Source organism: Triticum urartu, chromosome 1A (assembly GCF_056163025.1).
Source record: "Triticum urartu cultivar PI428250 chromosome 1A, HENAU_Tu73, whole genome shotgun sequence".
NCBI lineage: Eukaryota > Viridiplantae > Streptophyta > Magnoliopsida > Poales > Poaceae > Triticum > Triticum urartu.
The window spans coordinates 540,453,040-540,597,218 of NC_141873.1; the positions used below are offsets into that span (position 1 = coordinate 540,453,040).

Here is a 144,179-nt window from a genome sequence, read left to right on the forward strand (position 1 = left end):
TCCGAGGCTCCTACACACGAGCACCTGTCCGTCCATGTGCATCCGTCACCATCTTGAGAATGAAACGAAGGGGATGGGACAAAGGAATAGTGGTCGCAAGTAGGGTCACTGGTGGGCTGTAGCTGAAGGTGGAGCGTTGCCCGGGGCACGCCCGCAACCCCTCATATTACCCCCATATATAGTCTAGGTTTGAAGAGTGTCGGTCAATGAGGGGTCTAGTGGGTCAACTCTTTTTTACCGGGCACTGATCAGGCGGAAGGCCCAAACATTTAGAGAGGAATAGGGGTCCGGATGTTGATGCTCTAATCTTTCTATAGGAAAGGGATTTGAACGTCCTCTCAAAAAATGGGCACATACATGCAAAGCGGGCCTGAACTTTGATCACGAGGCAGCTACAGTGTGTCCATCGTTGACATCTAACTTTGAGCTTGTATATTTCATGGAGCACCGAACTTCTTTCAGCTCAGATAGATATAATTGCGTTGGCATGAGTGCGATTGGGGAGATTGTTTGATGGGATGGAGATGCAGTAGAGGTATGGCCTTTTTGCCAACTCCACAAGACTCGTCCAAATCTGAACTCTTTCGATGATTCGTTCCATTGGCATAAATTGGTTGCAAGTTGGGACGTTGGATAAGGCAATGGCTAACCACTGGGCAGCTTGACGTCAAGTAATCAGCCCTCCGTAAAGAAATATTAGTGCATTTAAAACACTAAAATAGTAATCTAAATGCTCTTATATTTCTTTTCAGAAGGAGTAATAAACTTGCCCGAGTAGCACCTATATGTATATATCCTCTGTTTAATGACAACACAAGTACTACTGACTTGCCAACAGGCTGGACAGACAAAAAAATCAGTAGCAAAGAGCTATTTAGAACCTAGAGCATCTCTAGCAGACCCCGCACAATACCCCGACCCGTAAAGTAACCGACAAAATACGGGTCCACGTGAAAAATGTTGCCTGATGAGACCCCGCAAACGCGTCGGACCCGTATTTTTTTTGCGGGGCCTGACAAAATTCCCACCCAACCCGCGAAAACACGGGTTTTCCCCCTCGCCTCGTCGGTGCCTTGTATATAGCGGTAGCGGTTGGGGGGGGGGGGGGAGGGGATTTTAGCCTGCGCTTTTCCCCACCCACCACCGCCGGGCCGCTGCCTACGATTCCGGCCATACCAGCCGTCGGGATCACGCCGGCAGCCCGCCACACGACCGAGATTGTCCTCCATCCTCCTACCTCGGCTGGCCGGAAAGTTGTAGATCGGCGGCTGTTTGTCGCGGCTGCCGGATTTGGCGTTCCGGCCGCCGGTGGCTGCAGCAAGCCATGGATTGGTCGGGGAGCACCCCGCACAGCCCCGACAAAGCTCCAGCGCCGCATGCAGGTACTGATTCTTTCATATAACATTGCTTCATGATATGTTCAGGATATGGGTAGGAATGACAGTCTTTTCCTTTAATTAAAGATGAATGCACAAGTTTGTAATTTATTATTTTTATTTGTCCGAATTGTAATGCTAGTTGAGTGGGTAGTAGGAAGTTAATGATTCAGTTACCATTTTACTTTGCACTTAATTAATACTATAAAACTGTGTCTTGGTTTGCTTTTTATAATGACCTGCTGTAAGCTGCGTGTGGGTTAGTGTCAGACGAAGCAAGATGGATCCATGGCTGCGGTGGCAAGAGGTAATATATTTCACATGATTAAATTATTTGTAACTGTCTTGGTGATTCTCCTTTCACAATTATGTGTACGGGTTAGCCCGAATATACATATACTTGGGGATTTTTTGCGTCTCTCTGAAGGTAATTTTAGATGAAATTCTTAAGAAGATTGATGGAAGAAGAGCCGAGTATAGTTGCATGAAAGTCGTTATTATTAGCACAAAGAAAATATGTCAGGTAGACTTGACCAGGCCGTTGAACACTGATGTGGATGCTGAGGAAGATGCAGCTATAGCCATGATAGGGAAAACTCACTGAATCATATAGGTTTGAGACTGATGATACGGTGGAGGAATTGAAAAAGTGAAATCCTTGTGCTTGAAAATCTGAGAAATCAGCAAGTTGAAGCCACGAAGGTGTTGATGAACAAAGATTATATGTGACTTAGAAACAATTCTGTAGAGAAAACAAAATCCTGCATCATGTCCAAAAACTTGACCTCTTTTAATATCATCAGTTAGTTCATCTTGCTTCGTTTTGTCAATGTCAAGCCAGATCTGAACTCAATTTATTTTCGAACAATAAACAGCGGTTATGTTCTAAGCATGTGTAACAATGAACCTGTAGCTGGGATGTAGCCCTACCACATCATGTGTATGGGTTGTATTGGCCAGGTCTGTAATGGCAGCAATATGCGTAATAATCTAGCATTTTAATTTTTTTGTGAGCCTTTGGAGGTAATAGGTGAGCATCAGTGTATTGAATGCCAAATGAAATTCAGGATCACCATGTGGGAATAATATTGAATATTGTAAGGGCATAAGGAATGATTTAAGTTGGAGATGTAGTGCAAGCCACGTTGCTTGTCATGCATGATAATATCTCTCTTGAATGTATCAGTTGCGAAAAACACCAACAATTAGCAAAGCAATGTCGTCAGACGTAGGTAAATTGTATTGGACATCTGCATCTGATTGTGGACCCAATATTCTAATGGCTATGCACTGGTCAGGTTAGTCCTTTATTCGGTCCCTAGCAATTCTAAACTGTTATCATTACACAAAGCACATATTCTATTTTCAATTTCTTTGTCAGTCTCGTGATCATGGATATACAGTAGGGCAAATTTAGGCTTCTAGCCTGTTGGAGGAATTAATGAGCCTACCTGTCCGCTTATTCTTCCCACCAGAAAGCTGCATCACAGTGTTGGCATCTAAAACATCGGTGAACCAAGATTTGATCGACCACAGTAAGTAGCTGAAATTCCCAGCAAGAGTGCAAAGTCAGATTTAAACGGGAAAAACAGGTTGCAGAATATTTGTGTAGAGGTCAGTAATCTAGTGAAACCTTCAAGAGTATCGATGAATGGGGTTGTCCATTGGGATCAGATGGTGACCCTTTGCCGAACCATTTTAAATTGGTCCCTTTATTTGATGCAGGCTTTTCCCTTGTGTGTCACACAAAGTAGTGAGGGAAGAATTCATCTCCTGGTTTGTATGGCAGTATAGAAAACAATTATCAAGGAAACAGAAATCTCGTAAAGTAGCACAAGTAGAGGTGAATTAACACTATTTGTTTTTGTATATAGTAACCGGTTCATTAATCCTTGTCTGCCTACATTGTGGCAGGACTCCACTTGGTCCGCTAGGGCAATGTAACTGGCACGCATCGCTTCCATGGGCTTGTAATCAAAATGTGTAGGCATTTTTACTCTACTTAGGTCCAGTACGTGTCATAGACAGATTGTATGAAATCTGAAACAAAGAAAAGGAAAGGAAGCAAACAAAATGGATGTGGCCGGTTGGAGTGAAAATCAAACAAATTCCTATGTAACAACTAAAATCACAATAATCAAGAAAACATATTAGATGATCAAAAGACAACCGTATGTAAGAATATTTGTGAGCATGATACATGTCCAGAAGCCATGGTTGTAACTGGGTGTAACGCACACACCCTCAAGCAATTTCAACACGCAAATCACAAGGAATGAGGATTGCAAAACTGCAAGGAAGAAATAGGAAGTCACTTCCATAGATACGAAGACATGAAGGAAAATTAGAGGGAGGAAGATGGATAGTCGGCAAGAACAAACCTAGGCAATAGGAATGGCTGAGAGAGACACTGAAGGTAGGAATGAAGAGATGGCGCAAGGAATAATATACTCCGGCCGTTCGGAATTACTTGTCTCGGAAATGGATGTATCTAGAACTAAAATACATCTAGATACATCCATTTCTGCGACAAGTAATTCCGAACGGAGGGAGTATGAAGCAGAATGGGATATTGGGGTAACGCACCAGGGCAAATTAATCACCATCATCACCCCTGAAACTAATTACCATCATCACCATTATCACAGGAGGTAGACAGTGGACCTTTAACGCCACAGTTTCAGCTTCGGTTACGGGATGGGAAGGGACGTGCGGTACAGTTGCAAGGCATGGAGAAAGGGTGAAGGAGGAGGGCAGCCGGCGATGGACGCCGACGACGCGTACGGCCGCCGCAGTCGCCATGGACGAACGTTGCAGGGCACGAAATTGAGAAATAGTGAAGAAGAGATTGCAGATGAAGAGTACGGGGGGGGGGGGGGGTTGAACGGCACCAGTGCGGAGGCAGTCGCAGCAGCAGCTCGCCGACGGTGGAACGCCGGCGCATCGAGGAGGAAGGAGCAGCGGCGCGGAAGGAACAGAGAAATTGTTCTCGTTTGGGGAGGGTGATGCTGGAACAAGGCGTACGACCTGGGCTGTTACCATCGAAATAAAAAGTTGTGGGCCTACGCGGCCCGATTACTGAGAGAAAACCCAGCTAGCTCTGCGGAGCAGCGGCCCGCGAGACAGGGCGTGCAGCGCGTTAGCGATCAGGGACGACCAGAATTGATCTAGAGCGTATGTTCGAGCGATCCGACGGCTGAGACACTCAAATCGCTGTGAAGGCTCTTAACTAGCTTTGTTTATACTGTTTCTCAATGGAAACATGATCATTCTCAAAACACAAAATTGGAAATATAATTATCACTGCAGTGGTATCACCAGTCGACAAAAAATGAAAATATTGCTGCAGGAAAATGGTTTCACACAAAGAAGTAAACATTGAGGTATCAATGAAAACAGCATATTTCTTTCACAACCGCAGCATAGTGAGGACACATAACCGCCGGTTTCTCGAAACTTGATGCAAAATTGGCGCAAAAATGCCCGGGCTACACAAGTTTTCGCATATAGTGAATTCAAATTCCTGTAAAAAGGAAATGAAAAACTAGTACACACTTTTTTTTTTGAGAAACACATGTAACTTTATTCATACTCATAACAATTACATGTACCCTGATTTGACTTAAGATCAAAAAGAAAATACAAAGTACTCCTATGACTAAGGATTAAAATGAAATCTCTTGAAAACACTTTCTTCGCGGTATTAAATCTCTGCCGGAAGAAATACTTCAAAGACTTTGGTAAAGAGGCTAAAATTGAACTGGAGTTGACATGGGTATATCTGCCGTCGAATTAGTATATCTTAAAAAAATTATCTAAAGATCCAAGGTGAAAAAAAGGAGTTGACATGGGTGGGCAGTCTGAGTTAAGTGGGCCAGTCCAATGGGGCTACGGCCTATCACCAGTTGACAAACAAACTAAAATATTTCTGCAGGAAAATGGTTTCACACAAAAAAGTAAACATTGAGGTATCAATGATAGCAGTATATTTCTTTCCAACCGCAACATAATGAGGACACATAACGACCGGCCTCGATGCAAAATTGGCGCAAAAAAGCCCGGGCTACACAAGTTTCCGCACATAGTGGATTCAAATTCCTGTAAAAATGAAATGAAAAACTAGTACACAATTCCTTTTTTCAGAAATACCTGTAACTTTATTCATACTCATAACAATTACATGTGCACTGATTTGACTTAAGATAAAAAAATACAAAGTAACTCCTATGCCTAAGAATTACAATGAAATCTTTTGAAAACACCTTCTTCACGGCATCAAATCTCTGCCCCAAGAAATACTTCAAATACTTTGGTAAAGAGGCGACAATTGAACTGGAGTAACGATGTTGTCACTCTTGCACCCGCATGAACATTACCAATAATGATTTTTGCCTTGAGTCGCCCATCTGAAAAGATGAAAAACCTTGATCGGTGAAAGTACTTGGACCGGGAATGATTTCCTAAAAATATAGGGCGTCGAATCACTATATCTTGAAAATTTATTCTCATAAACTATGACGATCATTAGATGTTGACGAAGATGTTGAAGATCCGAGAGGACAAAAGGAGTTGGCATGGGTGGGCAGTCTGAGTTAAGTGGGCCAGTCCCCCAGGGCTATGGCCGGGGCGTGAACCCCGCAGCACAAATGCCCGTCCAGGCCTGTCGGCCCGGAGACGCGCGCCTGCTCGTGCACAGGGAACGCCATGGTATAGGTATATGCTTGCGGTGTCCAATTCCTGCCTGTCTTATTCCCTCTTTCTTCGTATAAATAAGCCCACGAAACTACACCCATGCCACAAGCCCCCTTTAGCCCTCCGCGGCTGGAGTGACAAGCGTGCGCCACCACGCTCGGCGGGTGCGACGGGCAGGTGGTGCGTCTATATGCCGGTCTACGCTGTGCTCAGGTGCCAATGTGGTACTATTAATTTAGTGTAATAGTAATATCCTTTTTTTTAGAAGATCAGGGCGAGCTTAATTTTTTTTTGAGACAAGGGCGAGCTTAATTAAAGGGAGCTAGCCTAGATGGGCCGCGTAACGGAACCAGCCGGCCAGGCCGCCTCGAGCGTGAGTGCGCGAGGCCACTCAAAGGCCTCGGCCGCGAGGCAAAAAACCCTAAAAAAACCGCGAGCCAGGAAAAAAAATAAACGCTTTCGTCCATCCCGTGGTCTGTCGCCCCGCATCATCCGAAGCGCAACTGCCGCCGCCGAAGCCTACCTCCTCGCGCCGCGCCACCTTCCGCCGCCAACTCGTCATCACGTGCCGGCACCAGAGGTAAGGCAGGTCCTCTCGATTTTATATATGTAGAGGGAGAGAGAGAGGTTGGGGGACGACGTGGTCGAGGATCCACCGCCGCCACGCGCCATCTGGCCAGATCTGGCATGGCCGCTCTGCTGTTGGGAGGGCCTCGGTGGGGTAGGAGCGGGGGGAAGATAGATACGAGGAGCTCTCGGTGGGCGAGCTTCTGATTTGCGATTGGGGCCACTACTGATTCTGCCTGCTATTGAGTTAGGGTTTGGCTGCTGGTGCTGCTGAATTGTGAGAAAAATTAGAGAGGGGAGGGCCAATGCGGATGTATATGATGATTGATGCTCCTACTGATTTTCTTCCTTTGCTGCTGCTATATGATATAAGGTTTCCTGGAGGAGATCAAGAGTGAAGGTACAGACGCTCCCGTGTCGCTCGCACAACCCTAGATGTCCGTGGTGCGAGGGGCGGCGGTGGAGGGAGCGTGGTCCCTTCCGGCGCCGATGGAGCCGACCGCCGCCGCGGACGGGCCTCAGGTGTCGGAGGTGGACTCGTTCCGGCGCCAGGTCGATGACCTCCTCTCCAAGACCGACGTGGTAACCCCCGCCCCTCCTAACCTCGGTATTAAACTCTGTCTCGCCTCGGCAGTGATCTGCAGAACTGACACTGGTTGGTGTGGCATGTGTGTTGCAGCTGGAGAAGAGGGTGAACGAGGTGGTAGGGTTCTACAATAACAAGAAGCACAGCAGTGGAGGGCGCAAGGCTGGCGGCAGGTACGCGGCAAACGGTGCCAGGGACAGCCACGGCAATGGGATGCCCGACCTCATGCGCCAGTTTGCCGGTATCATTCGCCAGGTGATGATCTTTCTTCTGCTATGCTTTATCCCATGATTCATTATGTCAATTTATGCTGTTGCTTGTGTAGTCGTGTTTGCTGGCTTAGTCATGTTATATTCTTGCATCCTGGAGCATGTTCTACAAAGTCGGCTTGGTGCTAAGTTTGTAATTCGCAGGTTAATTTAGAACAATTTGCAGTGCTTTTTTCTATCTCACAGATCTTATTAATAAATATGGCGACCTAGATGCTTGTAGATATTGCCAGCACATACTGCCTCTGTTCTTTCCAGCAAGAGAGATTTCTGCTGGAAAATCAAGTTTTCTGTCTCAAGTTTCGAACACTCCTAAATCTGTGTTTGCTTCCATGAACAGGGATAAAGCATACAATCTAGTTCTTTTTGGCTGTTATTGGTACTCCATTCTCTATTTCTGGTCTTGTAGCGTAGTGCATGAAATAAGACTAAAAAATTGGTCTCGAGCTTGTGCCAAATGAGATCATCTGAACGTAAACAATTCCTTGTGATGAATTTTAAAAGCAGCTTTTTATTGGTAGTGTATTTGAGATTGATTCGACCACTATATGTGGACAACCTTTTTTAATCTAGTTTTCTACGGCCTAATACTCAATACAAAGTTAATGGTTCTTGGGCACCTTCAAATTTGTATTGAGCTACTGCAGTTAAAATCACAAAATGTGTGATCTCTTTTCCCTATGAAAAGATTTCTGTTGATCTTTACAAATTTTGGCACTTGATCTTCTCTGCTATATTCATTTTCTTCCAGATTACATCTCATGAATGGGCACAGCCGTTTTTGCAACCGGTAGATGTCGTAGGTCTTCAACTTGATGACTATCACCAGGTAATATTGCCAGTACATTTTGGTCTAAATGTAAATCAGTTTTGATTATATTTTTGTGTTACCTGATGTTGGCAAGCAATCAGGATCTGAAAAAAGAAAGCAGGTTTTATTGATATCACCATACTCCTGAGTTGCTGCAGGATTTGTGCTTTTCTGTCTCCAACATACTTTCAGTTGACATGTTGTTGCATTTTATTAGAATATTTTTCTATCTCAATGGAAAAACATAATCCTGTATATGCTTTGAAATCCAAATACTGTAAATCTATTTGTTTTATCGCTATTTTTTGCCTTCTTCCGTGTACATGAAATTGAAAACCATTGCTTGGAACTCCAAATACTGTAATCACCCCTAATCTATAGAAGGAAAATCTGGCGTATTAGGCTATCTGTTTCTTATGTAACTATTAATTGGTTTGAGACTTGTTATTTACCTTCTTTAGTTTTCTTCGACTTGATGGAGCCCCTGAGTTGTTAGCACATATGTTTCTCTATATTTGGCATATCAATAAGATGGAGTTGCTTTGTTGGTTTCTTTACCTGGATCTTGGTTGTGGTGATTCATATATTTGGTTTCTATATTTTGCAGATTATAACAAAACCTATGGATTTCTCGACCATCCGAAACAAAATGGAAGGGAAGGAAAGTACCACATATAACAGTGTCCGAGAAATATATTCTGATGTTAGATTAGTTTTTACCAATGCAATGAAGTACAATGCTGTAGGTCACCCTGTTCACATAATGGCCAAGTTCCTACTCGAGAGATTTGAGGAGAAATGGCTTCACCTTCTCCCTAAAGTTGAGAACGAGGTGGATATTTGTAGTCGCATATATTACCATTTTTGTTCTGATATGGATATGTGCCATTTAGCGTTTGACAACAGTAAGTTGGGTCCTATTCTTTCAGGAAAGGGAACATGAGGAACCAAATGATGCTCCAACCAAAAACATTTCTCCAGAAGCTGCCATTGCAAAATTAGCTGAAGATACTGGTAATGAGGTTGGCCCTCTCATGTACTGTTATCTCTTTATTGTGTATGTATTGATTGAAGCACTATATACTGACTGGCTCATGTTTAGTATAGATTGTTGAGAAAAATAGGTCCCAGATTTTTTTATCAATGTGTTTCTGTTATTTTTTAGCTTTTGTCTGTTGATGTACCAATAAGAAATCCTTTCTTGACTAAGAGGAGTATACGCCTTGCATATTCACAAGCCAATTGCATACTGCTGCAACCCCTTGTGTTAGCTTGTTTGGTTAGATATTCAGCACCTTTTATTTCTTGTCTTGCAGCTGAATGAGATTAACAAGCAGCTGGAGGAGCTCCAGAAAATGGTGGTTCAGAGATGCAGGTTTGTGTTAGTTGTTCATGTCATGCACATCGATTTGACTGTTTGCTATGTATTTTTTTGCGGGGTGTGCGCTGACCCTAAAAAGGTCATACATTTGCTAAGCTCTTGATATTGCAGGAAAATGACCACGGACGAGAAGAGAAAACTCGGCGCAGGTCTTTGCCAATTGTCTCCAGAAGATCTCAACAAGGCGCTAGAGTTGGTCGCGCAAGACAATCCTAGCTTCCAAACTACAGCAGAAGAAGTGGACCTTGACATGGATGCTCAGGTAAAGTCTTTGTGCTAAGTGCTAACCAACCCCCAAGCACTGCTCCTCCAAGCATCACGCATTGGTTATCATGTTAACCAACCGTGCTTCATGTGTGTGTGGGTGCAGAGCGAGACGACCCTCTGGAGGCTGAAGTTCTTTGTGAGGGAAGCATTGGAACAACAGGCGAATGAAAACACGAAGAGGAAGAACGACATGTACAATGCTCTAGCCAAGACCGATTCGAAACGGATCAAGAGATAACTTTAGCGGCTCGGCCTTTCTGATGGTTCATGGTATTTCTGTAGAAAATAGGGCCATGTTCTCCCTTGTGTGAAGACATGTTGTATATATATACGAAGATGAATCTGCACTAAGATATGCTTGGTCGCACCCGGTCTCCTGTGGCATGTGTAGCATGCTATTGGTAGCTATATACGTAAAATAAAGAGCAATGTTGAACTCCTCTGAGAAACAAGAATTGTTCCTCGAAAAAGATAACATCAAATATGGCGAACTGTTTGTTTTGCTACAGAAAATTAACGGTGTGTACTCTGCACATGGCAGTGCGAATGACATGAAAATTCACCAGGAATCCTGACTCAAGAATAAAACAGAGGTGATTGATTTCCCGGTCTTGAGTCTAGATGCCCACTGGTTCACTTGATAGGGCAAATTTTCTAACTCATCAGCTTGCTTGAAGAGGGAATTTTTCTTGGGGGGCTGCACAAAGATAGTCAAAATATAAACCCCCAAAAGAAATGAATCCATGCTTTCGACATGCGTGCCTCAGAGTATTACGCTGCGGATATCACCAGAGCCGCACACTGGTCGTCCGCGGGCACACTCATCCAGAATTCACCGATGCTTTTGCATCATCATCGGCACGCCGAAATCGATCAAACCACGAAGAAAGAAGACATCAACTAAACCGAAAAGAAAAAGATGCCTCGAATCGGAGATCTCACAGGCAAGTCAAGAAGGAGCACAGCGACTGAAACTCACGCAGCACGACCAGCGAAATAAAACAGAATCACAAATTTCAAAGCGGGATAAGAACTCGGGCAGGCAAAGCTGTGTAATTACAGTAGTAGTTACGTAGACGGGAGATAGATTTGAGGCTTTTCTCCTTGGTGCGAAAGCGAAACAAATGGTTGGAGCCGGAGATGAGGGGGCGAGCTGGTGGATGAGAAGGAAGCAGATGGACGTAGGCGGGGGTCACGTGGATGTGGGATGGTCCATCCATGATCACACCTGGCTTCGCGGAGCGGCCACGGACGGATGGGATCGATTTCGCTGTCGTTCGATGATTGGGTCTTGCATATCCCGGCTTATCAGGATGATGTGGCGGCTTCGGGATCGCACACGGCACAGGACGAATGTCCCTGCGAGGGAAGAGAAAGTGACATAATCATGAGGCCATTTTCAACGGAGGGGAACAAAGATGGCGCCAGCGCAAGTTTAAAACTGTTTCTTTTCAGGACGATTTGTTTCTCGGAAATTTGAAACATGGAAAGACCAGAGGAATGAAAATGATGGGTTCCTACTGCTTCCCTGTAGATGTATGTCATCCGGAGTGATATGAGATGACGTGCAAAAGGGTAGCATCGTCTCGTCCTTCTCTGTATCTGCAACAGCCAGAACAATTTTCACTGCGAGAAACATACATATGCAACAAGAACGGTGATTTTAATCTGACGTTGCTGGAGCACGGATCCATCCACGCAACCCTGCCCAACTTGTGTCCACATGGTTTTAATCTGACGTTGCTGCAGCATAGTTTTATAACTAGACCAGTGAATGAAACAACTAGGCTGCTGGGTTCGCCGATTCATCAGGTTTGACCGGTAATTTTTTGATAGGTGCAAATAATGTTTTATGTACTGCTGGCATAATAGAGGCGACAGTTGAGACAGCAGATTTGGTTTATAATCTACACATGAGTCGAACATAGGTGAAATGGTTACGGTTCAAACCGCCATCAGGCCGTTCGGCTGTAAGCCTTATTTCCTTACCATTCGCCAAATACCTTTTTCGAAACTGCAGTGTTGCTATTTTTATAATTCACCAGAAATCCTGAACAAGAAAACAAGAGGATTGGTTTCAGGTGTTCAGTCCAGATGCCCATTGCTTTACACTGCTTAAGTTGATAGGGCGGATTCTAACTCATTATTAGCTTGCTTAAAGAAGAAATTATTCTTGGGGGCACTGCACAAAATATAACCCATGAGTCCTGACTGACTCATTTCTCCAAGGGCTGAAAGGGATATGTATATGGTCAACTACCATTAGGTAGTACTACTCTCATCCCAACGATCAAGCCTCTGTCTTGTCTGCACTTGGCAGATGGTGTCCCTGCGAAATACAGTCATGCTTAGATACAATGAAACACCAGTGGCATGGAGTACCCTGCTGCGTCTTGGAAGCTCAAGGAGATCGACTCATCGACATGCCGGCTTGGGGATCACAACGCACAATGAATGTGCCTGTGAGAGAAAAATGACGGAATCATCGTTCCATTGAGCAGAAGGGGACAAAGAAATTAAAGATGGTGCGTATTCTGAAATAGCTCATAGTAACATATAGAAAAAGGTCAACAGTAGAAAATTATTCAAAATTTAGCAGGAGTTCTTGACCGCAACGACTATAGACAGTTGAAAGCAATTTCAAAGAGAGATGTTCCCCTTGCCATTCTTGCCTCCACCGACCTCAAAATTAATGCCTGCGTTATTGTTCAAGACAAAAGGTTGAAAGTGCAACACAGAAGGAAAATAAATCTTTAGTTCAAGAGAAAAGGAACAGATCTTGATGCTGCGCTGGGAGCAGTGCTTGCAGCTCTGGCACTGCAGCTTCAGCACAATATTCCTGGCGGTTTTCGCCTGAAAATGTCAAAAAATTAGCGTTGCACATCTGGCTCTAATCTTTATACCAGACGTTTACATCAACAGACACTATAAGTACATGGCATCATGACAATGAACTGATAGGAAAATCAGAAAAATACTGAACTACAGTATATATCATGTTGGCAGATCAATAGATCATCACACCCAACGATATACCTTCCTGTGGAATACAGGACACTTTTCTGTCATAAACGAAACTTTCCCTGGGCAGACAGGCTGTCTTACCCTTCTTGTACTCAGTGATCTTGTGAAGGGTGTGCTTGCTGCACTCCTTGTTCTTGCAGTTCCAGTAGGTATTCTTGGTCTTCGGAACATTCACCTATATAGCATTTGCAGTAAAAATAATGTTAAAATAGGGTTTGCTTGAACAGATACAGGTTCAGATGACACTGCGATAGCTAAAAAAACTCCAGAAACGAGCTCACCAAATGCTCAAAAAATACACGGAAAACCTCTGGTACAAACTTGCGTTAGGTCCTCAGAGACATGCCTATGGCTGCCATCATAAGAATAATCGGGTCTCAGAGATTCCATGCCATCGTAGGACCCCATAATTAAAATATCAAATATTAAACGATAAGGACTGAAAAGATATATCACTTGGCAAGAAAGAAGAATGCCTCATAGGTTCAGGTGAAAATTTAGAAGAAATTAATGACAACTGGTTATCTGCTCAGGGCAATGCATGCAAACAACGGACCTGTCGGATTAGCTTTAGGTTAGCTCGGTAAAGTACACAAGAAGGCTCAGATGTCAAAAGCACCAAACAAAATCACTGGATACTCCACAATATGGTCAACCACATTGGTTTTAGATGTAGTATCATGCAATGTGAAGTTGCATGAAGCACACCCTTCACAATGTCATTTGAATATATGGCACACTCAAAGATGCATGAATACAAGATATAGTCGACCTAACGACAGAATAAAAACTAAACTAGATTTGTTTCAGACATGACGAGGTATCCATTCCATCTAGAAAGAAAGGGCATCTGCCTGATACTCAAATTTGAACTAAAACCACGATGAGTAATTTGGAACGGAGGGAGTATAAACTAGTACAGCTGCTTTTAGAACTAATGCTCATCTCATACGTGTAACTAGGAAACTAAAGCAGTATAAATCAAGTGCAAATACAAATAAGTATGCATACAGCTCATCAGTACACAGAAATGTAGTGTGCACATAATGAACATAACGGCAAAACCTGATTACAGTAAACAGAATGGACAGCAATTCAATCCTGTGCTTTTACAATCAGAAGCATTGAGTGTATCATTGGAAATAATCACGTGATTATCAAAAACATGGACCAATTGTTCTTCATCATATTCCAAACTACTGTCAAGTTTGCTAAAATAATGAGAGAACATAACAAACAAACCCTGCGCATCTAGTTAGTACTTACTGTTTCTCTTCCTGCATCATGGAGATAAGATAACAAGGAGAACACTGTTGTGAGATGAATCTTTCCTCAAAAAAAGCATGTGTGCTGCTGATTTGACATTCAGAATGAGTACGAGAAATTTATCTCCAAATAGATCAGAAACCAATTCTCTTCCTCATTATGCCAGCGACACAATTATATGAAAAGAAGTGGAGAAAACGGGCAAAGGAACAGAAGGAGCAAATATTCTCTCAGGCAAATGCCACAATTGTCCAAGTGGTTTGATAGAATGGATTACATCAGATTCATCATCTGTTTTCATCATCACAGAAAAGTATGAAAATGCACATAAATGATCTAATCTCACATAATACCTAGTTACTCATCCATGCCTTGCTAAACTAATTCAACTCAATGCAGGGCTCTGCCGCCGGCCTCTTCGCAGCTTTCCCTCGCATGCCCCCTTTCTTCTGGCCGGCGGCACCCATCTTCCCTTGCCCTCCCTTGGTGCCTCCTTTGCCACTCCTTCCCTTCTTCCTGCTTCTGCGAACACATCCTGACTGAACCACTGCTTTACAATCTTGCTCTTCTGTTGGCTTCTCTGTATCTAGACATAATAAAAGGGGGCTAGTCTCTTGGTCTTGATCTTCATTACAACCTTGATCCATGCCAATGTCGCCACCATCATCTTCACCTCCCTCTAACAAACCTGCATCAGCATCAGGATCGATTTGCTTGGCATGTTTGTGTTCTTGTTGTACTTCTTCACCCTTTTTGGTCACATAACGCACATAAGCTTCATCAAGCATCTCCTCCAGTTGGTGTTCTTCATCAGAATCCATTTCTTCCATTTCCTGTAAAAGCTGAACATCATCTTTGACCTTTGGTGTAACCTGCGAAGATGATGGCAGCGCTTTCCTTATGCGTGTGCGCCACTTCAAGATATGCTTGAAGCTATTTTTGTCCAACACCTGCAAATCCTCACAAAGGTATTTTACCTCATCTGTGGTGAGCTCATGGTTCTTGATAGGCAGAGATGCAGGATCATCAAATGAAATCTTAGTAAAAGAACCCAGAAAATCCCGGGGTTTCTGCACTTCGGACCATATAAAATCTGATGCCAGACCGACTTTCTCCAGTACCGTGACTCCAGGCGCATACCCGCCACGAGTTCTCTTCTTTGCATTCTTAGGATCAAGTACATCCGTAGGCATGCTCTTCTCTGGATCCACATTGAACAGGTGCTTGATATCCAGAAGCTCTGGTTGAATCTTTGCGGGGGCTTTGTACTTCAGGCAGATGATGTAAATTTCAGCGGATGTGCCGCGACTCGCTCTAGGTTTAGTCACCTCGACCTTATCAAACAGCTGCTTCAGGCAGAACATGATAGCACTGTAATCCTGAGACCTGAAGACCTTGGTGATGAAGGTGCCCTTGGGGGCGAGGAACACGGTGGCCAGGCGAACGGCGTCGATGACGAGCGCGGACTGCGCGGTGGCCTCCTGCGCCCACGCGCCGCCGACGTTGGGCGAGCCGTCATGGAGGACGACGTCGAAGGCGGCGACCCCCTTGGAGTCCATGAGCCTCCGCACGGCGGAGCGGCACTTGGTGGTGGTGATGTCCTCCGTGAGGGAGTGCGCGCCGCGGACGGGGCGGATGGGCACGAGGTCGACGCCGACGACGAAGGCGCCGACGGGGGCGCGGGCGACGGCCACCTGCATCCAGCCCCCCGGCGCCGCGCAGAGGTCGAGCACGGCGTGCGCCGCCGGGAGGAACCGGAAGCGGTCGTCGAGCTGCTGCAGCTTGAAGGCCGCCCGGCTCCGGTAGCCCTGCTCCTTGGCGAGGTGGTAGTACTCGTCCTGCCGCTGCTTCCCATTCGCCTTGCCCATCGCCGCCGCCGCCGCCGCCGCCGAGTTCGATTCCTTCTGATACTTTTATCAAAAAAAAAAGCGCGTGATATTATATGGGCCTGGCCAATTTTGCTATGCCAGCGGCTCATCGTGTCGGCCCAGTGCAGGACCGACCTTCCAAATTCGGACTGAGCCTTCCAAATCCTCAATTATGGCTGCTACGGCGTCGCCGATTCCGGCGCCGTGGTCAGAACTCCCGCACGACGTACTAGACCTCGTCATCGACCGCCTCGTGCCCTCCCCTCCACGGAGAGGCTTCTTCTCCTCGGCGTGGTCGCTAGTCCAAGGGCTCCTTGGTTCCTCCGCTAAACCCACTGACTTCAAGAAGGCGCGACGCGACCGTCATTGGGTCTCCGCCGATCGAGCTCGCTTCCGTGCGGTGTGCCGTTCGTGGCATCTGGCTATGCGCCGGCACCTTTCGTCTTCACGGCAGCTACCTTGGATTGTCATGTTAGACGGCTCATTCTACACACCTTCGGATGCTGTTTGCACCTCGCCGCCCCGGCTCCCCACCTTGCCCGGCAACACAACATGCATTGGCTCCACCGACGATTGGCTCGCCTCGACTTCACCGACGTCAAGAAGATGCATAGCTACTCCTTGCACAATCCGTTTACTGGCACCACCGTGCCACTCCCCGAGTTGGATGCTGTCATCGGCGATGTTTACGAGCTTTTCATGGTCCGCAAAATGCTTCTACAGTCAACACCTTCTGACATCATCGCTGTCATGACCAATAACTATAATCACCCTCTCATCTTAGTCCAAACATGGAAGGGTGTGTGGTTGCCTGAGCCACAAACTGCCCCCTTCATCTACATCGTTGACATTGCTTTTCTTGGAGATAAATTATATGGAATCACGGAGGCGGAGGACCTTGTCTCCCTCGGTATAGATTTTGATAGGGATGGTATACCCACCGTTACTAGCATCGAACGCCTCATTAATTAGACACCCACCAGGTTATTATCATTTCGGCATGTGGAGTGATGATGATGATGACTTTGAGTCCGGAATCAATGATGTGGGCAATAAGGACAAGGTCACGAATATTGATGAAGGCCATATCGAGGTACCAAGCAATGAAGATCCCGAGGAGCACACCTTAGATGAACTTCGGAAGAAAACCGGCGATGGCATGATTCTTGAAGGCGCAACATGCTGGTTAGATGATGAGGTGCCATATAAACCTAAGGATATCGTCACTCTCAATCGGCACTTGGTTAAGTCACGTGAGAAACTGCTAATGGTGAAGCGACAATTGCATTGGCCTTCTTATAGTATCAACTTCACCCGCAAGGTGGAGGTCTAGGAGGCGGATGTCAATGGAGGCGCACACTGGGTGCCGATTTCAGGTGGGCTGGGCAGTCAAGCGCTTTCCATCAGCAGATTCTTCTGCAAGTCCATTTCTACTCGTGAAGACGTGGACCAAGATGCTCTTCATTTTATTGACACGGGTGAGAAATATGATATGAAATCCCAAAGTCTGAGCCCCACCTGGAAGGAGATTGACTACCATGGGTCAACGTGGATATTTTCTCCCGAGCTAGTGGTTTAATATCTTTGTAACAATATATGATTAGTTAGAACGGTGACTGCCAACATATTTTCTCCAAATCAGTGGTTTAATAATTTACTATGTAACGGTATAAGGTATAAAATCAAGTTTTGTTTGGGTGTAAGTTCAAATTTTCATTTGTGTGAGAAAGGTTCACAAGGCTATTATGCTTTTAATATGAGAGTAGTATATATAACAAAAGGGCGTTCGCTGCCGACCTGAAAAGGGTATTCTCTACCGACCTACTGCAGAAAGGACTGATTCACGAGGCTACAAAAAAGTCTTATATTTTGAGACAGGGATAGTAGCTTTGTAAGGTTCGAATTCTTCCTTTAGTTTCCTAGAAATTGAACCGTTGTATGTGAATTTATTGCATTATAGAACAGGACATCAGTGGCGGAGCTAGGATTTTCGACATGGGTATGCGGAGTCAGAATTTTTTTGCTGCACGACAATGTATGACATAAAAAGGTTCATAGTAATAACAACATAATTATAAAGTATTCTTTGGCGTTCAAAGTCGATAGATACCGGTGTTGGTGTTGATGTCGAACTTATCTTCAACGTCTTTGAATTGAAGCTCTGTCCCAGCAACGCTTCAAATCACCGCACTTGTTCTTCAGTTTTCACACCTATACAAAATAAATAAATAAATACATGTTAGACAGTCAGATGGTGGCATGGCGATCAGTCTTACAAATTTGAATGTTCATAATTCTGGATTTTAGAAGGATAAAATATTATAATCCAACCTGTTTTTCTTGCACTTCTGCACAAGTTTTATAGCAAGCCAATGCAAACCACGCTAAAAATTGACTGGATGCTATAATAGATTAATCAAATTAGGGAATGAAATAATCAGGAATGAACATAATCCTCTATTATTTATTAACAACTTGAAAAATAAAAATTAATAAACACTTAGAAGAAACAATCAGACCATGGCGAATTGCGCACGCGCCCCCGTTGCTGACTTTTCTACTATAGATGGCAGATGCGCCGAGTGCGTACTGGGAAGGAGGACGTGGGCAGGCTAAGCAGATTGATCGGCGAGGGGCGGCGATCCGCGACGGTCGAAAATTGACGCGGCGGTTCCTTCCGATAGCCAATACAGGCATGCTGCATGGCGATGCTCAAGTTTCACGATGCAGCGGTTGTATCAACGAAATCGCAGGCTCGAGGCGCTGGCATAAAATATACTCCCTCCGTTCCAAATTACTCGTCGCAGAAATGGATGTATCTAAAACTAAAATACATCTAGATACATCCATACCTGCGACAAATAATTCGGAACGGAAGGAGTATTTTTTTGAGCGATCTCGACGCTGGCTCGGTCCTGTACTTCGATCAATCGGCCAGCGTTAAGCATCAATGATAAAGCCGAGTAGCAGAGCACCAGCCCAATATAGGCCTAAGTAGCGCTGAATCGTTCTTTTCATTGTTTCGACGTACAACTAGACAGCCATACGATCTAAAAAGGCACACAGGAGCTTATATACTGAAACTTTTTTGCAAAAAACATTGGGTATGCATACCCTTGCATTAGCCTAGCTCCGCCCCTGCAGGACATATATGTGGCTTGCTTTCAAGCCACGTCCATCCTACCAGACCTTTAGTCATCATTTCCTTGTGTGAATTAGCAAAGAGACAATATATTTTTTCTAATTCTCCGCCACCAGTTTTCGCAATCCTGAGTGAACCGAAAATTAGTAGAAAATCACACAAAACTAAGAATTAGCAAAAGCTGGGTTCATTCAACACGATACTTGCTCTGTTTTTCCCCTGATATGACACATGCAACCCACCAAGTCCAAGTGTGGTAGCAAGGCTGGCGGCACAATAACATTATTACAGTACTAGATTATGATGATGAAAATCGGCAGTAAGGTGATCAAACTGACTGCATCTTTGTTGGATTGCTCTTAATTAAATGTCTTGCCATCTGTCGCACTGTCAGAACCATTCACAAATGCATAGTAAGGCTAGGCTAAACCTGCTGCTGGAAGCAAAGTCTCAATGGAAGATAGTGACTGTCGCCAAAAAAAGAGAGCAAGGTAGTTACTGTCACAATGCCAGTAAATGTTGTGTTAAGAATCAATACAGGCCATCACATTTGCATACCGTCGCTTTGGTTTATTTGCTCGTGTGGGTGTTGATCTGCTCCGTAAGTGATAAGCATTTCTTCGGACACCTACAGACCAGAAGATGCAACGGACTATTGGCACAAGAACAAAACTGCACGTTTTTTTTCGAAACATATAAAGGTTATGTAGAATATTAAGTGATCTAACCTCGACTTATTTGACTGCAAATAACTAAAGAAACAACCGTCATGCTATGCAACATAAATGGCATAGATCGGCCTGCAAAGCATCCCTCCGCTGTCAGCTGACCCCAGTTTCGTTGGTATTGGACGACGGATGAAAAATATTCATCCAAATCAGCATGCCTCGCTCAACTCGAAGGCTCCATCCTAACGCACATGACACTTCAATGATTTGGGAGGCATATACCGGGTCCAAGTGCACGTTGTTTTTTGGGATTCTTGCTGAAAATAAATTCCTTACGGTGGACAACCTGGTCATTCGAGGTTGGCCCCGTAAGGGCATCTACAATGCCGGTGCTAAGAGCAGGCGCTATGTTCCAATTCCTGGCCCGTTTCGTTAAAAACCGGATCGATCCCAGGATTCTGGTTGGCATCGATGTCAAGCCTGTCGTCGGGCACCTGGTTTCTTTTTTTCTCGGGTGGGCCTTTCTAACGAGGGCAACAGATCCTCAACCAATCATGGTAGCGCTCAAATAGGCGCCCGTGCGTTGTCCTAACAGACTCCTCCATCGATGCTTCTTCCTTAATTATTTTTATGTTCTAAGCGCCCAAACAAGCGCCCGTCCATTGTAAATGCCTTAACCAGTCACGCTTGCTGTCCCAACACACTTTTGGACGGGTCAACATATGCGCGTCGCATACCCTAACAGACTCCTCCATCGATGCTTCTTCCTTAATTATTTTTATGTTCTAAGCGCCCAAACAAGCGCCCGTCCATTGTAAATGCCTTAACCAGTCACGCTTGCTGTCCCAACACACTTTTGGACGGGTCAACATATTCGCGTCGCATACCCTTTCTCTCATGGTATTTGGAACCTGGTCCTTGGGCACTACAACTTCAACATCGATGGCCCAACCAACTTTCCCTACCTCGTCACCTTTTTTTAAGGGAAATGTTGCTAATTTATTTAGAGTTCGGAGCCCCCTCGGCAGTTACACCCGAGCGTATACACTCTGGAGGAACATGGAGCAAAATTTTACATAAAGAGTTACAACAACCATTCCTAAGCCAATATGTGTTGGCTCCTGCCTTGTCTTGGTTTTATGCATAAACTCTCTTTCACTCTAATATACTCCCTCCGTCCGGAAATACTTGTCATCAAAATGGATAAAACGTGATGTACACGTTTTATCCATTTTGATGACAAGTATTTCCGGACGGAGGGAGTATTGCACGACAGAGCTCCTGCCGTTCCTGAAGAAAAGAAGATAATATCCTACCGAGCATCATCTGTCGGTGTCCATTGACTTCATTGGTTGAGAGTGAGTCAAGTCAGTGTATCCTAAAGCTTCACATGACATAAGGGCATCTCCAACGCTGACCCCGTGCATCCGTCCGCTGGTGGTGGGAGGGGGGGGGAGTCCGTGGACAATGATGCAGGAGATGGTAATCGGAGGCTATGAGATAAATGGTAAAGAAAATTATCTCTGCAAACTTGGCAAAGCTTTGTATGGTCTGAAACAGGCACCTCGAGCATGGTACTCCAGGTTATGTGACAAACTTCAAGCACTTGGTTTCAAACCATCAAGGGGGGATACTTCCTTGTTCTTTTATAGAAGAGGAAAGATTATCATTTTTATGTTGGTTGATGTTGATGATATTATTGTTGCTAGCTCATCACAAGATGCAACGGTAGCATTGCTGGAAGATTTAAGGAAAGATTTTGCCTTAAAAGATTTGGGTGACTTACATTATTTCTTGGGAATTGAAGTTAAAAAGGTGAAAGATGGCATTCTTCCGACCCAAGAAAAGTATGTCATGGATATATTGAAACGTGCAGGTATGATGAGCTGCAAGGTTTCAAACATGCCTCTCTCTACACCCGAAAAATTGTCAAGAGAAGAAGGAGAACCTTTGGGGGCCGAAGAGTCAACAAGGTACAGAAGTATGGTAGGAGCTTTGCAATATATAACCTTGACAAGACCTAGATATTTGTTTTCCTGTAAACAAAGTGTATCAGTATTTGCATTCTCCTACCTCTCAACACATGACACTAGTTAAAAGGATTTTAAGATATCTTAGAGGTACCATGAGTACAGGCCTAAAATTCACCAAGTCAACTTGCAATTTTGTTCGTGCTTTCTCGGATGCTGACAGAAGATCAACAGGGGGTTTCTGTGTGTTTTTGGTCCCAACCTAATCTCTTGGAGTGCACGTAAACAGGTCACTGTTTCTAGATCAAGTACTGAAGCTGAGTATAAATCTTTGGCTAATGCTACTGCTGAGATTATTTGGGTCCAAACTCTTCTGCATGAACTTGGAGTTGCACATTCACCAGTTGCTCGTCTTTGGTGTGACAACATTGGTGCCACATATTTGTCAGCAAATCCAGTATTCCATGCAAGGACTAAACACATAGAAGTTGATTATCATTTTGTTCGAGAAAGAGTAGCTAGCAAGCTACTGAATATTCGTTTTATTCCCACATGTGATCAAATTGCAGATGGTTTTACCAAGGCCTTATCATGGCGAAAATTGGAAGACTTTAAGAGCAATCTCAACTTGGTGAAGTTATGATTGAGGGGGCGTGTTAGAAAGTATTGTACATGTATATACGGTATAAGTATAAACCGTATATACTTATGGTAGGATCTGGTGTTGCGTGAGTTAGTTTGTAATCAGGTGGTTAGGTAGTTAGGATTTATCCTCATCTTGTATAGTGTTTCTTGAGAGGATTAATCCAGCTCTACCGAACCACCGAATCATGTAACCTATCGATCTCTATATAACACGCAGCGCGTCCCTGCCAGAGGCATACGCTTCAACCATTCTTTCATTGACATCATCTGTGGTGAGTTCATGGTTCTTGATAGGCAGAGATGCAGGATTATCAAATGAAATCTTAGTGAATGAACCAAGGAATTCCCGGGGTTTATGCGCCTCAGACCATATGAAGTCTGATGCCAGAACAACTTTCTCCGGTACCATGACTCCAGGTGCGTACCCACCACGAGTCCTCTTCTTTGCATTCTTAGTCCCCGCGGAGTTGGGGAGCTGGCTTTTAGCAGCTCCATCAAATTATGCTAAAGTCTTGTCCACTCCCGGAGTGGAGTTAAAGGAGTAGAGAGAAACCGAACGCAGCCTTAGGCGTGTTCTTCTCTGAATCCACACTGAACAGGTGCTTGATATGCAGAAGTTGTGGTTGAATCTTTGCAGGGGCTTTGTACTTCAGACAGATGATGTAAATTTCAGCCGACGCGCGCGACTCGCTGTAGGTTTAGTCACCTCGACCTTATCAAATAGGTGCTTCCCCTTCGCCTTGCTCATCGCCACCGCCGCCGCCGAGACGGCGGATCGTGTTTGATTGGGTTTGTGGGTCCGTGCAAGAGTACTCGGTTCCGGCACGGGTCGCGCGAGCCAGCACGCTAATTGGAATTCGGCTCAAACTCAGGAATGTGCGTTCGTGTTGGCGCCCGTTTGGGTGCGGGACTCCCGTCAAAAACGGAAATAACCTATCCTTCCTTATACACGTAGCTAGGCAGCACGTAGGGCAGTACTCGCGGTGCCCCGACTACACCAGACGGTTGACGCAAACCCACCCGATCGATCCACATCAGCTTCTATCTATGGCGACGTCGACTCCCGCCGGACGTGCTAGGCCTGGTCATCAACCGACTGGTTTCCTCACCGCGCCGCGCCTCGGTGTGGTCACGACTCCGACGGCACCTGGGTTTCCGCGCTCGCTTCAGAGAACGGCCACGAGTCCGACGGTTTCTTGATTTCATCGCTGGCTTTGGCTTCAAGAAGGTGCGGCGTGACCGGCATTGGGTCTCTTTCGACCGCGCTCGCTTCTGCATGGTGTGTCGTTCGTGGCATCGAGCTATGCGCCGACACATTGCGGCCTCACGGCAGGTACCCTGGATTGTCATGTCAGATGGCTCGTTCTTCACACCTTCGGATCCTGTTGGCACCTCGCCTCCCCGGCTCCCCACCTTGCCCAGCAACACAACATGCATTGCCTCCTGCGACGATTGGCTCGCCCTCGACCTCATCGACGACGACAAGATGCATAGCTACTCATTGCACAATCCGTTCACTGGCACCACCGTGTCGCTCCCCGAGCTGGATGCTATCATCGGCGATGTTTCTGAGATTTGCAAGGTCTGTAAAGTGCTCCTAAGGTCAACGCCTTCTGACATCATCGCTGTCATGACCAATAATTGGAATCATCCCCTTATCTTAGTCCGACCAGGGAAGGGTGTGTGGCTGCCTGAGCCACAAAGCGCCCCCTTTATCTACATCTCGTCGACATTGCTTTTCTTAGAGACAAACTATATGGAATCACTCGGGCCGAGGATCTAGTCTCTCTCGATATAAATTTTGATAGCGATGGCATACCCACTGCTACTAGTATCGAGCGCCTCATCAAGCACCCATCTGGTAATTACGATTTCGATGTGTGGCGCGATGTTGACGACAACAACAATGATGAGGGCGGTAAGGACGAGGCCGCAAATAATTATGAGGGCCACACTGAGGCGCCGAGCGAGCAAAATTCCGAGGAGGCCGCCTTAGAAGAACTTCGGAAGAAAACCGGCGATGACATGATTCTTGAAGGCGTAGTATGTTGGGAGGACGATGATGTGCCATACGAACCTAAGGATTTCATCACCCTCATGTGGCACTTGGTCGAGTCATGTGGGAAGCTGCTCATGGTGAGACGACAACTGCATTGGCCTTCATATAGTATTAACTTCACTAGTAAGGTGGAGGTTTATGAGACAGGTGTCAATGAAGGCGCGCACTGGGTGCTAGTTTCAGGTGGGCTGGGCAACCAAACGCTTTTCATCAGCAAATTCTTTTGCAAATCCATCTATACATGTGAAGACGGTGACCGCGAGGATATTCATTTTATCGACACGGGTGAAAAGTACAATTTGAAATACCAAACTATGAGCCCCACCTGGAGGGACATTAGCTACCATAGGTCTATGTGGATCTTTAGTGAGGAGCTAGTGGTTTGATATTTTTGTAACAAATATATCATTAGTTACGTAGGTGATCCATGGCAGTGGACCAGGTAGGGGATTGGCTGGAGCCATGGCTTCACCATAATCCCATGATTTCCTTTTTGAAGTTCCATAATCCCATATTTCTAAGCATGTGAGTGTGTGCGCGCGACGTGTGCTTGTTATGCTGTTAATCCCTCAGATTTTAGAAAAAATATATATGTCTGTATTGTTATAACTTGCCCCGTGCACAAGTTCATTTGGCCTCCTTCACATTTGATTCTTGGCTCCGCCCCTCATCCATGGGGTATGTTATTTCACGATCTATGTTCGATGAGAATTTGTCTATAAATAGTACGAAACATTTTGTACCAATATTTTATGTGGAGCAAGAAGTGCCCACGGATATTGCATGCGTGTCATACACGTGCACGCATGTAACATTGAAAACTGTTGGCTAACAGAAATTTTAATAGGCGAATGGCCGGTTAATTGATTAACCGTATATTTTGCTGGCGTTTACTGCACGGAATTATGCCCCTAAAAGGTATACTCGCTAATAGATATGTTGGGGCAACTCGAGGGTGCCCAATTTGCCACCAGAGCTCTGAAGATATTCGCCATCTATTCTTCACGTGTATTCACTTAAGAGGTATGTGGAGCTGACTTGGATTGACAGATTTCATCAATACCGCAACAAATGTTGATAGATCTGGGTCGGTTATTATGGAGTATATCTTGTCTATTGATCAAACATCACTACCTCTAATGTCGACATTGGAGATTAAACATGTCGTAGTGGTGGGATGTTGGTACCTCTAGTGGACACGTGTCACACCCTCGATGCGACTATAGCTCCCACGTGTCGAGGCACGACTTAGAGACATAATCACATTGAAGGCATATGTCGCAAGTTAGGCAATCTTCACAAACATCCCATGTAATATAATAATAAAAGGGGAGATAACATAGTTGGCTTACACTCGCCACGTCAATCAAGTACATTAATAACATTACATCAACCAAACACTCATGGCCCGACTACGGCGCCAAAATAAAAGAGAACCCAACATGCGACACGGTCCCAATCACCCCCAACTGGGCACCACTACTGATCATCGGAAAAGGAAACATAGTAACGTTGAGAGTCTTCGTCGAACTCCCACTTGAGCTCATACGCGTCTCCTGGAGCGGAATCATCAGGCCCTGCATCTGGGGTAATAGTAATCTGTGAGCCACAGGGACCCAGCAATCTCGCACCCTCGTGATCAAGACTATGTAAGCTTATAGGTAAGGCAAGGTAAAATATGAGTGGAGCTGCAGCAAGCGACTAGCAAGTATGGTGGCTAACTTATTCGCAAATGAGAGCGAGAAGAGGAGGCAAAGCGCGAGCGAGAAACTAGAAAGCAACCTGCGCAAACATTACTCCAACACCGTGTCCACTTCCCGGACTCCGCCGAGAAGAGGCCATCACGGTAACACACTCAGTTGATTCATTTTAATTAATTAAGGTTCAAGTTATCTACAACCGGACATTAACAAAATCCCATCTGCCCATAACCGCGGGCACGGCTTTCGAAAGTTCAAATCCCTGCAGGGGAGTCCCAACTTAGCCCATGACAAGCTCTCACGGTCAACGAAGGAATATACCTCCTCCCAAGACGTTCCGATCAGACTCGGTATCTCGGTAATTCAAGACACTTCGACAGGTTAAAACAAGACCAGCAACACCGCCCGAATGTGCCGACAAATCCCGATAGGAGCTGCACATATCTCGTTCTCAGGGCACACTCAGATAGGTCAAGCTACGAGTAAAACCAACCCTCAAGTTTCCCCGAGGTGGCCCCGCAGGCTGCCCGGTTCGAACCAACACTCAGAGGGAGCACTGGCCCGGGGGGGGGGGGGTAAAATAAGATGACCCTTGGGCTCCGGTAACCCAAGGGAAAAAAAGAGGCTAGGTGGCAAAAGGTAAAACCAAGGTTGGGCATTGCTGGAAAAGCTTTAATCAAGGCGAACTATCAAGGGGTTCCCATTATAACCGAACCGCGTAAGGAACGCAAAAATCCGGGAACATAACACCGATATGACGGAAACTAGGGCGGCAAGAGTGGAACAAAACACTAGGCGAGAGGCCGAGCCTTCCACCCTTTACCAAGTATATAGATGTATTAAGATAACAAGATAATATAATGATATCCCAACAAGTAAATAAATGTTCCAACAAGGAACGGCCTCCAAACTTCACCTGCAACTAGCAACGCTATAAGAGGGGCTGAGCAAAGCGGTAACATAGCCAATCAACGGTTTGCTAGGACAATGGTGGGTTAGAGGTTTGACATGGCAATTTGGGAGGCTAGAAAGCAAGTGGTAGGCATCGTAGCAATGGCATAGCAAAAGAGCGAGCAAACTAGCATAGCAAAGATAGTAGTGATTTCGAGGGTATGATCATCTTGCCTGCACAGTTGTCAGAATTGACTGGATCCTCAAAAGCAAACTCAACGGGCTCCTCGTTAGCGAACTCGTCTCCCGGCTCTACCCAAACAAGACAAACAAGCAATAAGGATACAATCAACCACGTGCAAACTCAAACAACACAATGCAAAGATGATATGCTATGCGGGATGCAAAATGCAAGATATAACAGGAAATGCATGAACCTGGCCTCAACTTGGAAATCAAAGTGTGCCACTGGAAAGATGAGATGAAATCGCTTGAAAACAATATAAAGAATGCCGGAATCGGAGTTACGGTTTGGAAATGGCAAGCGATTCAAAAATGACACCGGTCTGCGATTTACAGCAAGTAGGCATCCAAATGCAATGACATGAACATGCTACAACAACCAAACATGACAACAAAATACATGGCAGGGATGCACACAAGATGCTTAACAAAAGTCTAGCACTGAGCTACGACCAATTCATCCATTAACAGGTTCAAACAAGCATGGCAAAAATGCATATGGCAAACAGATCTCAGACTTAGTGAAATTAACACTTGTCTGGAATTTCAGATCAGGTAGCCCTCTTCGGAGCAACAAAACTACATGCTACAGGATCTGAACATGGCAAAGTAAAGCATGGCATGGAGATACTCAAAGAGCTTAACAAAAGTCCCTTAGTGACCTTGAGCCAAAAGGGATCAGAAAATACAATTGCAAGCATGTGGACATAGCAAAAACATAATCAGTTTTAAGACTTAGTGAAAACTGGCACATGCTGAAATATAACTCAAGTAGGCATGTTTACGAGCTCGATGCACTCACTAAGGTGCAGGTCATGGCAAGACAAGCATACATCCATCAAGAAGGCACAAAATGCAAGCTATAAATGGCAAGAACAATAGCATAGCATGCACGGATCAACTACAACAACATCGGCAAAATTGCAAACAAGTTGACAATCTGTTCAGATTCACAAAGTAGCAAAAGTAGAGCTCGATTGACTTAAGCTAGGGTGCTCCATAATTGCAAACAAAGACATGGATGGATAGAGCACTACAATATTAACAAAACTCCCTTACTGATCATCCTCAAAAGAGGCACGGATCACTAGGAAACAACAAGAACATATGGCATCATGAGATAAACAGCTCCAGGACTTGGTGAAATCACTAAGTCCCTGAAAACAGAATTAGCAAGTGCACCACTTTGCAAGCTTGCACAAGTCACCACACACATCACAAAAATACATGGATTGCATCTCTGGAGAGATGAAAAAACCCTTAACAAAACACATGTAGAACTCACGGGCATATCATGCACACAATAATCATGGCAAAAATGACAAAAGTGCTAAACGGAGTAGCAGATCTGACAATTAACTCAAGTAGCCCTCTTCTAACAGCATTTCGGGCATCAAGATGAACTCAAATGAAAATGATGCAATGGAATGAAATGATGTAATCTCTGAGATGAACACTTTGATATGCTATATGCATGAATCAGAGCTATGGATGCAAAGTTATGGAGCCGCGAACAGGAGCACTTGAACTGAAAATCCGGGGACTTAGCCGAATTTTACCACCGGATCTAGGGTTGACTTTGGCGCGGAAGTCGAGGATCGCCGGGATCTGGCCGGAGTTCGCCGGAGGGGGACGCGGGGCGGCGCCGGGGAGGTCGGAGGAGGCCGGGGCCGGCGGCGCAGGGGCCCGCGGTGGTCGGAGCTGGGGCCGGCCGGGGCGAGGTGCGGCGCGGCGTCCCGGCCGCGGCAGAGCGGGCGGCGGGGCCGGCAGGCTCGGCGAGGTGGCGGCGACCACCGGAGCGGGGCGGCGCGGCACGGCGGAGGCGGCGGAGTGCGGCAGGCGGCGGGCGCCGTAGGCGGCGTCGGGCGGGAGCGGGCCGCGGGGGCCGGATCTGGGCTCCCGGGCCGCGGCGGCGGCTGGCGGCGGGAGGCCACGTGGCGGCGAGCGGTTGGCTGGCGGCGGGGTGTCCGCCCCGGGCGGACAATGTCTGGCGGCGTGCGGTGGAAAATTAGGGTTTTCGGGGGAGAGGAAGATCCAGATTTCGGGGGGGGGGGTGTATTTATAGGCATAGAGGGAGCTAGGAGAGTCCAAATGAGGTGCGGTTTTCGGCCACGCGATCGTGATCGAACGCTCTAGATGATGGAGCAGAGTTAGGTGGGTTTTGGGCCAAATTGGAGGGGTGTTGGGCTGCAACACACACGAGGCCTTTTCGGTCCCTCGATTAACCGTTGGAGTATCAAACGAACTCCAAATGATACGAAACTTGACAGGCGGTCTACCGGTAGTAAACCAAGGCCGCCTGGCAAGTCTCGGTCCAATCTGGAAATGTTTTATCCCCACACATGAAAGAAAGCTAGAAATGACCACCGGAGGAGAACGAAGCGCCGAAATGCAAAACAGATAACGGGGAAAATGCTCGAATGCATGAGACGAACACGTATGCAAATGCAATGCACATGATGACATGATATGAGATGCAAGACAACGGCAACAACACACGGAGACGAAACCCGAACCTAAGGAAAAAAATATAACTTAACGCCGGAAACGGCAAGAGTTGGAGTACAAATTGGGAAAGTTACATCCGGGGTGTTACAACACTCCACCACTACGAAAGGATCTCGTCCCGAGATCTAGGACTGAAAGAACGCCGGGTACTCAGAACGGAGGTGATCCTCACGTTCCCAGGTAGCTTCACGGTCGGAATGGTGTGACCACTTGACTTTGAGAAATTTGATTGACTTGTTGCGAGTCTTGCGTTCAGTCTCTTCAAGAATAGCAACTGGGTGCTCACGATAATAGAGATCTTCTTGGAGCTCAATGTCCTCGAAGTTGACGGTGCGGTCAGGAGTCTTGAAGCACTTTCGAAGCTGAGAGACATGGAACACGTCATGAACATTTGCAAAGTTTGAAGGAAGCTCGAGTTGATAGGCGAGGTCGCCTCTCTTGCTGACAATCTTGAAAGGTCCCACGTATCTAGGGGCAAGCTTCCCTTTGATACCGAAGCGACGAGTACCTTTCATAGGAGAGACACGGAGGTAAACATGATCTCCGATCTCGAAGGCCAAATCACGGTGCTTACTATCATAGTAGCTCTTCTGACGGGATTGGGCTGCTTTGAGGTTATCACGAATGACTTTGCACATTTCTTCTGCCTCTGTGATTAAGTCATTACCCAAAAGCTGACGTTCACCGGTTTCAGACCAGTTGAGAGGGGTACGGCACTTCCTGCCATACAGAATTTCAAAAGGGGCCTTGCCCGAACTTGCTTGAAAACTGTTGTTGTAGGAGAATTCAGCATAAGGAAGACAATCCTCCCACTTCATGCGAAGGAGATCACACAAGCCCTGAGCATATCTTCAAGAATCTGGTTGACACGCTCGACTTGACCGCTAGTTTGGGGATGGAAAGCTGTGCTGAAGCGGATGTTAGTGCCCATGGCCTTCTGAAAAGAATCCCAAAACTTCGAGGTAAAAATGCTGCCACGGTCTGAAGAGATCACTTGAGGAATACCATGCAGAGAGACAATACGAGAGGTATAGAGTTCCGCCAATTGAGCTGCAGTGATCGACTCTTTGATAGGCAGAAAATGAGCCACTTTGGTGAGTTTGTCGATGACAATGAATATCGCATCATTGCCACGCTTGGACTTTGGAAACCCAGTCACGAAGTCCATTTCAATGTGGTCAAACTTCCATTCTGGAATGGCAAGAGGTTGGAGGAGACCTGCTGGCCTTTGGTGTTCTGCCTTCACTCTTCTGCAGACATCACATTCATTCACGAATTGAGCGATCTCGCGCTTCATTCGGGTCCACCAATAAGCTTGCTTGAGGTTCTGATACATCTTCGTGCTCCCAGGGTGGATGGAGAGGAGAGAATTGTGAGCCTCGTTCAAGATCACTTTACGGAGGTCACCTTTGGTACCACAATACGATCCTCGAAGAAGAGAGTGTCCTTGTCATCAAGGCGGTAGCACTTGTACTTGGACCGACTCTTGGCAATCCCAATCTTCACCTTTTTCACCATAGCATCAAGAAGCTGAGCTTGGCGAATCTGGTCTTCCAAGATAGGAGAGACTAGAAGGTTGGCGAGGAAACCTTGAGGAACAACTTGCAGATTAAGTTTGCGGAAAGCTTCACAAAGCTCGGGTTGATAAGGCTTGAGAATCGGACTGTTGCAGTAAGCTTTCCTGCTCAAAGCGTCAGCAATCACATTGGCCTTGCCTGGAGTATACTCAATACTCGGATTATACTCTTGAATCATTTCGACCCATCGAGTTTGCCTAAGGTTGAGATTAGGATGAGTGAAGATGTACTTGAGACTCTTGTGATCAGTGAAAATGTCCACTTTTCTTCCCAATAGAAGATGTCTCCAAGTCAAAAGAGCATGCACAACTGCCGCCAACTCGAGATCATGAGTGGGGTAGTTCTTCTCATTAGGCTTCAACTGGCGAGATGTATAAGCAACAACTTTCTTCTCTTGCATCAATACCGCGCCAAGACCTTGGAGAGAGGCATCACAAAAGACCTCGTACGGTTTGGATTCATCAGGCGGAGTGAGAACTGGAGCAGTGATCAATTTCTCTTTCAAAGTGTTGAAAGCAATGTCACACTCCAGAGACCAAACGTACTTGACCTGCTTCTGTAGAAGATTTGAGAGAGGCTTCGCGATCTTAAAAAAGTTTTCAACGAATCTTCGGCAATAGCTTGCGAGACCGAGAAAACTGCGGAGTTGCTTCACGTTCTGAGGAGGTTCCCAATTCACAATTGCAGACACCTTCTCAGGATTCACGGCAATGCCCTTGGCAGAGATGATATGACCAAGATAAAGAACCTCATCGAGCCAAAATTCACACTTGGAGAACTTGGCGTAGAACTGATGTTCCCTGAGCTTATCAAGCACCAAACGCAAATGCTTGGCATGATCTTCCTTGTTCTTCGAGAAAACCAGAATGTCGTCGAGATAGACCAAAATGAAGTCATTGGTGTAGGCGTTGAAGATGAAATTCATCATGCGAGAGAACGTCGGAGGAGCGTTGACGAGGCCAAAAGACATGACAGTGTATTCATATGAACCAAAGCTTGTCCTGAAAGCCGTCTTGGGAATATCTTGCTCACGGATTCGAATCTGATGATAACCCATACAGAGATCAAGCTTGGAGAATACTCGAGCACCTTTGAGTTGTTCGAACAGCTCATTGATGTTGGGAAGTGGGTATTTGTTCTTGATGGTCTTCTTGTTCACTGGACGGTAATCAACACAAAGTCGGTCCGTTCCATCCTTCTTCTTCACAAAAAGAACACCACAACCCCACGAAGAAGAACTAGGTCGGATGAGACCCATTTTCTCTTGAATATCGAGTTGCTTCTTCAGCTCCTTCAACTCTTCAGGTCCGAGCTTGTAAGGACGCTTGCACACAGGTTCCGTGCCAGGCTCAAGATCAATAACGAATTCAACTGGCCGGTGCGGAGGCATTCCTGGAAGCTCTTCTGGAAAGACGTCTTGATATTCACAAACGACTGGAATTTGCGAGATGGCATCCAATTCACCCTTCTCATTGAGAGAAAACAGACGAATGGTATCATCACGAGCGGCAAAGACAATTACATCCTCAGACGAATGAGTCAATTGAATCTGCCTGGCTGCACAATCAAGCTGAGCCTTGTGCTTAGAAAGCCAATCCATTCCGAGAATAAGATCAATATCTGAGTTACCAAGAACCATTGGGGAAGAAAGGAACTTGTAGTCACCCAAGGTGATAGTAACATCTGGCACCTCCAGACTAGCACTCAAACGTTTGCCAGGAGAAACGATATCCATTTGTTTACCCAAATGAGAAGAAACGAACTCATGCTTGGTAAAAAATGGCTTTGACATGAAACAATGCAATGCACCCGTGTCAAAAAGAACTCTTGCAGGAATATCATTAACAGGAAGGTTACCCATGATGACATCTGACGAATCCTCTGCCTGAGCTGCATTCATCAGATTGACCTTGGCATGCTTGGGGTTATGCTTGACCACAGCTGTACTTGCCGATCTGACAGGAGGAGGAGGAGGAAGACGCCTCTGGTTGAAACACTTGTTGGCATAGTGACCCTTCTATTGGCACTTGTTGCACGTGACCTCTAAAAGCGGACGGTGATACGGAGCACTCGATCTTGGAGCTTGAGACGAAGTCTTGTTCTGAAAGCCAGGGTTGGGTGGGTGGGAAGAACCACTGCCACCTTTGCTCTTCTGCTGATACGGCTGACGGAACGGAGGAGGAGGAAGCCAAAACTTTTGCTGCTTAGCCATTTGAGTAGAGGAAGAAGGAGTAACATCTCTGACTCGCTTCTTGGAAGCATCACACCTCAACTGAGCAGCCTCTTGCTTCAGTGCCATGTTGTAGAACTCATCGTATCTCAAGGGCTCGAAGAGAACAAGAGCTAGCTGAATTTCTTCTATGAGACCACCCCTGAACTGGTATATCATGATCTTCTCATCAGGGACGTCCTGCTTGGCAAAGCGGGCGAGCTTCTGAAACAACTTGTTGTAGTCATAGACAGACAAAGAGCCTTGCTTCAGATTGCGGAATTCCTCACGCTTGCTTTCAACCACGCTTTGAGGGACATGATGAGCTCTGAAATCTCGACGGAAATCATCCCAAGTGATAACACGTCCACCTCTGGAGTCCTTGTACTGCTGAAACCATTCAGCAGCTTGATCTTTGAGTTGGAAGGAAGCGAACTTAACAAAGTCCTCAGGCCTGACGTTACTGCACTCGAAATGCTTGCACAGATCCACAAGCCAATCGTCAGCATCGGTTGCCTCAACACAATTGCTGAAAGTCTTTGGCCCGTTAGCAAGGAACTGGTTGAGTGTAGCAAAGTGACTCTGATTGCTGCCTTGATTCCCTTGGTTGCGCTCTTGAAGAATTTGCATGATCAACTGTGTGTTTGCATTGGTTGCGGCCATCACAGCTTGCCATGCCTCCGGAGGAGGTGGAGGTGGTGGCGGATCACGATTCGGAGTCGTGCGCGTTGGAGGAGCCATCCTGAAGAGGTTGACCACCATTAGCACATAGACAGACAAATATTGAAGCTGAATCCAACGGAATGAAAATTGCAACATATAGTCTTCACATCCGAACAAAATGAACGAATGCATTCCTCTTGAATGGTCACATATCCATAAATTGAGAAGCCACGTAGAATTAAGGTAGAGAAATAATTCAACAAGGTACGGATCAAGAACGAATAATCGGTAAGAAATCCCAATCTCAAACCAATATCCGTGGAAGAAGAACTAGAGCTACTAGAATTCCCACCTATGAAACTCCCGAACCTTTCCGGTTATGCAATCAGGTGTTGGGGATACAGGGGAAGCATAATATCTCACCCAAACTAGCAAATCCTACATCCAGCTGTATCCATCCTTCAACACATAACCAAGAAACCTTCGGAAACCATCTACCTCAACCTTCGAAAAGCATCCGTTATACAAGTTATGGCGATACTCCCGAACTCCCGCCCCAGTACTGGGTGGCGTCGAGGTTATCTCACCAACGAACTGCATAAAAGAGATTTTCGATGTTGGCGTACTAAACTCAGGTATTCCAGAACTGCAACGATAAAATTATGATGACAACACCTCAGAGCTCAACTCCCCGGGACACTTCCACTAAACCCCTGACAGAAGGCACCAAGACAATGTTCTCATCATAAAACCATCGGAACGATTCCAAGATACCCTCGTGATCCTAAATTTTTTTTAGTGAAATTTGAGAAGAGAAGAGTCAAAACTCTACGTCAGGATGCCTTAACAGAGCGATGAGGAGACTGGGAAGTAAAAAGAATTCCTAATCTCTCCGATATATAATTCCTAAAGACTCAAAACATTTTTCTAGACACAATTCGGCCGCTAAAAACGATCAAGCAATGGGGCTCCTAAGGTCGGGGAAGGCTCTGATACCAACTTGTCACACCCTCGATGCGACTATAGCTCCCACGTGTCGAGGCACGACTTAGAGACATAATTGCATTGAAGGCATATGTCGCAAGTTAGGCAATCTTCACAAACATCCCATGTAATATAATAATAAAAGGGGAGATAACATAGTTGGCTTACACTCGCCACATCAACCAAGTACATTAATAACATTACATCAACCAAACACTCATGGCCCGACTACGGCGCCAAAATAAAAGAGAACCCAATATGTGACACGGTCCCAATCACCCCCAACTGGGCACCACTACTGATCATCGGGAAAGAAAACATAGTAACGTTGAGAGTCTTCGTCGAACTCCCACTTGAGCTCATACACGTCTCCTGGAGCGGAATCATCAGGCCCTGCATCTGGGGTAATAGTAATCTGTGAGCCACAAGGACTCAGCAATCTCGCACCCTCGCGATCAAGACTATGAAAGCTTATAGGTAAGGCAAGGTAAAATATGAGTGGAGCTGCAGCAAGCGACTAGCAAGTATGGTGGCTAACTTATTCGCAAATGAGAGCGAGAAGAGGAGGCAAAGCGCGAGCGAGAAACTAGAGAGCAACCTGCGCAAACATTACTCCAACACCGTGTCCACTTCCCGGACTCCGCCGAGAAGAGGCCATCACGGTAACACACTCAGTTGATTCATTTTAATTAATTAAGGTTCAAGTTATCTACAACCGGACATTAACAAAATCCCATCTGCCCATAACCGCGGGCACGGCTTTCGAAAGTTCAAATCCCTGCAGGGGAGTCCCAACTTAGCCCATGACAAGCTCTCACGGTCAACGAAGGAATATACCTCCTCCCAAGACGTTCCGATCAGACTCGGTATCTCGGTAATTCAAGACACTTCGACAGGTTAAAACAAGACCAGCAACACCGCCCGAATGTGCCGACAAATCCCGATAGGAGCTGCACATATCTCGTTCTCAGGGCACACTCAGATAGGTCAAGCTACGAGTAAAACCAACCCTCAAGTTTCCCCGAGGTGGCCCCGCAGGCTGCTCGGTTCGAACCAACACTCAGAGGGAGCACTGGCCCGGGGGGGGGGGGGTAAAATAAGGTGACCCTTGGGCTCCGATAACCCAAGGGAAAAAAAGAGGCTAGGTGGCAAAAGGTAAAACCAAGGTTGGGCATTGCTGGAAAAGCTTTAATCAAGGCGAACTATCAAGGGGTTCCCATTATAACCGAACCGCGTAAGGAACGCAGAAATCCGGGAACATAACACCGATATGACGGAAACTAGGGCGGCAAGAGTGGAACAAAACACTAGGCGAGAGGCCGAGCCTTCCACCCTTTACCAAGTATATAGATGCATTAAGATAACAAGATAATATAATGATATCCCAACAAGTAAATAAATGTTCCAACAAGGAACGGCCTCCAAACTTCACCTGCAACTAGCAACGCTATAAGAGGGGCTGAGCAAAGCGGTAACATAGCCAATCAACGGTTTGCTAGGACAATGGTGGGTTAGAGGTTTGACATGGCAATTTGGGAGGCTAGAAAGCAAGTGGTAGGCATCGTAGCAATGGCATAGCAAAAGAGCGAGCAAACTAGCATAGCAAAGATAGTAGTGATTTCGAGGGTATGATCATCTTGCCTGCACAGTTGTCAGAATTGACTGGATCCTCAAAAGCAAACTCAACGGGCTCCTCGTTAGCGAACTCGTCTCCCGGCTCTACCCAAACAAGACAAACAAGCAACAAGGATACAATCAACCACGTGCAAACTCAAACAACACAATGCAAAGATGATATGCTATGCGGGATGCGATGCGGGATGCAAAATGCAAGATATAACAGGAAATGCATGAACCTGGCCTCAATTTGGAAATCCAAATGTGCCACTGGAAAGATGAGATGAAATCGCTTGAAAACGATATAAAGAACGCCGGAATCGGAGTTACAGTTTGGAAATGGCAAGCGATTCAAAAATGACACCGGTCTGCGATTTACAGCAAGCATGCATCCAAATGCAATGAGATGAACATGCTACAACAACCAAACATGACAACAAAATACATGGCAGGGATGCACACAAGATGCTTAACAAAAGTCTAGCACTGAGCTACGACCAATTCATCCATTAACAGGTTTAAACAAGCATGGCAAAAATGCATATGGCAAACAGATCTCAGACTTAGTGAAATTAACACTTGTCTGGAATTTCAGATCAGGTAGCCCTCTTCGGAGCAACAAAACTACATGCTACAGGATCTGAACATGGCAAAGTAAAGCATGGCATGGAGATACTCAAAGAGCTTAACAAAAGTCCCTTAGTGACCTTGAGCCAAAAGGGATCAGAAAATACAATTGCAAGCATGTGGACATAGCAAAAACATAATCAGTTTTAAGACTTAGTGAAAACTGGCACATGCTGAAATATAACTCAAGTAGGCATGTTTACGAGCTCGATGCACTCACTAAGGTGCAAGTCATGGCAAGACAAGCATACATCCATCAAGAAGGCACAAAATGCAAGCTATAAATGGCAAGAACAATAGCATAGCATGCACGGATCAACTACAACAACATCGGCAAAATTGCAAACAAGTTGACAATCTGTCCAGATTCACAAAGTAGCAAAAGTAGAGCTCGATTGACTTAAGCTAGGGTGCTCCATAATTGCAAACCAAGACATGGATGGATAGAGCACTACAATATTAACAAAACTCCCTTACTGATCATCCTCAAAAGAGACACGGATCACTAGGAAACAATAAGAACATATGGCATCATGAGATAAACAGCTCCAGGACTTAGTGAAATCACTAAGTCCCTGAAAACAGAATTAGCAAGTGCACCACTTTGCAAGCTTGCACAAGTCACCACACACATCACAAAAATACATGGGTTGCACCTCTGGAGAGATGACAAAACCCTTAACAAAACACATGTAGAACTCACGGGCATATCATGCACACAATAATCATGGCAAAAATGACAAAAGTGCTAAACGGAGTAGCAGATCTGACAATTAACTCAAGTAGCCCTCTTTAACAGCATTTCAGGCATCAAGATGAACTCAAATGAAAATGATGCAATGGAATGAAATGATGTACTCTCTGAGATGAACACTTTGATATGCTATATGCATGAATCGGAGCTATGGATGCAAAGTTACGGAGCCGCGAACAGGAGCACTTGAACTGAAAATCCGGTGACTTGTCCGAATTATACCACCGGATCTAGGGTTGACTTTGGCGCGGAAGTCGAGGATCGTCGGGGTCTGGCCGGAGTTCGCCGGAGGGGGACGCGGGGCGGCGCCGGGGAGGTCGGAGGAGGCCGGGGCCGGCGGCGCAGGGGCCCGCGGTGGTCGGAGCTGGGGTCGGCCGGGGCGAGGTGCGGCGCGGCGTCCCGGCCGCGGCGGAGCGGGCGGCGGGGCCGGCAGGCTCGGCGAGGTGGCGGCGACCACCGAAGCGGGGCGGAGGCGGCGGAGTGCGGCAGGCGGCAGGAGGCGGCGGGCGTGGTAAGCCGCGGCGGGCGAGAGCGGGCCGCGGGGGCGGCTGGCGGCGGGAGGCCACGTGGCGGCGAGCGGTTGGCTGGCGGCGGGGTGTCCGCCCCGGGCGGACAATGTCCGGCGGCGCGCGGTGGAAAATTAGGGTTTTCGGGAGAGAGGAAGATGCGGATTTCGGGGGGGGGGGTGTATTTATAGGCATAGAGGGAGCTAGGAGAGTCCAAATGAGGTGCGGTTTTCGGCCACGCGATCGTGATCGAACGCTCTAGATGAGGGAGCACAGTTAGGTGGGTTTTGGGCCAAATTGGAGGGGTGTTGGGCTGCAACACACACGAGGCCTTTTCGGTCCCTCGGTTAACCGTTGGAGTATCAAACGAAGTCCAAATGATACGAAACTTGACAGGCGGTCTACCGGTAGTAAACCAAGGCTACTTGGCAAGTCTCGGTCCAATCCGGAAATGTTTTATCGCCACACACGAAAGAAAGATAGAAATGACCACCGGAGGAGAACGAAGCGTCGGAATGCAAAACGGACAACGGGGAAAATGCTCGAATGCATGAGACGAACACGTATGCAAATGCAATGCACATGATGACATGATATGAGATGCAAGACAACGACAACAACACACGGAGACGAAACCCGAACCCGAGGAAAAAAATATAACTTAACGCCGGAAACAACAAGAGTTGGAGTATAAATTGGGAAAGTTACATCCGGAGTGTTACAACACGCCACCTGATAACACATAATGGGAGTTGTCTGTCGGTGGTAAGAAGGTCTTTGTCGGTCTTAGCAATTACAAGCAACTATCAACGAGCCATGGAGAAGATAGTTGTGAAAGAAGAGGAAAGATGGTTGATGCCAGACCCAAAGTTCATCAAACTTAATGTGGACGCAACCTTTTTTGCGGAGGAAGGAGTTGGAGCAATGGCAGCAATTATTAGAGATGAACAAAGTATTTTTCTTGCAACTCAATGTAAGTTTATCCCATATGCAGCGGACGCAGTGACATCAAAGGCAATGGCGATGAGAGATGGACTGAACTTGGCAAATAGCCTAGGATTGCAGCAAGTTGAAGCGGAATCCGACTCTCTAACGGTGATCTGCTGCACCGGCCAGAGTACTTGGTGGGACGCGGCGGCAGCGATATTCGCGGAATGTGTGGACATCTCTACCTTGATTGGGAAGGCCAACTTTAAACATTGTTTTCGATCAGCAAATCAAGCGGCGCATGTGGTAGCTAATTTTAGTTATTGTAATAAACTTTCTTTTAGTTGGACCGACGAGCCTTCAAATTGTCTGATGAGTAAGCTCGTAGACGATATATCTTTATACATTAATCAATAAAGTTAGCTATGATAGCCTTTCTAGAAAAAAGATAGCTCAATGTGTACGTGGGTGTAACTGCACTGCATGGCCATGCAAGATTGAGAAGGGGGTACGTACATGGAGCAGTTCAAGTGCCCATTGATTGTACACGAGCGCACCGGTTGATCGGGTGATTACCCTAACATTACATGCATGAAAAGACCCACGTACTGGCCGGGCTCGCACGTAATGCTAATACGAACGTGTCCCATTGTATCGTACGCATACCAGAATACGTGTCCGCCTCGCTGGTACGTACGTATATCTAGAGTAACAGAATACTGGCCAGTCCGTGTTTATACGTACACAAATACCATGAAGATCATGCATCGAGCGAAAGCACTCCAGACCCGCGTGCAGCCACGCAGTTAGGTACGTATCAAGTAATTGTTCCTTTATCTGCAAGCATGTGCATTAGACTATCCATAATGAAAGTAACATAGATGGTAACATCATATTTATCTAAACAAAATAGATGATGTGACATGTAATTAATGAAGAAAGAGAGACGTGTGGTAACATAGCTAGTTATTGTAACATCACACATATCAAGGAAATATAAGTTTATAATATAATAAATAAAGTGATGCATGACACAACACATATGTTACTACCCACTATGAAGGTAATAATATAGACTAATAACATATGCATGCTACTACTCTATGTTACTTTCCATTATGACTAGTCTTAAGAACACTGAAGGAGATAAACGCACAATGATTCTCATCAAGTCCAAGAAAATCGGAACGGCAACGGCCCAGCGCCCAACCATCTCCATCCGCCTATACCTGGGCACGCACGGCCAAAGGGAGAACTCACGCACGCACAAGGCACAGAGCAGACCCACCCATCACGCAACACAGCCAGGAGATCAATCAGATCGATCCGGCGGGCAACCGACGAGCAAGCTCGGCTGTCTTCTGGTGCGGACGGCCGGGAGGAAGGCAGTCCAGCCGGCGACGTACGTACGCGAGGAGCGTGTGCACCAGCGACGAGGCGAGCATGCCGATCGTCTTCTCCCAAGGTGAGGACCGTAACTAATCTCTCCCTTCCGTCCCATCTCTTCCTTCTCTCTGCATCTCTCTCGTTGGCGGTGATCGAAGTTGCGTCCGGACGGCTGGAGTCGAGGTGGGCCGTCGGCTTCGTCTCATCTCATTGAGGACGACGACGCGGCCTTGGGGCTGCCGCCTATGCGATCCCCGGCACACTCTCCATCGACTACGACGAGCTGGGACCGTCGTGTTTGCGCGGCCTCCAGCACGCCCGCCACTCACGACGATGACGTGCCGGGGCTGGGTGCCCTCGGCGCATTCCACGCGCAAGACGGCAACTACCGGGGTTGCCGCCCATGCGCGACCCCGGCGCATCCTTCACGCAAGACGACGACGTACCGGGGTTACCGTCCATGCACGGTCCCCGGTGCACCCCGCACCGCCTAGTCCGTCAACAACACCATCGTGTCGGACTCACCAATGGTGACGACGCGTTGGGGTTGCCCTCCGGCGTGCCCGCCGCTCACGACGACGACGTGCCGGGGCTGTGCGCCCTCGGTGCACTCTCCATCGGCGACGACGAGCCAAGACCGCCGCGAGTGCGCGGCCTCCGGCGTGCCCGCCGCTCGCGACGACGACGTACCGGGGCCGTCGACCGCGCGAGGTCCCTGGCGCACCCCCCGCTGTCCAGTCCGCCGGCAACAACATCGTGTCGGGACTCGGCGCACTCTAGTGCACCCTCCTTCTACCTACAACATCGGCGCCGCCTAGGCAAGGCTCTGCCGCATCACGAAGCCTTACTCGCTCCCGTCTCACCGGTCCATGGAGGCGCCATGGGCTGGTCAGGACTTGCCGACACGCATCGTTCGACTCAGCACCATCTAGTGCACCACCCTTTCTACCTAAAGTATCGGTGGTGCCTGGGCGAGGCTCCGTTGCACCGCGTGGTATCTCTCGCCGCTATCTTGCCGGTCCATGGAGGCGCAATGGGCTGGCTGGGACTCGGCGACACAGTCTGTTCGGCGCGCTTGCGGTGGTGCGGCGCTCGAGGCACTCGTCGTAACGATGGCTGAGACACGACACTCGATGAGTCATGATGACTCGTCGTAACTATGGTGGCGGAGACATCGTCCGATTGGAGCCAGGACACGCTTAGGCGTATCTTGCGGCCTTCCTCTTCTTCAGCACAAACACGTGCCACACGTGCCGGGGTCCGCTCATGTCTAGCGGCTCCCGGTCCGGATGCATCCGTCGTGGAGGCAGACTCGACATCACTGTCGACACTTCGTGTCGGCGACGCGCGCCCATTGGCGTGTGGCTCGTGCCATCGCCGGCCGTGCCGAGCAGTGTAAGGTGGCGACTTCCTCTTCTATTGGCGGCGGTGTATACCGTCATCGACGGATGTGTGCACTCCATGTGTCGCACGTCTATCCGTCCCTTTTTCTCATTCCAATGTCTACTCGCATGGGGCATACCCCTCGCACATCCGTTGAAGCTAGAAAGCCATCAACGACGTCCAAGCCAAGCCCAAGCATGCATGCTACCCAACTCCAACAATACTGATGTCGCTCGAGGCCGATGAGGCAAGACGACGTAGGCGGGCGTGGCGGGAGCAAAGGCCAAATTTTCTATGGTGCATGTACCACCTAGTACACAGACTCCTCCGCCGCCGCCACACACACACACCACCACCATGCATGAGGAACGCAAAGCGAAGACCGAAGAGGCAAAGACGACAACTGCGTAGCTTAACCGGAGGTGTCCCGCGGTCCTTTGACACAAGGCGATATGCACATGTGCTGAGGACTTTGCCAGAGGAGCACACGGTTTTGAAGCTTGAGGAACTGGGACAACTTGAGGAATTGGCCACGAGGGCTTTGCATAACTGGGCCGTGAGTGTCGGTGTCAAAACCGGCGGATCTTGGGTAGGGGGTCCCGAACTGTGCATATAAGGTTGATGGTAACAGGATACATGGGACACGATGTTTACCCAGGTTCGGGCCCTCTCTATGGAGGTAATACCCTACGTCCTGCTGGATTGATCTTGATTAATATGAGTATTACAAGAGTTGATCTACCACGAGATCGTAATGGCTAAACCCTAGAGGTCTAGCTTGTATGGCTATGGTAATGAATATATCTCCCTCCTCCGGACTAAGTCCTCCGGTTTATATAGACACCGGGAGGATTTAGGGTTACACAAGGTCGGTTACAAAGAAAGGAATCTACATATTTGGTCGCCAAGCTTGCCTTCCACGCCAAGGAGAGTCCCATTCGGACACGGGTGCAGTCTTCGGTCTTCGTGTTCTTCACAGCCCATCAGTCCGGCCCATGGCTAACAGGCCGGACGCCCAAGGACCCCTTAGTCCAGGACTCCCTCAGTAGCCCTTAAACCCGGCTTCAATGACAAGGTATCCGGCGTGTAGATCTGTCTTTGACATTGCAAGGCGGGTTCCTCCTTCCGAACTCCAAGATAGTCTCCGGACGAAACAAACGTGTCCAGATCTGCAACACACAGCCGTAGAGAGTATAATATTTCACGAATCCAATCTGCTGACCACTTTAGTAACGTGACGTCACGCTTGCCCGGTTATTATTTCGAACCGTTTGTCGTCCCGCCGTTCCATGTTTCGGGGCGTAGTTTTTGTTGGCACGTCCTGTCGAAGCAGAGATCGTGTCCCCTTATCGCGGGATTCTCATCAATACGAGCGTGGGTAACCCAACCGTCTTGCGGGAAAGATTCCTTAGGAATAGGCAGGTTCTCAGGCTTAAGAGGAGGCGTTCAATACCCGATGCCTTTATAAAGGAACCAAGGGTCGTCTTTTTTATGCCAAACCTCTCCTCAGCCTTCCCAACCTCGAGTTCTAGCACCCAAGGTCCGACTTCATTGCTTCAAGCCTCCCCATCATGTCAGGACCCAACACTCAAGGCCGATGGGTGGCTTCCTCCGTTACAAAGGAGGATATTGCGAAGTTTCGGGCAGCCAGATACTTGACCGCGGAGATCCACCATAGGCTTCCTGCTCAAGGACAGGTTATTCCGACCCCAGATCTGGCGAGAGGGCCGTATTCATCTCCCACTTCCTCCGAGGGCTAGGGTTCGCTCTTCACCCCTTCGTTCGGGGGCTAATGTTTAATTACGGACTAGATTTTCATGATCTATCTCCGGACTCTTTCCTCCATGTCTCGGCGTTTATCATTACATGCGAGGCCTTCCTCCGAATCCCTCCACGTTTCGGCTTATGGCTCAAGACTTTTAGTGTGAAGCCGAAGGTGGTCGACGGGGAACATGCGGAGTGCGGTGGTGCTGTAGTGAGAAAGCTTACCAACACTCTCTGGCCAAAAGGCTCTTTCACCGAAACCTCCAACCAATGGCAGCGAGAGTGGTTTTATGTCACGGAATCCCGCAGCACCAAGTGGGCAGCTATACCCGTGTTCCGTTCCGGCCCTCCGCCACAGCTTGCATCATGGATTAACAAGGGGCTAGAATGGGGATCAGTTGACGAAGTGCAAACTCTACAGAGCCGCATCCGAACCCTCCTTGAGAGAGACATCGATCTTGTCAACGTGATTCAAGTGATGCTAATTCGCCGAATCCTGCCATGCCAGCGCAGGTCTCGCCGCATGTGGGAGCTTAATCCAGAAGGACCACGAACCCTCCAACACTTCTTCGGCACTACGCACGAAGGGATGTGGAAGCTGTTTTTCGGGAAGCGAAAACATTGGCCGCCCACTACTGAGGACGCTTGCCTTGACTGCCACTGTCCGGATACCCCGGTAAGCACTTGTCTTCTGAACACTTTGTAGTTACGCATACCGTACTATGGTACTGAGCAAACTATCTTATTCCAGGGCTGGATGAAGAAAGCGGAACTAATCATGTGTTCGCCCCCCTGCCCGAAGGCCCAGCTGTCGGTGTCAAAACCGACGGATCTTGGGTAGGGGGTCCCGAACTGTGCGTCTAGGCTGGATAGTAACAGGAGGCCCCACACATGTTTTGACAGCATGACGTTATGTCATGGCCCGGTGATTATTCGAACCGTTTCCTTTAACTAGCCCCACACATAACGCGAGGCAGTTTTTCGACACGTCTTGTCAAAGCGGAGATCGTGTCCCCTTATTACGGGATTCTCATCAATACGGGCATGGGTAACCCAACTGCGCCATCGATTACGGCGCTTCGGGGATGAGCGAGTTTTACCAGGCAAGTGGGGACGCTTAGTTTCGTCCGCCCATATAAAGGGATAAGGATTCACCTTTCTATCCACGCCTTCTTCCTCCTTTGCTCATCCGTTTTCGCACACTCGAGCTCTAGCGCCCAAGTCCGCACTTCCCACCTCAACCTTCTCCAACCATGTCCGGAGCGGGAGGCAGGTGGATGGTCTCCTCCGTCACGGATGGAGACATCAAGAAGCTGCACGGAGCCGGATACTTAGCCGCAAATATCGCGCATCGGCTGCCCGCTGCGGGGTAGATTGTCCCTACCCCAGAACCTCATGAGAGGGTAGTTTTCCTCCACCACTTCCTCCGCGGACTGGGGTTTCCCCTCCATCCATTCGTCCGTGGTCTCATGTTCTACTACGGGCCGGACTTTCATGATCTGGCCCCGAACTTCGTGCTCAACATTTCGGCGTTCATCGTCGTTTGTGAGGCTTTCCTCTGCATCCGGCCCCACTTCGGCATGTGGTTAAAGACCTTCAATATCAAGCCGAAGGTGGTACGAGGCCAACAAGCAGAATGCGGCGGAGCCATGGTGGGCAAGATGCCCAACGTTATATGGCTTGAAGGCTCCTTCATGGAGACAATAAAGGGATGGCAATCGGCGTGGTTCTATATCACCGAGCCGCGCGACGCCAAGTGGGCGGCAGCCCCCGAGTTTCGATCCGGATTCCCTACACGGCTCACTTCATGGAAAGAGAAGGGCTTGTCGTGGGGTTCATCGGTGGAGCTGGATGGACTCCAGAAATGTATCCGGAGTATGGCGAGCAAGAAGCTCAAGCTTGTCAACACAGTCCAAGTTATGCTCATCCGCCGACTCCTCCCGTGTCAACAACGGGATTTTACCTTGTGGGAGTTCGACCCGGCCCGGCACCAGACTCTGAGTGAGCTCTTTGATACGATGCACAAGGACGTCTGGAAGGTGCTGTTCAAGGGCGCCGAGGTCCCTCCTTCTCTCGCCGAGGACCGCGGACTAAGCGCAAAGCGCCTAGCGCATTCGGTGAGTTCAATACATCCCATAGGACATTCATTTTCCCTAGCTTAATTACGTGCGGGGTCTAATCTCCATGCCTTTGACAGGACTGGGTGGAGACGTCGGGGCAGATTAACTGTCCGGCCCCTTTGCCCGAAGATACTGCGGGCGCTCTCCTGACGGAGATGCTGACTCCAGCTCCTTACAAGGTGCCGGAGAAGACCAAGAAGGCCAAGGGAACCTGAAAGAGTTCCCGACGCCAGGTGTTATCAGACTCATCGTCCGATAACTCTGCGGCACACTCCTCCCCCGAAGACGAGGAGGAAGAAGAAGATGCTCCCCCTCTAGGCGGGGGAGACAAGAAAAGGAAGGCCGCCCCAACTGGGGAGGCCGAAGGGTCCAAGAAGGGAAGGACTCTCCTTCCGGACAGCTCCACCGCCGCCGATGAAGACGAAGACGAGTGGTTGCCCAGGGCCAAGCCCTTGGGGAGATCGTAAGTATTCGGGTACCAGAGTAACTCATAGTATTCCTTTGTCGCACTGCTTTTCCTAATGCCGAACATAATTATGCAGGCCGCCACGAGCCAGTATCGATGTATCATCGGACGGCTCCCTGGGCTCGTCGGACATGGATACCGATCCAGTCCCGACTGCCACCTCCCCTCATCCTGCTGACGACGCCGAGGTGCTGTCTCAAGAGGCACCGGGTCGAGGGGAGATAGTCCCGGAGGCTCCTCAAGGCGACCTTCCGGACTCCGGGAGCCGAGGGGACGGGGCCCCTGAGAGCCCCGAGTTCGGCCCTCAGTCCAACATCGCGCCGGAACCTCCAGTGGTTTCGGGCTCGGGCAGGCGGCCTCCTTCTAAGAGGGGCAAGACACCTGTGCCGATGACCTCTGTCCATTCAGAGGCGCCGGACAATCTGTTAGAAGCGCTTCGCAGCGCTTCTATCGACGAGGAGCACCGCACTATTATGAGTGCGGTGATCCAGAAGGTTCAGTCCGCCAAGAGCGGATTGACTGAAGCCTGTGCCAGCCTTCTAACAGGCTTTGAGGTAAGTGTTTTAAAATGAAGTAGAAATATTACCGCACATACAGTAGCCCCTGATGCTTTGTTCGGTGTTCACAAAGAAAAGCCGAACAAAGGATCAAATAATATCGCAGGAGTCTAATATAAGTATGTCAATATGCATATGCAGGCTTCGCTGCTGGCGTCCGCCGCACTGACTGCAGAGGTCGCCGTACTGAAGTAGGACCTTGAGGGGTCCAGGAAAGAGCTCGGCCTTGTCAATAGGCATCTCGAGGAGAACAAGGGTAAGTAATACCCTGTCTATAGCTATGTATGTATAAAAGATGAAGCGATTGCAAAATGACAGGATCATCGTATATTCGCCAGGGGCCACGACCGAGGTGGCGACCCTGAAGCAAGCGCTAACCAAGGCCGAAGATAACGCGGCCAAGGAGCGCACCGAGCGAGAGAAGCACGAGGCTCGGGTGGGCGAGGTGCAGCAAGAGCTCCAGGCTCTCGTCGCGAAGCACGAGGCGTTGGAGCTTGACTCAAAGACGTGGGAGTCTGAGCTTGCTGCGGCCCTCGAGAGCGCAAAAAGTGCCAAGGCTGTAGCCCAAAGGGCCCTCCAGGAGATCGACGCAATGAAGAAGATAGCGGCGGGTAAGGCTTTCTATATGCAAAGCAAGCATGTAAAAGTAAATTACCGATTACTTACCCGAATCCGGAGCTCTCCAGGAGCATTCGCAGATTTGCCCCACAGCGTGTCCGATGCTGCACAATTTTACCAGGCCGAGGATGGAAGCTCAACGGAGAAGGTGTTCTGGTCTCATATGCTGAGGCCGAACACCTGGTGCCAATGAGCGACCAGCTGAAGTAGATGGTCGAGCTACATAAGGCGACCGATCAGGCCATGAAGGGCTTTATAGTCCGGCTGTGGCCTGGCGACGCCCTTCTGAACAGCTTCTTCAGCCTGGTGAGGCGGCTTGTGAATGCATGTCCGCGGCTGGAGGTCGTCAAGCGATCTGTCTGCATTGAGGGTGCACGCCGGGCTTTTGCCCGTGTGAAATTGCAGTGGGTCAAGCTAGACGCCGTGAAGCTGATCAAGGAGGGGCCGCCAGAGGGCAAGGAGCACCGCCACCCCGAGATGTACTACGATGGTGTTTTGCCGGGTGCCCGTCTCATAGCGGACGAGTGTTCAAAAGATGTAATATTTGAGTAAGACTTGCTCGTTTTATCCTGTATTTATGAAAACTTGTTTCATATGCGCTATGCAACGCTTGTTTGAATTTAAAATATTACCTTCTGTTTGGCCGTTTATCAATCTGAGAGATGGCTAGTCCTCGGCTTCTGCCCCCATGCCACGAGTGCTGGGGTGTTCAGGATAAAACTGAGCACTCTTGTTCCCATATTTGGGTCCTTCGAGGGAGGTGCTCAGCACAATGAACAAGGCAACCGGACTAATAATGCTTTATCACTCTCACTTAGCCATAGAATTCTATAATTTTAAATTTCGATGAAGCCCCTGGTATTCGGAAGGCCGAATTCGGGGCGCGATACACGCCTTTAAGCCGGACCGGGCCGGCCCCTTGCCCTAAGCGGCATAAGTCTTTAGGGACTCGAAAACCTTGCTGAACAGCGACCAGTCTCTCGCCTTATCATGACAGTCAGTTTTAGCTTTCTCTACTGAGGTGCTAAGCCCGGCAGAACCGGGGCACAATCGCAGTAGTTCTCCTAGTGCTACCTTAGCCGATGGAGCGGAACGTAAGGTACCAAAACATAGGAGCCGGGCAAACCCAACATTTGACCAAAGACATGATTCGGAGCTGAGGCATATAATGCTATAAGTTCGGGGTGCCGCACTTGTGAAAGTGTTCGGACTTTTCACACCATATTGTGGGATACGTAAGCCCCTGGTGTATTGGCCGTACCAAAGTGTACGGTTGCAAGGCGTCATTAATGAACACACACACACACACATATATATATATATAACAAGAATGCAATAATAGTCGTAATGTCATGCATTGTTTATTCAAAAAATTGCGTTAAAGCAGAGTGATACAGATAGTGTGATAAGCAAAGAGTAGGACCATGTCCCTTCCAAGGGCAAGCTAAGGAATGATATGAAATCAAATATTTCGCTCATTACTGTAATCCACTTGGGAATTCCATGGTATGACGTAGCTGGTTGCCTCCTTGGTTGCTGCATCATGTGTTCGGCAACAGTGCTGCCGGAAAGTGTTTCCAGACATTAAGGTCCTGAAAAAAGAGAAAGATTACGAAACGGGAAGCCCCTAGTGCGGTTTAAGCCGCGTCTTGGGGCGTGCCGCAGTTTTGCCCCCCCTCCCACCTGTGCCCATGGTATTTTTAGTGCGTAATTATGTACGCGTGGCACGTGTTTTGCCGTTGGGCTGGGATTTGGGTGGGCGCCATATTGCTACGTGAGCTCAGATCGTGCCAGGCGGTCATTTTGCCGATTGCTCCGAGCGCGCTTGAAGGTGTCCGGGCTTTGAAGCGCCGAACTGGTTGATTGCCTTGAGAGGCTGCTTTGTGCTTCTGCTGCGAGGGCCGCGGTGTGCTCCTCTATTCGGAGAGAGCGATCTGTGTTTCCATTGACTGTAATAACTCCGCGAGGTCCTGGCATCTTGAGCTTGAGGTATGCATAATGTGGCACCGCATTGAATCTAGCGAATGCGGTTCGCCCGAGCAGCGCATGATAACCACTGCGGAACGGGACTATGTCGAAGATTAACTCTTCACTTCAGAAGTTATCCGGGGATCCGAAGACCACTTCCAGTGTAATTGAGCCTGTGCAATGGGCCTCTACACCTGGAATGACGCCTTTAAAGGTCGTTTTGGTGGGTTTGATCCTTGAGGGTTCTATACCCATTTTGCGCACTGTGTCCTGATAAAGCAGGTTCAGGCTGCTACCGCCATCCATGAGGACTCGAGTGAGGTGAAATCCGTCAATGATTGGGTCTAGGACCAGTGCGGCGAATCCACCATGACGGATACTAGTGGGGTGGTCCATGCGATCAATGTTCCGCTCCCTCTTGGGGATGTGGGTCGCGTATATCATGTTCACCGTCCGCACTTGCGGGGGAAACCTCTTCTGTCCTCCGGTGTGCGGCTGCCGGGGCTCCTCCTCGTCATCGTTATGCGGCCCCTCGTCTTTGTTTCCGGCAAGCAACTTGCCGGCCTGCTTGAACACCCAACAATACCTGTTGGTGTGATTGGCTGGCTTGTCTGGGGTGCCGTGTATGTGACACGAGCGATCGAGTATACGGTCCAAGCTGGACGGACCCGGCGTACTTTGTTTGAATGGCTTTTTCGCTGACCGGGTTTAGAGCCTTTGAATCCGGCATTGACTACCGTATCCTCGGTATTTTCGCTGTTAATGCGGCGCTTATGTTTGTTGCGACGTGACCTTCTATTGCTGTCCTTGGTATCCAAGGTACCATGGTTCTTTGATATGTTATTACTGCGAGCCAGCCAGCTGTCTTCTCCTGCATAAAAGCGGGTCATGAGCGTCGTGAGAGCTGCCATAGATTTCGGCTTTTCCTGACCAAGGTGCCGGGCTAGCCACTCGTCTCGGATGTTGTGTTTGAAAGCCGCTAAGGCCTATGCATCCGGACAGTCGATATTTGATTTTTCTTTGTAAGGAACCGAGTCCAGAATTGCCTGGCCGACTCTTCTGGCTGCTGAATTATGTGGCTCAAGTCATCGGCGTCTGGTGGTCGCACATAAGTGTCCTGAAAGTTGTCGAGGAATGCGGCTTCCAGATCCTCCCAATAGCTAATGGAGTCCGCTGGCAAGCTGTTAAGCCAATGCCGCGCCGGTCCTTTGAGCGGGCCATGTGGGTGTGGAGGAGGAAATCCTCAATCCATACTGCGGGATCTGTTGTGCCATCGTATGATTCAATATTACAGGTTTGAAACCTTTTGGGAATTGATGTTCCATTACTTCGTCTGTGAAGCATAAGGGGTGTGCGTCGCCTCTGTATTGGGCTATATCATGACGCAGCTCGAATGGGTCTTGCCCGCTGTGTTCGGCCCGGCCGGATTTGCTTTTATTGTATCCAGCATGACGTTTATCGTCTCACAGAGTTGTGCGCCTTCGTGATCCGTAGATCGATCTTGCATGCTTTGCTTTGTCCTCCAATATGTCCCGCAGGTCTGGCGTATCTCCCCAGGCCTTTTTATGTGAATGGCATCGGGGTGGAGGCTGAGTTTTTGGCTGGAATGCCTCTCTATCGCGGCCACGAGGTGGCCGATCAGCCGTATCATACGCTTCTTCCTCCAGTCGGGGTAGTGACCTGCACTTTGGGTAATTTTTGGAGGGGCGCTCGAGTTTATATTCCTCGACCGCGAGGACTTTAGTCCATCTGTCAGCTAGCAGATCTTGATCAGCTTGAAGCTGCTGCTGCTTTTTCTTGAGGCTATTTGCCATGCCCATAAGCCGGCGCTTGAAGCGCTCTTGTTCGACGGGATCCTCTGGTACGGCGAATTCATCATCGTCGAGGCTTGCCTCGTCTTCGGAGGGGGGCATGTAATTGTCATCTTCCTCCTCTCCGTCTGCCGCTCTCTCTGGAGGGCTGGCTTCTACATCCTCCCGCTCTAAATCTTTCTGGAGGGGATTGTTGTTGCCTTCGGCACTATCCGGAGTGTTATTATCTCCTGTGCCGGTATCACCACTTTTGCTTTGGCGGGACTTAGAGCGGCGCCGCTGACGTCGACGCTTGGGTTGCTTGTTGGAGGGGTCATCCTCCGCTATCTCATCGCCATTGCCTTCTTTGGGTGTATCCACCATGTATATGTCATATGACGAGGTGGCTTTCCAGTCGCCTATAGGTGCTGGTTCATGTTCGTCTCCTACATCGTCGTCCATACCGTCGATGTCTTCGGAGTCGAAGTCGAGCATGTCGTTTAAATCATCGACAGTGGCTACGAAGTGGGTGGTGGGTGGGCGTCGAATTTCTTCGTTGTCCGCATCCCAATCCTGTTGGCCATAGTCCGGCCGGGGCTCTCCTGACAAAGAGAGAGACCTCAGTGAACTCAGAATGTTGCCGAAGGGCGAGTGCTTAAAGATATCCGTGGCGGTGAATTCCATGATCGGTGCCCATCAGATTTGATTGGCAGGGGCGCGGACGGTTCGGAGTCTGGAAAAGAGTCCGACACCTTGGAGTCATGGGCTTCGCAGAGGATTAGGCTGGTGTTCGGCTCGATCGCCGTTGAGACTGCAGCCCCTGAGGCGGTGTCTAGCCACCCGTCCTCGATTGGCGTAGTTGGCTCCGAGCTAAGGGTCGGAGTTGATGCGGGCGCGGCCTCTGAGGTACTGTTCGGCGGCAGATCTAGGTCATACCCATCGTGACAGTGCAACGCGCCTGGCTGTGGCTCGAATCCGTCGAAGATCAAGTCTCCGCGGATGTTGGCCGTGTAGTTCAAACTTTCAAATCTGACCTGATGGCCAGGGGCGTAGCTTTCAATCTGCTCCAGATGGCCAAGCGAATTAGCCCGCAGTGCAAAGCCGCCGAATACGAAGATCTGTCCGGGGAGAAAAGTCTCACCCTGGACTGCATCGTTGTTGATGATCGGAGGAGCCATCGAGCCTAACGGCGACGACACATAGGAACTCTCAATGAAAGCACCAATGTCGGTGTCAAAACCGGCGGATCTCGTGTAGGGGGTCCCGAACTGTGCGTCTAGGCTGGATGGTAACAGGAGGCAAGGGACACAATGTTTTACCCAGGTTCAGGCCCTCTTGATGGAGGTAAAACCCTACGTCCTGCTTGATTAATATTGATGATATGGGTAATACAAGAGTAGATCTACCACGAGATCAGAGAGGCTAAACCCTAGAAGCTAGCCTATGGTATGATTGTATGTTATGGTTGTTGTCCTACAGACTAAAACCCTTCGGTTTATATAGGCACCGGAGAGGGTTAGGGTTACACAAGGTCGGTTACAAAGGAGGAGATATCCATATCCCTATTGCCTAGCTTGCCTTCCACGCCAAGTAGAGTCCTATCCGGACACGAGACAAAGTCTTCAATCTTGTATCTTCATAGTCTAACAGTCCGGCCAATGGAGATAGTCCGGCTGTCTGGAGACCCCCTAATCCAGGACTCCCTCACCAGCGAATCATGTTTTAACAAGGGTGCTGGCCCCGGTACCATACCAGATGCCTGCGAAGGGGGGCAAGGCGGAGAGGACCAAAGATGGCCTCCATCCCAAAGGTGCATCAGACATTGTGTCTGGAGGAATCAAGATCCCATCGCCTGAAGACAAAAATGAGGGGGAGGTCAACGCCTCTTCCCCCCATGGAAAGAAAAGGGTCGCCTCCGAAGATTGGGAGGAAAAGGCTCCTAAGCGAGGCAAGATGCCTCTGTCGGGCGGCTCGGGCTTGGAGGACGTCGGCGTGCAGTCTCATGATGAGGACAAGCCTAAGGCCAAATCGTAAGTAAACCAGGATGTTTTAGACATGTCCTGTTCTTTTTCTTGTGATGCCTAGATATATATTTTTTGCAGTTCGGCACGCAGTCTTCTTCAACAATCCTCATCCTCGGGTGACCTTCTCCCAGATATGATGGAAAGCGAGACGCCTCCATCGGCCTCTCCGCCCCATAGGGCAGACGACTTCGAGGTGTCATCGCGGAGGGTCTCCCCCGACCAACAGGCGGTGCAAGGGACGATGAAGATAGTACCCAAAGGTGATACTTCGATGGCCCAGGGTCCGGGGACCAGTAATGAAGGCCCCGAACAATCCGGTCAACAGCCGGATACGAATAAACGGATCCCTTCAAAGGGTGGCCGTACTCCTACGGCAGCCTCCGGTGATCCAGAGGCGCCGGATATACTGACTAACATGCTGCAGCAGGCGTCCGTCTCAGAGGAACAGCATACCTTGATGGGCACGGTGGTTGAAAAGGTCATGTCCGTGAAGCGCGGATTGAATGAGGCCTTTGTGGGCCTACTAAGAGGTTTCGAGGTTTTTACTGTAATATGTTCAATTGTGTTTTATTCAGGAAATACACCTGTGTATAGATAGTAGTCCCTGAGACTCTAATTGGCTTCCCGAGGGAGGCAATCAGAGGATCAAAAGAAATGCCCAGTGACTGACCTGATTAATTGGAACACATGCTGTTTCTTCCTTGACGACTGCCGGACTACGGATATTGTCGAGCTGCAGCGGAAGCTTGATGTGGCAGGGGATGACATTGCATTAATCAATAGGCGTCTTGATGAGTCGCAAGGTATGTATTCGGGGTAGTCCTTATACACACGTGTCTGTAATATAAGCGTGACGCTGAAAATTGCATATTGGGATATGTATGGTTGCAGCCGGTGCCGCCGCCGTTGAGAATCTTTGGGCGGAGCTGGCCCGGGCTAAGGTGCAGGCCCGGTTTAGTAATGCGGCTGCTGAAAAGGCATCGGCCGAGTTAAGGCCGAATGAGCTGCTCGGCACCAAGACACGGGGAAAATATCCGCGATGTGCTCGAACTAAAGAATGCTACCGGCCGTTGTGAATTCCTTGAGAAGGCGAATAAAGCCAAAACGGCTGATCTTGACAAGGCCTTGCGAGAGGCAAAAGAAGCACGGTCCGAATATAGAGCGGCCCATGATGAGATCCGGCAAGCTGGGGAGATTGCGGCTGGTAAGCCCTTTTTATTACAGACTAAGTTCGGCGATTCGAATTATGTTCAGCTTAACCAAGTGTGGAGCTCTCCAGACGTGTTTTTGGACCTGCCAAAGAATTCTTCCAATGCGGCGCAGTTTTACCAAACGCAAGAGGTGTATGCAATGGAGAAGCTTATCTGGTCGCAATTTAGTGCATCAAAACGCCCTCTGTTGCTGAATGAACATATGTCCCAATGGGCCGAGCTTCATAGGATATCCGGCGCTGCCATGAAGAACGTCATAATCCGGCTGTGGCTGACTGAGCCTATTCTGAATAGCTAATTCGGCTTGGTGCGGCGGCTTGTTGATGCGGAGCCACGTATCGACGTTGTTAAGCGGTCGGCGTGCATTGAGGGTGCACGGATGGCCTTTGCCCGTGTCAAGATATACTGGGGGAAGATGAAGGCCATCGATGTTGCAGTGAAGAGTCCACCCAAGGGCACGGACCATCACACACCAGAGCATTATTTTTGAGGACGTCTTAGAGGCTGCCCGCTTCATAGAGGGTCAATGCTCAAAAGACATAATATTCAAGTGAGGTGTATGGGAATTGTAAAAGACAATTTTATATTAATTCTATTTTTATGTTTTACTCAAAAGCTTTTGTTCCTCCTGTGCGGCCGTTTTTATATAATCTGAAAGTTTTCCAGTCGTCGGCTTCATCCCCCTCGTAGGAAGTACGGGGGTGTTCAGAAAAGCATTTGATCACTCTTGACCCAACGTCTTGGTCCATGAAGGAGGTGACAATGCGGTGAACCAGGTAATCAGACTATAGGGCGTTAACACATTCACTTAGCCATAGGAGTTTTATGGTGGGTCTACGATATAGCCCTAGTATAAATGCGGCTTATTTTTAGTAAGATGCGTTGCAAAAAATGATCTGAAAAAGATCCTTCGTATGACACGGAGAGAATCGCTAAAGATTCCAATAAGTCGTCAAGTGGTTGACCAGCTCTCGCCGCATCATGACAGTCAGTTTTTGGCTTTCTCTACTGAGGTGCTTGACCAGATGAACTGGAAGCACAATCGCAGTAGTTCTCCCTTTACTACCCTAGCCGATAGGGCGGAACGTAGGGTAGCAAGCACAGGAGCCGGACAACCCAACTATTGACCCAAGACATGATTCAGAGCTGATGCATATAAGGCCAAACTCGCGACGCCGAAGTACGCTATAAAGCTGTTCGGACTTGCCAGCAACTCGTTTGTTCCCATACCGAGCCCCTGGCGGGTTATGCCGAGGTGTGTGTGTAAAACAACCACATGAGCAAAAATTCGGATCGATTAGGAAAAAGTCAATACTGGACACTGGTTACTTTTACTGGTAGCTGAGTGATTGCCAATTATTATATAGATAACAAAGCCGCGACTCTGGCTATTTGACATGCCAAGGTTCGAAGGCTGAGGAAAAAGGCACTTTACAGGCTCGGAATAGAGAGAGCGGTCTACAAAAAGTTATTTTGGACCTCCTATCGCATGTCTGCGCCGCCTGTCCTCGGTTAAGGGATTCCTTAACAGGAATAACCCTTGGGTGATTGTACGAACCCGAACTCTGGTAGAGTCCTCGGGGTGACCGGCCCTTGAGCTACCTGTAGAGGGAAAAAAGGAGAAGGGTAGTTAGAAAAGTAGGGTTATAGGGGTTTGCAGGCCTACCCTCATTGTGCTTCATCCGATGCCCAGGGTATTTCAAGTGCATAATTATATATGCGCGCTACCCACTTCGAAGGCATATTAGGCGAACGGCGGAAGCCGAATTCCTAGTCCAATATGGACATTGATCGGTCATGTTGAATGGAGACCGGTGGCGTGATGGCCAACATGGTATGCGGCGTGACAAGGCCGTTGTGTAGTTCGGTTGAGGTAGCCGTAGTATGATCTCCTGTACGGAGGGAGTGTTCCGTGCGCTCACCTCTAGGGGTGTGTGTCACGTATACCATGTTTACTGTTCTTGCGTCGGGGGGAAACTGCTTCTAACCCCCGTTGTTCGGCTGGTGAGCCTGTTCGTCGCCGCTATCGCCGGGCGGCCTCTTCCCCTTGTGTTTGGCATTTAAATTGCCGGCCTGTTTGAAGACCCAACAACTTTTGTTGGTGTGATTAGCTGGTTTATTGGGGTGGCCATGGATCTGGAAGGGCCTATCCAATATTTTGTATAAATTGGATGGTCCGTCTTTGTTTGCCGTAAATGGCTTTTTTCGTTGGCCGGGTTTGGGGCTGCTGAATCCAGCGTTGACCGCTGTGTCCTGTGTGGCCCCATTATTATTGCGATGTTTGTTTTTATTGCGTCGTGGCTTTCCATTACCGTCCTGCACTTCGGAGGTGCCTGGATCGCTGGCGCTATTGCTTCTACGGGCGAGCCAGCTATCTTCTCCCGCGCAAAAGCAGGTCATCAGAGTGGTAAGGGCTGACATAGACTTTGATTTTTCCTGACCGAGGTGGTGGGCAAGCCACTCGTCCCGGACGCTGTGTTTGAAGGCCGCGAGGGCTTCCGCGTCCGGACAGTCAACAATTTGGTTCTTTTTAACTAAAAACCTAGTCCAGAGCTTTTTGGCGGACTCTCCGGGCTGCTGGACAATGTGACTTAGGTCATCAGCATCCGGTGGCCGGTCATATGTACCTAGAAAGTTATCGCCGAAGGCATCTTCCAACTCCTCCCAGCTGCCAATTGAGTTTTCAGGCAGACTGTTTAACCAGTGCCGAGCTGGTCCTTCGAGTTTTAACGGGAGGTATTTGATGGCATGGAGGTCGTCTTCGCGGGCCATGTGAATATGGAGAAGGAAATCCTCAATCCACACCGTGTGATCTGTTGTTCCGTCGTATGATTCAATATTTACGGGTCTAAACCCTTTTGTGAACTCGTGTCTCATTACTCCACCAGTGAAGAAAAGAGGGTGTGCGGCGCCTCTATATCGGGCCGTATCGCGACGTAGCTCCGATGGAGTCCGCCTGCAGTTTTCGGCCCCGGCATGACTAGGTTTGTCGCATCTGAATAGATAGCCATCGTCGCGTGTCGCGGTACGTCCTTGCGATCTGTAGATCGATCTGGTATATCCTGCTTTACTGTTCAGGTCCTGCCGAAGGTCGTATGTATCACCCCGAGCTATGTTGTTTCTGTTTTTACGTGACGGTGGGGCGGGTTGCTGTTTGGCTTGAATTGCCGCTTTATCTCGGCCAAGTTGTGGTCGACCTGCCGCGTTGTCCCGACTGTGCTGTGGTCGGTCGGCCGCGTTGCGCGAGTGAGGTATGAGCTCTAGCGCCTCCTCATCAAACTGGGGTAGCAGTTTGCGCTTCGGGTAACTCCTGCCTGGGAGCTTCGGCTGACAGGACATTAGTCCATCTGTTGTTGAGCAGATCTTGGTCAGCTTGAAGCTGCTGCTATTTCTTTTTAGGCTCCTTGCAGTGGCTATTAGCCTGCGCTTGAAGCGCTCCTGCTCGAGAGGTTCCTTGGGCACGATGAAATCCTAATCGCCGAGGCTTACCTCATCTTTGGAGAGCAGAAGATAATTATCGTCCTCGGAATCGTCATGTATGGCCTGTTCATCAGGGCTAACTTGCCCATTTTCCTGTTCCTCCTATTCGGAGGTTACCTCAACGGGGTCTTTATTGTCTTCGGGTTCGTCCAGAGTACTATTTTCCCCGGTGCCAGTGTTACTATCCTTTGAACGATGTGACTTAGAGCGGCGCCGAGGACGCTGGCGTTTTTGCTGTGTCTCAGGAGGTTTATTCTCAACTAGATTTTCTTTGTCATCGTCGTTGGTTGTTTTGGATGTGTCCACCATGTACACATCGTATGAAGAGGTGGCCGTCCAGCGTCCAGTGAATGGCGGAATTTGATTTTGCTCCTCATCAGCATTGTCGTCAATACCGTCGATGTCTTCGGAGTCGTAATCGAGCGTGTCGGTTAAATCCTCGGATGTGGCTATGAAGTGGGTGGCAGGTGGGAAGCAAGATTCTCCATCATCAGCCCCTAGTTCAAATCGAATGTAGTTCGGCTGTGAGTCCCCTGCCAAGGACAGGTTTTTTAATGAGCTTAACACATGGCCCAAGGGTGCGTGCTGGAAGATGTCTACGGCGCTGAACTCGAAGATCGATAAACGATCAAGTTCGGCATCCGTGGACTCACATGGTTCAGAACTTACACCCAGAGACGAGTCCGGGGTTCCGGTGACACAAATATTGTGTAAGTTTAAGTCCATGTGCGGCTCCAACGCCGGGGAATCTGTGGCCTCCATGGTGGGGTTGAACCTCCAGTCCTTAGATGTCGCCGTATGCTCCGGATCTAAGGCCAGAGCAGTTACAGGAGCTATCTCCTGAATGTGGTCCGATGACAGATTTAGATCATCTTCATCGAGGTGACCAGGAGCGATCGCCGCGGTCTCGAATCCAGCAAAGATCAAATCTCCACGAATGTCCGCGACGTAGTTCAAGCTCCCAAATCTGACCTGATGGCCAGGGGCGTAGCTATCGATCTGCTCCAGATGGCCAAACGAGTTGGCCCGCAGTGTGAAGCCGCCGAACACGAAAATCTGTCCGGGGAGGAAGGTTTCTCCTTGGACAGCGTCATTGTTGATGATTGAAGGGGCCATCGAACCTTTTGAGGACGGCATAGTGGAAATCTCAATGAAAGCACCAATGTCGGTGTCAAAACCGGCGGATCTCGGGTAGAGGGTCCCGAACTATGTGTCTAAGGTCGATGGTAACAAGAGATAGGGGACACGATGTTTACCCAGGTTCGGGCCCTCTCTATGGAGGTAATACCCTACGTCCTGCTTGATTGATCTTGATGAATATGAGTATTACAAGAGTTGATCTACCACGAGATCGTAATGGCTAAACCCTAGATGTCTAGCTTGTATGGCTATGGTAATGAATATATCTCCCTCCTCCGAACTAAGTCCTCCGGTTTATATAGACACCGAGAGGATCTAGGGTTACACAAGGTCGGTTACAAAGAAAGGAATCTACATATTTGGTTGCCAAGCTTGCCTTCCACGCCAAGGAGAGTCCCATCCAGACATGGGTGCAATCTTCGTTCTTCGTGTTCTTCACAGCCCTTCAGTCCGTCCCATGGCTAACAGGCCGGACGCCCGAGGACCCCTTAGTCCAGGACTCGCCCGCAACTTTTTGTTCCCCGGTGAAGGGAGACGCTTATACGAAACCTCTTTCTTTTTTGTATAAGCGCTTTCTTTCCTTTTTCGTGTAAAACAATCTACTACATTCATCCTGGTTTATTAGTCCCCTATGTAAATTATGGTAAACTTTGACCAAAGATTTAACTGAAAAAATGTTAGTGCATGTCAACAAAAATTATATCGTTGGATTCATATATGAATATAGTTTTCAATGATATAATTTTTGATGACATGCATGAATATTTTATTCGTTAAATTTATGATCAAAATTTGGCACTACAATCTATACCTACTAATAAAAGAAATAGGTATTCTTAGTCCGTCATGCTATTTTATAGAAAAAATCCTAATGTTTCTGACATTAAACCCGCAGTACATATCAAATGTTTTTTAAAACACTCATATCTTCTAAATTGTAACTCCAAATTTAACATGTTATATATGGAATTTGATTGGAAAAATATATAGAATCTGAATATGATGTTATTTTACCTGTTAACCATTTAAAAAGTACTATATAGGATGCAATCTCAATCAATAGTGCATTATCCATCTTTGTTTCATATCATTACTGATTCGGATTGTGGATGAACATCTCAACAAAATCAGGATTGGAGACAAAATTGAAGATCACTTCCCCGTTTCTTTGTATGTATTAAATCTACGTGTAAACCGTGTTTAAATAGAAGAAATGTAGAATCTTGAACTTGCGTTTTTGTAGGCAAAGACCATCTTTGTTTGGGCCGTAGCTACAAATACTCAGATTATAGACCATTTTTTGTAAATTAAGAGCGTGTGGTATTCTTTACTCCTGTTGCAACGTAGAGACCCTTTTGCTAGTGATACCAATAAACCAGGACAGAGGTAGTAGTGTTTTTCAATTGGCCACTGCAGGCGTCGGTCGACCGGCACAAATTCTAGCCGGCCACCTAAGGTAGGCGCGAAGGAACCAGATACGCCTAGCAGCCATTCATTCTTCGTCTCATGCATGCCCAGTAAGAAAAAAGGAGGCGATGAGCCCATCGACTCTCGTCATGGACGCGTGACCTCGATGCGTCGCCGACTCATCGCTGCTTGCTGGTTGCAAGACCAGCAGCCCACTGGTCCGCCCCTCCTATGCAGCAAAATCATCTTCCAAACGCAGCAAAAATTGGTGGTTGTCGGCTCCAACAATGGCGGGAGCGCCTGTTCCAGCATCCGTCGTAGCACCATTGGTGCATAGAAAAATCGTCGCGTGCATCAACGGCTCACCACTATAGCTTTTTTCTCGCCGATCTCTAGTTGAAGCTTTTCAAATATGTGGTTGAAGCTTTTGTGTCGACAATTGCAGTTTTCTTTTTGCACTCCCAGGTTGAAGCTTTCTATATTGCCGGTCGGAACTTTTCAAATATATAGTTGAAGGTATTGTGTGGAGGTTTGTCTCCGGTGAATCTCAAAGGATTCGGTCGGAATATGTCTTTGACGGATCCACATGGATCCGGTATTTGTTCGTGTGTCTATAGGTTGAATCTTTTCGATCTACGCATCTCTTCATCGGTTGCTGTTGTTCTGGTGCGCTGGTCCTATGGGGCCTTAACACGACGATTTTTTGACTGTCTACTAGAATAAGGTTTGCACGGCTCTGATGAGAGAGAGACGCGCTCAGGTGCTTATAGTTGTTGTTAGATGGTCTACGGACCTGTATGTATTTTTTATTTCTGGTTTTATTTGTACTATCTTGATCTTTGGTAAATTGAAGGTTGTCTTTGGAACAATGATCAAGAGGAATATTCCGAGAGAACTGTCGGTGTCAAAACCGGCGGATCTCGAGTAGGAGGTCCCGAATTGTGTGTCTGAGGATTGATGATAACAAGGGACAAGTGGGACACAATGTTTACCCAGGTTCGGGCCCTCTTAATGGAGGTAAAACCCTATGTCCTGTTTGATTGTATTCGATGAGTATAGGGGTTACAAGAGTTGATCTACCATGAGATCATAATGGCTAAACCCTAGCTGTCTAGCCTATGAGAATTCTGATAGCCTCTACGGACTAAACCCCTCTGGTTTATATACACACCGGAAGGGCCTAGGGTTGTACAGAGTCGGTTAGTGGGGAAGGAAATAACATATCCGGACACCAGTCTTTCCATCCGCGCACAGGAGACTCCTACCCATACATGGGGGAAAAGTCTTCTGCTTGTATCTTCACGGCCGATCAGTCCGGCCCATATCAAATAGCCCAGACACCCGAGGACCCCCTAATCCAGGACTCCCTCAGTAGCCCCTGAACCAGTCTTCGATGACGATGTGTTCGGCACACGGATTGTCTTCGGCATTGCAAGGTGGGTTCCTTCTCCTGAACACTTTAGGAGAACTTCCTGCACAAAGGAACTGACAACTTGCAATGCCGAACATTTGTGCAGGAAGTTGTCCTAAAGTGTTCCTTTGTGCAGGAAGTTGTCAGTAAAAGACACTGTTTCATTTTTGACATCCTGCCTGCGTGGCTAAGGATCTATAATTTTTGATTGCTCCATGCTATATTATCTACTGTTTTGAACATTATTGGGCTTTATTATCCACATTTATATTATTTTTGGGACTAACCTATTAACCGGAGGCCCAGCCCAGAATTGCTGTTCCAAACTGCAAAAAGTTGTCAGTAAAAGACACTGTTTCATTTTTGACATCCTGCCTGCGTGGCTAAGGATCTATAATTTTTGATTGCTCCATGCTATATTATCTACTATTTTGAACATTATTGGGCTTTATTATCCACATTTATATTATTTTTGGGACTAACCTATTAACCGGAGGCCCAGCCCAGAATTGCTATTTTTGCCTGTTTTAGGGTTTCGAAGAAAAGGAATATCAAACGGAGTCCAAACCGAATGAAACCTTCGTGAACATGATTCTCTCATCGAATACAACTCAGGAGACTTGGACCCTACATCAGACACATAACAGGAGGCCACGAGGTAGGGGGCACGCCTACCCCCCAGGTGCGCCCTCCACCCTCGTGGGCCCCTTGTTGCTCCACCGACGTATTTCTTCCTCCTATATATACCCACGTACCCCCAAACGATCAGATATGGAGCCAAAACCCTAATTCCACCACCGTAACTTTCTGTATCCACGAGATCCCATCTTGGGGCCTTTTCCGGAGCTCCGCCGAAGGGGGTATCGATCACCGAGGGCTTCTACATCAACACCATAGCCCCTCCGATGAAGTGTGAGTAGTTTACTTCAGACCTATGGGTCCATAGTTATTAGCTAGATGGCTTCTTCTCTCTTTTTGGATCTCAATACAAAGTTCTCCCCCTCTCTTGTGGAGATCTATTCGATGTAATCTTCTTTTGTGGTGTGTTTGTTGAGACCGATGAATTGTGGGTTTATGATCAAGTTTATCTATGAACAATATTTGAATCTTCTCTGAGTTATTTTATGTGTGATTGGTTATCTTTGCAAGTCCTTTGAATTATCAGTTTGGTTTGGCCTACTAGATTGATCTTTCTTGCAATGGGAGAAGTGCTTAGCTTTGGGTTCAATCTTGCGGTGTCCTTTCCCAGTGACAGTAAGGGCAGCAAGGCACGTGTTGTATTGTTGCCATCGAGGATAAGAATATGGGGTTTATATCATGTTGCATGAGTTTATCCCTCTACATCATGTCATCTTGCTTAAAGCGTTACTCTGCTCTCTTGAACTTAGTACTCTAGATGCATGCTGGATAGCGGTCGATGTGTGGAGTAATAGTAGTAGATGCAGGCAGGAGTCGGTCTACTTGTCTTGGACGTGATGCCTATATACATGATCATACCTAGATATACTCATAACTATGCTCAATTCTGTGAATTGCTCAACAGTAATTTGTTCACGCACCGTAATACGTATGCTCACGAGAGAAGCCTCTAGTGAAACCTATGGCCCCCGGGTCTATTTTCCATCATATTAATCTTCCAATACTTAGTTATTTCCTTTGCCATTTATTTTACTTGCAACTTTATTTATCTTTATCATAAAAATACCAAAAATCTTATCTTATCATATCTATCAGATCTCATTCTCGTAGGTGACCGTGAAGGGATTAACAACCCCTTTATCGTGTTGGTTGCGAGGAGTTTATTTGTTTGTGTAGGTGCGAGGGACTCGTGCGTGGCCTCCTACTGGATTGATACCTTGGTTCTCAAAAACTGAGGAAAATACTTACGCTGCTCTGCTGCATCACCCTTTCCTCTTCAAGGGAAAACCAACGCAGTTCTCAAGAGGTAGCAAGAAGGATTTCTGGCGCCGTTGCCGGGGAGTCTACGCAAAAGTCAACATACCAAGTACCCATCACAAACCCTTATCTCCCGCATTACATTATTTGCCATTTTCCTCTCGTTTTCCTCTCCCCCACTTCACCCTTGCCATTTTATTTGCCCTCTCTCTCCGTCCTCCTTCTCTTTCCCTACTTGCCTCTTCTTTTGTTTGCCTTCTTCCCGTATGTATCCTTGTTTGTGTTTCCATGTGCCTTCTATTTGCTTGCATCTTTGCTTGCTAAAAACCTATTGATATGGATCCACTTAAAGTGTTCTACTTAGATCATCACCGATCCTTATGCGCTCGTGCTGATACCCCAACTAGCCTAGTTGATGGGAAATCTTTAGATGAACATGCTCATTTTGTGCGTCACCATTTGTCTGAAAAAGGGAGACTCTTATGGAATCAAATAAACAGATTGTTGTGTTATGTTTGGAATCTTTGCGAAATTTGCGATTTTACTTGTTGCTCTAAGAACCTTAAAAAACACCTCCCCTGCCTATGTGAGTTTAATGATATTGAAATCTTATCTTCTTATGCAAGGGGTGTTTATAGTTACTACGATATCGAACGAATTGAAGAATTTGTTGCTTTTAAGGGTGCTTATGAAGTTGCTTCTTTGATTGAAAAATGTGATATTACTCTCTACGAATCTGAAAATTTTGATATAATTAAATTTTGCTATGAAAACTATGCTCATAATGTCTATGTCAAAGAATTTATTGAAAGAATGGCCGTTGTTCGGAAGAAAATAATGATATGCATGAATCTATAGATAATTATGATTCGGATGATTTGATTGAAATATCCCTTGATGAACATGATGCTTGCTATTCTTGTGGCCATGATGCCAATATTTATGAAGATGAATTTGCTATAGTTCCTTATGTTAAACATGAGATCGTTGCTATTGCACCCATACTTAATAGTTCCTTCGATGAAAAGCATGATTGCAATGATGTTTTTATAAATTCTCTTAATGTCAATTGTGTTAATGATATGCGAAACCCTAAGCTTGGGGTTGCTAGTTTTACTATGACCACTATTTGTTGCAATGATCATGATTGGGGTGATTCTTCTTTTGATCTTGAAAATTTATTTAAGCCCCATGATGAATATGAGATTGATAATAGTGTTTGCAATATTATTGAAAGTGGGTTTGGAAGAGTGTCAACTTTAGATCCCACATATTTGGAGAATGTTCAATTTTATGAAGTTTTTGATAAAAGTGGGTTTGGAGAGGTCATGACTTTAGTTAATGTTAATCCCAATATTTTGGAAGAGTGTCAACTTTGCATACATGTGGATCTTGTTAAGAATATGTTTTGTGATAGCTATATTGTTGAATTTGCTTATGATCCTACATGTAATTATTATGAGAGAGGAAAATATGGTTGTAGAAATTTTCATGTTACTAGATTACCTCTCATTATGTTGAGATTGCTATTGTTTCTTTCCGCTTTCTTGCATATGCTAGTTTTTGCTTTCCTTGATAATTTGTTTGCCTATAAGATGCCTATGCATAGGAAGTATGTTAGACTTAGATGTGTTTGTCACGTGTTCTATGATGCTCTCTTTGTGCTTCAATTCTTGTCTTTCATGTGAGCATAGTTGAAATCTTATGCCTAGCTATAAGGCTTTAAAGAATAGCGCTTGTTGGGAGGCAACCCAATTTTATTTTTATTCCTTGCTTTTTGCTCCTATTTAGTAATTAATAATTTATCTAGCCTCTGTTTTGGTTGTGTTTTTGTGTTTAATTAGTGTTTGTGCCAAGTAGAAAACCGTTGGGAAGACTTGGGGAAAGTCTTTTTAATCTTGCTGTAAAAAACAGAAACTTTAGCGCTCACGAGAACTGCTGCCATTTTTATTTGGAAAGTGATATTTAGGTAATTATTTTTGCAGAGATTAATAGATAAATTCCTCACGTCCAGAAATTTATTTTAGAATTTTTGGGGTTCCAGATCTTGCGTTAGCTACAGATTACTACAGACTGTTCTGTTTTTGGCAGATTCTGTTTTTCGTGTGTTCTTTGCTTATTTTAATGAATCTATGGCTAGTAAAATAGTTTATAAATCATAGAGAAGTTGGAATACAGTAGGTTTAACACCAATATAAATAAGGAATGAGTTCATTACAGTACCTTGAAGTGGTGTTTTGTTTTCTTTCGCTAACGGAGCTCATGCGATTTTCTACTTTAAGTTTTGTGTTGTGAAGTTTTCAAGTTTTCGGTAAAAGATTTGATGGATTATGGTGTTGGAAATATGCCCTAGATGCAATAATAAAATGGTTATTATTATATTTCCTTGTTCATGATAATTGTCTATTGGTCATGCTATAATTGTGTTATCCGAAAATTGTAATACATGTGTGAATACATAGACCACAACATGTCCCTAGTGAGCCTCTAGTTGACTAGCTCGTTGATCAATAGAGGTTACAGTTTCCTGTCCATGGACATTGGATGTCATTGATAACGGGATCACATCATTAGGAGAATGATGTGATGGACAAGACCCAATCCTAAGCATAGCGCAAGATCGTGTAGTTCGTCTGCTAAAGCTTTTCTAATGTCAAGTATCTTTTCCTTAGACCATGAGATTGTGCAACTCCCAGATACTGTAGGAATACTTTGGGTGTGCCAAATGTCACAACGTAACTGGGTGACTATAAAGGTGCACTACGGGTATCTCTAGAAGTGTCTGTTGGGTTGGCACGAATCGAGACTGGGATTTGTCACTCCGTATGACGGAGAGGTATCTCTGGGCCCACTCGGTAAGACATCATCGTAATGAGCTCAATGTGACTAAGGGTTGGTCACGGGATGATGTGTTACGCAATGAGTAAAGTGACTTGCCGGTAACGAGTTTGAACGAGGTATTGGGATACCGACGATCGAATCTCGGGCAAGTAACGTACCGATTGACAAAGGGATTGTATACGGGATTGCTTGAATCCTCAACATCGTGGTTCATCCGATGAGATCATCGTGGAACATGTGGGAGCCAACATGGGTATCTAGATCCCGCTGTTGGTTATTGGCCGGAGAGTTGTCTCGGTCATGTCTGCATGGTTCCTGAACCCGTAGGGTCTACACACTTAAGGTTCGATGACGCTAGGGTTATTAGGAAGATTTGTATGTGATTACCAAATGTTGTTCGGAGTCTCGGATGATATCCCGGACGTCGCGAGGAGTTCCGTAATAGTCCGAAGGTGAATATTTATATATGGGAAGTCATCATACGATCACCGGAAATATTCGAGGGTATATCGGTATTGTACCGGGACCATCGGAGGGGTTCCGGGGGTCCACTGGGAGGGTCCACCTGCCCCAGAGGGCCTTATGGGCTATAGGTGGAAGGGAACCGGCCCCTAGTGGGCTGGGCGCCATTCCCCCCTAGGGCCCATGCGCCTAGGGTTTGGGGGGAACCCTAAAGGGGGGCGCGCCCCCCTTGCTTGGGGGGCAAGCCCCTCCCCGTTGGTCGCCGCCCCCTCTAGATCTCATCTAGAGGGGCCGGCCCCCTTCCCCCTTCTCCCTATAAATAGAGGGGCGAGGGGAGGGCTGCAGCACCACATCCAAGGCGCAGCCCCTCCCCTCCCCAACACCTCTCCTCCTCCACGTGAGCTTGGCGAAGCCCTGCTGGAGAACTGCCACTCCATCACCACCACAACCTCGTGCTGCTGTTGGAGCCTTCTTCCTCAACCTCTCCCTCCTCCTTGCTGGATCAAGGCGTGGGAGACGTCACCGGGCTGCACGTGTGTTGAACGCGGAGGCACCGTTGTTCGGTGCTTAGATCGGATTCGGCTGCGATCTGAATCGCTACGTGTATGACTCATCCAACCGCGTTCTTGCAACGCTTCCGACTCGCGATCTTCAAGGGTATGAAGATGCACTCCCCTCTCGTTGCTAGTTACTCCATAGATTGATCTTGGTGATGCGTAGAATTTTTTTAATTTCTGCAACGATCCCCAACAGTGGCATGATGACCAGGTCTATGCGTAGTTTCTATGCACGAGTAGAACACAAGTTGTTGTGGGCGTCGATTCTGTCAATTTACTTGCCGTCACTAGTCTTATCTTGATTCGGCGGCATCGTGGGATGAAGCGGCCCGGACCGACCTTACACGTACGCTTACGTGAGACCGGTTCCACCGACTGGCATGCACTAGTTGCATAAGGTGGCTAGCGGGTGTCTGTCTCTCCCACTTTAGTCGGATCGGATTCGATGAAAAGGGTCCTTATGAAGGGTAAATATAAATTGGCATATCACGTTGTGGTTTTGGCATAGGTAAGAAACATTCTTGCTAGAAACCTATAGCAGCCACGTAAAAACTTGCAACAACAATTAGAGGACGTCTAACTTGTTCTTGCAGATTATGCCCTGTGATGTGATATGGCCAAAAGGATGTAATGAATGATATATGTGATGTATGAGATTGATCATGTTCTTGTAATAGGAATCACGACTTGCATGTCGATGAGTATGACAATCGGCAGGAGCCATGGGAGTTGTCTTAATTTATTTATGACCTGCATGTCAACATAAACGTCATGTAATTACTTTACTTTATTGCTAACCGTTAGCCATAGTAGTAGAAGTAATAGTTGGCGAGACAACTTCATGAAGACACAATAATGGAGATCATGATGATGGAGGTCATGGTGTCATGCCGGTGACAATGAAGGTCATGGCGCCCCGAAGATGGAGATCAAAAGGAGCAAAATGATATTGGCCATATCATGTCACTATTTGATTGCATGTGATGTTTATCATGTTTTACATCTTATTTGCTTAGACCGACGGTAGCATAAATAAGATGATCCCTCGCAATAATTTCAAGAAAGTGTTCCCCCTAACTGTGCACCATTGCTAAGGTCCGTTGTTCCGAAGCACCATGTGATGATCAGGTGTGATAGGTTCTAACGTTCGCATACAACGGGTGTAAGCCAGATTTACACACGAAATACACTTAGGTTGACTTGACGAGCCTAGCATGTACAGACATGGCCTCGGAACACGGAAGACCGAAAGGTCGAACATGAGTCGTATAGAAGATATGATCAACATGAAAATGTTCACCGATGATGACTAGTCCGTCTCACGTGATGATCGGACACGACCTAGTTGACTCGGATCATGTATCACTTAGATGACTAGAGGGATGTCTATCTGAGTGGGAGTTCATTAAATAATTTGATTAGATGAACTTAATTATCATGAACATAGTCTAAATTCTTTGCAACATGTCTTGTAGATCAAATGGCCCATGCTAATGTTGCCCTCAACTTCAACACGTTCCTAGAGAAAACCAAGCTGAAAGACGATGGCAGCAACTACACGGACTGGGTCCGTAACCTGAGGATTATCCTCATAGCTGCCAGGAAAGCATATGTCCTTGATGCACCGCTAGGTGAAGCACCTGTTTTCCCAGCAGAACAAGACGTTATGAACACTTGGCAGACGCGTAGTGATGATTACTCCTTGGTTCAGTGCGACATGCTTTACAACTTAGAACCGGGGCTCCAAAAGCATTTTGATCAACACGGAGCATATGAGATGTTCCAAGAGCTGAAAATGGTTCTCCAAGCTCATGCCCGGGTCGAGATATATGAAGTCTCCGACAAGTTCTACAGTTGTAAGATGGAGGAGAATAGTTCCGTCAGCGATCACATACTCAAAATGTCTGGGTTGCACAACCGCTTGTCTCAGCTGGGAGTTAATCTCCCAGATGATGCGGTCATTGATAGAATCCTTCAGTCGCTCCCACCTAGATACAAGAGCTTTGTGATGAACTTCAATATGCAGGGGATGGAAAAGACCATTCCTGAGGTATATTCAATGCTGAAATCAGCGGAGGTGGAAATCAAAAAGGAACATCAAGTGTTGATGGTGAATAAAACCACTAAGTTCAAGAAAGGCAAGGGTAAAAAGAACTTCAAGAAGGATGGCAAGGGAGTTGCCGCGCCCGGTAAGCAAGCTGTCGGGAAGAAGCCAAAGAATGGACCCAAGCCTGAGACTGAGTGCTTTAATTGCAAGGGAAACGGTCACTGGAAGCGGAACTGCCCCAAGTACTTAGCGGATAAGAAGGCCGGCAATGCCAAAGGTATATGTGATATACATGTTATTGATGTGTACCTAACCAGCGCTCGTAGTAGCTCCTGGGTATTTGATACTGGTGTAGTTGCTCATGTTTGTAACTCAAAACAGGAACTGCGGAATAAACGGAGACTGGCGAAGGACGAGGTGACGATGCGCGTCAGGAATGGTTCAAAGGTCGATGTGATCGCCGTCGGCACGCTACCTCTACATTTACCTACGGGATTAGTTTTAAACCTCAATAATTGTTATTTAGTACCAGCTTTGAGAATGAACATTGCATCTGGATCTCGTTTAATGCGAGATGGCTACTCATTTAAATCTGAGAATAATGGTTGTTCTATTTATATGACAGACATGTTTTATGGTCATGCCCCGTTGGTCAATGGTTTATTCTTATTTAATCTCGACCGTGATGTTACACATATTCATAGTGTGAATGCCAAAAGATGTAAGGTTGATAATGATAGTCCCACATACTTGTGGCACTGCCGCCTTGGTCACATTGGTGTCAAACGCATGAAGAAACTCCATGCAGATGGACTTTTGGTGTCTCTTGATTATGAATCATTTGACACGTGCGAACCATGCCTCATGGGCAAAATGACCAAGACTCCGTTCTCCGGGACAATGGAGCGAGCAACCAACTTATTGGAAATCATACATACTGATGTGTGCGGTCCAATGAGTGTTGAGGCTCGCGGTGGCTATCGTTATGTTCTCACCCTCACTGATGACTTGAGTAGATATGGGTATGTCTACTTAATGAAACACAAGTCTGAGACCTTTGAAAAGTTCAAGGAATTTCAGAGTGAGGTTGAAAATCAACGTGACAGGAAAATCAAGTTCTTACGATCAGATCGTGGGGGAGAATATTTGAGTCACGAATTTGGCACGCACTTAAGGAAATGCGGAATTGTTTCACAACTCACGCCGCCTGGAACACCTCAGCGTAATGGTGTGTCCGAACGTCGTAGTCGCACTCTATTGGATATGGTACGATCTATGATATCTCTTACCGATCTACCGCTGTCATTTTGGGGTTATGCTATAGAGACTGCCGCATTCACTTTAAATAGGGCTCCATCGAAATCCGTTGAGATGACACCGTACGAATTGTGGTTTGGTAAGAAACCTAAGCTGTCGTTTCTGAAAGTTTGGGGATGCGATGCTTATGTCAAGAAACTTCAACCTGAAAAGCTCGAACCCAAATCGGAAAAATGCGTCTTCATAGGATACCCTAAAGAAACTATTGGGTATACCTTCTACCTCAATCTGAAGGCAAGATCTTTGTTGCCAAGAATGGATCCTTTCTAGAGAAAGAGTTTCTCTTGAAAGAAGTAAGTGGGAGGAAAGTAGAACTTGATGAGGTATTGCCTCTTGAACCGGAGAGTGGCGCAACTCAAGAAAATGTTCCTAAGGTGCCTGCACCGACTAGAGAGGAAGTTAATGATGATGATCATGAAACTTCAGATCAAGTTGCTACTAAACTTTGTAGGTCCACAAGGACTCGTTCCGCACCAGAGTGGTACGGCAACACTGTCCTGGAAATCATGTTGTTAGACAATGGTGAACCTTCGAACTATGAGGAAGCGATGGCGGGCCTAGATTCCGACAAATGGCTGGAAGCCATGAAATCCGAGATAGGATCCATGTATGAAAACGAAGTATGGACTTTGACTGACTTGCCCGATGATCGGCGAGCCATAGAAAATAAATGGATCTTTAAGAAGAAGACAGACCCGGATGGTAATGTGACCATCTATAAGGCTCGGCTTGTCGCTAAGGGTTATCGACAAGTTCAAGGGGTTGACTACGATGAGACTTTCTCACCGGTAGCGAAGCTGAAGTCCGTCCGTATCATGTTAGCAATTGCCGCATTCTATGATTATGAGATATGGCAAATGGACGCCAAAACAACATTCCTTAATGGTTTCCTTAAGGAAGAATTGTATATGATGCAGCCAGAAGGTTTTGTCGATCCTAAGAATGTTGACAAGGTGTGCAAGCTCCAACGCTCAACCTATGGGCTGGTGCAAGCCTCTCGGAGTTGGAACATTCGATTTGATGAGATGATCAAAGCGTTTGGGTTTACGCAGACTTATGGAGAAGCCTGTGTTTACAAGAAAGTGAGTGGGAGCTCTGTAGCATTTCTCATATTATATGTGGATGACATACTATTGATGCGAAATGATATAGAATTCTTGGAAAGCATAAAGGCCTACTAGAACAAGTGTTTTTCAATGAAGGACCTTGGAGAAGCTGCTTATATATTAGGCATCAAGATCTATAGAGATAGATCGAGACGCCTCATTGGTCTTTCACAAAGTATGTACCTTGACAAGATATTGAAGAAGTTCAATATGGATCAGTCCAAGAAGGGGTTCTTACCTGTATTGCAAGGTATGAGATTGAGCACGGCTCAATGCCCGACCACGGCAGAAGATAGAGAAAAGATGAGTGTCGTCCCCTATGCCTCGGCCATAGGGTCTATTATGTATGCCATGCTGTGTACCAGACCTGATGTAAACCTTGCCGTGAGTTTGGTAGGAAGGTACCAAAGTAATCCCGGCATGGGACTCTGGACAGCGGTCAAGAATATCCTGAAGTACCCAAAAAGGACTAAGGATATGTTTCTCGTCTATGGAGGTGACGAAGAGCTCGTCGTAAATGGTTACGTCGATGCTAGCTTCGACACAGATCTGGATGACTCTAAGTCACAAACCGGATATGTGTATATTTTGAATGGTGGGGTAGTCAGCTGGTGTAGTTGCAAGCAAAGCGTCGTGGCGGGATCTACATGTGAAGCGGAGTACATGGCAGCCTCGGAGGCAGCACAAGAAGCAATCTGGATGAAGGAGTTCATTACCGACCTAGGAGTTATTCCCAAAGCGTCGGGACCGATGACTCTCTTCTGTGACAACACTGGAGCTATTGCCCTTGCCAAGGAGCCCAGGTTTCACAGGAAGACCAGGCATATCAAGCGTCGCTTCAACTCCATTCATGAAAATGTTCAAAATGGAGACATAGATATTTGTAAAGTGCATACAGACCTGAATGTCGCAGATCCGTTGACTAAACCTCTTCCTCGAGCAAAACATGATCAACACCAGAAATCTATGGGTGTTCGATTCATCACAATGTAACTAGATTATTGACTCTAGTGCAAGTGGGAGACTTTTGGAAATATGCCCTAGAGGCAATAATAAAACGGTTATTATTATATTTCCTTGTTCATGATAATTATCTATTGTTCATGCTATAATTGTGTTATCCGGAAATCGTAATGCATGTGTGAATACATAGACCACAACATGTCCCTAGTGAGCCTCTAGTTGACTAGCTCGTTGATCAATAGATGGTTACGGTTTCCTGACCATGGACATTGGATGCCATTGATAACGGGATCACATCATTAGGAGAATGATGTGATGGACAAGACCCAATCCTAAGCATAGCGCAAGATCGTGTAGTTCGTCTGCTAAAGCTTTTCTAATGTCAAGTATCTTTTCCTTAGACCATGAGATTGTGCAACTCCCGGATACTGTAGGAATACTTTGGGTGTGCCAAACGTCACAACGTAACTGGGTGACTATAAAGGTGCACTACGGGTATCTCTGAAAGTGTCTATTGGGTTGGCACGAATCGAGACTGGGATTTGTCACTCCGTATGACAGAGAGGTATCTCTGGGCCCACTCGGTAAGACATCATCGTAATGAGATCAATGTGACAAAGGGTTGGTCACGGGATGATGTGTTACGCAACGAGTAAAGTGACTTGTCGGTAACGAGATTGAACGAGGTATTGGGATACCGACGATCGAATCTCGGGCAAGTAACGTACTGATTGACAAAGGGATTGTATACGGGATTGCTTGAATCCTCAACATCGTGGTTCATCCGATGAGATCATCATGGAACATGTGGGTGCCAACATGGGTATCCAGATCCCGCTGTTGGTTATTGGCCGGAGAGTTGTCTCGGTCATGTCTGCATGGTCCCCGAACCCGTAGGGTCTACACACTTAAGGTTCAATGACGCTAGGGTTATTAGGAAGATTTGTATGTGATTACCGAATGTTGTTCGGAGTCCTGGATGAGATCCCGGACGCCACGAGGAGTTCCAGAATAGTCCAGAGGTGAAGATTTATATATGGGAAGTCATCATATGGTCACCGGAAATATTCGGGGGTATACCGGTATTGTACCGGGACCACTGGAGGGGTTCCGGTGGTCCACCGGGAGGGTCCACCTGCCCCAGAGGGCCTTATGGGCTGTAGCTGGAAGGGAACCAGCCCCTAGTGGGTTGGGCACCATTCCCCCCTAGGGCCATGCGCCTAGGGTTTGGGGGGAACCCTAAAGGCCCCCCCCTTGCTTGGTGGGCAAGCCCCTCCCCCTTGGCCGCCGCCCCCCTATAGATCTCATCTAGAGGGGCCGGCCCCCCTTCCCCCTTCTCCCTATAAATAGAGGGGCGAGGGGAGGGCTGCAGCACCACATCCAAGGCGCAGCCCCTCCCCTCCCCAACACCTCTCCTCCTCCGCGTGAGCTTGGCGAAGCCCTGCCAAAGAACTGCCACTCCATCACCACCACGTCGTCGTGCTGCTTGTGGAGCCTTCTTCCTCAACCTCTCCCTCCTCCTTGCTGGATCAAGACGCGGGAGACGTCACCGGGCTGCACGTGTGTTGAACGCGGAGGCACCGTTGTTCGGTGCTTAGATCGGATTCGGCCGCGATCTGAATCGCTATGTGTACGACTCCTCCAACTGCGTTCTTGTAACGCTTCCGACTCACGATCTTCAAGGGTATGAAGATGCACTCCCCTCTCGTTGCTAGTTACTCCATAGATTGATCTTGGTGATGCGTAGAAAATTTTTAATTTCTGCAATGATCCCCAACATATGGAACAAGGAGTGGCAAGAGCCTAAGCTTGGGGATGCCCATGGCACCCCAAGATAATCTAAGGACACCTAAAAGCCAAAGCTAGGGGATGCCCCGGAAGGCATCCCCTCTTTCGTCTACTTCTATCGGTAACTTTACTTGGAGCTATATTTTTATTTACCACATGATATGTGTTTTGCTTGGAGCGTCTTGTATTATTTGAGTATTTATTTGTTAGTTTTCCACAATCATCCTTGCTGCACACACCTTTTTGAGAGAGACACACATGATTCAAAAATTGTTAGAATACTCTATGTGCTTCACTTATATCTTTTGAGTTATATAGTTTTTGCTCTAGTGCTTCACTTATATCTTTTATAGCACGATGGTGGATTTGTTTTATAGAAACTTTTGTTCTCTCATGCTTCACTTAGATTATTTTGAGAGTCCTACAAAACAGCATGGTAATTTGCTTTAATTATTTTAGGCATTCAAGATTAATAAAAAAAATCTTATGAGTGTGTTGAATACTATGAGAAGTTTGAAACTTGATAATTGTTTTGAGAAATGGAGATGGTGATATTAGAGTCGTGCTAGTTGAGTAGTTGTGAATTTGAGAAATTCTTGTGTTGAAGTTTGTGATTCCCGTAGCATGCACGTATGGTGAACTGTTATGTTAAGAAGTCGGAGCATGATGTATTTATTGATTGTCCTCCTTATGAGTGGCGGTCGGGGATGAGCGATGGTGTTTTCCTACCAATCTATCCCCCTAGGAGCATGCACATAGTACTTTGCTTCGATAACTAATAGATTTTTGCAATAAGTATATGAGTTCTTTATGACTAATGTTGAGTCCATGGATTATACGCACTCTCACCCTTCCACCATTGCTAGCCTCTCTAATACCGCGCACCTTTCGCCCGTATCATACACCCACCATATACCTTCCTCAAAACAGCCACCATACCTACCTATCATGGCATTTCCATAGCCATTCCGAGATATATTGCCATGCAACTTTCCATCATTCCGTTTACTATGACATGCTCCATCATTGTCATATTGCTTCGCATGATCATGTAGTTGAAATTTTAGTTGTGGCAAAGCCACCGTTCATAATTGTTTCATATAAGTCACTCATGCATCATTGCTATCCTGGTATACCGCCGGAGGCATTCATATAGAGTCATACTTTGTTCTAGTATCGAGTTGTAATCATTGAGTTGTAAATAAATAGAAGTGTGATGATCATCATTCATAGAGTATTGTCCCAATAAAAAAAGAGAGAAAGGCCAGAAAAAGGGAAGGCCCAAAAAAGGAATAAATAAATAAATAAAAAGGGGCAATACTACTATTCTTTTTTCCACACTTGTGCTTCAAAGTAGCACCATGATCTTCATGATAGAGAGTCTCCTATGCTATCACTTTCATGTACTAGTGGGAATTTTTCATTATAGAACTTGGCTTGTATATTCCAACGATGGGCTTCCTCAAAATGCCCTAGATCTTCGTGAACAAGTGATGACCCACAAGTATAGGGGATCTATCGTAGTCCTTTCGATAAGTAAGAGTGTCGAACCCAAGGAGGAGCAGAAGGAAATGATAAACGGTTTCCAGCAAGGTATTCTCTGCAAGTATTGAAATAAGTGGTAACAAATAGTTTTGTGACAGTATAATTTGTAATGAGCAACAAGTAACAAAAGTAAATAAGGTGTAGCAAGGTGGCCCAATCCTTTTTGTAGCAAAGGACAATCCTGGACAAACTCTTATATAGAGAAAAGCGCTCCTGAGGACACATGGGAATATCATCAAGCTAGTTTCCCTCACGCTCATATGATTCGCGTTCGGTACTTTGATAATTCGGTATGTGGGTGGACCAGTGCTTGGGTGCTACCCTTACTTGGACAAACATCCCACTTATGATTAACCTCTATTGCAAGCATCCGCAAATACAACAAAAGTATTAAGGTAAACCTAACCATAGCATGAAACATATGGATCCAAATCAGCCCCTTACGAAGCAACGCATAAACTAGGGTTTAAGCTTCTGTCACTCTAGCAACCCATCATCTACTTATTACTTCCCAATGCCTTCCTCTAGGCCCAAACAATGGTGAAGTGTCATGTAGTCGACGTTCACATAACACCACTAGAGGAGAGACAACATACATCTCATCAAAATATCGAACGAATACCAAATTCACATGACTACTAATAGCAAGACTTCTCCCATGTCCTCAGAAACAAACGTAACTACTCACAAAGCATAAACATGTTCATAATTAGAGGGGTATTAATATGCATATAGGATCTGAACATATGATCTTCAACCAATTAAACCAACTAGCATCAACTACAAGGAGTAATTAACACTACTAGCAACCTACTAGCACCAATCCCGGACTTGGAGACAAGAATTGGATACAAGAGATGAACTAGGGTTTTGAGAGGAGGTGGTGCTGATGAAGATGTTGATGGAGATTGCCCTCTCCCGATGAGAGGAGTGTTGGTGATGATGATGGCGATGATTCCCCCCTCTTGGAGGGAAGTTTCCCCAGCAGAACAGCTCTGCCGGAGCCCTAGATTGGTTCCGCCAAGGTTCCACCTCGTGGCGACAGAGTTTCATCTGAGAAGATGGCTTCCTATTTTTTCCATAGAAAGACTTCATATAGCAGAAGATGGCCACCGGAGGGCCACCAGGGGGCCCACAAGGTAGGGGGGCGCGCCCCCCACCCTCGTGGGCAGGGTGTGGCCCCCCTGGTGAACTTCTTCCGCTGAGTATTTTTTATATATTCTGAAAACGTCTTCCGTGAAGTTTTAGGACTTTTGGAGCTGTACAGAATAGGTCTCTAATATTTGCTCCTTTTCCAACCTAGAATCCCAGCTGCCGGCATTCTCCCTCTTTATGTAAACCTTGTAAATTAAGAGAGAATAGGTATAAGTATTGTGACATGATGTGTAATAACAGCCCATAATGCAATAAATATTGATATAAAAGCATGATGCAAAATGGATGTATCAGCAAGCAAGTTGGATGCACACCCACTTAGTTCTTTTTTTGAGCTTTCATATACTTATAGCTCTAATGCATCCGTTGCATGACAATCCCTACTCACTCACATTGATATCTATTAATGGGCATCTCCATAGCCCGTTGATATGCCTAGTTGATGTGAGACTATCTTCTCCCTTTTTGTCTTCTCCACAACCACCATTCTATTCCACATATAGTGTTATGTCCATGGCTCACGCTCATGTATTGCGTGAAGATTGAAAAAGTTTGAGAACACCACAAGTATGAAACAATTGCTTGGCTTGTCATCGGGATTGTGCATGATTTAAATACTTTGTGTGGTGAAGATGGAGCATAGCTAGACAATATGATTTTGTAGGGATAACTTTCTTTGGCCATGTTATTTTGAAGAAACATAATTGCTTAATTAGTATGCTTGAAGTATTGTTATTTCTATGTCAATATTGAACTTTTGTCTTGAATCTTTCGGATCTGAATATTCATACCACAATTAAGAGAATTACATTGAAATTATGCCAAGTAGCATTCCACATCAAAAATTCTGTTTTTATCATTTACCTACTCGAGGACGAGCAGGAATTAAGCTTGGGTATGCTTGATATGTCTCCAACACATCTATAATTTTTTATTGTTCCATGCTATATTATATCCTGTTTTGGACATTATTGGGCTTTATTATACACTTTTATATTATTTTTGGGACTAACCTATTAACCGGAGGCCCAGCCCAGAATTGCTTTTTTTGTGTGCCTATTTTAGGGTTTCGCAGAAAAAGAATATCAAACGGAGTCCAAACGGAATGAAACCTTCGGAAACGTGATTTTTGGAACGAACATGATCCAGAGGACTTGGACCCTACGTGAAGCAATCAACCAGGAAGGCACGAGGTAGGGGGGCGCGCCTACCCCCCCAGGCGCGCCCTCCACCCTCGTGGGGCCCATGTTGCTCCACCGACGTACTCCTTCCTCCTATATATACCTACGTACCCCCAAACTACCAGATACTGAGCCAAAACCCTAATTCCACCACCGTAACTTTCTGCATCCACGAGATCCCAACTTGGGGCCTTTTCCAGAGCTCCGCCGGAGGGGGTATCGATCACGGAGGGCTTCTACATCAACACCATAGCCCCTCCGATGAAGTGTGAGTAGTTTACTTTAGACCTATGGGTCCATGGTTATTAGCTAGATGGCTTCTTCTCTCTTTTTGGATCTCAGTACAAAGTTCTCCCCCTCTCTTGTGGAGATCTATTCAATGTAATCTTCTTTTGCGGTGTGTTTGTTGAGACCGATAAATTGTGGGTTTATGATCAAGTTTATCTATGAACAATATTTGAATCTTCTCTGAATTCTTTTATGTATGATTGGTAATCTTTGCAAGTCTCTTCGAATTATCAGTTTGGTTTGGCCTACTAGATTGATCTTTCTTGCAATGGGAGAAGTGCTTAGTTTTGGGTTCAATCTTGCGGTGTCCTTTCCGAGTGACGGTAAGGGCAGCAAGGCACATGTTGTATTGTTGCCATCGAGGATAACAATATGGGGTTTATATCATGTTGCATGAGTTTATCCCTCTACATCATGTCATCTTGCTTAAAGCGTTACTCTGTTCTCTTGAACTTAATACTCTAGATGCATGCTGGATAGCGGTCGATGTGTGGAGTAATAGTAGTAGATGCAGACAGGAGTCGGTCTACTTGTCTTGGACGCGATGCCTATATACATGATCATACCTAGATATTCTCATAACTATGCTCAATTATGTCAATTGCTCAACAGTAATTTGTTCACCCACCATAATACTTATGCTCTCGAGAGAAGCCTCTAGTGAAACCTATGGCCCCTGGGTCTATTTTCCATCATATTAATATTCCAATACTTAGTTATTTCCTTTGCCATTTATTTTACTTGCATCTTTATTTCTCTTTATCATAAAAATACCAAAATATTATCTTATCATATCTATCAGATCTCACTCTCGTAGCTGGCCGTGAAGGGATTGACAACCCCTTTATCGCGTTGGTTGCGAGGAGTTTATTTGTTTGTGTAGGTGCGAGGGACTCGTGCGTGGCCTCCTACTGGATTGATACCTTGGTTCTCAAACACTGAGGGAAATACTTACGCTGCTCTGCTACATCACCCTTTCCTCTTCAAGGGAAAACCAATGCAGTGCTCAAGAGGTAGCAAGGTGTTATCCCGAAGGATCTCTCCCGGCCGCGGAGGGGCGGGTGAGGCTGTCGAAAAAGCGCCCGAGATTAATACCTCGGTCATCGAGGACATAGGGGAGGCGACCCCTATGACAACCGATGGGGGGACCCCAACAATCTGGGCCCCAGCCGGACATCATTCCGGAGACCAATGCGGCTTCGGGATCAATTGAGTGGCCCCCTTCAAAAGAGGAGGGAGGAACATCAGCTCCGCCAGTGACCTCCGCTAATCCGAAGGCGCCAAACGCTCTAGCGGAAGCACTACGACGTGCTTCCATCGTGGAGGAGCACCGAACCTTGATGGGTGCAGTGGTGGAGAAGGTTCAGTCTGCAAAAAGCAGACTGAACGAAGCCTTCAACGGCCTACTGACTGGCTTTGAGGTATGCAACGTAATGTTCCAAACATTTTTGTTTCATATAGAGGAATATACCTGTATATAGACAGTTGCCCCTGAGGCTCTGTCCGGATCCACATGGTATTCGGGAGTTTTAACATACTACTCTGTTGTTGTAACGGGCTTCCCTGTTGGCGGTGACCGCCCAGGCCGCCGAAGTGACCGTAATCAATCAAAAGCTTCGGGTGGCCGATGAAGAAATCGACCGCATTAACAAGTGGTTCGATGAGGCACAAGGTAAATGTGTAAAAAATTTACTTGAAAGTGATATATATGTTCAGAGGTTAACTCATTTAATGCTTTGATTATGATCATAGTTAGTGCAACCAAGGTCGAGACCCTCAAAGGTGCCCTTGCCCAAGCCCAGAAAGAGGCGAAGGCAAACAAGGCAGCCGCTGACAAAGCGGCTGCTGAACTGAAGACTGAGCAGGCTGCCCGCCATCAACTTGAAGCCTGAGTTACCGAAGTCGAGCAGGAGCTGAAGGATGCCATCAGTAAATGTGAGGATTTGGAGGAGAAGACTTCGACCCAATTGTCCGAACTTGCCAAAGCCCTCCAGGAGGCTAAAGAGGCGCGGGTCGAGTCCCGGAGTGCTCGCGAAGAGATCCGTCAGGCGAAGCAGATAGCGGTTGGTAAGGCCTTTCTCTTGCAGAGTATTTTTGGAGGATCTAATAGTCTAGCTGTGGCCGGCCGAACCCATTCTCAGTAGCTATTTCGGTTTGGTGAAGCTACTCGTAGACGCGCTGCCTCGAATTGATGTTGTGAAGTGCTCGGCCTGCATAGAAGGTGCCCGGATGGTCTTCGCCCATGTTAAGATGCAATGGGCAAAGATGAAGGCCACTGATGTGGCGACCGTAGGCCCGCCCGAAGGCAAAGATCATGGGAATACGGAGAGATATTTCGTTGACGTCCTAGAAAGGGCAAGAATAATAGAGGGCCAATGCTCAAAGGACGTCATATTTGAGTAGATGTGTTCGGGTTGTAAAAACTATGTTATGGACCCGCACTCGTAATATATCTATGTGTTGCGCTTTTAATTGCAAGCGATTTTTACCTCATGTGTGGCCGTTTTACTTATAAAAGTTACCAGTCGTCAGCTTCATCCCCCACGTAGATACTACGGGGGTGTTCGTCGTTTCGCGTGACCACACTTTATCCAACGTCTTGGTCCGTAAAGAAGGTGTCCGTGAGGTGAACCAGGCAATCAGACTATGCGGCTTTATCAATTTTACTTAGCCATAGGAATTTGACGGTGGGGCTAAGTACTAGCCCCTAGTGTGTGTGCGGCAATCTGGATTATGGTGCCCTTACAGCGCGGCCGAGCGAAGACCAGCCCCTCGTATAACACAGGATAAATCGCTAACGGTTTGTAGTATAAGACTAAGTCGCTGAATCGCTAACCAGCTCTCGCATTATTATGACAGTCATTTTTCGACTTTCTCTACTGAGGTATTTTGACCGGACGAACCAGAAATACAATCGCAGTAGTTCTCCCTTTACTACCTTAGCCGAAAGAGCGGAACGTAAGGTGGTAAGCACAGGAGTCGGGCAACCCAACTATCGACCAAAGACATGATTTGAAGCCGATGCATATAGTGCAATATTCGGGACGCTGAAGAGTATCCTATAGGTGTTCGGACTTGAAAACATGCGAAGCCGAATACAGCCCCGGTGTTTAAGGCTGGACTAAAGCACATGTGGCAATCTGAAGTAAGTAGGGAGTAGGGAATACAGATGACAAAATAAATCAGTACCAAACGAAAGTGGTGATCAACTGTTTCCTTTATATCCTAGTTAATACGTCGAGACGTGCTATTATTGATAATGCCATGAATATCAAGGCTATTTTACATGTTGAGAGTTTACACAAGGGAAAGTTTTACACAGGGCCTAAAAGCAGTGGTCTTGAAGATCCCAGTGGTTCCCTGCCGCACGTATGTGCCGTTTCTCCTTGGTGAAAAATCCTTTGAGAGGAAAAGTCAACGGTCATCTATAAGGGCTCATTCGATTTGGAGGAAATCTAAATGTTGGAATTTGGAGTAGTATAGGAATTTGATAGGATGGCATTTGCCACCCTAAGGAATTGACTTGTCTCGTTCCTACGCGCAAAATGAGCTTTGAGTGGATGTGTAGTTTCCTCTAAAAGCATAGGAAATGAATCGTATTCCTACGAAATTCCTTTACGCATTTCCTACAAACCGAATGCATATATAGGAAATTTTCCTTGGAATCCTTGTTCCCACGTTTTTCCTATAAAAATCCTTCAAACCGAATGAGGCCTAAGAAAGGGGAGCCTGAAAAAGAGCCCTTGTACGACCGTAGGGTAGGTAGGTTTTTAATGAACCTGTAGTACAAGAAAAAAAATAAAAAAGAGAAAGAAGGTTTAGGTCCAAATAGGGTCAAGCCTTAAACACCGGGGGCTATAGAACTTTTCTTTAGTATACCTCCGGCGCTGCCCAAGGTATTTTAAGTGCGTAGTTATGCATGCGCGGTACGTATGCCGCAATCTTATGGGGCGATCGGTGGAGGCTGGACTGCTATTTAGGCTCTGGATCCGCCGAGCTATCGTGATGTAGTGCGGATCAGACTCGCTTGGTAGTGTCAGGGGTCCTGATGACCGGTGATTTGTTTGATTTATGACGTCGTTCTGTACCTCGGCTACAAGGGCCGCGGTGTGCTCCTCAGTATGGAGGGAGCACTCCATATTTCCATTGACTGCGATGACGTCGTGCGGTCTGGGCGCACAAATCTTGTGCGGCGAATTTTTTCTTGGCTTGCTGGGGAAGACCATAGCTCTCACTTTCCATACGGGTGTTCTATCTAAAATGTTTGCGATGAAGAGCAGCACAAATCCTGTTCGGCACATTTTTCCTTGGCTTACTAGGGAAGTTATCGGTTTGCATACGGGTGTTCTATCTAAAGCGTTTGAGATGAGTGTTTTAAATTAAAAAACCATTGACATTTAAAAAAAAGGTTTGATAAGTATGTACATTCAGAGAGAAAAACGCAAGTTCATTCAAACCATATCTTTCATTCGGTCACACTGCGACTTTATATTCATACAATCGAGATAAAGTATTAAACCCCCAAAGAACTAATTCCGGCGGCGGCAGACGCAGCGTGCCGAGCCGTCGTTGCCGTTATTGTCCTCCTGGACGCTGTTATTGAAGTCTTCAAGGCAGCACAAAATGTTCTTCCCTTGGAAATCAAATATCTTGTCGTCGTGTGATCGATGGGCAGGGCGCGGGAGGACGGCAACTCGCGGCGCTGCGAGGTGGCGGTCGACGGTGGCATCCCATGACCCAGAGGGAGGGTGCGCACGGGCACGAGCGCGGCGGGTGCATGGAAACGCACGAGGATCGGCGACACGAGCTCACGCGGGTCCGCGACGACCTCACTGACGCCCGCGGCTTCCAACTCTGCGATAGTTCTCGGCGACCAGCCCATCAATGCTACGGGGATGGTCGCTAGCACAAGCGTGGGGATGGGAGCTGGGACGGGCGCGGGGGCAGCAACCGTCGTGGCCAACTCGTTCAGGGTCATGTCCATGAGGCCCCATTCCTCCTTATTTCCTATCTCATCCGGCTCGGAGTCGATTTCACTAAACTGGAATACCAATGGCAGATGATCCTTCTGCGCCATGGCATTGGTGGAGGTCTTCAGGAGGGGAATGGAAGGCGAACAGTATGGCCGCCTGTATTAATCAGCGGCTCGGGCGCCATTAATGGAGAGGACGCGAGTAAGGCGGGCGGCCATGGAAGTCAAAGGGCTCGCTTCCCAATGAGCCTTCGCAGCGTTCAGGTCGTGTGCTTCTCGGTGAGCCTGCACATTGGAGGACAACTTGCATGCCTCCTGGTCAGCCTGTGCAGCGGACTGCGCTCGCACGCCTTCCATCTACTCAAGCAGCTGTCCGCACGGCACCTTCTAGCCATTAAAAGTGTGACGCGTGGCGTCACGTGAATGGTTAACAGCACACACACAATTTAAATTATATAAACGTTTGAGATGTTAAAGTGGCAACTATTTGTTTTAAAATGCCTTTGTTGGTTGTTATTCAAGTGCGTCTTCTCTTAAATTGGACACAAAAAATACCACAGCATGTCGGGTGCCATTCCATGAAGCATGCCAAGTTTGACGAATTTCAAACGAGTTTTAGATTTACTAGAATTTAAAAATAAAATATCTCACTATTTTGGTGTTTGAAATTTATTCTCATTTCTTGCATGAGACCTAAGCATGCATCCAAAGACACACATTTGAGTTTTCAACCTATTTTTCTGCATTGGAGCCTATGCATGTAGTTAAAATTTAAATTATACACATGAAATATCTAGAAAACTCAGTTAATATATAAAAATTTCCAAATGAACCCCAAAATTCCAATTTTTAACACACTTCTGTTGCTCTATGTTGACACTAGGAAAAATTGAAAACAAGAAGAGGCAACGAATATAGTTTCATCCATGAAGGATGCACATATATTCCCTACCAGAACCATGAGGGTTGTTGTGAGAAGTTCTGGTTTCTGAGAAGCTTATACCTAAACCTGCATCAAATGGGACAATTTTTTTATCACGGCATGTTGATGTCGTTCCATGAGAGCATGCCAAATTTCATGAATTTCAAACGAGTTTTGGATTTACTAGAATTTAAAAACCATGTATCTCAATGCTTGCGGACGAGCGACGATGGCAAGGTGTTTAACATTCATTCACATTTCTTGCAAGGGACCTAAGCATGCAACCAAGGACAGACATTTGATTTTTCAATCCATTTATATGCACAGGAGCATATGTTTGTAGTTCAAATTTGAATTATGCACATAAATGCATAGAAAACTTAGTTAATGTATAAAAATGTCCAAACAAATCCGGAAAAATTTCAAAAGTTAACACAACACTCATGTTGTTCTATGTTGACACAAGAAAAAATTTAAAAGTAAGAAGAGGCAACGAGTATGGTTTCGTGAGACCCTTGCCATCCTAGAACTTTCGATGGAACAGGCCCTTACCCTTCCTCGGTTCGGGTGGAGCCACCCTCCTTCCCCCGAAAATCAACACGGATGTTGGTATTGAAAGCATCCTAGAGAAAGGGGCATTTGGTGTTGCTCGTTCGTCGACAAGGTTTCTAGGGACTGGTGTAAGCCTCATGATGGTGTCACGGATCCTCTGATTGCCGAAGCGCTCTCTTTGCGTGATGGTGTTATTTTTGCAAAACCTAGAGGGCTTACCAACGTCGTCGTGGAGATGCACTGCTTCGAGGTAGTAGACCTCTGAAACACTCGCCACAACTCTCGTTTTGTTGTGGCACCTTTTATTTTTGCAAATTAGGGATTTATTTTCTAGTTTTAGCCCTTTTATTATTCAACATGTTCCTAAATCTTCTGATTTCCCGGCTCACAAGTGACCGATGTTTGAATTGATGATGTACCTCCTTTCCTGATCAGTAGCCTAATGACTGACTGTACTAAGTGTGTTTTCTTTAAATAAAGAACCCCAAACTCCAACACCAAAAAGAGAGAGAGATAGTATCCTACCAAGCATCATCTGTTGGTGTTCATTGGCTTCTCAGTGTATCCTAAGAGCATCTCCAACAGACGCTCTACGAAGCCGCACGCTAAATTGTTTTACAGTGCCAAAATAACATTTTAGTGCGTCGGGTGACCGAGTATCTCCAGCAGACGCCCAAAAATGTATTGCCCAGCTAGCAACAGTAGCATCTCCAACAGGCATCCAAAATTAACCACGCGCGCCCGTACCTAGGTCGCCGCCATGGTTATGGCCATGCCCCGCCGTCCGTGGCCGTGGCTGTGCTCCGCCCCACCATGGCCGACCGCCGACATGGCCGCGCTCCGCCCCGTCGTGGCCGCGCCGCCCGCCGCCGTGGCCGCGCTGCTCCTCGCCCCGCCACCGTCGTGGCCGTGACGGCACCCTGCCGCTCGTGGCCGTGGCCACGGTTCGCCCCGCTGTGGTCGTGGCCGCGCTCCTCCCCGCCCCGCCACCTCCGCGACCGTGGCCGCGCCGCTTGTTGCCGTGGCCAGGCTCCTCCCCGCCCCGCCGCTGTCGTGGCCGTGGCCGCGGTCCGTCCCGCCGTGGCAGCGCTGCCCGTGGTCGTGGCCATGCTCCTCCCTACCCAACCGCCATCGTGGCCGTGGCCGCGACCGCGCCCCGCCGCCCATGGCCGGCTGGCGGGCTGGCGCGCGCGCACGTGAGGAGGCCGGCGGCGGGCGCACGTGAGGAGGACGGCGGCGGGCACACGCGAGGAGGCCAACGGCAGCTGCGGGCGCACGGGACACTTTTCACGTGCGTGAGAAGTTCAGCGCGCTGGAGCTCAGGCGCTAAATATACGGTTTGCGATCCAATTTCGTCGGGCGCGCTAAACACTTTTTACAGCGTGCTCTATTATGTAGCGCCCGCTGAAGTGCTATTTTTAACTCCACACGCGTTAAACTTGTGAATTTTTGAGCACCGCGCTAATATTGAGCGTCTGTTGGAGATACTCTAAAGCTTCACATGACATAACTTTGGATAAATGATAATAAAATCATTTCATGATAAATAAAATTAGGAGTTGCCCTACTCAGTTCCCTTTTGGGCGTTGAACGCGGTGGCCAAGCGAACGGCGTCGATGACGAGCGCGGACTGCATGGTGGCCTCCAGTGCCGACCCGCCGCTGACGTTGGGCGAGCCGTCGTGGGGAACGACGTGGAAGGCGCGACGCCCCTGGAGTCCATGAGCTTCCGCACGGCGGATCGGCACTTGGTGGTGGACTGGTGGTGATGTCCTCCGTGAGCGAGTGTGCGCCGCGGACAGGGCGGATGAGCACGACGTCGACGCCGAAGATGAAGGCGCCGACGGGGGCGCAGCCGACGGCCACCTGGACCCAGCCGCCCGGCGCCACGCAGAGGTCGAGCACGGCGTGTGCCGCCGGGAGGAACAGGAAGCAGTCGTCGAGCTGCTGCAGCTTGAAGGCCGCGCGGCTCCGGTATCTCCTTGGGGCAAGGTGGTAGTACTCGTCCTGCGGCTGCTTCCCCTTGTCGTCGATGGGGTCGGCGCGGCAGTGCTCGGTTTCGGCACGCTAATTGGAGTCCGACTCAAACTCAGGCGTGTTCGTTCGCGTTGGGGCCCGTTTCGGTGCGGGATTCCCGTCAAATTCGGAACCAATCTATCCTTATATATACGTAGGGTAGTACTCGCGGTGCCCCGACTACACGCTTGACACAACACAAACCTACCCGATCCACAGCCGCTTCTGTCTATGGCGACGTCGACTCCGGCGCCGTGGTCAGAACTCCCGCAAGACATACTAGACCTCATCATCGACCGCCTCGTATCCTCCCCTCCACGGGGAGGCTTCTTCTCCTCGGCGTGGTCGCTAGTCCAAGGGCTCCTTGGTTCCTCCGCTAAACCCACTGACTTCAAGAAGGCGCGACGCGACCGTCATTGGGTCTCCGCCGATCGAGCTCGCTTCCGTGCGGTGTGCCGTTCGTGGCATCTGGCTATGCGCCGGCACATTTCGGCTTCACGGCAGCTTCCCTGGATTGTCATGTCAGACGGCTCGTTCTACAAACCTTCGGACCCTATTTGCACCTCGCCGCCCCGGCTCCCCACGTTGCCCAGCAACACAAGATGCATTGGCTCCACCGACAATTGGCTCGCCCTCGACTTCATCGACGCCAAGAAGATGCATAGCTACTCCTTGCACAATCCGTTCACTGGCATCACTGTGTCGCTTCCCGAGTTGGATGCTGTCATTGGCCAAGTTTCTGAGCTTTTCGAGGTCCGTAAAGTGCTCATGCGATCAACGCCTTTGGACATCGTCGCTGTCATGACCAACAACTGGAATCACCCCCTCATCTTAATCCGTCCAGGGAAAGGTGTGTGGTTGCCTGAGCCACAAAGTGCTCCTTTCGTGGACATCGTTGACATTGCTTTTCTTGGCGATAAATTATATGGAATCACCGAGGCGGAGGACCTTGTTTCTCTCCGTATAGAATTTAATAGTGATGGCATGCCCACCATTACTAGCACTGAGTGCCTCATTAGGCACCCATCGGGAAATTCAAGTCGCAGTGTGTGGCGCGAAGTTTACGATAACTTTGATTCCAGCAACAATGATAAGTGCGGTAAGGATGAGGTCACAAATAGTTTTGAGGACCATACCGAGGCAGTGAGCGAGGACTCTGAGGAGCGGGCCTTAGATGAACTTCGGAATAAAACTGGCGATGGCATGATTCTCGAGGGTGCTACATGGTTAGATGATGAGGTTCAACATGAACCCAAGGATATCATCACCGTCATTCGATACCTGATTGAGTCACATGGGAAACTGCTCATGGTGAAGAGACAATTGCATTGGCCTCAATATAGTATCAACTTCACTACCAAGGTGGAGGTTTACGAGATGGATGTCAACGATGAAGTGCACTGGGTGCCGGTTTCAGGTGGGCTAGGCAGCAAAGCACTTTTCATCAGCAGATTTTTCTGCAAGTCCATTCATACTTGTGAAGACGGAGACCATGATGCTCTTCATTTTATCGACAGTGGTGAAAAATACGATATGAAATCCCAAATTGTGAGCCCGAGCTGGAGAGATATTGATCTCTATAGGTCCACGTGGATATTTTCTCGGGAGCTAGTGGTTTGATAATCTTTGTAACAATATATCATCAGTTAGCTAGGTGATCCACCGGATCTTTTCTTAAAATCAGTGGTTTAATAATTTCTATAACACCATTTATTTATTTATTTATTTGTGAGAGGCGACAAGGCATCCTTTTATGCATGAAAAGTGTACACAGTACATACTCGACTTCCATTAGATCAATTTCCATGTTTCATGCAAAGTTGATACATTTCTCAAACGATCAACAGCCTAATGAGTTCTGATGAAATATACATGCCGCCCAGAAGCTATGTATGAACAAAATTGATGCATATATGTAACAATATAATTGGGTTCATCAGAACTAATTAATGTTTGTTTTTATGAAAAATAAACATTTGCATTTGTTCTTCAGTTAGTTGGGTTGTTAGATTGCTCCTTCTCTTTCTGTTGATTGATCATATGAACAAAAGAGCATATGGCAAAATTCTCTGCAATCCCTTGCTAGCATTTGTCTCTCTGAACTGTTTTTGACTTACAGTGTTGTTTTTTTTTAGAGAAAAAACATACAGTGTTGTTTGGCTCATTGCTCTGCTTCAAGCTCTCACTGATGGATTTGCAGTATGCTTGAACTTGGACGTGTCCAAACCAACAGAGTTGTGAATGAGCTCTGTTAACTATGCTATATATATTTGACCATTTCTAGACTGTCTCAGCTCATGCCATGAGCTAGGTAGCGTGTCACTGTATTGTGTATGTCTATTCCTTCTGCCCTTTTCCTATCTGTACATTTGGAGAAAAATGCACACGTGTTCTTTCTGCATTTGACAATTCCATTTAGGCGTAAAAACCTGGCTTTGTTTTGTTCCTTTTTGTTTTCTGTATAGTTTTTGCACTGACCAGTGAATTGTGATGTCCATGAATACTATTAAGGCCTTGTTGAACTTTGCCTTTTCCTATCTGTACATTTGGAGAATAAGGCATACATGTTGTCAGAGTGTTGCTTCCCAGGTGAGCTGAGGTGATAACTGAACCCTCTTATACTGTAGAACAGATTCAGTATTTGCCTATATTTTCATGAGCCCAAGGATAGTTTTTTTCATAGTGTTGTGGCTGTGGACAGTTGCCGAAAAAAGAAAAAGACGATGGATGAGACTACTGCAGCGAGATACATCGGCCAACCTTGTGTTAATTGCCTTTTTTATGCAAAACTAAAACAAGTCAAACTAAAATGCTTTGGTACATGAGATTGGCATATGAAGGATAACACTACAAGTTGGCACACCTAGCAATTGATTAATGCGTTTTGTTTTGTCTCTTTGCATAGTGCCCAGGTAGTGTTCATTAGTACTGCGGCAAATTATTTCCTGATATTCCTTATAATTACCGAGAAAGAAGAGATAGGACCAACGAAATTAGGTGCTTCTCTACCTCTCTATCACTCACATTTTATTTTCCTAACATGTGGATTTTGTAGGTGCTTCTCTACCTCTCTATCACTCACATTTTATTTTCCTAACATGTGGATTTTGTAAAGATGATATGTGTCGTTCCCTCCTCTCGTTTTAATTTCAGCATGCTTCTCTCCATGGTCGTCTCTATTTAGTATGTAGAGTTCAACTAAACCATAGCGAATGTGGAGGTTTATTTTTATCTATGTTTGTACCCATGCAAATCTTGAATTGTTTACTTTGATGGTTTATTGACCGTCAGAATATAGCGTGTTGTAATGCTCACAAAATTGAATAGAAGCCCTTCTGATGTCGAATTCAGATTAAATCTATAGACTAGCTCATTCAAGTATTATAGGGGAAACCAATTTTGGTTTTTTGTGTAAAAAATAGTCGGATAGTGATCTTAATCAAACATTTTTTTTTCATACAAGTCGCTGGTATAATTTGCACATGGCAAATAAATTTGTATCACTATCTATTTTATCAGGTAAAAACATTAACATATTACTAGCAAAAATGCCCGTGCGTTGCAACGGGAGAAAATTTAATTTCCCTAGCATAGACTAAGATATAAACCATTATTTAATTTATGATCCACGACAATTATTCCCAAGATGAAAAAGAATTATGCTTTCAATCATACTGTCTTTGCAAAATGATCACAGTTCAGTTTGCGGCTTCATAGTTTCATTCTCACCTCATGCCACAATCAAATGAGAAGAAAAAAATGTTTCGGAATAGGCCCATCTTGACCGACGTAGGGGGAAAATAGAAACGTATTATTTTTTGCTGCTCCACAATTGAATCGAAGAAAGAAAAAGTGTGGAGCAGCCTAGCTCGGCCCACACATGAGAGAAACATAAAAGGTGTGTGGTACATTGGTAGATAGATGACGGCCGAAACTATAACTGGACAGAAGAATTCTTCCTTCCTTTAATATTAGTATATATATAAAAGGGATTAGCGTAACAAAGTGACAGGAAATTTACATCGGGGCAAAATTTCAATGACCTCATCAAGGCGATGACGGAGTTTGCAACATCTCGTTCATGACCATGGATGGCACGGATCATGTTGTGTGCAGCCAACAACAACAGTCAAACCATCAACAAAATCTAGGAGGTTGACGACATCTTGATGAATATTGTTGTAAGTAATTGAAAATTTTCTTACAGGACACAATGATTATTTTTTGAATGGATGAAATTTTTTATAACTTACATTTTTTTAATAGGCACACATTGTTGGAATGGGTGAACATTTTTTGAAACTAATGAACAATTTTTGTTTGACGAACATTATTTTTTCATGGATGAAGATTTTGAATCAGCGAACTTTTTTTGAATCGATGAACTCTTTTGATATTCATGATCATTTTTTATTTTTGTGAACATTGTTTAAAAAATTCATGAACATGTTTTGAATTGCAGAATTTTGTTAAATTCATAAACATTTTACTACTTCTGGAATATTTTTCAAAAATCACATTTTCTTAATTTGGAACTTTTCTGAAATCCCAAATTATTTAAAGAAAAAGAAAAGAAAAAACGAAATAAGAAAATAGTGGTGTCCCTCCCGGCTCATGGGCCAGCCTAATAGGGCGCACGGTTTCTAAAACATTTTTTAGTATTCACACTTTCTCTTGAAATTTGAAACTATTTGAAATCCCAAATTATTTTAAATAAGGAAAAATAGAAAAATAGAAATAAGAAAAAGGGAAGCCCCGTCCCGCTAATGGGTCGGCCCAATAGGGCGCGCGAGGAGGAGCCTATAAAAGGAAATATTCCTTTGTGCTTTCGAACAACACTGTGGGTAGGTGGACTGGTTGTTCCATCTTTACCTAATACTCCCTCCATTCCATAATGTAGTGCTTCCTCTATCCTCGTGCTTCAACTTTGACCGTAAATTTAACTACCAAGACCGATTGCGGCGGGAGCAAAAGTTATATTAGTGAATTCGTATTCGAAAGAAGTTTTCAATTATACAATTTTTTATCCCGCCGCAGTCGGTCTCGTTGGTTAAATTTATGGTCAAAGTTAGACCTCGGAAAGCGCGGACGCACTATATTTTGGAACTGAGGGAGTAACTAGTAGAACGCCCGTGCGTTGCTACGGGCTATAATGCACATAAATAAATCAAAAAATTATTAAGGTCGTCTTTACGGTCAAAACTCATCTCTTCATCATACGTCTGGACGTGTTCGGATATCAAAAGGGTGTGCAGCAGGCTCCCAAAATTCAACCTTCTAGATAGTCCATGCTCCCCTAAATCTAGACCATATGTGAAGAAGAAATATAGTTGTCTAGAGACTATCTACATTGTCATCTCCAACGTGTGGGCTGAACATAAAAATCCCCCCTCCCCCCCCCCCCCCCCCCCCACGCAACCTTCCTTTTTCTTGTCGGACCCTCCCCTTCCTGCTCGATTTCCCGTTGTAGCGGAATATTTCTCGCTAGAAGCCTCTCATGTAGAACTGGATAATGTCCACCTCACATTCACCCTGGCCCCCTCTCTCCTTCACACCGTACTTTCCCAAGAACCGGCAAGGAGTACCTCACCGATCGTCCGGCTCGATCCCCTCCCCCTGTGTTCATGTCGATACGCCACCGCAATCAGGGGACAAGGCGTGCGCCGCCGTGACCTCCCCCCCCCCCCCCCCCCCCCCCCCGCGAGAAAAAGCTTAAAAAACAGATCTGATGTCTCTTGATTCCAGAGCCATTGGCATGTTGTAAAATATAATTGCATGTTGTGCATCACCAACGCTTGCAAGAAGCACCACTAATGCTGTAGCGGCCCACTTCTAATTTCGTTGTCTATATATGAGTATATCGTAAGCAAAAAAGGTGACATACATTTAAAAACATAACAGAGATAACCATAATGGTCTAGCTGAGGGTTGGACAAGAGATCCTGGAGCAACCCTAGTGCATGTTCCATTTGAAAACAAAATCATAACTATCTTATCAGACTACTTGCCAAGAAATTAATCATCTGCAATAAGAGAATTAGCGCAGAGAGTAACAGATGTATGGATGCTTTTGTCGAGATTTAGCTTAAAAACAAGTTAGAAGAGATATTATCAAAACACATACCGATCTTCATTGTAATTTCACATGTTATTCAATGGAGCCTATAAACAAAGGAAGAGATCTGCAAAATAGAAGGAACCACAAAATGCACAATTATATCACATCTCACAAGCGAGCACGTGAAAATCCAATGGGCTAAAACTATCAAGCAACATGGCAGAAAAAACTTTGACAATCCATGTGCTAAACTAATCAGAAGACATGCTAGCATATTACCTGCAGAAGTGGCTGTGGCACGTTGTATGAACAATCCGATAGCAGATAACCTAGAGTGCAATTAACGAAAATTTATAGTTATTCCAATTGCTTGATTGGCTCACCAATGAAAGCAACAATCTGCTCCCAGATCATAGCAGCAAGTTATTTAATATATCATGATAAAAGATCTAATAAAGTTGTGAAATCCTCAACAATCAAGGCTCCTTTCATATGCTACAACAGGACTCACTTATATTCAGTACCCACATTAGACAAAGAACTCGAGCACCTATTGGTCAAGAAGGAAGAATGCTACATTCATATTAATTCAACAAATCCAAAAGTTGAATTTCACATGTTATTCTTCTAAAGATCAACTTGCTCCATATAACTTATGAAGTGTAGACAAAGCTTGTAGTAGTGATTAATTCCATACCTGAGACATCCGAAAAGCATATGTTTGGGTTCTATGCATTGGAAATAGAAAGTTTGAGGACATCTAGAAGAATTTGTACTCCCTCCGTCCAAAAATACTCGTCATCAAAATGGATAAGGGATATATCTAGAACTAAAATACGTCTAGATACATCCCCTTTTATTCATCTTGATGACAAGTATTTCCGGACAGAGGGAGTATGTTGTTTGGAAGTAGTCCTGCATATTACAGAAGAGCCTCATGCTAATGCAACTGTAGTTTAGAAAACAGGGTCCTGGAGGCATGACGCAATAAAATGTAAAGCATAGAAACAAATTACAACATGGTAAAGAAACCAAGAGATTTTCCATGATTTTAAAAAAGTGTTAAGGGGCGACAGATGGTGTCGGCCTCGGCAGCCAGCAATCCAAAGGTGCAGCATGGTGGGGTAGGTGATGACGTGTGGCCTCAGCCAGCGTAGTGCAGCGGCCGATTGTAGTAGCAGCAGACGGATCTCTTGCCTTACCCGTAAAAGAAATGGCCATCATATTGACATCTAAACTGCACAACACTAAAATATGTGAGCCTGTGGAAAATAAGTGCAAGCAAAAGTATCAAGAACTTTGAAGTTTGCTGCAAGAAAATTGATAACATTAAATGCAAGTTCCTCTAGAAGGCTAGAAACGTGTTAAGTTTTGGATTGTTAATATCAAATGTAAAAGGTCCAAGAATATACACAACTGGGCACTGGCACCAAAAAAATTGGCATTATCTAAAAGAACGAAAAGATAAACATTGTAGGGAAAAGGGGATTTCTAATATCCTAATATTAGAAATATGAGGAACATTGATGCAATCCTCCAAAAACTGGTTGACACCAAATTTTCAACGGATGCATGTTTGACATGGAGACACCTTCGTTCCAATATGTTGGCAAAAAAAACGGCATAGTGGGAAAAATTGATCAGACTAAGGCAGAAGGATGCAGAGGCTGCTAAGTGATTCAGAAAAAAAATTATCCTCATTGAGGATTGCATACGTAACTGGATTGAGAGGATAGAGCACAAACGAGTGAAAACCAAGATTAAGAATTTAAGAACACAAATACTCCAAGAAAATGAACCAAAGCATGAGTAGATAGTTGATGCCCTGCTCGGCTTGGTCTATCTATTCACGCAAGAGATTATGAACATAGAAAAATTAAATTAGACCCAGAAAGTAAATTTGTTTTACTTTGCTTTAAAAAAAAATGTTATACTTCCCTAGATCTTAAGCACCCTGTTTTATCATGACCATCTCCTGTAAAATTCTGTGCTCCAGGTTCACCATGACATGACCCAATTAAAGCTCCTTCTTGTCCTTACTCTATTTCTTATCTGGCAAACCACCTCATCTCCCAACTGACTAATATCTGTAAACAATAGGCAGAACAAATTATCACCGCATGACACAGGCAGAAGAAAACACACAACTTAGTCCTAGTCGATGAAGATGCTAGATTTTTGCACAAGTGCCCACGTACCTTGGTGTAGAGTGGACATTGTCATACTTGAAGTGATGCCTGGATGGCATGCTTGCAGCTGCCCATGCAGCTCTGGCCACTGCTTGCGCCGCGCTCGCTGACGCTGCTCTGCCACTGCTGCAAGCACCAGCCGCACGCTCCGCCGCGAGCAGCCGACCAAGATGTTGCATCTTTGCACGAGTGCTGCGTTCAGGTGTGCAGTTCATCTAGTAAATTAAATACATATAAATTATCACTCAACAACATATGGGCAAAATTCATCCAGATTTGCTAGAACTCATCTAGATGAGATATAGTTTGGTCTCATTCATCTTTTATAGCCATTGGATGTGATGCTATAAGATGCTATAAGATGCGTGTGTGCTGACGTGGATGTTATATGTTCTTATTTTTCAAGTGAATGAGACCAAATTATATCTCATCTAGATGAGTTCTAGGTACTCCCAAATTCATCAGTTCGTATACTTGCAATGAAGATTCTGGGGTTTGAAACTATCTTGCCACTTCACACTAACGGCTGGGGAAAAAGAGAGTACCCATGCAAATTTTTAGTTCAAACTCATGATAGCAAAGAAACACCATGAAAGATAAAATAGGTTCATTATTTACCAGTTCAGGGCACGGCCATTTGTCTGTGAACAAAAAAAAATTTGGCTTCAGGCCGTTGTCGACCATGGTCGTGGGTATGCTCTAAATCCCTTATATCACCAAAACTGAGACATTAGCACCATTCTCGGATAGTCAGGGGCTGTTTGGATTGAGCCCCAGCTGGCCCTACCAATTCGTTGGCATGCCAAAATATTGGCGCACCATCCGGCCGCCCTGAGCTCGCCCATGAATTGGCAAGAAAATGAACTGCAGCAGCCCATGCAGTGTGGGCGTGCCAAATAGTTGACCATCAACCAAATAGATGCCCAGCCTTCAGTCAACGCCAATATTTTGGCTAGGCGTCTGCGGGCTTCAATCCAAACAGCCCCTCAATGACTCCGAAACTGTCAAAAAAGGGAAGACGTTCAAACAAATGTGTTTAGTCCCCCCTCCCTTTTGTTCTGCTTTTCCCTTCGATCTGTACAGATTCTTCCTCCCAATCTAAACCCCTCTTTCAATCTACTAAGCAGGAAGCCATTTGAAGTGCGAGGAGAGAGAGAGAGAGAGAGAGAGAGAGGGGGGGCTCCAGGATCATACCGAATTGCACCTCCTACCCAAGGCACACATATTCTAGGACATGCGCTGGGCCTCAATGGAGATCGTGGGATCAACAATTGCCCTCCATGATGTGTGCTTCTGGGCAGGCCTAGACCAAGGGACGACGGTCATCTCTCTTCCTCGGCGGAGAGCTCGGCCGCTCCCTATCTGTCTCCCGTCTGGCATAATGGATCGGGACGTCGGCGACAAGGCGGTGGCGAGCCTGGCGACCGCGGCGCGCTTACCGCGCGTTGGAGTGGATAGGTCGCGGACGATGGGGCAGGTGCTGGCGCTAGGAGATCCAGGCGGTGCTGCCGGCGGTCGACGCTGCCGCCACACTGAAGCCCCATCGGGCAAAGAAAGGTGAGGAGGCCAGGGATTGTGGGACGAGGGATGGGGCGTGCGTTGGGTCGTTTTTTTTCTGAGGGAGCGTTGGGTAGTTTTCTTCTTTGTTTTTTTTCTTGTATGCGTGGGGCGTCGACTTTCCACAGGAAAAATCGGTGGGAGGGGAGGGCTATCGACGGGGGCTGGTGGAGTACGAACGAACGAACCAACTATGTACGGACTGCTCCATTAGAAATTAGGAGTACTAGTAAGTGTGCCCGTGCGTTGCTACGGGTGATAGTGCAGTTAAACAAATGGCTTTTTTGGGATGAAAAGCATGGATAGTATCATGAAGTGACACTAAGACCTACAAATTTTTATTCAACCACCGATAGGGTAGGCGCATCAATCAATCCTGTTTCAGTTTGATATGTTGATGTCCAAGAGCAGAACTTTAGTTCGGGATTGCTCGGATCTGCTTCAACTCCATGCTTAACCAACTACGCGGATCGGAGGCCTCTCATAGTATAATTTGGTGAAGTTGCCGAAGCTTAGCTTTGTGAAGTCGAATCACATAGCTTAATATGTTTACGACGACAATGCCATCGCCAAGTGGCATAACTTAGTTCTGAATCCCCCTTCTGAAGAACCCAGTCGAAGCGCTATTCATGACGCCGCCATTGTTCCCTTCTCACAAGCTCACCACCGCCAAACCGCCAACCCTCCACCTCACTCTATTTAGCTCGCCACCACTCCATTGCCTCCCTCTCCTACCGCCGTCCTCCTCCCTTCATCACCCTCTTCCACATCATTGGCCTCCTCCCCAGCATCGCCCTCTTCCCCGACACAAACCACCTCCCCGCCGTCGGCCTATACTACGCTCGTGATCAACCCCTGAAGCAACAGAAGTTAACCAACATGTCCAAAATGGTGCATCTCCTCCACGGATGCTGGAGCGCCGTGCTGAAGCTTCAATATTTCTAGACATTTCAGAATAGGCTTATATGTATGTTTCTTGCCCTCAAGTTGCCGCCCAATGAAATATTTTAGCATTGTTAACTTCAGCTAGAAATATAGTATATCTGCTTTGGTAATAGCTCATCTAAATAAATGATGTTTTTCACTGGTATACTCTGCACGCAATCTTTCATCAACCTCCCACACATTGATATAAAATCACTGCCATTTGACATTCAATCACCAATTGTAATGAAACTTTTTATTCTATTTTTTGCTGGCTCTACAGGGAATATCAAGGTCACGGCTACCAGATTTTTAGTTAATATAATGTTACAATAAAGAAATTTAAGGATATGTTACAAACTTCAATGTCACTACATTTACAATCCATATGTGATAAACAATAGTGGCCCGTAGCTCGTACATGTACAATATCCGTGTTAGAAGGTCCAGCACACTTTCCTCTTCATCCTTACTACAGTTAAGAGAATAGACATACAATGTGTTATCCTTGCAATATGAGAGGCAAAGTACAGACCCACAACAGTATTTCAAGTAGGCATAAGAGAGAATATATTGCATTACTTCTATAAGGCTGCTCCCAGTGCTAAGCCTGACATGTAAGTAGAAAATTGATGTGACAACTTAATCAAGGAGTAGAGAGAATCGTTTGGTAACCCCATGGAGAAACTATACCAGCGCAGGTACCTAGGAGAAAACAGAGTTAATACGATCCCGTGCGCTGAACCGAATGGTCGCCCCAACTCCCCCATGCATAGCCCCATCCGCCGCTTCTTCCTCGCCCCAGTGCATCACTTTGTCCTCGGTCTGCAGCGCTGCCTCGCCTCTGATTGTCGCCCGGAGCCGCTATCCCATCCCCGATTTTAGCTTGCATCATTGACCATCGCCCGGAGAAGGTCGCAGCAGCACCACTGGCTCCTCCGGTAAGTCACCACCTGGTAAATGGTAAGGGCAAGCCTGCATTGCGAAAGTCCATCGATTCTGTGTTTGATATAAACTGTAGTCGTCCATTGATTACATTTTTTCACAAGTCAAGTCCATCGGTTCCGAGTTTCTTGCCAAATTCTCATAAACTACAGTATGTCGATTTCTTTTAAATATCATGCCCATCTAATTTGAGTGTTGGTGAAAGACTGTTGCATATATATAAGTCTGTCACAATCTTTTTTACAGAATCAAACTGAGTTGAGTCCAGTTTAGAGTTAACAAGAAAAATTGAAAGAATCATTGTTTTTAAGGCGTCCTCCCTTGGACGCTTAGGCGATAAGGCGCCCTGGCAGCGCCTTACAAATATGCCCGCCTTAGGCGCTTAGGCGTCGCCTAGGCGCTAGAGCGGGTGGTGCTCGCCTTAGGTCACCTTACCGCCTTAAAAACGGTGTAGAATATAACCCTATATTTTGTAGAACCAAACTGAGTTCAGTTCAGCCCCAACCGAGTTCAGTTCAGTTTAAAACCAAAAGCAATTTTAAGGTATTGCTATCTAGTCATACAGATTGTCAAGCAGCAAGTTTTTGACACAATCAAACTGAATATTATTAATCTTATGGGAATGCACAAGGATGTATTGATCTGAAACCAATGATTCGATCAGATGAGGCTATGATGTATTGTAGATTTACAAGAAATTGGTTCAGACTGATAGAGTTCTGTTAGGATTTACAGAATTACTCTGTTTTAAGAAGCTGAAGCAAAATTTGAGGTACTGCTATTTAGTCATACACAAAACAACTATTTTGAAGGAATTAAACTGACTACTTCTATAAGAAACTTACTTGAAGTAGACACTTGAAGAAACATGTTTCCTGTAATCTAGACACTTGAAGTAGGCAAGCACCTAAAATAAACTGAATATGAAGCTCTGCAATTCCTTCATTGGTCCTGACATATTGGATCCTTCGCCATCCTGGGTTCAGGGCTCTTTCTTTCCAAGAAATTACAAAAATCTTCTTACTTCAGTTGCTTGTTAGCTGGCATACCATGTGTCATCTCATTCCAACAAACGCTGGAGGACTAATAAACATAGTCCTGGTCTAGTTGAATTGGTTTCTGAAAAGGAAAATCATAATATTAAAAATTACAAGTTGTCCAGATAGAAAGATCAGTTTAATTTGACGATTTGACAGAGAGTTACAATACTGGAGAAACTGGGGATTTCCAAAGTCAACTAGCACCAAATAATAAAGCAAAATCAGGTTATACATCCACTTCTTTCTATTATGGAAAATCTATGCATTCTGCAAAACACTAAAATAACCACAGAATTTGCACAATTAGAAACAGCAAGCTTCTGACACACTAATCAGATTATCCCTATGGAGCTCAAACTTGTAATTAGAAATACTGGACTGGTACAGACTACAGTAACCATCTACTTTTGTCAATCATTACTCCAAGATCAAAATGTGATAATCATAACATAAGTTTGCTTCATGGAAAAATTGAAATATTTGCTTGTACTCTGGTGATAGCTATACTCGTTCCTAAGATAACAAACATGTATTTTGACAAACAGATGAGTATTTTTATCCACTTTTTTGTGATCGGATCGTCCATTGAGCAGGCAGGCAGAGGCATACATGGGCTTTGTAGCGCTGGCCTGATGTAATGTAAAGATAGAGGTGCCAACTGTTAGTCACCTGCGAAAGAACATGTGTTCATCAGAGCCTGGACTCCTCTTTTCCCAACCTCTGTAGCAAATTCAGGTTGGAAAATTCGTGAAAAATTCTCCAGTCATCATCTGCATGAGTTTCTTCATTGCTTGCATCTGTATGTATACAGACTGTCATGGAGTAACTCCTCTCTCAGTGCATAAGAGAATGAATTTCAGAAAAGGGCCATTTGGCGATGACTCATGTGAGTTGTGTTCAAGCCACTTGACCAATGGTGCAGCTAAAGCATGTCTGGAGAAAGTAACCACATAGAGATATAGGTCATACAGAAAAAAAATTCAAGCCAAAATTTTAAGATGAAACATGGTAAGCACGATGAGAGTTTTTTCAGTTTTCTTCCCTTAGGGGGCTTACCAGCTTTTTGCCACAGCAGCCTACTACCATGACTCATGGTAGCAGGAAAATTTCAGTACCACTAAAGTGCAAACAAAGTATTCGCACAACTGGAGCAAAGAAGATCACAAGATGGAAACAGTGATCATCATTATAGATAAAAAATAGGATGGTGAATAAAATAATTCTTTCTCCTCAATCTGACATAGCAGAGCATGAGTACACCCAAATAGTTACGTAATTTGCCTGCTTTCCGTACTACCTAGATAATTAGATTTGCTTGAGGGAATATGTAGAAATTAGAAAACCAACATAAAGTAAACTGACATTGTTCTTACCTTGCAAAATTGAGGTGCATCAGTAAGAAAACTGAAACTTGTTACCATGTTGCTTGCACAAGTAGCAGGCTTCCTAGGTTTGAATCACCCCAAGAAATCAATGGGTAAATTGCAGCCGCTGCTCTGTTCTGCTCATTGTGCGGGAGGGAGAAGTGGTTAATACACTGACATAGGGACGGATTACATCACAAATTCGACAGCCAACAATGACAGGGCCACATCTTTGAAGAAAAACACATCCACGATGTGATCTTTACTCCCTTATAGCCAGTGGAGAAAGTACATGGATAGCGCCATCACCATCACAGACGCAGGGTTCATCCCCAGCACCGGTGGAGCTTTGTCGAGGCTGCAGAGGCAACGACGCGAGGTTCATCTCCGTCTCACACAACCAGGCGTCTACCGGCGGGCGGCATGCCCTGTCGAGCCGGCCCCGGTGCTCCGTCAGGGCTACTATTAGTGCAGTAGCAGGTCGCTGCGCACCTGCTCGCTTGCTTCATGCCCCTGTATCGCTTCTCGATGTAGTATAGTTACCGCCTACTCGCTGTCGCTATTTGCACCCTGCACACACACACCAGCCACCAATTAACATATATGTATACACACAAGCAGCCACGTACCGCATCCTCTACAGACCCAGGATAACATCTTCTACACACCCTGAATTGACGATGTAGCAACAATTCTATAGTCAAATTTCATCAAACACTATGTTTGCCTCGAAATCAGAATATTATGGTAGGGGGAGTGGGATCCAGGGGCTGGCGAGTAGGGGAGGTATACCGGGCGGCAAGTAGGAGGAGTGCGCTGTCAAGGGGCTGGGCGCCGTCTTCAGTGGGGCTGTGGGACGGACGCCGATGAGCAGCTCGTCTGTGCTCCCTGCATGTCCGACGAGCAGCTCGTTCGTCCTCCCCGCATGGCCGACGAGCAGCTGCGCGAGATGCGGCGGATTCTCCCGATCTCATCCAGATTCGGCGATGACAGAGAGAGGACGGGCACCGAGGAGAGGATGGACGGGGGCGCGGCGGCGGAGGGATGGGTCGCGGCGGCTAGCAGAGTGACGGGGTGCGCGGCGGCGGAGGGATGGGGCGCGGCGGCGGAGGTAACCCTCATGTTCTTGTATGGGCTGTGATGGCAGGGTTTTTTTTGCAAAAAATAGAACGTTATCCACACTTTAAGTAGGACTGCGGGTTAATTTATCAAAAACGGGGGGACTTTTTTGCAAAAAAGCCTGATGACGGACCGCCCGAAGCGATCGCTGGTTTATTATTAGGGAAAGAAGTATATATATATATAGAAGATAAAACAAATTGGGTTTTTTTTCGTCCGTCATGATATTTTTCAGAAAAATTCCTCTATTTTAGAGAATTAGCCTGCAGTCCTGTTTTAAGTCAAAACGAATCGTTTTTCCGTATTTTACACAAAAGTCCCTGTGTTTTTTTGAAATCAACCCGCTGTCCGAATTTAAGTCACATCCAAACCGTTATTTTATGTTTTTTGAAAACCCCCCTGACGTTTTAGGTAATTCATCCACAGATCATATTTAAGTCAAACAAATATTTTTTTAAATCATCCATATCTTTTAAACCGTAACTCCGATTTGAACATGTTATATATGAAATTTGATTAGAAAAATATGTAGAATATGAATATGAGATTATTTTTACCTATTAAGTATTTTTAAATATTATTTTGGAATATATTTAAATCAAACAAATGATTTTCTAAATTATCTGTATTTTTTAAACCGTAACTTCGATTTTAACATATTATATATTAAATTTTATTATAAAAATGTGTGGAATCTAAATATGATGCTAATTTTACCTGTTAAATATTTTTTAAATATTGTTTTGGAAGCAAACTTATAATTTCTAGCGCAAGATCCATTTTTCTTTCGTACCGGCGGCGATCCGGATTGCAAATAAACACCCCACTATAACCATATAGGGAAAAGAAAACATCGATAACTACACATGCATACCTCTGAAAAATGTTGCAGGGGAAAACAACAGATTTCTCATCGCGCGCGAGAGAGAGAGATGCCTTAGGATTAACCATATTCAAACACGTTTTTTTGTTGTTTTGTGTGAACACCGAGGCCATCGCCGGCGAGGGTCAGAAGGAGGATAAGCGGCAACACAAATATGATGCCTCGTAAAAATAAAGGAGATGGACCTATTGAGTGATGGTTGTTAGGTTAAGAGCGTGTGTTATGTTTTTTCTCCCGTTGCAACGTACGGGCTCTTTTGCTAGTAGATCAAAAAATAGTGGAGAAACAATCCGTCCTTTAATATTAGGTATATGTATAGATTTGAGGTGCACCTATCGGTTGTCGCAAAGATGTGCATATGATGATGCATTGCCGACCATGGAGCACGGCAAGGCTTCAGGATATGTACCGCAACTTAGGGACTTGACACACTGCCACTTGCTCCTACCACCATGCAAGTGGTTGATGCTTCGGTGTTGAACTATTGATTAACCACTTTTTTTCTTTTATTTGTGTGATGGTGTCCCTGAAGGAAATATGCTCTGGAGGCAATACTAAAGTTGTTACTTATATTTCCTTATATCATGATAAATATTTACTATTCATGCTAGAATTGAATTAACCGGAAACTTGGTACATGTGTGAATACATAGACAATCAGTGTGTCCCTAGTATGTCTCTACTTGACTAGCTCGTTAATCAAAAATGGTTAAGTTTTCTAACCATAGACATGTTGTAACGCCCCATATGTAACTTGCCATATTTGTATTCCAACTCTTGCCATTTTCGGCTCTAAGTTATGATATTCCCTCGTGGTTGGGTTTTGTCTTCGTTTTGCATTTTGTCCATGTCATGCATCTCATATCATGTCATCATGTGCATTGCATTTGCATACGTGTTTCTCTCATGCATCCGAGCATTTTCCCCGTTGTCCGTTTCGCGATCCGACACTCCTATGTCCTCCGACGCCCCCCTTTTGCCTCTTTTCGTGTGTGGGTGTTAAACATTCTTGAAGTGGACCGAGATTTCCAAGCGGCCTTGGTACACTACCGGTAGACCGCCTGTCAAGTTTCGTGCCATTTGGAGTTCGTTTGATATTTCAACGGTTAACCGAGGAACCGTAAAGGCCTCGTGTGTGTTGCAGCCCAACACCCCTCCAAAGTGGCTCAAAACCCATCTAAACCCCCTCCATCCTCTCGGCCGTTCGATCACGATTGCGTGGCCGAAAACCGCACATCATTTGGACTCTCCTAGCTCCTTCTATGTATAAATAGGTGCCTCCCCTCCGAATTTCACGCAGATGAAACCCTAGATCTTCCCCTCTCGCCCGCTGGACATGTCCGTCCCGGACCAGACGTAATCGCACCGTCGCCCTCGCCCAGTCCGGTGCTGCCACGTGTCGTCGCCACCGCCACCAACCGCGCCGGCCCGCCTGGCCCGTGGCCGGCCCTCCCGTGCCCCGACCCGGGCCGCGCCCCGCCACCCGCGCCTCGGTTCCGCCGCCGCTGCCCTTCGCTGCCACTATGCGGCTATGCCATGCTCCGACACACGGGAGATATAGCCGCATCGTGGGTATTACAAGTTGGTATCAGAGCCGACCCTCGTGGTTACACGGATGTTTGGGGACAGGTGCGTGGTCATGTTGTTCATGACGTTTGTGACCCGTCGTGGCACACGGCATGGTACATGTACCGGACTGAATGCATAGACGTATGTGCCAAGAGGGAACGTTCCAGTGGCCCGACGAGGACGTCCGCTCCTCTGAGTGGGGGTGTATGTAATGACCTGGCTTATTAGGGATGATAGACTACTCATATCAATAAGGAATTCCTTCTTTTCTGGGAGCCCATTTGGAAAGAACTCCAAAGTTAAGTGTGCTCAGCTTGGAGTAGTGTCAGGATGGGTGACCGACCGGGAAGTTGCTCCTGGGTGCGCACGAGTGAGGACAAAGTGCGCAGAAAAGACTAGTATTGATCTGTGGGGCCAGTCTAGATCCCGCCAGGAGTAACGACCACCGGCAGGTGTGTCCGGGGCGTTACAAGTTGGTAATTAGAGCCTTCCCCGACTTAAGAGCCCCCTGCTTGGTCGAATCGCTGGCATTGTTGAGTCTAGAAAAATGTTTTGAGTCTTTTAGGATTATATATCGGAGAGTAGGATTCTTTTTACTCCTCAGTCCCTTCGTCGCTCTGGTGAGGCCTCCTAACGTAGAGTTTTGACTCTTCTCTTCTCAAATTTCACGAAAAAATTAGGACCACGCGGGTATCTTGGAATCGTTCCGATGGTTTTGTGACGAGAACATTGTTCTTGGTGCCTCCTGACATTTAGGGGTTGTGGCAGTGGCCCGGGGAATTGAGCTCCGAGGTCTTGTTGTCACAATTTTATCATTCCAGTTCTGGAATACCTGAGTCCGCCGACATCGAAAATCTCCTTCATGCAGTTGTTGGTGAGATAACCTCGACGCCACCCAGTACTAGGGCGGGAGTTCGGGAGTATTGTCATAACTCGTATAACAGATGCTTTTCGAAGGTTGAGGTAAATGATTTTCGAAGGTTTCTTGGTTATGTGTTGAAGGATGGATATAGCTGGATGTAGGATTTGCTAGTTTTGGGTGAGATATTATGCTTCCCCTGTATCCCCAACACCTGATTGCATAACCAGAAAATTTCAGGAGTTTCATAGGTGGGAATTCATGTAGCTCTAGCATTTCTTTCCGTAGATATTTGGTTTGTGATTGGGTAATCGTTACCAAGTATTTGTTCATATCCGTACCTTGTTGCTTTATTCATCTACCTCTATCTAAGTGGCTTCTCAATTTATGGAAGTGTGATCATTTACTTTGGATTTCATTCGTTCATTTTTGTTCGAATGTTAAGGCTACATGTTGCAATTTCGGTCCATTGATTCAGCTTGAATATATGTCTGTCAAGATGCTAACGGATGTCACCCTCTTCAGGATGGCTCCTCCAAAGGGTCAGAATCCGGAACCTCCACCACCACCTCCACCTCCGGAGGCATGGCAAGCTGTGATGGCCGCCACCAACGCCAACACGCAGATGCTTTTGCAAATCTTGCAAGAGCGCAACCAAGGAAATCAAGGCCATGGCAACAATCAAGTTCAGTTTGCTACCCTCAACCAGTTCCTCGCAAACTAGCTGAAGTCTTTCAGTAACTGTGTCGAGGCCACAGACGCTGACGATTGGCTCGTGGATATCTGCAAACATTTTGAGTGTAGCAACGTCAGGCCTGAGGACTTTGTCAAGTTTGCTTCGTTCCAACTCAAAGACCAAGCTGCTGAGTGGTATCAACAATACAAAGATTCCAGAGGAGGTCGTGTGATTACCTGGGATGATTTTCGCCGAGACTTCAAAGCTCACCACATTCCTCAAAGTGTTGTTGAGAGTAAGCGTGAGGAGTTCCGCAATCCGAAGCAAGGCAGTATGTCTATTTACCAATACAACATCATGTTCCAGAGGCTCGCTCGCTTCGCCAAACAAGACGTCCCTGATGAGAAGAGCATGATTTATCAATTCAGAGGTGGCCTCAGAGAAGATCTGCAACTAGCTCTCGTGCTTTTTGAGCCGAAATAGTATGATGAGTTTTACAACATGGCACTAAAGCAAGAGGCTGCTCAGCTCAAGTGCGATGCTTCCAAGAAGAGAGTTAGGGATGTAACTCCTTCTTCTTCTTCTTCAACTCAAGTGGTAGCTAAGCAGCAGAAGTACTGGTTGCCTCCTCCTCCTCCGTTCCGTCAGCCTTATCAGCAGAAGAGCAAAGGTGGCAATGGATCTTCCCACCCACCCAACCCAGGCTTTCAGAACAAAGCTTCGTCTCATGCTCCAAGGTCAAGTGCTCCTTATCACCATCTGCTCTCAGAGGTTACATGCAACAAGTGTCAGCAGAAGGGTCACTATGCAAACAAATGCTTCAACCAGAGGCGCCTTCCGCCTCCTCCCCCTGTGAGATCTGCCAGCAATGTAGTGGTCAAGCATAATCCCAAGTCTGCAAAGGTCAACATGATGAACACAGCTCAGGAAGAGGACTCTTCAAAAGTGATCATGGGTAATCTTCCTGTTAATGATATTCCTGCAAGAGTTCTTTTTGATACTGGTGCATCTTTGTCATTCATATCAAAGCCTTTTGCATCCATGCACGATGTGCATACTATCGATTTGCCTAAGCCGATAGCGGTTTCCTCTCCGGGTTTGTTCACGAACACCAAAATGATGGCTCCGGATGTCTCTATCAAGATGTGAGATTATAAATTTCTGTCCTCTCCAATGGTCCTTGGTAACTCAGATATTGATCTAATTCTCGGCATGGACTGGCTTTCTAAGCACAAGGTTCAGCTTGATTGTGATGCCAGACAGATTCAATTGACACACTCATCTGAGGATGTGATCATCTATGCCACTCGTGACGATACCATTCGACTGTTTTCTCACAACGAGAAGGGCGAGTTGAATGCCATCTCTCAGATTCCAGTCGTTTGTGAATATCAAGACATCTTTCCAGAAGAGCTTCCAAGAATGCCTCTGAAGGAAATATGCCCTAGAGGCAATAATAAAGTTATTATTTTATTTCCTTATATCATGATAAATGTTTATTGTTCATGCTAGAATTGTATTATCCGGAAACATAATACTTGTGTGAATACATAGACAAACTAAACGTCACTAGTATGCCTCTACTTGACTAGCTCGTTAATCAAAGATGGTTATGTTTCCTAACCATAGACACGTGTTGTCATTTAATTAACGGGATCACATTATTAGGAGAATGATGTGATTGACATGACCCATTCCATTAGCTTAGCACCCGATCGTTTAGTATGTTGCTATTGCTTTCTTCATGACTTATACATGTTCCTATGACTATGAGATTATGCAACTCCCGTTTGTCGGAGGAACACTTTGTGTGCTACCAAACGTCACAACGTAACTGGGTGATTATAAAGGAGCTCTACAGGTGTCTCCAAAGGTACATGTTGGGTTGGCGTATTTCAAGATTAGGATTTGTCACTCCGATTGTCGGAGAGGTATCTCTGGGCCCTCTCGGTAATGCACATCACATAAGCCTTACAAGCATTGCAACTAATGAGTTAGTTGTGAGATGATGTATTACGAAACGAGTAAAGAGACTTGCCGGTAACGAGATTGAACTAGGTATTAAGATACCGACGATCGAATCTCGGGCAAGTAACATACCGATGACAAAGGGAACAACGTATGTTGTTATGCGGTCTGACCGATAAAAGATCTTCGTAGAATATGTGGGAGCCAATATGAGCATCCAGGTTCCGCTATTGGTTATTGACCGGAGACATGTCTCGGTCATGTCTACATTGTTCTCGAACCCATAGGGTCCGCACGCTTAACGTTACGATAACAGTTTCATTATGAGTTTATATATTTTGATGACCGAAGTTAGTTCAGAGTCCCGGATGTGATCACGGACATGACGAGGAGTCTCGAAATGGTCGAGACATAAATATTGATATATTGGAAGCCTATGTTTGGACATCGGAAGTGTTCCGGGTGAAATCGACATTTTACCGGAGTACCAGGAGGTTACCGGAACCCCCCGGTAACCTAATGGGCCTTAATGGGCCTAGTGGAGGAAGAGGAGAGGAGGCCTAGGGGCTGCCGTGCCCCCCCAAGTCCGAATTGGACAAGGAGGGGGGCGGCGCCCTCCCCCCCTTTCCTTTCTTCTCTCTCCTCCTTCCCCCCAAGTCCTAATCCAACTAGGGGAAGGGAGGGGAGTCCTACTCCCGGTAGGAGTAGGACTCCTCCTGCGCGCCTCCTCCTAGGGCCGGCCGCACCCCCCTTGGCTCCTTTATATACGGGGGCAGGGGGCACCCCTAGACACAAGTTGATCTCTAAGATCGTTCTCTTAGCCGTGTGCGGTGCCCCCTTCCACCATAGTCCTCGATAATATTGTAGTGGTGCTTAGGCGAAGCCCTGCGACAGTAGAACATCAAGATCGTCACCATGCCGTCGTGCTGACAGAACTCTTCCCCAACACTTTGCTGGATCGGAGTCCGGGGATCGTCATCGAGCTGAACGTGTGCTAGAACTCGGAGGTGCCGTAGTTTCGGTGCTTGATCGGTCGGGCCATGAAGACGTACGACTACATCAACCGCGTTGTCATAACGCTTCCGCTGTCGGTCTACGAGGGTACGTAGATCACACTCTCCCCTCTCGTTGCTATGCATCACCATGATCTTGCATGTGCGTAGGATTTTTTTTGAAATTACTACGTTCCCCAACAGTGGTATGAGAGCCTAGGTTTTATGCGTTGATGTTATATGCACGAGTAGAACACAAGTGATTTGTGGGCAATATAAGTCATACTGCTTACCAGCATGTCATACTTTGGTTCGGCGGTATTGTTGGACGAAGCGGCCCGGACCGACATTACGCGTACGCTTACGCGAGACCGGTTCTCCCGACGTGCTTTGCACAAAGGTGGCTAGCGGGTGTCAGTTTCTCCAACTTTAGTTGAACCAAGTGTGGCTACGCCCGGTCCTTGCGAAGGTTAAAACAGCACCAACTTGACAAACTATCATTGTGGTTTTGATGCGTAGGTAAGAACGGTTCTTGCTAAGCCCGTAGCAGCCACGTAAAACATGCAACAACAAAGTAGAGGAAGTCTAACTTGTTTTTGCAGGGTATGTTGTGATGTGATATGGTCAAGACATGATGCTAAATTTTATTGTATGAGATGATCATGTTTTCTAACTGAGTTATCGGCAACTGGCAGGAGCCATATGGTTGTCACTTTATTGTATGCAATGCAATTGCGCTGTAATGCTTTACTTTATCACTAAGCGGTAGCGATAGTCGTGGAAGCATAAGATTGGCGAGACGACAACGATGATATGATGATGATCAAGGTGTCGCGCCGGTGACGATGGTGATCATGATGGTGCTTCGAAGATGGAGATCACAAGCACAAGATGATGATGGCCATATCATATCACTTATATTGATTGCATGTGATGTTTATCTTTTATGCATCTTATCTTGCTTTGATTGACGGTAGCATTTTAAGATTATCTCTCACTAATTATCAAGAAGTGTTCTCCCTGAGTATGCACCGTTGCGAAAGTTCTTCGTGCTGAGACACCACGTGATGATTGGGTGTGATAGGCTCTATGTTCAAATACAACGGGTGCAAAATAGTTGCACACGCGGAATACTCAGGTTATACTTGACGAGCCAAGCATATACAGATATGGCCTCGGAACACGGAGACCGAAAGGTCGAGCGTGAATCATATAGTAGATATGATCAACATAGTGATGTTCACCAATGAAACTACTCCATCTCACATGATGATCGGACATTATTTAGTTGATTTGGATCACGTGATCACTTAGAGGATTAGAGTGATGTCTATCTAACTGGGAGTTCTTAAGTAATATGATTAATTGAACTTTAATTTATCATGAACTTAATCCTGGTAGTATTAGCATATCTATGTTGTAGATCAATAGCTCGCCTTGTTGCTTTCATATGTTTATTTTGATATGTTCCTAGAGAAAATTGTGTTGAAAAATGTTAGTAGCAATGATGCGGATTGGATCCGTGATCTGAGGTTTATCCTCATTGCTGCACAGAAGAATTATGTCCTTGATGCACCGCTAGGTGACAGACCTATTGCAGGAGCAGATGTAGACGTTATGAACATTTGGCTAGCTCAATACAATGACTACTTGATAGTTTAGTGCACCATGCTTAACGGCTTAGAATCGGGACTTCAAAGACGTTTTGAACGTCATGGACCATATGAGATGTTCCAGGAGTTGAAGTTAATATTTCAAGCAAATACCCAAGTTGAGAGATATGAAGTCTCCAACAAGTTGTATAGCTAAAAGATGGAGGAGAATCACTCAACTAGTGAGCATGTGCTCAGATTGTCTGGGTACTACAATTGCTTCAATCAAGTGGGAGTTAATCTTCCAGATAAAATAGTGATTGACAGAATTCTCTAGTCACCATCACCAAGTTAATAGAACTTCATGATGAACTATGATATGCAAGGGATAACGGAAATGATTCCCAAGCTCTTCGTAATGCTGAAATTGACGAAGGTAGAAATCGAGAAAAACATCAAGTGTTGATGGTAGACAAGACCACTAGTTTCAGGAAAAGGGCAGAGGGAAGAAGGAGAACTTCAAGAAGAACAGCAAGCAAGTTGCTGCTCAAGTGAAGAAGCCCAAGTCTGGTCCTAAGCCTGAGACTAAGTGCTTCTACTGCAAAGGGACTGGTCACTGGAAGCGGAACTACCCCAAGTGATTGGCGGATAAGAAGGATGGCAAAGTGAACATAAGTATATTTGATATACATGTTATTGATGTGTACTTTACTAGTGTTTATAGTAACCCCTCAGTATTTGATACTAGTTCAGTTGCTAAGATTAGTAACTCGAAACGGGAGTTGCAGAATAAACAGAGACTAGTTAAGGGTGAAGTGACGATGTGTGTTGGAAGTGGTTCCAAGATTGATATGATCATCATCGCACACTCCCTATACTTTCGGGATTAATGTTGAACCTAAGTAAGTGTTATTTGATGTTTGCGTTGAGCATGAATATGATTTGATCATGTTTATTGTAATACGGTTATTCATTTAAGTAAGAGAATAAATTATTGTTCTATTTACATGAATAAAAACCTTATATGGTTACACACCCAATGAAAATAGTTCATTGGATCTCGATCGTAGTGATGCACATATTCATAATATTGAAACCAAAAGATGCGAAGTTAATAATGATAGTGCAACTTATTTGTGGCACTGCCGTTTAGGTCATATTGGTGTAAAGTGCATGAAGAAACTCCATGCTGATGGAATTTTGGAATCACTTGGTGCTTGCGAACCATGCCTTATGGGCAAGATGACTAAAAACTCCGTTCTCCGGAACAATGGAGCGAGCAACTGACTTACTGGAAATAATACATACTGATGTATGCGATCCGATGAGTGTTGAAGCTCGTGGCGGGTATCGTTAGTTTCTGACCTTCACATATGATTTGAGCAGATATGGGTATATCTACTTGATGAAACATAAGTCTGAAACATTTGAAAAGTTCAAAGAATTTCAGAGTGAAGTGGAAAATCATCGTAAAAAGAAAAATATGGTTTCTACGATCTAATCGTAGAGACAAATATTTGAGTTACAAGTTTGGTCTTCAATTAAAACTATGTGGAATAGTTTCACAAATTCGTGCCACCTGGAACACCACAGCATAATGGTGTGTCCGAACGTCATAACCGTACTTTATTGGATATAGTGCAATATATGATGTTTCTTACAGATTTACCAATATCGTTTTGGGGTTATGCATTAAAGGCAGCTGCATTCACGTTTAAAAGGGCACCATCTAAGTCACCATCTAAGTCCGTTGAGACGACACAATCTGAACTGTGGTTTGGCAAGAAACCAAAGTTGTCGTTTCTTAAAGTTTGGGGTTGTGATGCTTATATGAAAAAGTTTCATCCTGATAAGCTCAAACCCAAATTGGAGAAATATGTCTTCATAGGATACTCAAAGGAGTCTGTTGGGTACACCTTCTATCACAGATCCAAAGGCAAGTTATTCATTGCTGAGAATGGATCCTTTCTAGAGAAGGAGTTTCTCTCGAAAGAAGTGAGTGGGAGGAAAGTAGAACTTGATGAGGTAACTGTACCTGCTCCCTTATTGGAAAGTAGTACATCACAGAAACCGGTTTCTTTGACACCTACACCAATTAGTGAGGAATCTAATGATGATGATCATGAAACTTCAGAACAAGATACTACTGAACCTCGTAGATCAACCAGAGTAAGATCCGCACCAGAGTGGTACGGTAATCCTGTTCTGGAAGTCATGCTACTAGATCATGATGAACCTACGAACTATGAGGAAGCGATGATGAGCCCAGATTCCGCGAAATGGCTTGAGGCCATGAAATATGAGATGAGATCCATGTATGAGAACAAAGTATGGACTTCGATTGACTTGCCCAATGATCGGCGAGCCATTGAGATTAAATGGATCTTCAAGAGGAAGACAGCCGCTGATAGTAGTGTTACTATCTACAAAGCTAGAATTTTCGCAAAAAGGTTTTTGACAAGTTCAAGGTGTTGACTACGATGAGTGTTTCTCACTCGTATCTATGCTTAAGTCTGTCCGAATCATGTTAGCAATTGCCGCATTTTGTGAAATCCGGCAAATGGATAAACAAAACTGCATTCCTTAATGGATTTATTAAAGAGGAGTTGTATATGATACAACCAGAAGGTTTTGTCAATCCTAAAGGTGCTAACAAAATGTGCAAGCTCCAGCGATCCATTTATGGACTGGTGCAAGCATCTCAGAGTTGGAATATGCGCTTTGATGAGATGATCAAAGCATATAGTTTTATACAGACTTGCGGTGAAGCCTGTATTTACAAGAAAGTGAGTGGGAGCACTACAACATTTCTGATAAGTATATGTGAATGACATATTGTTGATCGGAAATAATATAGAATTATTCTGCAAAGCATAAAGAAGTGTTTTGAAAGAAGTTTTTCAAAGAAAGACCTCGGTGAAGCTGCTTACATATTAAGCATCAAGATCTATAGAGATAGATCAAGACTCTTGATAAGTTTTTTAAATGAGTACATACCTTGACAATATTTTTAAGTAGTTCAAAAATGGAAACTGTCAAAGAAAGAGTTCTTGGCTGTGTTACAAGGTGTGAAATTGAGTAAGACTCAAAGCCCGACCACGGCAGAAGATAGAAAGAGAATGAAAGTCATTCCCTATGCCTCAGCCATAGGTTCTATAAAGTATGCCATGTTGTGTACCAGATCTATTGTATACCCTACACTATGTTAAGCAATGGAGTACAATAGTGATCTAAGAGTAGATCACTGGACAGCGGTCAAAATTATCCTTAGTGGAATAAGGAAACATTTCTCAATTATGGAGGTGACAAAAGGTTCGTCGTAAAAATGTACGTCGATACAAGTTTTGACACAGATCTGGATGACTCTAAGTCTCAATCTAGATACATATTGAAAGTGGGAGCAATTAGCTAGAGTAGCTCCGTGCAGAGCATTGTAAACATAGAATTCGCAAAATACTTACGGATCTGTATGTGACAGACCCGTTGACTAAAATTATCTCACAAGCAAAACATGATCACACCTTAGTACTCTTTGGGTGTTAATCACATAAACAATGTGAACTAGATTACTGACTCTAGTGAACCCTTTGGGTATAGGTCACATGACGATGTGAACTATGGGTGTTAATCACATGGTGATGTGAACTATTAGTGTTGAATCACATGGCGATGTGAACTAGATTATTGACTCTAGTGCAAGTGGGAGACTGAAGGAAATATGCCCTAGAGGCAATAATAAAGTTACTATTTTATTTCCTTATATCATGATAAATGTTTATTATTCATGCTAGAATTGTATTATCCGGAAACATAATACTTGTGTGAATACATAGACAAACTAAACGTCACTAGTATGCCTCTACTTGACTAGCTCATTAATCAAAGATGGTTATGTTTCCTAACCATAGACATGTGTTGTCATTTAATTAACGGGATCACATTATTAGGAGAATGATGCGATTGACATGACCCATTCCATTAGCTTAGCACCCGATCGTTTAGTATGTTGCTATTGCTTTCTTCATGACTTATACATGTTCCTATGACTATGAGATTATGCAACTCCCGTTTGCCGGAGGAACACTTTGTGTGCTACCAAACGTCACAACGTAACTGGGTGATTATAAAGGAGCTCCACAGGTGTCTCCAAAGGTACATGTTGGGTTGGCATATTTCGAGATTAGGATTTGTCACTCCGATTGTCGGAGAGGTATCTCTGGGCCCTCTCGGTAATGCACATCACATAAGCCTTGCAAGCATTGCAATTAATGAGTTAGTTGTGAGATGATGTATTACGAAACGAGTAAAGAGACTTGCCGGTAACGAGATTGAACTAGGTATTAAGATACCGACGATCGAATCTCGGGCAAGTAACATACCGATGACAAAGGGAACAACGTATGTTGTTATGCGGTCTGACCGATAAAAGATCTTCGTAGAATATGTGGGAGCCAATATGAGCATCCAGGTTCCGCTATTGGTTATTGACCGGAGACATGTCTCGGTCATGTCTACATTGTTCTCGAACCCGTAGGGTCCGCACGCTTAACATTACGATGACAGTTTCATTATGAGTTTATATATTTTGATGTACCGAAGTTAGTTCAGAGTCCCGGATGTGATCACGGACATGACGAGGAGTCTCGAAATGGTCGAGACATAAATATTGATATATTGGAAGCCTATGTTTGGACATCGGAAGTGTTCCGGGTGAAATCGGCATTTTACCGGAGTACCGGGAGGTTACCGGAACCCCGGTAACCTAATGGGCCTTAATGGGCCTAGTGGAGGAAGAGGAGAGGAGGCCTAGGGGCTGCCACGCGCCCCTCCCCCCCCAAGTCCGAATTGGACAAGGAGGGGGGCGGCGCCCCCCCCCTTTCCTTTCTTCCCTCTCCTCCTTCCCCCCAAGTCCTAATCCAACTAGGGAAAGGGAGGGGAGTCCTACTCCCGGTAGGAGTAGGACTCCTCCTGCGCGCCTCCTCCTAGGGTCGGCCGCACCCCCCTTGGCTCCTTTATATACGGGGGCAGGGGGCACCCCTAGACACAAGTTGATCTCTAAGATCGTTCCCTTAGCCGTGTGCGGTGCCCCCTTCCACCATAGTCCTCGATAATATTGTAGTGGTGCTTAGGCAAAGCCCTGCGATAGTAGAACATCAAGATCGTCACCACGCAGTCGTGCTGACGGAACTCTTCCCCGACACTTTGCTGGATCGGAGTCCGGGAATTGTCATCGAGCTGAACGTGTGCTAGAACACAGAGGTGCCGTAGTTTTGGTGCTTGATCGGTCGGGCCGTGAAGACGTACGACTACATCAACCGCGTTGTCATAATGCTTCCACTGTTGGTCTACGAGGGTACGTAGATCACACTCTCCCCTCTCGTTGCTATGCATCACCATGATCTTGCGTGTGCATAGGAATTTTTTTTGAAATTACTACGTTCCCCAACAGCCTCCTCACCGGCCAGTTGAATTCGTCATTGATCTTGAGCCTGGCACGGAACCTGTTTGCAAACGTCCTTACAAGCTTGGACCAAAAGAGTTGAAGGAGCTGAAGAAGCAACTCGATATACAAGAGCGTATGGGTCTGATCCGACCGAGTTCTTCTCCTTGGGGTTGTGGTGTTCTTTTTGTCAAGAAGAAAGATGGCACAGACCGACTTTGTGTCGACTATCGTCCATTGAACAAGAAGACCATAAAGAACAAGTACCCACTTCCCAACATCAATAAGCTTTTCTAAAAACTCAAAGGTGCTCAAGTATTCTCCAAGCTTGAACTCCGTATGGGCTATCATCAGATTCGCATTCGTGAACAAGATATCCCCAAGACAACATTCTGACCAAGCTATGGTTCATATGAATACACTGTCATGTCTTTCGGCCTTGTCAATGCTCCTCCAACATTCTCTCGCATGATGAACTTCATCTTCAACCCCTACACAAATGACTTCATCTTGGTCTATCTCGATGACATTTTGGTCTTTTCCAAGAACAAGGAGGATCATGCCAAGCACTTGAGATTGGTACTCGACAAACTCAGAGAACATCAATTCTATGCGAAGTTTTCAAAGTGAGAGTTTTGGCTTGATGAGGTTCTCTACCTTGGGCATATCATCTGCGCCAAGGGCATAGCTGTTAATCCTGAGAATGTGTCTGCAATTGTGAATTGGGAACCGCCGCAGAATGTGAAGCAGCTCCGTAGCTTTCTTGGGCTCGCAAGCTATTGTCGAAGATTCGCTGAGAATTTCTCTAAGATCGCGAAGGCTCTTTCCAACCTTCTCCAGAAGCATGTGAAGCATGTGAAGAGTGTCCCTAGTATGTCTCTACTTGACTAGCTCGTTAATCAAAGATGGTTAAGTTTTCTAACCATAGACATGTGTTGTCATTTGATAAACGGGATCACGTCATTAGAGAATGATGTGATGGACAAGAACCATCCATTAGCTTAGCATAATTATCGTTTAGTTTCATTGCTATTGCTTTCATCATGACTTATGCATGTTCCTCTGACTATGAGATTATGCAACTCCCGAATACCGGAGGAACATCTTGTGTGCTATCAAATGTCACAACATAACTGGGTGATTATAAAGATGCTCTACAGGTGTCTCCAATGGTGTTTGTTGAGTTGGCATAGATTAAGATTAGGATTTGTCACTCCGTGTATCGGAGAGGTATCTTTGGGCCCTCTCGGTAATGCACATCACTATGAGCCTTGCAAGCAATGTGACTAATGAGTTAGTTACGAGATGATGCATTACGGAATGAGTAAAGAGACTTGCCGGTAACGAGATTGAACTAGGTATGTAGATACCGACGATCGAATCTCGGGCAAGTAACATACCGATGACAAAGGGAACAACGTATATTGTTATGCAGTTTGACCGATAAAGATCTTCGTAGAATTTGTAGGAGCCAATATGAGAATCCAGGTTCCGCTATTGGTTATTGACCAGAGATGTGTCTCGGTCATGTCTACATAGTTCTCGAACCCGTAGGATCCGCACGCTTAACGTTCGATGACGATTTTGTATTATGACTTATGTGATTTGATGACCGAAGTTTGTTCGAAGTCCCGGGTGAGATCATGGACATGACGAGGAGTCTCGAAAAGATCTTCATATATTGGAAGGTTACATTCCGACACCAGAATGGTTCGGCTTGTTTTGGATGAGTTCCGGAGTACCGGGGGTTACCGGAACCCCCCGGAGGTTAATGGGCCACCATGGGCCTTAGTGGAGAAGAGAGAGGGCCAACCAGGAGGTGGCGCCCTCCCCCCTTGACAATCCGAATTGGACAAGGGGTGGGGGCGGCGCCCCGGTTTCCCTCTCCTACTCCTCCTCTCTTTTCCCCTTTTCTACTCCGGAAAAGGAAAAGGGAGAGGGGAATCCTACTAGCACTAGGGAGTCCTAGAAGGACTCCCCACACTTGGCACGCCCCTAGGGGGTCGGCCTCCTATCCTCCCCCCTTTATATACGGAGGCGAGGGGGGGCACCCCAAAGTGATGTAGGGTGGAACCCTATATGGTCGATCTTTCACGAAAGGAGCGGATCCCAACGAGGAGCACGAAGAACACGAGGGGTAACATGAGGGAAAACATGAGAGAATCACTCAAACCAACAAGATTAGGTCACACATATGCTAGATCCTCGAGACACAAAGAGATACACGATCCAAATCCAACAAAGGACGATACATAAGGTAACCGGTTCTTCTCCGTGAGGAGGCCTTGAATCCGCGAGGGATCTTCCCGTGAGGGGTCTTGTATCCAAGGTGGATCTTCTCAAAAGAGGTGACGGTCCCTCACAATGGAGTAGATCCGAATGGATGAGAGAAGCTCTATCTCACATATGAGCTAACACAACGCTAACCCTAAAAAGAGGGAGGAGGAGGTCTATTTATAGTCTTAGTGATCAAAGGGGTACATGGGCGTCGGCCCAACACGAAATCAACACACAGACGTCGGATGTCCATCAGTTACCGGACGTCTGGTGGCTCGCGAGGGTCCGAACGTTCGGTGCTTGTCTAATGTCCGTTGTTTTGGTTTGGGTGTGCTTTGGTCGGACGTCCGGTCGGGGTCGGATGTCCGGCGCGTCGGTCGTCCGGTGGTCTTCAGAAATCCGCTGATTCGGCTCGGGTGGGGTGGTGCACGGTCATCCAGTCCTGGACGGATGTCCGCTCGCTGTAGCCTGCGTTGGCTGGGACTTGGGTCAGCTTTGTCTTCAAGAGCTGGACGCCCGGTTCCGATCGGTCGTCCGGTGGCTGGAGCTTCTTCGGCAACTCTTTCTATTGTCCCTCATGAAGGAAATATGCCCTAGAGGCAATAATAAAGTTATTATTTATTTCCTTATAATCATGATAAATGTTTATTATTCATGCTAGAATTGTATTAACCGGAAACATAATACATGTGTGAATACATAGACAAACAAAGTGTCACTAGTATGCCTCTACTTGACTAGCTCGTTAATCAAAGATGGTTATGTTTCCTAACCATGAAAAATGAGTTGTTATTTGATTAACGAGGTCACATCATTAGTTAAATGATCTGATTGACATGACCCATTCCATTAGCTTAGCACCCGATCGTTTAGTATGTTGCTATTGCTTTCTTCATGACTTATACATGTTCCTATGACTATGAGATTATGCAACTCCCGTTTACCGGAGGAACACTTTGGGTGCTACCAAACGTCACAACGTAACTGGGTGATTATAAAGGAGCATTACAGGTGTCTCCAAAGGTAGATGTTGGGTTGGCGTATTTCGAGATTAGGATTTGTCACTCCGATTGTCGGAGAGGTATCTCTGGGCCCTCTCGGTAATGCACATCACATAAGTCTTGCAAGCATTGCAACTAATGAGTTAGTTGCGAGATGATGTATTACGGAACGAGTAAAGAGACTTGTCGGTAACGAGATTGAACTAGGTATTGGATACCGACGATCGAATCTCGGGCAAGTAACATACCGATGACAAAGGGAACAACGTATGTTGTTATGCGGTCTGACCGATAAAGATCTTCGTAGAATATGTAGGAGCCAATATGGGCATCCAGGTCCCGCTATTGGTTATTGACCGGAGACATGTCTCGGTCATGTCTACATTGTTCTCGAACCCGTAGGGTCCGCACGCTTAAGGTTACGATGACAGTTATATTATGAGTTTATGCATTTTGATGTACCGAAGGTTGTTCGGAGTCCCGGATGTGATCACGGACATGACGAGGAGTCTCGAAATGGTCGAGACGTAAAGATTGATATATTGGAAGCCTATATTTGGATATCGGAAGTGTTCCGGGTGAAATCGGGATTTTACCGGAATACCGGGAGGGTTACCGGAACCCCCCGGGAGCTATATGGGCCATAGTGGGCCTTAGTGGAAAAGAGAAGGGGCTGCCCCAGATGGGCTGCGCGCCCCCCTTCCCCTAGTCCTATTAGGACTAGGAGAGGTGGCCGGCCCCCTCCTCCTCTTTTCCCCTCCGAGGAATCCTAGTTGGACTAGGATTGGAGGGGGAATCCTACTCCCAGAGGGAGTAGGACTCTCCTGCGCCTCCTCCCTTGGCCGGCCAGCCTCCCCTCCTCTCCTCCTTTATATACGGAGGCAGGGGGCACCTCTAGACACACAAGTTGATCCACGTGATCTATTCCTTAGCCGTGTGCGGTGCCCCCTGCCACCATATACCTCGATAATACTGTAGCGGAGTTTAGGCGAAGCCCTGCTGCTGTAGTTCATCAAGATCGTCACCACGCCGTCGTGCTGACGGAACTCTTCCCCGACACTTTGCTGGATCGGAGTCCGGGGATCGTCATCGAGCTGAACGTGTGCTCGAACTCGGAGGTGCCGTAGTTTCGGTGCTAGATCGGTTGGATCGTGAAGACGTACGACTACTTCCTCTACGTCGTGTTATCGCCTCCGCAGTCGGTCTGCGTTGGGTACGTAGACAACACTCTTCCCCTTGTTGCTATGCATCACATGATCTTGCGTGAGCGTAGGAAATTTTTTGAAATTACTACGAAACCCTACATTGGCATCCGAGCCTAGGTTATTTATGTTGATGTTATATGCACGAGTAGAACACAAGTGAGTTGTGGACGATACAAGTCATACTGCCTACCAGCATGTCATACTTTGGTTCGGCGGTATTGTTGGACGAGACGACCCAGACCAACCTTACGCGTACGCTTACGCGAGACCGGTTCCCTCGACGTGCTTTGCACATAGATGGCTTGCGGGCGACTGTCTCTCCAACTTTAGTTGAACCAAGTATGGCTACGCCCGGTCCTTGAGAAGGTTAAAACGGAGTCTATTTCACAAACTATCGTTGTGGTTTTGATGCGTAGGTGAGATTGGTTCTTACTTAAGCCCGTAGCAGCCACGTAAAACATGCAACAACAAAGTAGAGGACGTCTAACTTGTTTTTGCAGGGCATGTTGTGATGTGATATGGTCAAGGCATGATGCTGAATTTTATTGTATGAGATGATCATGTTTTGTAACTGAGTTATCGGCAACTGGCAGGAGCCATATGGTTGTCGCTTTATTGTATGCAATGCAATCGCGATGTAATGCTTTACTTTATTACTAAACGGTAGTGATAGTCGTGGAAGCATAAGATTGGCGAGACGACAACCATGCTACGATGGAGATCAAGGTGTCACGCCGGTGACGATGGTGATCATGACGGTGCTTCGGAGATGGAGATCAGAAGCACAAGATGATGATGGCCATATCATATCACTTATATTGATTGCATGTGATGTTTATCTGTTTATGCATCTTATCTTGCTTTGATTGACGGTAGCATTATAAGATGATCTCTCACTAAATTATCAAGAAGTGTTCTCCCTGAGTATGCACCGTTGCCAAAGTTCGTCGTGCCCAGACACCACGTGATGATCGGGTGTGATAAGCTCTACGTCCATCTACAACGGGTGCAAGCCAGTTTTTGCACACGCAGAATACTCAGGTTAAACTTGACGAGCCTAGCATATGCAGATATGGCCTCGGAACACGGAGACCGAAAGGTCGAGCGTGAATCATATAGTAGATATGATCAACATAAACGATGTTCACCATTGAAAACTACTCCATCTCACGTGATGATCGGTTATGGTTTAGTTGATTTGGATCACGTAATCACTTAGAAGATTAGAGGGATGTCTATCTAAGTGGGATTTCTTAAGTAATATGATTAATTGAAGTTAAATTTATCATGAACTTAGTACCTGATAGTATCTTGCTTGTTTATGTTGATTGTAGATAGATGGCTCGTGCTGTTGTTCCGTTGAATTTTAATGCGTTCCTTGAGAAAGCAAAGTTGAAAGATGATGGTAGCAATTACACGGACTGGGTCCGTAACTTGAGGATTATCCTCATTGCTGCACAGAAGAATTACGTCCTGGAAGCACCGCTGGGTGCCAGGCCTACTGCTGGAGCAACGCCAGATGTTATGAACGTCTGGCAGAGCAAAGCTGATGACTACTCGATAGTTCAGTGTGCCATGCTTTACGGCTTAGAATCGGGACTTCAACGACGTTTTGAACGTCATGGAGCATATGAGATGTTCCAGGAGTTGAAGTTAATATTTCAAGCAAATGCCCAAATTGAGAGATATGAAGTCTCCAATAAGTCCTATAGCTGCAAGATGGAGGAGAACAGTTCTGTCAGTGAGCATATACTCAAAATGTCTGGGTATAATAATCACTTGATTCAATTGGGAGTTAATCTTCCGGATGATTGCGTCATTGACAGAATTCTCCAATCACTGCCACCAAGCTACAAGAGCTTCGTGATGAACTATAATTTGCAAGGGATGAACAAGACTATTCCCGAGCTCTTCGCGATGCTGAAAGCTGCGGAGGTATAAATCAAAAAGGAGCATCAAGTGTTGATGGTTAACAAAACCACTAGTTTCAAGAAAAAGGGCAAAGGGAAGAAGAAGGGGAACTTCAAGAAGAACGGCAAGCAAGTTGCTGCTCAGGAGAAGAAACCCAAGTCTGGACCTAAGCCTGAAACTGAGTGCTTCTACTACAAGCAGACTGGTCACTGGAAGCGGAACTGCCCCAAGTATTTGGCAGATAAGAAGGATGGCAAGGTGAACAAAGGTATATGTGATATACATGTTATTGATGTGTACCTTACTAGATCTCGCAGTAGCACCTGGCTATTTGATACTGGTTCTGTTGCTGATATTTGCAACTCGAAACAGGGACTACGGAATAAGCGAGCACTGGCAAAGGACGAGGTGACGATGCGCGTGGGAAACGGTTCCAAAGTCGATGTGATCGCGGTCGGCACGCTACCTCTACATCTACCTTCGGGATTAATATTAGACCTAAATAATTGTTATTTGGTGCCAGCGTTGAGCATGAACATTATATCTGGATCTTGTTTAATGCGAGACGGTTATTCATTTAAATCAGAGAATAATGGTTGTTCTATTTATATGAGTAATATCTTTTATGGTCATGCACCCTTGAAGAGTGGTCTATTCCTATTGAATCTCGATAGTAGTAATACACATATTCATAATGTTGAAGCCAAAAGATGCAGAGTTGATAATGAAAGTGCAACTTATTTGTGGCACTGTCGTTTAGGTCATATCGGTATAAAGCGCATGAAGAAACTCCATACTGATGGACTTTTGGAACCACTTGATTATGAATCACTTGGTACTTGCGAACCGTGCCTCATGGGCAAGATGACTAAAACACCGTTCTCCGGTACTATGGAGAGAGCAACAGATTTGTTGGAAATCATACATACCGATGTATGTGGTCGGATGAATATTGAGGCTCGTGGCGGATATCGTTATTTTCTCACCTTCACAGATGATTTAAGCAGATATGGGTATATCTACTTAATGAAACATAAGTCTGAAACATTTGAAAAGTTCAAAGAATTTCAGAGTGAAGTTGAAAATCATCGTAACAAGAAAATAAAATTTCTGCGATCTGATTGTGGAGGAGAATATTTGAGTTACGAGTTTGGTGTACATTTGAAAAACTGTGGAATAGTTTCGCAACTCACGCCACCCGGAACACCACAGCGTAATGGTGTGTCCGAACGTCGTAATCGTACTTTACTGGATATGGTGCGATCTATGATGTCTCTTACTGATTTACCGCTATCGTTTTGGGGTTATGCTCTAGAGACGGCCGCATTCACGTTAAATAGGGCACCATCAAAATCCGTTGAGACGACGCCTTATGAACTGTGGTTTGGAAAGAAACCAAAGTTGTCGTTTCTTAAAGTTTGGGGCTGCGATGCTTATGTGAAAAAACTTCAACTTGATAAGCTCGAACCCAAATCGGAGAAATGTGTCTTCATAGGATACCCAAAGGAAACTGTTGGGTATACCTTCTATCACAGATCCGAAGGCAAAACATTCGTTGCCAAGAATGGATCCTTTCTAGAGAAGGAGTTTCTCTCGAAAGAAGTGAGTGGGAGGAAAGTGGAACTTGACGAGGTAACTGTACCTGCTCCCTTGTTGGAAAGTAGTACATCACAGAAAATTGTTTCTGCGACACCTACACCAATAAGTGAGGAAGTTAATGATAATGATCATGAAACTTCAGAACAAGATACTACTGAACCTCGTAGATCAACCAGAGTAAGATCCGCACCAGAGTGGTACGGTAATCCAGTTCTGGAAGTCATGCTACTAGATCATGATGAACCTACGAACTATGAAGAAGCGATGGTGAGCCCAGATTCCGCAAAGTGGCTTGAAGCCATGAAATCTGAGATGGGATCCATGTATGAGAACAAAGTATGGACTTTGGTTAACTTGCCCGATGATCGGCAAGCAATTGAAAATAAATGGATCTTTAAGAAGAAGACTGACGCTGATGGTAATGTTACTGTCTACAAAGCTCGACTTGTCGCAAAAGGTTTTCGGCAAGTTCAAGGGATTGACTACGATGAGACCTTCTCACCCGTAGCGATGCTTAAGTCCGTCCGAATCATGTTAGCAATTGCCGCATTTTATAATTATGAAATTTGGCAGATGGATGTCAAAACTGCATTCCTGAATGGATTTCTGGAAGAAGAGTTGTATATGATGCAACCGGAAGGTTTTGTCGATCCAAAGGGAGCTAACAAAGTGTGCAAGCTCCAGCGATCCATTTATGGACTGGTGCAAGCCTCTCGGAGTTGGAATAAACGTTTTGATAGTGTGATCAAAGCATTTGGTTTTATACAGACATTCGGAGAAGCCTGTATTTACAAGAAAGTGAGTGGGAGCTCTGTAGCATTTCTGATATTATATGTGGATGACATATTGCTAATTGGAAATGATATAGAATTTCTGGATAGCATAAAGGGATACTTGAATAAAAGTTTTTCAATGAAAGACCTCGGTGAAGCTGCTTACATATTAGGCATTAAGATCTATAGAGATAGATCAAAGACGCTTAATTGGACTTTCACAAAGCACATACCTTGACAAAATTTTGAAGAATTTCAAAATGGATCAAGCAAAGAAAGGGTTCTTGCCTGTGTTACAAGGTGTGAAATTGAGTAAGACTCAATGCCCGACCACTGCAGAAGGTAGAGAGAATATGAAAGATGTTCCCTATGCATCAGCCATAGGATCTATCATGTATGCAATGCTGTGTACCAGACCTGATGTGTGCCTTGCTATAAGTTTAGCAGGGAGGTACCAAAGTAATCCAGGAATGGATCACTGGACAGCGGTCAAGAACATCCTGAAATACCTGAAAAGGACTAAGGATATGTTTCTCGTATATGGAGGTGACAAAGAGCTCACCGTAAAAGGTTACGTTGATGCAAGCTTTGACACTGATCCGGACGATTCTAAATCGCAAACCAGATACGTGTTTACATTAAACGGTGGAGCTGTCAGTTGGTGCAGTTCTAAACAAAGCGTCGTAGCGGGATCTACATGTGAAGCGGAGTACATAGTTGCTTCGGAAGCAGCGAACGAAGGAGTCTGGATGAAGGAGTTCATATCCGATCTAGGTGTCATACCTAATGCATCGGGTCCAATGAAAATCTTTTGTGACAATACTGGTGCAATTGCCTTGGCAAAGGAATCCAGATTTCACAAAAGGACCAAAAACATCAAGAGACGCTTCAACTCCATCCGGGATCTAGTCCAGGTGGGAGACATAGAGATTTGCAAGATACATACGGATCTGAATGTTGCAGACCCGTTGACTAAGCCTCTTCCACGAGCAAAACATGATCAGCACCAAAGCTCCATGGGTGTTAGAATCATTACAGTGTAATCTAGATTATTGACTCTAGTGCAAGTGGGAGACTGAAGGAAATATGCCCTAGAGGCAATAATAAAGTTATTATTTATTTCCTTATAATCATGATAAATGTTTATTATTCATGCTAGAATTGTATTAACCGGAAACATAATACATGTGTGAATACATAGACAAACAAAGTGTCACTAGTATGCCTCTACTTGACTAGCTCGTTAATCAAAGATGGTTATGTTTCCTAACCATGAACAATGAGTTGTTATTTGATTAACGAGGTCACATCATTAGTTAAATGATCTGATTGACATGACCCATTCCATTAGCTTAGCACCCGATCGTTTAGTATGTTGCTATTGCTTTCTTCATGACTTATGCATGTTCCTATGACTATGAGATTATGCAACTCCCGTTTACCGGAGGAACACTCTGGTGCTACCAAACGTCACAACGTAACTGGGTGATTATAAAGGAGCATTACAGGTGTCTCCAAAGGTAGATGTTGGGTTGGCGTATTTCGAGATTAGGATTTGTCACTCCGATTGTCGGAGAGGTATCTCTGGGCCCTCTCGGTAATGCACATCACATAAGCCTTGCAAGCATTGCTACTAATGAGTTAGTTGCAAGATGATGTATTATGGAACGAGTAAAGAGACTTGTCGATAACGAGATTGAACTAGGTATTGGATACCGACGATCGAATCTCGGGCAAGTAACATACTGATGACAAAGGGAACAACGTACGTTGTTATGCGGTCTGACCGATAAAGATCTTCGTAGAATATGTAGGAGCCAATATGGGCATCCAGGTCCCGCTATTGGTTATTGACCGGAGAGATGTCTCGGTCATGTCTACATTGTTCTCGAACCCGTAGGGTCTGCACGCTTAAGGTTACGATGACAGTTATATTATGAGTTTATGCATTTTGATGTACCGAAGGTTGTTCGGAGTCCCGGATGTGATCACGGACATGACGAGGAGTCTCGAAATGGTCGAGACGTAAAGATTGATATATTGGAAGCCTATATTTGGATATCGGAAGTGTTCCGGGTGAAATCGGGATTTTACCGGAATACCGGGAGGGTTACCGGAACCCCCCGGGAGCTATATGGGCCATAGTGGGCCTTAGTGGAAAAGAGAAGGGGCTGCCCTAGATGGGTTGCGCGCCCCCCTTCCCCTAGTCCTATTAGGACTAGGAGAGGTGGCCGGCCCCCTCCTCCTCTTTTCCCCTCCGAGGAATCCTAGTTGGACTAGGATTGGAGGGGGAATCCTACTCCCAGAGGGAGTAGGACTCTCCCGCGCCTCCTCCCTTGGCCGGCCAGCCTCCCCTCCTCTCCTCCTTTATATACGGAGGCAGGGGGCACCTCTAGACACACAAGTTGATCCACGTGATCTATTCCTTAGCCGTGTGCGGTGCCCCTGCCACCATATACCTCGATAATACTGTAGCGGAGTTTAGGCGAAGCCCTGCTGCTGTAGTTCATCAAGATCGTCACCACGCCGTCGTGCTGACGGAACTCTTCCCCGACACTTTGCTGGATCGGAGTCCGGGGATCGTCATCGAGCTGAACGTGTGCTCGAACTCGGAGGTGCCGTAGTTTCGGTGCTAGATCGGTTGGATCGTGAAGACGTACGACTAGTTCCTCTACGTCGTGTTATCGCTTCCGCAGTCGGTCTGCGTTGGGTACGTAGACAACACTCTTCCCCTCGTTGCTATGCATCACATGATCTTGCGTGAGCGTAGGAAATTTTTTGAAATTACTACGAAACCCTACACCTCATCCTTGGTGTTCTCACCGTCCTGTCTGTTGGGTGTAGCCGATCCATGGCTTTCCTCCAAGTACCTGATCACACATAGGGTCTCCGCATGAGGTAGTAGCCATGTCTCATATGTAGGAAGTGGAAGTTCGGATAGGAGCGAGTTGACCTTATCTTCGATAGCCTTTGCTCGGGCTCTTGTCATTGGTCCAAGTGGTGTCGTGGGAGACGTAGGTAGGTCCATGGGGATGACCTTGGGATGCTCCGCATCATCTGCCCCCCCCTTGGCAAAGATCCGACCTCATATCGAAATCTTCATCACCATGGTAGGGCGAGAGATCCTTGACGTTGAAGACATCACTCACGTTGTACTTGTCGCGCGGGAGGTCGATCTTGTAAGCGTTGTTGTTGTTGTTGTTGTTGTTGTAGCGTGCTAGCACCTTGAAGGGTCCATCGGCTTGTGGTAGAAGTTTGGACTTGCGTTCGTTGGGGAAGCGTTCCTTACGAAGTTGTTGCCACACAAGATCTCCAATGTTGAATATCATGGGTTGCTTGTTGACGTTGAGCTTGGTCGTGATTCGTTGTACTTGGCACTCGATTATGTGCCTTGTATCTTCATGCATCTTCTTGAGATAGTTCACTCGGGCACTCGCGTCCATATTGGTGCGCTCTTGTAGTGGTAGAGGAAGAATGTCCAATGGGGACAGTGGGTTGAAACCGTAGACGACCTCGAAGGGGGACTTGCCGGTAGTCGAATGTATTGCGCGGTTGTAGGCGTACTCGGCGATCGGTAGGCACTCTTCCCACTCCTTGATGTTCCTCTTGACCAACACGCGTAGTAGAGTGGAGAGCGTTCGGTTCGTCACTTCCGTTTGGTCGTCAGTTTGTGGATGGTTGATGTCTACTACACAACCTTCTTCTTGTAGACGTTGTTGGGCCTCCAAGTGCAGAGGTTTGTAGGACAGTAGCAAATTTCCCTCAAGTGGATGACCTAAGGTTTATCAATCCATAGGAGGCGTAGGATGAAGATGGTCTCTCTCAAGCAACCCTGCAACCAAATAACAAAGAGTCTCTTGTGTCCCCAACACACCCAATACAATGGTAAATTGTATAGGTGCACTAGTTCGGCGAAGAGATAGTGAAACAAGTGGTATATGGATAGTAGATAAAGGTATTTGTAATCTGAAATAATAAAAACAGCAAGGTAGCAAGTGATAAAAGTGAGCGTAAACGGTATTGCAATGCGTTGAAACAAGGCCTAGGGTTCATACTTTCACTAGTGTAAGTTCCCTCAACAATACTAACATAATTGGATCATAAAACTATCCCTCAACATGAAACAATACCGGTTCGTAAGGCCCTTTAGTGCCGGTTCCATAACCGGCACTAAAGTGTGGGCACTAAAGGCCCCCCCCCCTTTAGTACCGGTTCAGCATGAACCGGTGCTAAAGGGCAAACACGTGGCACGAGCCAGCTCCGTGGGCGCATAGGACATTAGTACCGGTTGGTTTTGGTGTGTTTTGGTGTTTTTATTACTTTAATTATGTGTTTTCAATTTAATTTAGTGATTGTTTTACATTATAATGAGTTGTTAAATCATTAGGTGATTAGTTTGACTAGATGCGTGTGGATCCTAGCTAAATCATCAAGTATATGTCATATCCATATTATATATACTTGATCACCTACTTAAGTGATCAAGGTAATATGGATATGGCATATATATACTTGATCACTTAGCTAGAATCCATCCAGTTGAAACTAATATGCAATTTCTTTCATAAATGATATAATAACTCATCATCATCATCATCATATTAATTAATATAAAAACTCTTGCATCATATATATCATCACCAACGGTATTCATAGCAAAGATATCATCGAGTTCAACATGGTAATGATATTATAAGCGTTCATAACACCACAAAAGCAAATCACTGTTTGAGATTAAGTTCAGGACGAAGAACACGGACATGAGAGGACAAGTACTAAGAGCATGAACTAGCTAATTAATCACTCCTGCTGCTCTCTCTCAGGTAAAATAGCATAGAACATGTATAGCTTTGCTGATTCATCATATTGGAGCATGCAGATGAACCTGTCTCCTAATCGTGGGTTGCGCTTCTGATTGCTGCCCCCTAGTACTTCTCTGTGATCGTTCACAATTTTGCTCCAGTCTTTTACTATTAAGCATTCCTCGCTATTAGAAATCCTGAATGCACTAAAGTGCATTGTAGGATATCTTGGCCGTAAGCTAAAAATATTCATGGTACCTTTAGTCTCGATCCAATCAGGCACAACATTCATCGGGAGTCCCTGTTGAAGAACATCGTATAGTAACATACTTAGCAATGAAGTTTAGCTTAAAAAAATAATGTATGCAAAAGATGCATTGAGAAGAAATAGTAGAAATCTTACCATCTTTCCTAAATATATGTGACCGTAGTTCAGTACGAACACTATTGGTCGCACGTTTTGAGTACTAACATTTCTAAGTGCAGGAAAGAAAATTGTCTTGACAGCATCAAGATCCTCAAGCCATGAAACATAATGACTTGTCTCCTCGTAGTTTGGTTCAGCCCCGGGACAGTGGATGGTCCTGTCTACCAAGCGTCGGACATGTTTGCTTGACTGGAAGTAAGCTATCAATATTAATTGAGATCTATTAATTATTCAACTGGTTCAAATAATCTCATATCGAAGACATAAATATGGTTGAGAAACTTACATAATGGTAGAACTGGAGGCATCTGCACATCGACCCAGATGTCTCTATTACCTTCAATATCATCTTCCAGACGAATATCAAAGGTGATAACCATATCAGGCTCAAATGCATAAGCCTTGCATAGTGCTTGCCAAGTTTTGCATTCAAAATAGGTGTATGTGTCTGCATTGTATAATTTGACGTTGAAGGTATAACCATGCTCGGTCTTCAAGTAAACTCTTTTTACCTCCATAGTTTCGTTAGGACTGAAACCTATCTTATCCAAGACAAAAATTCTTGCATGGCAGGGGATACGCTAGTAGAATAGTGAAAAATTAAAATTAAAAGGTTAAGAAAAATAAAGCATAAGTCATGCTTAATTACGAAAAAAGACTTGTCGTTGTGACTTACTGTATCCACTTCGAAGTTCTCATCCAGCTTGATGCTGAAGCGTCTATCATCAACTAGAAAATTTTGGCCGCACAGGCCGCGCTGGTCTTTGCAGTATTCACACATAATGAAATCGTGTTCGTTGTCAGACGACATTCCTATGTTCATAGGTGAAACAGTAAACACTTATTAGTTCTATTAATTCAACTAATTCTGTTAATTCAACTAGTTCAACTAAGCACTTACGAAGAATATACCTAATTAATTAAACTAATTTAACTAACTAGTTCAACTAATTAATTGAACTAATTCATCTAATATCTAACATATATGTTCATATATATAGGTGAAACATTAAACACTTAATAGTTCTATTAATTCAACTAAATAAACTAGTTCTATTAATTCAACTAAGCATTTACTAAAAAAACTAGTTCTATTAATTTCTTACTAAAATAAAGTAGGTAGTTCTATATAGTAATATTTTGATTAGATCATCAAATCTCATATACCTAAATTTTCTTACTAAAAATAAACTTGTTCTATTAATTTTCATACTAAAAATAAACTAGTTATATTAATTCAACTAGTTCAAATAATCTCATATATATACCTAATTAATATCTAGCTATACTAATTCAACTAGTTCAACTTGTTCTAATTCATGTAAAATATATTTGACATTAATATTTAACATCTTTTCGATATAATTCATCTAACCATTAACATTCTAACATTATTATCTACGTAATTTATCTAACATTAATCTAAACAACAGAAAATAGAAAATAAGTAAAAATTAACAATATGTGTGTGTGTATGTCTGTGTGTGTTTGTGTGTGTGCGTACGACCGGGGGACGGCGGCGTACGGGCGGCGGCGGGCGATGACGGGGGGACGAGCGCTGCGGGCGAGAGGCGGCGGCAACGTACGGGCGCGGCGGGGGCGACGGGTCGGGCGGTGACGGCGACGGGCGGCGGGGGCGGCGCGCGATGGGGCGACGGGCGCGCGGCGAAGAAGTTTGGATCGAGAAGAACTACTGGTGGTCGATGAACTGATTTTTTCGTAGGTTCCATATATATATAGGAGGGGTCTTTAGTGCCGGTTGGAGCCACCAACCGGTACTAAAGGCCAATTTTCGCCAGGCCAAGGGGCGGGAAACGGCCCCTTTAGTACCGGTTCGTGCCACGAACCGGTACTAAAGACCCCCCCCTTTAGTACCGGTTGGAGCCACCAACCGGTACTAAAGGTTGTGCGCTGCCACCGGCGGTGCACAATGTTGAGTTCCACCTCGCCGAGCGAAGGGCAGCCGCATTGGTTTATAAACCCAGCCGCGGCTGCTCCTTCGAGCTTCTCTATATAGCAGGCTTCTGGGCCTAATTAACTAGGGCGCTGCCCTGTGAGCCTGCTGACCCTTCTGGGCCTGCATTTGCACACCCTAGGTCTAGCAGGCCCACTGGGCAGCGCGCCAACAAATTTTTTATATAGTTTTTTCTTTTCTGCATTATTTATTTTCTTCTATTTATTTTTGAGTAGTTTTTTATATAGTTTTTTCTTTTCTGCATTATTTATTTTCTTCTATTTATTTTTGAGTAATTTTTTTGTATAGTTTTTTTATATTCTGCATTATTTCTTTTCTTCTATTTATTTTCTTCTGGAAATTGAATGCTGCATACTGAACAATTAGGTAAATGACCGAAAAACAACAAATGATGTCAGAACATGTTGGAAATTGATGACGTCGCTTTGAATGCTGCATACTGAACACAAAAGAAGTCCGGAGTTCAAATAAGTTTAAAAAACATTGAAGTGGCCGTGTAACAGATGAGTTTTCGTCTGAAACCCTGATACTCCGAAAGAGTATGTCCAGTTTGTACACGAAGTGCGTCCAGTTTTTGTCGTGACCCTCTCTACTCTTTCGCGCATGCTATGCGGGTGATATGATGATACCATGCCAAGTTTCAACATTTTCAGGATTCATTTTGTAGTGATTTTCAATTTCACGGTCATTTAACTCTCTAAACAATTAGGTAAATGACCGAAAAACAACAAATGATGTCAGAACATGTTGGAAATTGATGATGTTGCTTTGAATGCTGCATACTGAACACAAAAGAAGTCCGGAGTTCAAATAAGTTTGAAAAACATTGAAGTGGCCGTGTAACAGATGAGTTCTCGTCCGAAACCCTGATACTCCGAAAGAGTATGTCCAGTTTGTACACGAAGTGCGTCCAGTTTTTGCCGTGACCCTGTCTACTCTTTCGCGCATGCTATGCGGGTGATATGATGATACCATGCCAAGTTTCAACATTTTCAGGATTCATTTTGTAGTGATTTTCAATTTCACGGTCATTTAGCTCTCTAAACAATTAGGTAAATGACTGAAAAACAACAAATGATGTCAGAACATGTTGGAAATTGATGACGTCGCTTTGAATGCTGCATACTGAACACAAAAGAAGTCCGGAGTTCAAATAAGTTTAAAAAACATTGAAGTGGCCGTGTAACAGATGAGTTCTCGTCCGAAACCCTGATACTCCGAAAGAGTTTGTCCAGTTTGTACACGAAGTGCGTCCAGTTTTTGCTGTGACCCTCTCTACTCTTTCGCGCATGCTATGCGGGTGATATGATGATACCATGCCAAGTTTCAACATTTTCAGGATTCATTTTGTAGTGATTTTCAATTTCACGGTCATTTAGCTCTCTAAACAATTAGGTAAATGACCGAAAAACAACAAATGATGTCAGAACATGTTGGAAATTGATGACGTCGTTTTGAATGCTGCATACTAAACACAAAAGAAGTCCGGAGTTCAAATAAGTTATTAAAAATAAAAAAGAGGTGCAATGCTGGTTAATTTGCTTCAAGCCATTCGGAATAGTGTAGACTGCACTGCACATAGCTCAGTGCAATCTATGCTATTCCGCAAGGCTTGAAGCTAATCAACATGTAGGTGAGCATTGCAACTCTTCGTCATTGTCTGTGCACTCACGGCTTATAAACCACTCATACTGCCTCTCTCTTGGCGAGGTGGGACTAAAAATCAGCTTACAAAGAAACTCTAGTACCGGTTCATGGCATGAACCGGTACTAAAGGTCTTTGTGGGGGCTCCAGACTGACCATAGCCTGACACAGCCTCATTAGTACCGGTTCGTGGCATGAACCAGTACTAATGGTTACCCACGAACCGGTACTAATGATGCCCGCCCGCCTAGCCGCTGGAACCGGCACTAATGGTCACATTAGTGCCGGCTCAAATTCAAACCGGCAGTAATGTGCTTCACATTTGACCCTTTTTCTACTAGTAAAGAGTCACTCCAAAGTCACTAATAGCGGAGAACGAACGAAGAGATTATGGTAGGGTACGAAACCACCTCAAAGTTATTCTTTCCAATCAATCCGTTGGGCTATTCCTATAAGTGTCATAAACAGCCCTAGAGTTCATACTAGAATAACACCTTAAGACACAAATCAAACAAAACCCTAATGTCACCTAGATACTCCAATGTCACCTCAAGTATCCGTTTGTATGATTATACGATATGCATCACACAATCTCAGATTCATCTATTCAACCAACGCATGGGACCTCAAAGAGTGCCCCAAAGTTTCTACCAGAGAATCACAACGAAAATGTGTGCCAACCCCTATGCATGGGTTCATGGGCGGAACCCGCAAGTTGATCACCAAAACATACATCAAGTGAATCACGTGATATCCCATTGTCACCACCGATATCCACGGCAAGACATACATCAAGTGTTCTCAAATCTTTAAAGACTCAATCCGATAAGATAACTTCAAAGGGGAAACTCAATTCATTACAAGAGAGTAGAGGGGGGATAAAACATCATAGGATCCAACTATAATAGCAAAGCTCGCAATACATCAAGATCGTATCACCTCAAGAACATGAGAGAGAGAGAGAGATCAAACACATAGCTACTAGTACATACCCTCAGCCCCGAGGGAGAACTACTCCCTCCTCGTCATGGAGAGCACCGAGATGATGAAGATGGCCACCGGAGAGAGATTCCCCCTCCGGCAGGGTGCCGGAACGGGTCTAGATTGGCTTTTCGGTGGCTACGAAGGCTTCTGGCGGTGGAACTCCCGATCTATTCTCCGTTCTGGAAGTTTTAGGATACGTGGGTATATATGGGTGAAAAGAGTACGTCGGTGGACCGAAGGGGTGGCCACGGGGCAGGGGGGCGCGCCCCTACCCTCGTGAGCTCCTCCTTCATCTTCTGACGTAGGGTCCAAGTCTATCCGGTGGGTTTTCTTCCAAAAATAACTTCTCCAGTTGATTTCATTCCATTTCGACTCCGTTTGATATTCCTTTTCCTCGAAACACTGAAATAGGCATAAAACAACAAACTGGCACTGGGCTTTGGGTTAATAGGTTAGTCCCAAAAATGATATAAAAGTGTATAATAAAGCCCATAAACATTCAAAACAGTAAATAATATAGTATGGAGCAATCAAAAATTATAGATACGTTGGAGACATATCAGCATCCCCAAGCTTAATTCCTGCTCGTCCTCGAGTAGGTAAATGAAAAAAACAGAATTTTTGATGCGGAGTGCTACTTGGCATAATTTCAATGTGATTCTTCTTAATTGTGGTATGAATATTCAGATCCATAAGATTTAAGACAAAAGTTCATATTGACATAAAAAATGATAATACTTCAAGCATACTAACTAAGCAATTATGTCTTCTCAAAATAACATGGTCAAAGAAAGCTATCCCTACAAAATCATATAGTCTAGCTATGCTCCATCTTCACCACACAAAATATTTAAATCATGCACAACCCCGATGACAAGACAAGCAATTGTTTCATACTTTTGACATTCTCAAAACTTTTTCAATCTTCACGCAATACATGAGCGTGAGCCATGGATATAGCACTATAGGTGGAATAGAGTGGTGGTTGTGGAGAAGACAAAAAGGGAGAAGATAGTCTCACATCAACTAGGCGTATCAACGGGCTATGGAGATGCCCATCAATAGATATCAATGTGAGTGAGTAGGGATTGACATGCAACGGATGCACTAGAGCTATAAGTATATGAAAGCTCAAAAAGAAACTAAGTGGGTGTGCATCCAACTTGCTTGCTCACGAAGACCTAGGGCATTTTGAGAAAGCCCATCATTGGAATATACAAGCCAAGTTCTATAATGAAATATTCCCACTAGTATATGAAAGTGACAACATATGAGACTCTCTATCATGAAGCTCATGGTGCTACTTTGAAGCACAAGTGTGGTAAAAGGATAGTAGCATTGCCCCTTCTCTCTTTTTCTCTCATTTTTTTATTTTTTTATTTGGGCCTTTCTTTTTGTTCTTTTTATGGCCTCTTTTCTCTTTTTTTATTTGGGATTCTTTGGCCTCTTTTATTTATTTATTTTTGTCCAGAGTCTCATCCCGGCTTGTGGGGGAATCATAGTCTCCATCATCCTTTCCTCACTGGGACAATGCTCTAATAATGATGATCATCACACTTTTATTTACTTACAACTCAAGAATTACAACTCGATACTTAGAGCAAGATATGACTCTATATGAATGCCTCCGGCGGTGTACCGGGATGTGTAATGACTCATGAGTGACATGTATGAAAGAATTATGGACGGTGGCTTTGCCACAAATACGATGTCAACTACATGATCATGCAAAGCAATATGACAATGATGAAGCGTGTCATAATAAACGGAACGGTGGAAAGTTGCATGGCAATATATCTCGGAGTGGCTATGGAAATGCATAATAGGTAGGTATGGTGGCTATTTTGAGGAAGGTATATGGTGGGTTTATGGTACCGGCGAAAGTTGCGCGGTACTAGAGAGGCTAGCAATGGTGGAAGGGTGAGAGTGTGTATAATCCATGGACTCAACATTAGACGTAAAGAACTCACATACTTATTGCAAAAATCTATTAGTTATCGAAACAAAGTATTACGCACATGCTCCCAGGGGGATAGATTGGTAGGAAAAGACCATCGCTCATCCCTGACCGCCACTCATAAGGAAGGCAATCAATAAATAAATCATGCTCCGACTTCATCACATAATGGTTCACCATACATGCATGCTACGGGAATCACAAACTTCAACACAAGTATTTCTCAAATTCACAACTACTCAACTAGCATGACTCTAATATTACCATCCTTATATCTCAAAAAAATCATCAAGTATCAAACTTCTCTTAGTATTCAACACACTCATAAGAGAATTTTATTATTCTTGAATACCTAGCATATTAGGATTTTAAGAAAATTACCATGCTATTTAAGACTCTCAAAATAATCTAAGTGAAGCATGAGAGTTCATTTATTTCTTCAAAATAAAACTACCGCCATGCTCTAAAAGATATAAGTGAAGCACTAGAGCAAATGACACACTACTCCGAAAGATGTAAGTGAAGATCAATGAGTAGTCGAATAATTATGCAACTATGCGAACACTCTCTCTCTCTCATTTAATAATTTCATATCTTGATAATTTATTCAAACATCAAGCAAAGCAAAATAAAATGACATTCTAAGAATGGCAAACATCATGTGAAGAAGCGAAAACATAGGATCAACCGAAACTAACCGATAGTTCTTGAAGAAGAAAGGTGGGATGCCAACCGGGGCATCCCCAGCTTAGATGCTTGAGACTTCTTGAAATATTATCTTGGGGTGCCTTGGGCATCCCCAAGCTTGAGCTTTTGTGTCTCATTAATTCCTCTCATATCACGGTCTCCCTAAATCTCAAAAGCTTCATCCACACAAAACTCAATAAGGACTCGTGAGATAAGTTAGTATAAACCATTGCAAAAACCTTATCATACTCTACTGTAGAAAATCACTAAAATTATTATTAAACATTGAATACTAAATTCCTATGTATATTTAATAGTCCTATCCTCAAATAGAATCATTAAAGAAGCAAACATATGCAAACAATGCAAACATAACAGCAATCTGCCTAAACAGGATAGTCTGTAAAGAATGCTGCAACATCCATACTTCCCTAGCTCCAAAAATTATGACAGAAAATTCCCACTGTAGTAAATTTATCAGATCTTAATATTCAAAAGGTTTCAACATTTTATCGCATTCTGACTTTTCTAGGGAATTATTGCAACAGTGGTAAACTTTCTGTTTTCAAACAGCAACATGTATACTTGTAACATAGGCATAGTAAAGGCTATCAATGCCACTTTTATTTAAATAAAAGATGCAAACATTATTCTAAATAACAACAAGCAAATCCTAACAAAATAAATTGACGCTCCAAGCAAAACACATATCATGTGGCGAATAAAAATATAGCTCCAAGTAAAGTTACCGATGAACGAAGACGAAAGAGGGGATGCCTTCCGGGGCATCCCCAAGCTTAGGCTCTTGGTTGTCCTTGAATATTACCTTGGGGTGACTTGGGAATCCACAATCTTAGGCTCTTGCCACTCCTTATTCCATAGTCCATCGAATCTTTACCCAAAACTTGAAAACTTCACAACACAAAACTTAAATTAGAAAACATGTGAGCTCCGTTAGTATAAGAAAATAAATCACCACTTCAAGGTACTGTAATGAACTCATTCTTAATTTATATTGGTGTTAAACCTACTGTATTCCGACTTATCTATGGTTCATACCCTCCGATACTACTCATAGATTCATCAAAATAAGCAAACAACACATCGAAAATAGAATCTGTCAAAAACAGAATAGTCTGTAGTAATCTGGATCAAACGTATACTTATGGAACACCAAAAATTGTAAAATAAATTGCTGGACCTGATTAATTTATCTATTAATCATCTTCAAAAAGAATTAACTAAATATCACTATCTAACAAAAAATGGAAGCAATTCTCGTGAGCGCTAAAGTTTCTGTTTTTTACAGCATGATCAACAAGACTTTCCCCAAGTCTTCCCAAAGGTTCTACTTGGCACAAACACTAATTAAAAGCATAAAACCACATCTAAACAGAGGATAGATGAATTATTTATTACTAAACAGGAACAAAAAGCAATGAACAAAAATAAAATTGGGTTGCCTCCCAACAAGCGCTATCGTTTAACGCCCCTAACTAGGCATGATGATTTCAATGATGCTCACACAAAGGATAAGAATTGAAACATAAAGAGAGCATCATGAAGAATATTACTAGCACATTTAAGTCTAACCCACTTCCTATGCATAGGGATTTTGTGAGCAAACAACTTGTGGGAACAATAATCAACTAGCATAGGAGGGCAAAACAAGCATAACTTCAAAACTTTAACACATAGAGAGGAAACTTGATATTATTGCAATTCCTACAAGCATAAGTTCCTCCCTCATAATAATTTTAAGTAGCATCATGAATGAATTCAACAATATAACCAGCACCTAAAGCATTCTTTTAATGATCTACAAGCATAGAAATTTTATTACTCTCCACATAAGCAAAATTCTTCTCATGAATAATAGTGGGGGCAAACTCAACAAAATAATTATCATGTGATTGAAAATTAAGATCAAGATGACAAGTTTCATGGTTATCATTATTGTTTAAAGCATACGTGTCATAACAATAATCATCATAGATAGGAGGCATGCTTTCATCATAGTAAATTTGCTCATCAAAACTTTGGGGACAAAAAATATCATCTTCATCAAACATAGCTTCCCCAAGCTTGTGGCTTTGCATATCATTAGCATCATAGATATTCAAGGAATTCATACTAACAACATTGCAATCATTCTCATCATTCAAATATTTAGTGCCAAACATTTTATAGATTTCTTCTTCTAGCACTTGAGCACAATTATCCTTTCCATCTTACTTACGAAAGATATTAAAAAGGTGAAGCGTATGAGACAAACTCAATTCCATTTTTTATACTTTTCTTTTATAAACTAAACTAGTGATAAAACAAGAAACTAAAAGACTCAATTGCAAGATCTAAAGATATACCTTCAAGCACTCACTTCCCCGGCAACGGCGCCAGAAAAGAGCTTGATGCTGTCACAGCCCTAGAATTTGTTTGTAATTAGTTGCATCAGCACCCATGCATCGTGTCTAAAATTTATTTGAAAGTTGAAATGGGGACTGGTAAACCCTAGCAGCAAATGAAATTGAACTAGGTTCAACTTAAATCTTTTCAATGAACCCAAAATGCCCTTTAGAAAAGTTCATCATTTTTGAATTGGTCTAGCACCTCTGACAAAAATGGTGCATATTTTTCTAGCTCAATTTGGATTTTTGAATGAACTCATTAAGTATTTGAATTTGGGCATTTAATTGCTATAAATAATTAAAATGCCCAAATAATTCTGGAAGTGGTTGAGGGCTGTTGGAAATATTTCCAAATGTGCCCACAAGTCATTTCAGGAATTTTGGAAATGGATTAGTATTTTTATTAATTCAAAACAGAGGAACAAATTAGAAAACAGGAAATAAAAGAGAGAAAGAGACTTACCTGGCCTACCTCGACGGCCCAGTAGGCAGCCCACCTGGCCGACCCCAGCCCAGCGCTGGCTATCGTCTTCAACCTCCTGCCAGTAGGCAGGAGGGCGTGTGCTCGCCGCACGCCGGCACGCGCCGGCCACCTCCTGCCTCCCTGCCTGTCTCCCTATCGCCTTGAGGATGCCACGCACTCCCTCTCGACCCTCTCACTCTCTCACGCGCCTTCTCCCCCTCCTCTGGCTCCCTCTCTCCCCCACCGAGCGGAGCTCGTCGCTGCCGCTCGCTGCTGCCGCAGCCACCGCCTTCCCCTCGCTTCTCCGATGTGCCCACGAGCTTCGCCTCGACTTCCTCATCCTCTCCACCAAGCCATGGATCTACGGACGCGCCACAACGTCACCAGCATCGCCGTTTCCATCGCCGGCCACCGTGGATTCTCGCCGTCGATTCGAGAGCTACCCGACGTCCCTGAGCTCGCTAACCATCCTTGCAGCTCCGCGGTGAGCTGCTGACTCGATTCCCCCTTGCCCCGTCGTCCCTAGCATCCTGTAGCTGCCGTTCCCATGAGCTCCGAAGCTCGCCGCCGTAGACAGAGCTAGCAAAGCTCGCGTTTGAGCTTGTCTTCGTGATCAGCATGCTCCCAGGAGCCGAACGCACACACTCGCTCGTCCTGAGGTGCGCCGTAGCGCCTAACCCACTAATGCTGAACGCCGCCACGAGCTCAACTCCGGCGAGCTCACCCCACCCCAGCTCCTCCTGCAAGCCCTATCAGATGCGCGCGAGCCCCAGCTACGCGTAGGACCAAACCACGGCCGATTTGGTCAACCGTGGGCAAATCCCGAGCCCCTCCGCCGTCTCGGGCTTCGCCGGCGATGAGCCGCGGGTCAACTCCGGCGAGTTGACCCGGGGGTTTGACCCGTCTGACCAGGGTTTGACCACCCTGGGTCACTGACGCGTGGGGCCAACCCTACTAATTAACCTAGGTTAGTGTTAATTTATTTAATTAGTTTAATTAACCACTGACATGCGGGTCCCACACGTCAGGTTTGACCTGGACCGTGCCCTGTTGACCTGCTGACGTCATGATGATGCAGTAATTTTTTCTGGAATTAAAATAAACCAGAAATGATTTATAAATTTCAGAAAATATCCAAAACTTCAAAAATTCATAGTAATTCAACCGTAACTCCAAATCAAATAAATTATATATGAAAAATTATCAGAAAAATATAATATATCCATTTATGCTACTTTCATGCATGATAAACCAACTTATACCCACTGTATAAGTGAAAACATGATAATGGCATTTTAAATGCTAAATATGGAGTTTGCATATGAACCCTTGGTCCATATGGACTTCATTTAAATTGTTGCTAGATGCATTAGTACAAATCATAGCATATTTCCATGTCATGATCATGCATCATATTGTCGCATTTGCATTGATTGTGTTCTTCTCTATTGCCGGTGCTTGTCCCCTCTCGGTAGGCGTATCCCGACGATGAGTTCGATGACACCGATGAAGAGCTATAATATCTTCAGAAGTGCCAGGCAAGCAAAACCCCCTTGTTCATTCCGATACAAGCCCACTCTCTCGCTCCTGCTCTCTTTTACTGCATTAGGACAACAACGTTTCAACTGTTACATGTTGTGGTAGCTGAACCCCTTTCCCCTGCATGACCTGTCATTGCCACAGTAAATAGATGAAACCCACTAGCATGAGTAGGAGTTGTTTGAGCCCTGATGTGCCTACTCATTCATGTTTGTTTGTCATGCCTGCTACTGCTTAGAGTTGAGTCAGGTCTGATTCATCGGGGATGAATTGGAATGTGGTGAACATGTCCTACCATTGAGAGCTAAGTGTGTGAACACGATTTGGTAAAGGTAGCGGTGAGAGGCCATGTAGGAGTACATGGTGGGTTGTCTCATTGCAGCCGTCCTCGGGAACTGAGTTCTGTGTTTGTGATCCATGAACAGTTACTACCACACATTGGGTTCCGGTAACTCGACCCCTCTCGACTTATTAATCCACTCGATCTTTGTCCAGGAGTTGCAACTAGTTTCTGGTGTTTGTAGGTAGTGTTAGTAGTCTACCAAGTGGCACCCGATACAGGTGGGCTTGGGACAGACTAGGCATAGTGGCCCGGTGTACCAAGTGGCACCCGGATGGTGGGCTTGGGAACCCTGTACACATCGTTTGGGGCCGTGAGCGACACCCCGGCCCCGGCCGGATCTCCTTGCGGATGGAACCCAAATAGGCGATAAACCTGGACGAGAGACTTGTGTGATTAGTCAAGTCGTGGACGACTCCCTCGCCCGGCTTCCGCTTGAAGGTTGCCGAGGTACATGACGTGTACAGGGCGATACGTGGCGAGAGCGTGTGTGAAGAAGTACACCCCTGCAGGGTTATCATTATCTATTCGAATAGCCGGATTCCTTGGATATGGAAACTTGGACCCCTTGCATAGTTCATAGACAAGTGAAAGTGGATACTCTAAAATGCGCAAGATAAGCGTGAGTGCTATGGATGGCGTTCTCGTAGGGAGACGGGAGCGGATCCATAGTGGTGTATTGATATGGTGAATATGTGGACTCGTGTGCGCCACCTCAAAAGAGTTGTTTGCAGTCGTAGTTCAGGATAGCCACCGAGTCAAGGCTGGCTTGCTGCAGTTAAACTCCACCACCCCTTTCTTGATATTGATGCATATGTAGCTAGTTCTGATGTAAGTCTTGTTGGGTACATTTGTACTCACGTTTGCTTAATTTATGTTTTT

The 144,179-nt window shown here is 45.6% G+C and overlaps 3 protein-coding genes, 2 long non-coding RNA genes, 4 other non-coding genes and 4 pseudogenes across 11 annotated transcripts; 4 read left to right on the forward strand and 9 right to left on the reverse strand.

Moving 5' to 3' along the window:
• The first annotated feature begins 6,491 nt into the window (after positions 1 to 6,491).
• Positions 6,492 to 10,389, forward strand: LOC125531081 (transcription factor GTE1). Its single transcript, XM_048695492.2, has 9 exons — positions 6,492 to 6,648; positions 7,009 to 7,217; positions 7,315 to 7,476; positions 8,242 to 8,319; positions 8,909 to 9,133; positions 9,231 to 9,323; positions 9,618 to 9,676; positions 9,794 to 9,944; positions 10,053 to 10,389. The coding sequence occupies exons 2-9, from the start codon at positions 7,071 to 7,073 to the stop codon at positions 10,185 to 10,187; spliced, it is 1,050 nt and encodes a 349-aa protein (XP_048551449.1). The 5' UTR covers positions 6,492 to 6,648; positions 7,009 to 7,070; the 3' UTR covers positions 10,188 to 10,389.
• A 316-nt stretch (positions 10,390 to 10,705) lies between these two features.
• LOC125531086 (small nucleolar RNA Z188) lies at positions 10,706 to 10,813 on the reverse strand. Its single transcript, XR_007293099.1, has one exon. It is a non-coding gene; the product is annotated as a small nucleolar RNA Z188 (small nucleolar RNA).
• A 1,658-nt stretch (positions 10,814 to 12,471) lies between these two features.
• On the reverse strand, positions 12,472 to 13,363 carry LOC125531083 (large ribosomal subunit protein eL42z/eL42y-like; annotated as a pseudogene).
• Positions 13,304 to 13,375, reverse strand: LOC125531085 (small nucleolar RNA R66). The gene has a single exon (XR_007293098.1). It is a non-coding gene; the product is annotated as a small nucleolar RNA R66 (small nucleolar RNA).
• A 963-nt stretch (positions 13,376 to 14,338) lies between these two features.
• On the reverse strand, positions 14,339 to 14,405 carry LOC125531084 (small nucleolar RNA Z105). Its single transcript, XR_007293097.1, has one exon. It is a non-coding gene; the product is annotated as a small nucleolar RNA Z105 (small nucleolar RNA).
• A 34-nt stretch (positions 14,406 to 14,439) lies between these two features.
• On the reverse strand, positions 14,440 to 16,355 carry LOC125531082 (adoMet-dependent rRNA methyltransferase spb1). Its single transcript, XM_048695493.2, has one exon. The coding sequence runs from the start codon at positions 16,105 to 16,107 to the stop codon at positions 14,620 to 14,622; it is 1,488 nt and encodes a 495-aa protein (XP_048551450.2). The 5' UTR covers positions 16,108 to 16,355; the 3' UTR covers positions 14,440 to 14,619.
• Positions 14,465 to 14,551, reverse strand: LOC125531087 (small nucleolar RNA SNOR75). The gene has a single exon (XR_007293100.1). It is a non-coding gene; the product is annotated as a small nucleolar RNA SNOR75 (small nucleolar RNA).
• Positions 16,280 to 17,686, forward strand: LOC147992384 (uncharacterized; annotated as a pseudogene).
• A 5,048-nt stretch (positions 17,687 to 22,734) lies between these two features.
• Positions 22,735 to 88,171, reverse strand: LOC147992385 (uncharacterized; annotated as a pseudogene).
• Positions 23,580 to 24,977, forward strand: LOC147992386 (uncharacterized; annotated as a pseudogene).
• Positions 88,172 to 88,360: 189 nt separating the features above from the next.
• Positions 88,361 to 89,749, forward strand: LOC147992387 (uncharacterized). Its single transcript, XM_087540331.1, has one exon. The coding sequence runs from the start codon at positions 88,361 to 88,363 to the stop codon at positions 89,747 to 89,749; it is 1,389 nt and encodes a 462-aa protein (XP_087396457.1).
• A 4,741-nt stretch (positions 89,750 to 94,490) lies between these two features.
• On the reverse strand, positions 94,491 to 97,999 carry LOC125537949 (uncharacterized). Its single transcript, XR_007296149.2, has 3 exons — positions 97,571 to 97,999; positions 96,386 to 96,591; positions 94,491 to 96,274 (listed from the first exon to the last, which is right to left on the reverse strand). It is a non-coding gene; the product is annotated as an uncharacterized LOC125537949 (long non-coding RNA).
• A 1,191-nt stretch (positions 98,000 to 99,190) lies between these two features.
• Positions 99,191 to 103,357, reverse strand: LOC125527327 (uncharacterized). 3 transcript variants are annotated; one of them, XR_007292055.2, is made up of 5 exons: positions 102,999 to 103,357; positions 101,899 to 102,776; positions 101,512 to 101,775; positions 100,648 to 100,921; positions 99,191 to 99,832 (listed from the first exon to the last, which is right to left on the reverse strand). It is a non-coding gene; the product is annotated as an uncharacterized LOC125527327 (long non-coding RNA). The 3 variants fall into 3 exon arrangements; XR_007292045.2 differs by having other exon boundaries at positions 99,191 to 99,810; positions 101,512 to 102,776; XR_007292036.2 differs by having other exon boundaries at positions 101,512 to 102,776.
• Positions 103,358 to 144,179: the final 40,822 nt, after the last annotated feature.

Excerpts from the sequence above, each read along its gene's own strand:
- LOC147992387 (XM_087540331.1), top strand. The coding sequence starts at position 88,361 with ATGGCGACGTCGACTCCGGCGCCGTGGTCAGAACTCCCGCAAGACATA.
- LOC125531082 (XM_048695493.2), bottom strand. The coding sequence starts at position 16,107 with ATGGGCAAGGCGAATGGGAAGCAGCGGCAGGACGAGTACTACCACCTC.
- LOC125531081 (XM_048695492.2), top strand. The coding sequence starts at position 7,071 with ATGTCCGTGGTGCGAGGGGCGGCGGTGGAGGGAGCGTGGTCCCTTCCG. Across the intron at positions 9,677-9,793 it reads ATGGTGGTTCAGAGATGCAG|GAAAATGACCACGGACGAGA; the intron begins GTTTGTGTTAGT and ends TTGATATTGCAG. Across the intron at positions 9,945-10,052 it reads ACCTTGACATGGATGCTCAG|AGCGAGACGACCCTCTGGAG; the intron begins GTAAAGTCTTTG and ends GTGTGGGTGCAG.